General features: G+C 42.0%; 1 protein-coding gene across 2 annotated transcripts; it reads right to left on the bottom strand.

Annotated features, from left to right (window-relative positions):
* Positions 1-27702: 27702 nt before the first annotated feature.
* On the bottom strand, positions 27703-101033 carry LOC147249478 (contactin-associated protein-like 4). Of its 2 annotated transcripts, none has more exons than XM_086223252.1 (24): positions 100784-101033; positions 85773-85883; positions 75946-76145; positions 71787-71934; positions 69626-69820; positions 63004-63179; positions 62259-62405; positions 60783-61050; positions 60300-60446; positions 58226-58391; positions 53660-53766; positions 49894-50013; positions 49470-49667; positions 48900-49062; positions 46968-47095; positions 46105-46275; positions 44588-44806; positions 41348-41587; positions 38712-38936; positions 37804-37937; positions 36842-36929; positions 31913-32128; positions 30441-30512; positions 27703-29071 (listed from the first exon to the last, which is right to left on the bottom strand). In XM_086223252.1, exons 1-24 carry the CDS (start codon positions 100866-100868, stop codon positions 28875-28877), a joined length of 3921 nt encoding a protein of 1306 aa, XP_086079378.1. In that variant the 5' UTR covers positions 100869-101033; the 3' UTR covers positions 27703-28874. The 2 variants fall into 2 exon arrangements, with proteins under 2 accessions (XP_086079378.1, XP_086079379.1); XM_086223253.1 differs by having other exon boundaries at positions 75952-76145.
* Positions 101034-105750: the final 4717 nt, after the last annotated feature.

The following is a 105750-nucleotide window of genomic DNA, read 5'->3' as shown; positions in this document are numbered from 1 at the left end:
GTTGACGGTGCAGGACGCAACAAAACAGCATCCCACTGACACCGCCCGACGGCTGAATGTCAGCTTGGTGCGTCAGGGCCTTAATTCTGAGTGCTACTTTTGTTTGTTTATGAAAAGATTCCACGGGGTGACTTTTTAATTGGCAATCTCGCTTTTTCAGCTGTGATCCATAATTCATGACCTTTGGTGAGAATAGGAACAAAAGACTGACCAGCACATTGAGAGCTTCACCTTCTGCCTAAGCTCTCTTTTCATCCCAACAGAGTGGTGAAGCGAATGTAAACCCAGTCCCAGTGCTCCCATTTACTAGCCCATCTCATGCCCCCATAGTCTCCTCCAGAACCGGACCCCAACATACATGAGCTTCTTCACTTGAGGGGAGGACTCATTCCCTGCATGAAGTTAACAATCCAGTTTTCCTGCTGAAAACGCTGATCTCTGTTTTCGAGGTGCCAATTTTCATCCCAGCCACTTCACATGATCGCAATGGAGAGAAATCCTCATATTTTATGTAGACTAAACATATTACGTATGGACCGCATGACCTTGTTCTCCTGGGGTGCTCTAGTAATCAGAAGATGATTAGAGATCATAGGAGAGTTGAATGTTAATTTTCTAATTTCTCTCTCCAGAAGAAATGTCAGCCAGGCATTCTGTCTGCTCAGCAGATTGGTGCAGATGTACCAATGTAATTAAAAGATTTAATTGGAGATAAACAAGTGCAGGAACTGTACAGCAACAAACACTATGTGTTAAGTGGCAAGAGAATGTTTTTCTTTACAGATTTGTGTGAGATTACTCCTCTCAAAAGTGCAGAAATGGCAGTTAAAGCCCATTATGAATCTTGTCATCCAGAGTTGTTTAGTAGGAATTTCAAAGATTTTCTTGCTGTTTGAGATACCAGCTGGTCATCTTGTCTGAAACAAGACAGCTTGAATTGAGTTTAGCCAAGGACGAGTATGTTCTCTGACATCTCTATTCTCTGTCGTCAACTCGCCCAGTGACAACAAAAAGAAGCAAAAACACCTCTTGTGTGTCGCTGAGACTAAATGACCTTGAGCTTGTTTGTTGCTGTCAAACTTTGAAACAATTTGCTGGTGAAGCTCAGGACTTTTTTTTTTTTTGCGGCAACATTCAACAACAGCAGATTAACTCTCCCCGGAGACATCCACAGCTGTCAGATATCCTCTTGGTCCATTCAAAGATACTCGTGCTTTATGTTTCTCGGCTGATTTGTATCAAAGACGTCTCATAAACTGTCATAAACTATACCACGTTCAATCCGCTGTTATTATTATTATTATTATTATTATTACTATTAGCTCCAGTTGGTATTAGCACCATTTGCTGTGTATCCAATCATCTCTCCATCAGCCTCAGACAGTTTCTCCAATAACGGTCACTGTTTCAGGTCGCTGTCACACCATTAGCAGCAACTATGAATTCATTGTTGTGAGCAGCCGGCAGTCACAAAGTCATAAATCATTTCAGCACTAAGCTTGAACAAACTGAATGGAAACTATTTAGTGGTTTCCCTCCTTAAATCCAGTGATTAAGGCGCAGAGTATTAGAAAGGACTGGAGGAGAAATGAGCTGAGGAAATGACTACATGGTCTGGTCGGGTGGGAGGGCAGCCTGCGTGAACAGCCTGTTGCTTCAAGAGGCTGTTAATTCTGATTTAAGTCCATCATCTGTGTGCCTTTGGGTGACACTCACCCTCAAAAACCTCATTTAAAGCTATAGTGCCACACTTTTGTCTCGCCTCTTCTGACAGTTATTGCAAACTACTGTTGGCACGCTCATGTCGAAGCCTCCGACATTTCCTGCTCCTCCTTATTGTTGCAGACGTCAAAGGATGCATAAAGGTGTTTTTTTTTTTCTGCGTACAAAATGATTCGTTACACGTTCAGAACTTGATCCATTTGCTCTGACAATAGTTGGAGAGTCTACAAGAGATCCACGATTGGGAACTGTGTCAACTCATTGCCAGAAATATGTCCATGTCCTTTTACACTGGTTAACTACAAAAACTACAAAACTGTTGAGAGAGAGAGAGAGGTACAGAGAGAGAGAGGAGGTGTACTTGAGGAGGGCAAACCTCCACCAAGGCCAATAGCCTCTCAAGATGGAATAAACAGGTAAAATATCACTCTGCCACATTTGCCCCCGTTAATGTCAGCAGCTGGCTGATTTTCAGGCCAACACTTGTTCATATCTGGCAAGGGATAAGAAAGATGGCACACAGCTGAACAGGCAGATATACAGAGCTGAACAGTTGGGATTACAGATGCTACATTTCTGCATGTCTATATTACTTTTATTTTGCAACGAGCTTCTTTGTACAAGTCCATCCATCAGGCCATGATTCCGTACTAATGCTACCCATACATCAGAAGGGTCTGAAGAGATCTGGAAAAGACTCACCTGCTCACATCTAAAGACAAGTTTTTAGTCGCAACCTAATCTCAGACTGAGATTTTACAGACTGTGAATCTTACAAGGTCATTATTTACAAGACTACAACTACATTCTTTCAGCAATTTTTTTCTCCAAATAAATACATATATATGTATATATATATATATTCTTTTTTTTTTTTTTAGCAATCTTGTCCTTCTCCACTTGGTGGTGATACGTTGGAGAGTGACATTGTACAACCTGGGCTGTTCTTTCCACAGCTCCACCGCCTGCTCCTCTTTCTGGACAGGATATTGATCGGGACATCCTTCGCCGCTCCCGTTCATCCATACCGCCAACAAATACTGTCTCTGCTTCTGTGCTGCCAATACTGCTCTGGTGATTGTTTATCTACCAGGTTTCCTGTTTCTGGTTTTATTCGAGCTCATCGATTGGTTGTTGATTGTGTTACGTCACGATGAAGACTGAAAGACTTGCGATAATATCAAACATGTTTGGTATCGCCGTAAGCCCAAGACTAGGAAAGACTGATCTAAAACAGCTCAGATTACCACCTCATACTCAATGATTGAGATGACGTGCCGCGACTCCAGTAAAACTCTTTTAGTATAAGCCCAGCGTAAGGTTGGGAAGGAACACCAGTTCAACCCGTCTGGCTATTGGCACTCCCACGGGGTCAAGAGCAGCGGGATGAGCTGGTGGGCGCCACATAAATCACTGTGGTGGATGTAATCATCATGCAAAGCTGATTGCAAGAGTCAGAGGGGAGGTCTGACAAAGTGAGTGTGTGTCGTGTGTTATCCTCGGGTGGGCTACACACCCCTCATACACTGTTCACACGGTGACATCTGCTTGTCTATTATTGATGCGCTTCATATCCATCCATCAACCAGCTGCATCAACCGTATATTAAAGTTGTTTAATGAAACACAAATGAATGTGGTGAAATTACAATAACTCTAACTTTGTCTCTGACTGTGTGTGTGTGTGTGTGTGTGTGTGTGTGTGTGTGTCGTGATGGTTGCAGGGCTGAGCTGCTGCAGCTGAATGGTTGATAATAACTTATTACTAATATAACACAATATCTGTCAGCAATCTCCAAAAGCCTCTTTAGGGCTTAAAATATTAGGATGTGAATCATTCATTTTCCCTCAATATAAAAACCTAATGGAAACCCCTTTAATATTTCCATTATTCATGTTTCTGCTGGCTGTGGTCAGGTTTTAGATAGGCTGGGAATCCAAAGATCAGTGTAATTACAGTATGAAGAATGGCCGGGCGATGTATCGGACAGAAGTGATTTTCTCCCAAGGTCCTGTGTATTATTGTGCTCTTTCATTCTTTAGCCTCCCCTCTGTACCTTAGATCACACCGTTACAGTCTTACTCAGCTATCACAGAGCCTGACTTTCAATCGCTTTCACTTTCGGAATAACAACTGACTCATATTTTGACTCCAGAACCAATATAGACTCGAGGTACACAATAATGTGTGTTTACTGTCTCCCGCGTGGAAGGCCGGGGACTTAGTAGATATGAGCCTCCTCCAGTTGGTCAGGGTGCCCGTACGGGGGATGGGGGGTGGGGGAACAGGGGTCATAGAGTGATCCTCCAGTGTGCTGGTCAATCTCCTCGTCATCAGGTGAAAAAATGCAGCAGATAAATCCACGTGACAGAACAGCTCGATAGGGTAAATGGTAAATACTCCTTTTTGTAAGCCACTTTTCTGTCTTAGCAATGCTCAGCGTGCTTGACAGCGTTGCCTGATCTCACACGTTCCCATACAGACACTCACACACTGATGCCAACCCCCTCATCAGGAGCAATTAGGGGTTCAGTATCTTGCTCAAGGAGCCTTCGGCACAGTCAGCAGGAGAAGTGAAGACTAGCCAGTCTACCTCATGACACCTCAACAGTACAATTAGGTAGAAAGAAATGGGGGTAAAAGGCAAAAAAAAAATGAAAGAAGGAAAAAAGAGAAACTCAAAATACCGCATTGAGTTGTTTGGTTGTTCTACATGTCGCCTTCAGTTTCTCTTCATACCTCCTCCATGGTGAGGTGAGGTTCTACCGCTGGTGTCGTGTCTCTGTTTTTGCTGAGACGAGCTTCGATGTCACCACTCTAAACAGACATGCCCTGACTGACCAAGGAGCCGGGGATTCAGAGTCATCAACCCTGTACCCAGCTGCGGTGCGCCTGGAGGGTGCAGCCGGCCTGGCATACGACAGGTGGTGAGTCCTCAGGCTGCTGCTGAGCATCCGTCTTTCTTCCTCGTCTGCCACTTCGCTCTCAGGAAGTGTGATCTTTTCTCCTGTTCAACTTTTTTTGTTGTTTTTTTTTTTTGAAGTGACTTCATTGTCCTTTTTTTATTGAAAAACGTCTGTTGTGATCTCGGCCGACGTGCAGTCTTTTTTAACCTCTTCCAGGGCAGCTGCTTCTTTTGTCATTTTGCGGAGCTGTGAGTCAGGGTCAAGGTGGATGAAAGGTTACTTTGAAAGAACGGGGAAAACACAGTATTAGGAGTATTAGGAAAGTGCAAGCCAGACTCTCAGACGCTTTCATTTTAACAAATGAAGATAATTTGTATTCCTAAAAGAATGGGCCCCGTGCATCAATTGTCTTTATGCAGAGCTGAGCACAAATTGGGCATGCATCCCTTTTTCCTGTTTTTTTTTTTGTGGCATTCAACAGAGCTCAAAACGCAACAGTACTTGAACGAGTCCCATACCCTTAAAACCAAACTTCAGTTTTGTGTTTTCAGGTTGTGTCTGTATATCCATCCAAAGCTTGTTCATGCCTCATCTCTGGAGCGCGTTGTAGGGGATTCCTTAAAATTTACAACAGACGTCCACTGGAACTAAAAAGAAATGAAATAAAAAGATGTTGGTGGTCAAAGGTCAAAGGGTAAGATCCCTGTTACATCACATGAATGCTATATCTCTGGTAGGATTCAAGGATGAACTGAGGTTTTGGTTGTCAAAGCTAAAAGTTCCACATCACCTTCATGAATAAGACTCAGGCTCCAAACTAGCTTGTCCCTGGTCTGACTCCTGGCCATTACGTCTTCAAAAAGAAGCATAGTTGTAGCTGTGCTTACTGCTGTATGTCTGCAAGTACATAACATTACATCTCTATTCCAACTCGCCTGTCTTCCTGTCATTCTACCTTACTGTCTGTCTCTCAATGAGCCGATGTTTGCCCATCACACTATCGTGATTTCCCAAACGAGTCTGTTCTTACTGTATGTCAAAGGAAATCACTTTGACTGGCGTACGGCTCCAAAATCCTCCTGGTGACCCTCTTTCTCCTCCTCCATTCTGCTGACTTTCACATCTACACTATCAGCATTTATTCTGTCAGGACAGCATGTTTTACCTCTCATTCTGTTTGGTTCGGTGTCAGAGAGTCAAAGAGGGAAAGGGACAATGGCTGCTCAGAAAATGGAGACAAAAGCGTACTTTTCAACACGGATGTCAGAATTTTGCAGTTCTGTAAACCAGTGAAGTGTCGCAATGTTTGTGACGAGATGGCGGGTCATTTTACAAACACCAGCGCCGGCTGCAACTAAAGTCACTGACATGACAGCTTCTTTAAACTACATTCACCCAAAGAGACATGATCAAAACTCACAACATGAATTATTCTTTAAAGGACTTTCCTACTTTTATAACACTTTTAAGTTTAAGAATCTGAAAATAGACCCAAAAAAATTCCCTGGATGCTTTGGCCTGGCAGGTTTATGCCCCGAACATTAGGTTGTGTCTGCATTCAGAATATACTTCTTATCAAGAAGACAGTCAGCTGTGGTCTCAGAAGGATTAATTAAAACCCAGTAAGAAAACAATCTAATGAAATCCTGTCAATCTGTCTGCTCATCTCTCTCACTCTTGACTCATCTTTCCTCCTCATTAAAGCAAACCAAGATAACACAAAAGAGCAGAAATGGCTGTCATGCTAAATCCATATTTTAGCCATGTTATGTTGAAAGGCATTTGTGGTGTCATTGACCACAGTCTGGCGTATTGACACCTGAGATGGTACGCTGCTGCAAGAGCTGATGCTCAGGACGAAGCCGGGGCGCTCACAGAATGATGATGGCGTGTCGGTTATTCTGCAGTCTTTAACGATATTCTGTACATTCAGTAAACACCGGTGTGTCGACCGGACGCTGTCCTCTGCAGCCTTGCGGGGTCTCTCATCCACCACTTCATAAGATTTCTTGTTGTTATTCATTGGAAATGTTTGAGGTGGCAAACTTTAGCTTGATGGTTTCACAGCAACAAGCTTATGAATTCAACATTATAGAACAGCTCAAACTCTGTTATTTCTTCTGTGTGATGTGTGGGAGAGGCTTTGGTGGGCTGTTTGGAGGAGCCAGAAAGAAAGCAAAAGAAATATTGATGTCTAGAGTCTGGTACATTTGCCCTTAACACTGACGCACGCGTCGACTGATCTTCCCCAGCTGACCGGCTCGCAACTTGTCCTCAAAACTTCCTCACCTAAAATTAAACTTTCAAGCTGTAAAGCACCCCACAGCATCCTGATTGCTCGGGGGGTGGGGTGGCTGCATGTTGCACTTCTCTGGCTAAAAGATGATGAAATAGACTGCAAATTTGCTTACAAGGAAGCCAAAAGGCTAGTTCTGGAAAATTCAACATTAATTACGGTGAGGTGAAAAGGTGAAGAGAACATTAGAGGGTCTGGGTTTGACTGCTGGGCAAGCTTTTGCAATTGAATGACTTTTCATTTGCACTTTGCATGTCATGGTCGAACTGCTGTCTAACGATGCTCACAGTGGGATTTTACCAGATGATTTGACAATGACACGTAGAGCCCTCCAGTCACCAGGATTGGTTCGGTCTTCACTGATGATATTCACTGAAATAACCCGTTCACATAACACCAGTCACACCATAACTGTTTCAAATTCATTACCACTTGAAACTTTAAACCTGGGTGCAGGTGTATAGGCGGGCTGTTCTACCACATATGTGAAGCTTCTTTCTGCAGGAGCACACTTTACACGCTTCACTCATGCATATTCCTTCACAGGAGTGTTTAGGCAAATTTGGGAGTTTCTCTCCACTCCTGGCTTGAAATGTGTCTTTTTCTCGACATTTCAACTTTTTTTCTCAAAGTGAACAACAACAGTAATGATAATGATAATAAAAAAGTCTTCATCTCTTTTGTTGCCTCTCTCGTGGCCCTGATTCTCCTTCATAATTAACAGATGCAAATGCTATAACTTAACGAACAGTTCCTGGTAAAAGTGGAATATACAACCGCATGCTGAACTCTTAATTGGCTGACTGGGTCTCTCTTCCTGCCGCTGCTCCTCACCTCCAGACAAAGAACAGATTTGTCAGCATCATCAGGAAGCAGGAAGACAGATGTGTCCCAGGAGGGTTTTAACAACCACATCAGTTTCTCCGGGGACGACTTCCTCCTGTACGCTGGACTACAGTCCGTCATAGGAGACCTTAACCTGTCTGTCCAGGTGTTTGTTTCCCTCCCAGCCCATGTGGTCTTGTTTCCCTTTATGAGCCCGCTGTTGCTGCAGGGACCTGGAGGATACTTGACCTTTTTGTGGGCCGGGAGAAATGGGCCTGTCTTCGTGTAGCAGCTGACCTTTTATTCTGAGCTCTCCTGTCTGGATCTCATGCCATTGAGTTTCCTCCAAAATGTGTTGTTGACTCATTCAGCAACAACTGAGGGCTGTCCTTCTGTTGCTGCTCAGTGTGTGTGTTGGAGAGCAGTAATGAACCAGACTGACCTCTAATTACTCCCTAAGATTGAGAGATGAAAACACACCTCTGTGCCTGTGTTTGAGTCTGTTTGTGGGTTTGAAGAACTGAAAAGCCTAAAAGCTTAATTTCTTTACACTTCAGAGACGGGAGATATGGGTCCAATGATAGGATTTTTCTTGAATAAGAAGACTTGATGTCAGATTTAATGATTGTACGGTGGTTGTGACTGAGTAGATCAAGAACTACAAAGAGGCTTTATCTACCAAATCAAGTTCTGCATGGAAAAACTTGAGTTTACAGGCAATGAAACAAGGCTGTAACAGAGCAAACTCTCTATGGGCTCTTGTATTCTGGCAAAATGTAGCATCAAAAGGGGCTGAGCTGTACACCACCTGATCTCGTGACAGCCCTAGTTCACTTGCTTCAGGTTTCATTGTGCATTAAAAGGATAGAGTAGCTTTAATGAAGAGGGGTTGTATGAGGTTGTCATCCATAGCAGGGATGTAACCCTCAGTTCATGTGGGTCAGCACGGTTGCTGTGCAGAGGAGCAGGCAGCATCCACAGCTCTGTCACGAAACGTTTTTTTTTTATGGGCAAGTTTAGCAAATGGAAGTAAATTATCAAAGGGGATCAGAAGAAAAACAGTAGTAGGGAGAAAAACGACTGGTTTGTATGACAAGAGGATAAGAGAGATTGGGTTTAGCTTACTGGTAGCGTCCTCACACCAGTGGTGCTCTGACAAATGACAGCGCTGGTTGTTGCTCTCAACAGCGGTGAGCCCAGTCTCAGCCCTCAGGTCCATGTAGAAGTTGGTGCCAAAACAAGACTGATTCATCATGGTTTGATCATTTGTCCATCTGAGAGGCTGTCAGGACTTCGCCGTAGAGAATACAAACTGGCGTCTACTAACTTCAAAATTCACACTGCAGGCACACCTAAACCTCATCAGCCATTAAGGCAGCTTCAACCAAACAAACACACACACAGATTTCCTGGTGACACCAATTTTTTTTAAACCACAGGTTGACCAAACCCCTTCTTATCGCTCAAGGAAAATCAGTCCAGAGAAAACATAGAAAGGAAATGAAAACTGTAAGGAAAAGAGGAATTATAGCCTCCTTAGCACTCAAAACACATCCACTTCTGAGGATGGGGCCACAGAACTAATGGTTTTATCCACTAAAATGAATAAACGGCTAAAAAATCAGTTCATATAAACTATATTTGTAACAATTTTAAGTTTTTACCCATGACTCTACTGCTTACAGATTCAAGCAGCTGATCTGCAGCTTCAACCAGAACCAGGATTAAATGCAAACTACGAGCACAGGAAAAGACTCATGCTGCATCAGCAAAAATGTCTGCTCCAACATCTTTAATAACAACATAAATGCTGGAGGACCCCACCTACGGGGCCATATTATTAAACACCCACTTTTTCTATGCTTATCCATATAAAATTCTGATGTCATGACTAACACACAAATTGAGAAACAAGAAAACAGTCAGACTGTTGTGGGCTGGCTTCCTCTGTAGTCTTGTGATTCAACTTCAGATTTGATGTCCCTTAACGCATCATTAAGGACCTCATTCAAATTTACAAAAACATGGCAACATTAAACTTGGAAAAGGCCACAATATGGCTTCTTTAATTTAGATTTGTCAAGGTTTTCCTCCTTGTTGTCTTGCTCGCTCTGGCCTGCCTGACATCATGATCGTACCTCTGTGACCCTCTGGAGGCCTTTCTGCTTGTGAGAAACGCTGATAGGCAAGAAAAACTCTGAGTAAAATGTAAAAATGCTGGTCATGCATATGAGTGAGTACCAGCCCCCGTCCAGCACTCATTTCCAGCAAATTTCAAATCTTCTGACATATACCAGCACTGCTGTGGATATGGAGCAGCGAGGATGAATAAGTGCAAGATTGTAATCACACTTAGGCCCATTTAATCTTCCTGCCGCTGATGCCTGAGCCGGGACTCCTCTCCTTGAACTATTATGATCTCATCGGGCCTGGCATAAATCAAATAAAGGTTTAAATGATTAGGACAAAGCTACTAAAACACAAAAGAAGTTAAATAAATCCATGAATTGCAGTCAAAGGATTTGTTAACTAATTTGAGCAAGTGCGAGCTCCTTCATGATGACTCTTCCATAACGTTTCTTTTTTTACGCTTTATCAGAACCTCCTGGTGAGGTTGCTGATTCACCTGCGTGCACAGAGTTTATCGGTTTTGCTCGGGGTCATTTTTAAAAAATCTTATATGCTTGTGCTCTGAATCACAAGGACATATTGAGGACTTTCATATTAATTTCTAGTATTAAAGGGTATGTTGCCTATTGAGTTGTAAATCTACTATCGTGAAAATGCAGTGTAGTTCATTTGTTAAGGTGTGTATCGGTATAAATATTTTAATATAGAAATTCCATTGCAATCACACTATCATCCCCCGAGCAGAATGTTGTTGGTACAGAAGACCAATCAAACTGCACGAATTGATTGAGAGATAAACTGGGAGTGAAATAAAGATGAATCAGCAGCGAGAGGGCATTTATGCTGTGTTGATATTTAAAGCTGAATCAGAGCACATACATTTGCTCGAGGAAATACTGATGAATGAACAGAAATCTGAATAATAAAACAAAACACATTCTACAGAATCAGCTGGAGCCATGTCCCGCGGGCAAAAGGGACTGTTATGACACCATTAATATTGAATAAAAAATTAAATATATGAGGAAAGGAGATTCAATGGGAACCGGAGTGATTTGTGTGTCTTGAAGCAGAGAAATACACTCAGTTGAAAAATAAATGTAAAAGTCAAGGTAGAGGCAGCTGTCGGCTTTTATTGGTACTTAAATTATCACCTATGTGTGAGTCAAGGTGAGTGTAAGTTGTTGAAACGAGTCTGAGATGCTGCTGTTTAGCCCTCTCCTCATCACGAGTCACAAACAAACAAATAAATCACTTTTATAAGAACGTGTCAAACTTGTGACTAAATTTACCCGGGTGGTGCAGTGATTCAGCTGTTTCCTGAAATCATCTTTCATGTAAGAAAAGAAACTGTCCATTATGGTATAAAGCAGCCATTCCTTACACAGTATATGTGCTCATTTGTGTATTATTTTTGTACAAACAAGAGTAGGTCGATCCTCATCTATACCTCAACCGTTTTTGTCAGTGTTGGAAAATATAAACTGCCATATTTTGCCAGTTTTGCTGTTTTTGAGCTCTAGCTGTTGTTACTCACCATCAGCTCACCATCAGCTTTAAGCAAAAAAATACCTGGCTGTCTCTTTCTGCATTCTGAAGTAACAAAGAAGTAATGCAGGGGGGAAAAATCTCTTTGTGAGCTAAAAATACCTTTTTGTGAGTACTGTACTTAAAAGGCAAAATACACTTTTGGGATGAAAAAACCTTAACGCCTTAACCTACCTCGTGCAAACACAGGAACCTGTTGGCTTAGAATCACCGGCTCAGATGGTGCACACCTAATGTAGAACCATATCCTCTTTAGCTGAACACCTTGAACTTCAGTTACTCTCCATAAATCCTGAGCATTAACTTCACAAATGATCCTCACTGTAGCCTTGAAGCATTCAAGCACACATTAACCGTGAGAGAGTGCGCGGTCTTCATCTCTGTAAACTGCTTCTGTTGGGGAGTCTGCTTCCAGGAAATACAGGCAAATACTAAACAATGCTCCAGCCCTCCCTCGCCGCACCTCTCCTCTCATAAAGCGGTGTACCATAACGCCCTGAAATATATTTATATACACTCCAGCCTGAAATGCATCAGTGAATGGGGGCATATAGAGCTTTTCCAAACCCTTGTGGGAAATAATATATTTGAAGTTGATAAATAGGGACCATATTCATCTTTATAGCAAGTCATATTAGATAAATAGGAGACTGTTTGGCATTAACATGCATCTCAGGCTTTTGAACTGGATTTATAAGACATTTCATTTAAAGGTCTAAATGAACTCATAGAACATTAACTCACTCCTGCATGTATTAAGGCTCCCAGCTGAGTTCCCTCATTTTGGCTGGTTAAATAGCAGTCTTACACACACGTCTGCGTTTGGGAATGAAGCAAGTGCTCCTGCGCGGTGAACTAGAGTTACCTGTGACATCGTGTGGCTTATCTCTAGGTATGACTCAAACACATGCCGAGTATCAACGCAAATCTTTTTTTCATGTTAAATCTGTCCAAATGATATGCCTCAGAACCTGATTACAACAAAAGATGGTAAACTTTGTAAGATTATGTTACAAATTTGCATCCAAAACGAACACAAATTAGGACACAGTCGTATTTGGTTTTCGTAAGCAGAGATGATGCAAGCCTTCTTGAAAATTTGGCTCTGTTGAATGTTTAGTTTTAAATAATTGAAATGTAAATTCAAGATTTTTTTAATGGTTGATGTGTTGAGCTTTCCCACACGTTTGGTATTCTATCACAACAAAACAAAACAAAGACAACTGAACTGTGCAAACTGCGTAATTAAAGCTAATTTCATGCATCTGCAGTTTGTGATCCAGCAGACACTGAGGCATTAATCATAATTAGTTGAGATGCTCAGATGCCCTCCAGACCTATCAATCAGCAGGCCACCTCTGGCCCCGATGCCAAGCCGCTGAGTGTTGTCTGCACTGCTGAGCAGGTCATTAGCTGTCAGCAGTCGTTCATTGACAAGTCTAATGCCACCGGCGGGAAGAAATGAGCAGCGAGGACTGTCAGCAACCTTTTACACCCCGACAACCACCTGTTCAATATGCGATCCTCTGGGAGACAGTACCTTGCCCAGGAAGACCAAGACCACCTGGTGTTCCAGAAGCTTTTTACCTTGAGCTGCCACCAAACTGACACAGAGCCCTCATAGGACTCACCCACACAATCCTGCTGGTTGTCTTTGTTAGTGTCATTGGGTATTAGGCCTCTCCCCAACAGCTCAGTGCCACTTTGAAACCCACTTGTATTTTAATTGAGTTACAACTGTGCCAAGAAACAGAATCTTGGCACTATATGCCGACATTCATTGGCTTGATGATGATTGCATTGATTAAAAAATTACATTTAACACTGAAAAATGATTTTGGGAATAGAGAACAAATCCCTCCCCCGTATGACTTTCCTCTGAGCCTTCACTTTGGGGAAACAGTCAGAAACACAATGCTGCAGCTTGAGCACACTCAAAATGGATGTGCCATTGTAGGCGCAAAAGGTTAATAATCAGTTTATCAATACATTTTGGGAGTCATCAAAAATGGCAGCATGGTGGTTCAGTGGTCAGCGCTGTCGCCTCACAGCAAGAAGGTTCAGGGTTCCAGCCCCGGCTGGAGCACGGGGTCTTTCTGTGTGGAGTCTGCATGTTCTCCCTGTTCCTGCTGGGTTCTCTCTGGTACTCCAGCTTCCTCCCACAGTCCAAAGACATCAAGAGGGACCAGGTTTATCCAGACTCTAAATTGACCGTAGGCGTGGCTGTGAGAGCCAATGGTTGTCTGTCTCTATGTGTTGGCCCTGCCATGGACTGGTGACCCGTCCAGGGTGAACCCTGCCTCTCACCCGAAGGCTGCTGGGATAGGCTCCACCTCCCTGCGACCCTTAACAGGATAAGTGGAAGAAAATGAATGAATGGATGGATCAAATGATATTTAAGTTAAGACCGCATCTTAGGAATTTAGTGCCACAATCAGTCTAGAGTCATTTAAACACATCAATCTATAATTTGGAACCTTGATTGATGAATGAAAAAAGAAATTGCAACCACATACAAAAACAATAATGAAGTGTGCTGCTCCATAATAACAGACTGGATGTGTATCCATTAAAAGAATATTATTGCTTCAGTTAGCAGTTTCCCAATCATGCTTTCTCTCTAAACTTAAATTGAAAACTAAAACATCCTGACTCCGTCTTCTCTCCCAACATCGGCCTCTGTATTTCTGCGAATCATGTTTTCTAAGCCTGATGAGAACAATTAGACATTCTGGTTTATGTTCTCAGTAAATTCTCTTTTTCCAGCCATTACTCTGAAGCATTGAGGAAAACTCTTCTGATGTCACCTCACTTGTGGGTTTGAGCCCATTTCACATTGGAAGTTGAGTTACGTGTTAGCAGGGAGGACTGCTGGTGAGTTTGGCAGACGCCCGCAGAGGCTCATCCCTGTGTTTTATTTCCCCTTCCTGCTCTCTTCTGTGTGTCAGTACCCCGTACAGCTGCAGTTCTAGATTCAAAATCTTAATTTGTCTGGATCTCATTCACACAGATGCCCCAGTGTAGCCATGATCCTGTCTCCAAAACTAACCCATGGGTTATAATCCAGTTTATGAAAATCTGATCAATGGATTTTGTATTTTCCCACAGTCCAACAAGTTGTTTTCCCCTGATCCCATCCAAGTGTGTGAGCTAAACAGAGCTAGTTGGCTGCTGGAGGATGATAATTAGTGTACAAAAAAAGAGATTGATATTTAACATTCTCATCCAACTCAAAATGTCAAACCGAGCCAAGACAGCAATGTGCAGTCGGCACTAGAAAAGCTTTGATGCGATCATGGATAAACATAGGTGCTAAATAATATTTGCTAAGTGAGACACCAAAGGACAAACAGAAACTTCCAACTGCTTACTTCCCTTTTCAAAATAAAAAAAAGTAAAATAGAAAAAAGAAAGAGGATAACAAACAATACCACAATCTGAACAGCCTGGTCATCTTTCTTTTCCAGGTGAAGGCCGTGTGGAGGAAACCTTCCCAAAATGTTGAGCAGGAACAATGGATGAGCATCTGTATTGGGTGGGGAGATGAGTGGATTCCTGCAGAAATTGCTCAGCTATTATTCTTGCAGGCTGTGCGCAGAGAAAACAACATATCAGCGTCACTGACAAGGGAATATATCTTGTGCATGTTTGCATATACTGTGTATATACACACACACACACATATATATATATATATATATATATATATATATATATATATATATATATATGTATATATATACATATGTATATATATGTGTATATATATATGTATGTATGTATATGACTATGTGTACAATTCTTGCCTGCCTATGTGCCTTCTTTGTGTTGTATGTTTGCTATCAATCATCCCAGTTAGCCATCTCTCCAGGTTCGCCACTCTCATGCAGTACGCAGCTCAGTGTTTGACAGCATATTCTATGATGAATCTGCTCCAACTGGCTTTTGTATTTTCATCCATCTTTGTTAGTAATCCACGGGCTGCGGTAGTGGCTCACAGGCCTGCTGTGCTGAGCTTTTTAGATTTCAATCCGTCGGGCACATCTGCAAATGCACGAGATGAACACCCCGAGCACTCTCCACCTGACTGCGTGTACCTGCGTACTGTATCTCTAGGAGGAGCTCACTCCCAGAAAACATGCTTACACACGTAATCAAACTTGGTTGGTGTGACATCAGAGCCGAGCTGCCTATGAAATGGTCTTATAAGAATGTACACATATGCAGAGTCGCGCGTATGGAAGCTGAGTTCAAATCCTCCTCTACGACACACCTTGACTGAGCATCAGCTCTCTTTGCACAATCTCACACTGAGCTTTAGCACAGCTTCTCATCAGCCTGAGGCTCCTGGTTAGTCCCAGTCTTCACATGAAGCTCTACAATCAGGCTCGTCTGCTGAGACTTATCCCCATAATACTCACTGCTACTCTGCTTGATCGGCTTCCTCTCAGAAAAATCTTCTCTACTGACCTTTATTGATGTCGGTCCCTTGACTGTAAAGCAGTCGGTTTGTTTTTGGTAGCTTTACAAAAGCTGTGTCTCCCATTTTTAATTCGTCTCTACCGATTTAACCTCACAGAATCTTTGTACTGATATATTGCAGTCCCATGTTTTTGAAGATGAGTTCAAAAACCATTTCCAACTTGTCATTTCTGAGGTTTTTGAACTCATTTAATATGGCTACAAAGAATGCAGTTTGATGGCCATCATGGAAGTTATCTTCATTTTCTATCAAACACCACTGCAGAGGAGTCAGGCAGAAATCACGTTCCAGGATGATGCGATGTTCTTATTCACCTGCTCATTTGGTTTGATCGGATTCAGCGACTGAAATGAAACAGCTGTTGCTTGCAGTGATGTCATCGTAGGTCACTGAAGCATCCCCTGCTGCATTAGCCTGTATGAAACCATCCACACTTGATTTGGTTGGCTGAGTTTGTATTCTCACAGAGACACAGACTCTGAAGTGTCTCTGTGCACTTTCATACAGGCGGTGTGATGTAACAAGCTGTAAACGAGGCTTTTACTGTTTGTCCACTGTTTGAACACTCTTTCTGGTCATTATTATTAGCTCCATTGTTAAGGTTTGACTTTTATAAGTTCAATTTTTCTGACTTGTCCTTCACAGTTCTAACTAATAAGAGCAACACTTGACAGTTATCTTCGGGCATGTCCCTCAAGGAAGCCTCTTGCATGCTTTGGGCTCTGCACTTGGCCTTTTGATAAGTTTGCTGAATAGAAGGAATAATTATCACTTTAGCTTTCACCGTTCACCCTGACTGGGGGCATGAAGTGACACTCGGTAGAAGTGGAGCTACAGAGATGAAGAAGCATGATGGCTAGGAAGAGCAGGGACGAGTGGCGGGGTGTGTTTTGAAAACCCAATTTTAGTTTGCCTCGTATCTGATGAGCATTTCTCTGAGCTCTTTAATCACTTGTTGTGTGGTCAGAAAAAGCCTGTTGTGGCCTTTCGTGTCACCACTGTCAGCTGTTATGACTGTATGTTCAGGGCTCCTGATGCGATTTCAATGCTGTTGCCTTTTACTTAAACTCTCATGTTTGAAAGGACAACAAAGGTACATTCATGCTATTCATTTGATGTACATTTACAGTTTGAAAAGCCGACACCCAGGCCTTGTGACAGGCTCCATCAATAATAAAATCAATGCACTGTAGTTATTCAAGAACACATTCCAATCCAAGTGGATGAAAGAATGTGGAGGAAAGTTCTCTGTTCATACAGAGCTGCGATGACTGAAAGCCCTGCGGCGCAGTGAACTGTGCCAGGTCAGGTTAAAACTCTGGAGACTGCAGTTGCAAACAATAAATCTAAACTGCAGCAAGGCCACGTGGTGAGGGGAGATGTTGAAGACGGAGGTAACAAGCTCCTTTATATTGTATGTGCATTCAACTGAACAGTGGCTTTACAAGACGCCCGCAGCAAAAACAAGTTTCCTGTCCTGTTCAAGGTGGATGCTGAGAGATCGCCCTCTGCATTCTAAAAACCTTCCCAGACAAAATGAGAATGAGAGGCTGATTTGAAAGATCAATATAATATAAATCTGTCTGCATTTTCAGATTGAAGAATGCTGAATGAAAGCAGAATCACGCATGGACGAAAGGCGTCAACCCTCCAAGCACTCAGTAAAATCAAATCATGTTTTAAACTTTCTGCAATTACTTAGTGATACAATATTGGAATCATACTTTGGTTTTTGGAGGCTATCCAACGTATTTCTCTCCTGCCCAGAGGCAAAAGCCTTGTTTCCTATTAACTTGTTCCTGCTGCCACACTGTTGCCGATCCATCCGAAATCTGTGGCAAATATTCAAAGCCTCTGGGAGGCAAAGGAAAAGAATGGACTTCCAAGTGTGTTAGCAAACTTCGACTTCCACAAGTGGAAACAAGGCATCGCGGAGATTCCCCTAAATAAACAACAGAAGTGCACCATGACGCGTCCATCACCTCTACTGTATGAGTTGCTGTAACAATTTGCACTCCCACACTTGTATGTCCTACTTAACCTACAGCTCACGCAAACTGCTTTGGGGAGATGCAAATCTTGGATATCAACAGATATCCAAGTCAGATTTAGAAATCTCCAGTCTATATTTGAGGCAGGGATTTTAATTTTATTCCATTGTAGATAACAAATCAAAAGTTGATATGCTGCTTCTCCTATTTTCATACAAAGCATAGATTATTTAGCTTCATACGGCCAGGATTTCACCCACTGCTCTCAAATGTCAAATAAAGGGAATCTAAAAAGGGGGCTGATTCTCGACTTCCTGAAAATATTCAGTGTTTCAGAGAGAGTTCAAATCCGTAGATACTATTAATCCATCACAGGCTCGCCTCCATAGCCCCTCCGCTCCGACCTTGGGCCATAAACAGCATTACTGAGGTATCACAGGAGCAGTGACTGCATAATTACATGGAGGAGTTGAGAAAATTTAACACCCGTCTCAACGGGATCTTGGCAGCACAGATGGGTTTACTGTATATCATTTAAATGTGGGATTTAAAGAATATCACAGTGTGGGCAGGAATGGTTGTGATGCATCTGACGCAAAAAACAAGCAAGATGGATTATGATGCCGTGGTAGCTCACTGTAAGGAACACTTTCCTGACACACTGACTCCATAGTTTCTATTCTGTTCTGTCAGCCAATGTGTGGTGGCTCTGCCCTGCTGGCACTCAGGCACGGGTGCTGCTGCTGCATGTCCCATTTTATGTTAGAACTTATTTGTCTTCATTTTTCAGGCTGTTTTTGTTAATTGTGTGTTGATAATGTATTATTTAGTGCTCTGCCCAGCGCTTTTGCCCACAACAGATTTGCTTAAAGACAATGAGAATTTTTAGTTTTGATTTGATATCTCTTATCAAATTTTTCCCATTTTTCTTTGTAAAAAAAGATGATTCAGTCACTTTTGTACAAACTCCTTCTACATGTCCCAAGTTGAAACTTAAATCATTGGCCAGCAACGGTGAGCCTCGCACAACTATTACTCTCGCGCGCTTGCGTCCTCACACACGTGGATCACTGGGATTAATTTGGGTTACAGTGTGCAATTTAAAGGTGGAAAGAAGTGAATCAGAAGACGGTAATCAACAATAAATAGAGACCCGACCATTATGCCACCCAGCTTGTTTACACGGAACCAAACAAAGCCAAACATTCCATAATCAGAGGTGTCACACCGTCCTACCATTCCGTCTGTCCCTTTTACAGATGATTCATTGTTAACTTCACAATATGTCATGCTTACACTGTTCATATTTTATCAGGAGCATGTGTGTGTGTGTGTGTGTGTGTGTGTGTATGTTTTGTGAGTGGGGAACCATTCTGCATACATATCGATGTGACCTTCTTTCCTGCATACAGAGGGAAGGAGCAGGAGCATCTATTGCGGCCACGGTTCAATCTCCCTGATGGGGAAATTAAGCTGCATTTTCCAACCCCACATGGGCCAGACTGCCTCTACAGCTGTGCCTCCATGTCGGAACAAATGAACCAGACAAAGTCATCTTGACTTATATAATTATTTCTGGTAGTTTGTGGCGTCTTTGCTGACATTCTTGTGGAGGTTCTACAACTTTAGAAAGAGAGGAGGAGATAGGAATGAACAAAAGAGACTTTAACTTCTGCACCTCGGATAGCAGTTACGGCTTCCAGCACTAACAGCGTTGTAAAGGATGTAGCGGTCTGTTTTCTGACCTACTATGCTCGACATTGAAAATACCAAGTTGTGCTAAATTTGGGTTAGATGATTCAAAGATTTTGTGACCTTATAGATATTATTATATTTAGTGGCACTGAGTTCCTAAGTGCCTCTCCTCACTATACATAAATCATGTCTGGCTTACTTAGGCTGAACTCCTGCATTCCTGCCCCATCTCCTTCCCACGCTCCAACTTTAGATTCATCATGATTTTTTTTCTTCCGAGTGTATGAAATATGGATTAAATTCACTACCCATTTTCTCCGCTTCCACTTTCAAAACTTTACACCTTTGAAACTTGTTCTAAAAACACCCCCTGCTCCACTGTGAAATCCAATGATTGTTCGAACATTAAAGTGTCCCCCGATCTATGGATGCCTTGAGGAGCCTTGAACAACTAACATAAAAATCTAACAGACTGCAGCTTAAAATTTCAAATCTCACCACAGCGAGGCCATGAGTTCTAGTCAGAGACAGTCACAAGTAGTCCTGTTTGCCTTGTCGTGGGAGGGTAGGATTGGATGTCCAGGCCCCCTACATGCCCTCATTGGTCTGAACTTCTTGAGTTTTTCCAAGTGTGCAGTTTTGAGGACCCCATTGCTGCAGGCAGAGAGCTGTCCGCGATAAAATCTCATCATTTTACCATGGCAAATCAAGTAGCATACCACCTGCATTTGTGTGTGTGCCAGGCTGTTTGTTTAGTGAAAATATAGAGTAAAAAATACAATAGTATTCAAGAAAACATGCACCTTCTGTGTGCACAGACTGATGTGGTCCAGCGGTGCGCTCCAGGGTGTGTATAGTTGTGTGACTGTTTTTGCCGTGACGTGTTTTTGTGGCTGCAGCAGCTGTGTAGTCAATAGTGTTCTAACGTCTGTATTTTCTGTGCTTGGGTGATCTTTGTTTTCCCCGCTCTTCAAGTCTTATTTCATCTCTGTTGCATAAAATAGCCTTTTTCCCATCTGCTGCCTTGTTTACAGCTTTTTTTTTCAATTTAATTTATGTTTAAATGAGATCAGACATTAAAATCATAATGCCATTCAGTTTTGATGAACAGAAAAATGCATCCTGAGCCACAATCAGTTCAATTAAAGTTAACTTAAAAGCAATATTTCATCAAAATTTGCCTCTGAGTGACTCCGTTTACAAACTCAATAATGCACATCCTGATCCATTCAGCCGTGTGCTCAATAATCCACATACTTTGATTCGAGCTAAAAACTAACAAAGTAGCAAACAAACACTTTCACACGCACCAAAAAAAGTATCTGACGTTTCCTGAGTTCTGGAGTCACCAAGAAGTCACGCAAGAAGGAAAATGTCTCTTTGAGTTCAAGACACCTTTTAACAGAGCTGAAGGTTCAAACTTACCCACATATTTATGGGATTGAATTATATACATTTGAATTATATACATTTTCAAATTATTTTTATGATAATTGTACAAGAAGGCTTTGGAAAACCAGACAAATTAAGTGTTGAAGGTTATGAAGTTCCCCACTCACTGTCGATGAATCCTCTGGATAGACGCTGTTGTGTGGGCAAGCCATTTTTGACCTTTCACTCAGATATTAAAAACAATACATTAGCTTTTCTTTCTTTCCTTAATCTGCAGTGATACCCGGGGGTTGAGGGGGTGAGAGCGAGGTCCTGCTGACACCCTGAAAGATGAACTGAAGTAGTGAGCTGTCTGAGGGGTGAACACCAACTGTTTGTGCGCAGAATATCAATAAAACATGAGGTGTTTAGAGACTTTATGTCCGCCAGATTGCTTTTATTTATAGAAGTTCTTGTGCATAATGCCACCACAGATGTAATCAGTGGAGCACAAAGCCTTGTGATCTGTGTCCGCACTCTAATCAGATCACCCAAGGGTTGGATGCTGGCTGTGATGGGGATGAGATATACCCATGTTCTTCATTAATAGTCCATACAGTTTAAATGTTGTGGTGTCAGAAACCATCCGCTTCTGGCTTCAGTCGGGCACGTCCCTCCACACATCTCTGCCACAGCAAGAGGAGATAAAGGAGACAAATGTTTAAGAGAAATTTCCTATCTAAGGCTGAAGCTGCAAGGTGGCCTGCTGGTGATAATTGATATGTATCAGGAGAAATATTAGATCTCGCGGCGGCAGGCAGAGCGGAGGACAGAGGGTGGAGCTTGGTGGTGTCCATCTCATCTCCAGAGGGGGTTTAAAGTGTAATCTGCTCCTTGTGGGGGTCTTTAAAAAAACGGAGATTTAAAAAAAAAAAAGGCCCAACCGTCTGGCTACATTAAAGAGAGCATGCATTTATATTAGCTCACACTGTCACGGGGCACAATAAACATATTTCTCAACATATTTGCCTGAAAGGAACTGAATTTACACCTTCATTATAAGATGTACTGGATAAATGATTGTAAAGAACCTGTAGTAGCATGTTTAGATATTTTGAATAAAATCCCCTCTTGAATAAGCCTGCCAGAACTATTTCAGAAATTAACATCATGTTGGCTGTAATTAACCAGCAGCAACCAGATAACCGCAATAGAAAATGGATGGATGGATGGATGGATGGATGGATGGATGGCATGAAAAAAAAACATGTGGAGCAGCCGTTTTACTTAATAAGAAATAGCTAGAGTCAGTATTGTAGTGGCAGGGGGACCCAAAGGTAAATATGTGCAAGCAGGCAGAATAAGGAGTAAATGAAGATATATCGAAAAACTGAACAAAAACAAACCAAAGAAACGGAGCTGAATAAGTAACGAAGTTCACAGTGACGAAAAGACAGCCAATAACTGGGGATGTGACAAAGACCGACCCGAGAAAAGAAGACGGAAGTAAAAAAACAACAAGATTTAACCACACAACAAGAAACAGGTTGGAGAGCACGTGGGCAGACAGGGGAGGAGCTGGATGAGAAACACTAGGAATCGGGCGTAGGATTGATGGATGAACTAGATGCTAGTGAGCCCATACAAGGGAGGGGAAAAAGACAGGAAGTAGAGGGACCAAAGGCACAAGAAGAAAGGGGTGTCAAAATAAAACAGACTCTAACCAAAACAAGGTTCAATCAATTGCAAGACATGAATAGACATTCATTTTTATGAATGTCTATTCATGTCTATATACATGACAATACTGTAACGTCTACAAAAATCCATTTTTTTGGTCCTTTCAACTGGACATTGCAAGCAACCCTATTCCCCAAGATGTCCTGCTCTTTGCCCCATGCCTTCTGCAGCTCTGTGTGTGTGTGTGTGTGTGTGGGGGGGGGGGGGGGGGGGGGGGGCTGGCTGGCTGGCTACATGCAGAGTCACCAGCTGCTTCTTTTCTTCTGACAGTTTGTCCAAGGGGACATAGTGCATGGGAGGGTCACAGCCTTCCCACCAGCTCCCCTTCTGAACAAGCACCCTGACCAACCAGAGGGGGCGCTAGTGCAACAACTGAGACATGCATACCCTCATTTGGCTCCCCTCCTATTGAGTCTGTAAATGCTCAATCAAACCAAAGGCAACACCCAATAACTTATACTGACAAGAAGCGAACTAATCGGTCATCCATTGCAACAGCGCAAGAGAAGCGTAAGAGAAAATGGGAAAATCATTTTTGGATTGTTCTGAAATTCTTATTTATTCTTTTTTTCTCACTTTCATGGGGTTACTTTGATCATATACTTTGACAAAAAGAAAAACAATAGCAATCAACCTGGACAAGACAAACAGGGCAGCCATGTGCCTCCTCTCCTAGACTAAAGTGGCCAGGTTGCAGCACCAACGTGGATCAGTCTGCTACATCTTCTGGTTTCCAGAGCTTCTTCTTTGCTTGTTTTTGGATGTGGATGTACAGTACTCTGACACCTAGTGTGCGATAGCATTCGCTTCCACATGACAGTGCCTGCCCAAAGATCTCGTCAGTGGTGGCAAACGAGTTAACAGCCTTTGGTTGTGTTCAGATGTTTTTTTCTGTTCTCTCTGTTCATTAAGTCCAGAGAGGCAGACGTGCTGTAGTCAGTTTACCTTTTAGGGCTGCTACTATTCTCTTTGGTGACCCTGCGTGGGATTAGAAATGGGACTGGTAGCCAACAGAAGGGACAGCCTCTCAACATGGCTGTCATATGTCCTGTTTCCCCTTTTAATCCAGTTACACTTTGGCAATTACTCAAGCATGTTTTAAACACTGTTCAGACCACATTGTTATTCTTCATACACTATCCAGAATGATCATATACAAACTAGCAGCAGAGGTCTGCATTGTCATTATAATCAGACGCTGCTCTTTCAGCATGCAGCGGTGTAGCATCATCAGATCTCTAATCAGGAAGAACACCACTAATTATCCAGTCCACATCCAGAATGCAGCAGGCAGAGGCGGCAGAGTTGCCAGTCTTTCACTGCTGATTACTGGCGTTTCATATGCGTGGGTAAGCATTCATCAGCTCACTTCATTCAGGTGAGAGCCTGTTTATTCACAACACTTGACATCAGCCTTGAGTGAGTAGCGTGTTAAATTCAATCAAAATTCCAGTGAGCCGTGCAATGCTACACCCAGGTTAAATTAGAAATGATTTCCTTGTGATATTTAGGTAAGCTGGACTCGTGTAAGCATGAAGGTGTGCTAATGAAACATTAGTCAACAATAAAAACTTTGAAATAAAGTAGCGGGATTGTAGAATAGCCTGTCAGTGACATATGGATCGAAAAGCTCTATTAAGCGAACACGCTGTCGTGTATTTCTTCTATGTTTCGCTGCGCTATGAGAACAGCAAAATGACTGAATATGAAGAACAAATGTGAACAGTGAGGTGAGAGTGCAACCTCAGGCAGCAACATGGATTCTTAACCCATCCATCGTCGACTACCGCTTATTCCTTACTAGTAAGGGTCGCGTGAGGGCTGGAGCCTATCCCAGCGTCAACGGGCGAGAGGCAGGGTTCACTCTGGACAGGTCGCCAGTCCATGGCAGGGCCAACATACAGAGACGAACAACCATTCACACTCACATTCATACCTACGGTCAATTTAGAGTATCAATCAGCCTCGTCCCCAAATTGATGTCTTTGGACGGTGGGAGGAAGCCGCAGTACCCAGAGAGAACCCACGCAGGCACTGGGAGAACATGCAAACTCCACACAGAAAGATCCCGCGCCCGAGCCGGGACTCGAACCCGGAGCCTTGCTGTGAGGCCACAGTGCTGACCACTGCACCACCGTGCAGCCCGGATTCTTAACCCCTCCTCCAAAAAAAAATTCTGCAAACACCTGGCTTTTTCTGTAAAGAAAAGTGATGTAATTTGCATTCAATCTTGCGTCACATGACTCTGTACATGTATTACTCAGCTCTTGGCTCTGTACTCTCTGCTGCAATTCAACCTGTCTGCTTCAGCTTCATTCAGCTGGGACTGCAGTTAAAGAACAGAAGCAAAACTAAAACATCATTACTGGTTGCCAATCCGAGGAGTCAATAGGCTGAAATAAAAAAGGGCAAATGAGCATGAAACATCTGAATTTGTTTCTCACCCAAATCTACCAGAGTTTGCAGGTGAGTCGACCTCTTTCCATCCATCCATCCATCCATCCATTTTCTACCGCTTATCCTATTAAGCATCGCGGGTGGGTGGAGCCTATAACAACTGCCTTCGGGCGAGAGGTGGGGTTCACCCTGGACGGGTCACCAGTCCATGGCAGGGCCAACACATAGAGACAGACAACCATTGGCTCTCACAGTCACACCTACAGTCAATTTAGAGTCTGGATTAACCTGGTCCCTCTTGATGTCTTTGGACTGTGGGAGGAAGCTATAGTACCAGAGAGAACCCAGCAGGAACAGGGAGAACATGGAGACTCACACAGAAAGACCCTGTGCTCCAGCCGGGGCTCAAACCTGGAACCTTCTTGCTGTGAGGCGACAGTGCTGACCACTGCACCACCGTGCCGTCCGTCCTCTTTCCATTCTAACTCTAAACTGATTGCTAGTTTCGAAAATGTAGGGAAATATTTGGATGAATGTCAACCAGTGGCTCACTATAAAATGTTGCTGGTAGCTCCAAATTTTTTTTTAAGAGCTGTTAAAAAAGTGCATTGATAGACATTTTTCTTCTTAAGATGCATCACCAGGGATTCAGATGTGGGGATGGGAACGAATAATTTCTGTAAGAGAAATTTGTCACTTCTCACAAGCAGTATTTGAGCAGAGTTTTATTTGCTTTGTGACAGAATCAACTCCAGTTATTGTTGTTGAACTGTCGTGCTCCTTTATTTGCTTTAACAGCCATCTTTTGGAACAAGAAAGCATCATAAAAAGACACTTTGCAATCTCTTGAGTGTTTTAGATTTAGCAATTCACTCAACCCCGTTTTTATCTCCACTCTGCAGACTGAATCATATTAATACTTCTCAAGAATGCCATGTAGTGCATAAAAAGAACCCCTCCCTTAAAAGTCTTTCGGAGGAACAATCTGGGATGCAAATTTATGTTAATTTAATTTGCTCCTGAAAGGGAAAGTTTTGCTGTATTTCAGCTCCATTTAACAGAGGGAAAAAAAAAGAGCTCAGCTGCCTTTTAACACCTTATTTGCTGCTACAGTCAGTGACTCCCCCATGCTGGGATTTGAATGCAATCCTTGAAAGTTTCCTTCATGTGCCAGATCAAACCTCATCCCTGGACCAAAACAGGTGAGGGGGCACAATTTGGTGTGAGTGCATTTGCTGTTTAAACAATGTGAGCGACCGGCAGGAACATAGCAATGCTGTGTGGTATTTTGCACTGAATGGAAGAAAGTGCCAGTGATATCCACAAGTACTGAACGTCTATGTGTGTTCTTTATTTCGGTTATTGAATGTATGTTTGATTATCTTTGAGGGGTTCGTTTGAGCCAAGACATTTACAGCTCGTGAGCACATTTTGATCACTCTTTGCATTTTCATCAGTTTGGCATCCGTTTGGCATTCAGTGAAATATGCTAATTTGTTGTCGCGACTAGAATTAGGTGAAAAGATCAATCAATAGCACCCTCACTTCGAGCCATATTAAAATCGAAACATATCTTTTTTACTCCTCATTTTTGGGCTGATTAAATGAATAAAACATGTCAGGAGCTTTAGACGTGCTGCTAGGTGGATTTAATTAACCTTCAACTGTTTCTACATTTTTGTGGAACTTTATATTTAACATAAATGTGTATAGCTGGGGATCTGCACAATTTGAAGCATTATGGTGGGAAAAAAAGAGGAAGAAAGGCTGCAAGGAGTCATGCAAGAGGATGTAAGGTTACTCAGTGACGAGGAACACCATGTTATCAGTGCACAAATGTCAAAAGCCCAACGTTAATGTTGTTTGCATTAAAAGTTACACCACAAGACACAATCTGAACTTTCAAAATGATGCGTGTGTTTGAGCTGTGTATCCAACTCCCCACACCACTCTAGTCTGAGTAACTCATGACGTGGTTTGGTAGATACCAGTGAAACCAGAGCTGTGGGATGATGGTGGCCATATATTTGTACACTGCCGTCATCATGAAGACAGACCACATTCCTGCAAAATAGACAGCGAATTTCATCACGGCAGAATTCAACCTGTATTCAGCTGTGTAAGGTGAAGAGTTGAATAATCTGATTACAAATTTCTGCATATTATTTCATTTTAGCCTTTGATGGGTAAACTGAACACGTTATCATACAGTAGTCTTGCGCTGTCCTTTGAACAGGTGGCAAGTACTGACTTGGACTCAGCAATTGGCTCGTTAGTTTGAGCTTTACATGCACTGGAATTCATTAGAATAAGTCTTCAAAAATAACACATTCAGTGGAAAATGTGCTTGAAAATGTGGAAGAAAGAGCAAAGAGAAATAAGCAGCTCACCTACGCTGTAATGAGGTAAAAGCACAGAGAAGGAACTACAGAGATGGAAAAAATGATTTTCTACATTTACATTAGAGATCCTGCTTTAACAATCCACCCACGACCCAACGAATTGCAGAGACGGTATGAATATGCAATATTAATATATCTTCTCCTTCCCTGTCAGCTAAACACAAATTAGAGCTTCAGCAAACACACACAGTGTCTATGAAGGGAGGAAGGTGACAGTGTTTTGTCGACTGCGCCGTTTAAACTGTTCCAGTCAACGATTGTGAGGGTTGTGAATGTGGCACCTGTCGGGAGCAGATGGCACATTCGCAAAGTAAGTTCAAAGAAAAAATCTTATCGGTGTAAAATTGTTTTATTTTATGAAGAAAAAGCACAGTGACATAAAATCCCTCTGACAAACTTTTTTGTGTTCTTATCTACAGGAGGTGCTGGAATGATAGAACAGATGGATGTTAACGGACTTTGGCTGATCTTTTAGCTGTGAAAATCCCTTGAATCTCTTTTTACCGTTTTGATAAACGTGGCTCCGACATCTAAAAGATCCATGAGCCCCCAGGAGAGCTCAGCAGCGAGCGCCACCGTGGTGCCGCAAGTGAAAATCCCATTCATATTCTCTACAGAGAAGCTCATTATATGATCGCTGTTAGCTTTATAATATATACTGAACCAGTAACTGGCGGCCATTTTGAGTTCCACAAGTTCATGGGAGGGGATCCTGGAAACATGATTTCACTTTTATGACAAGGAATTTAGAACATTAGCTAGCAACACCGAAATGGTGCATTGGTCATGAAACAGAGTTAAGTTAACCGACGCATAATCATTTGCAATGCCTAATGGGTTGAGTAGTTCCTTAACTCTCAGGGTAATTATACACAGTCTTGGTTTTCTTTTCAGCTGCGCTCTGCTCGTCTTGGTTCCTGGTGCACAACTCTTGATACAGGGAATTAACTGAAATGTCAATTGAGGAATTGAATGGGAGATTCACGTCGGGGCGAGAGCTGATCTGCATGTGGACTTCACCGCTGAGCTCTAGAAACACGCTTTTCAATCATCCAAAAGTCCAAACATCTAGTTTTTCTGAAACAGTGAATTTCCCTCTGCTAAATTAATAGTAACACTTCGGAATGGCAGAGAAATATATTGGAATAATCACACAAATCACCATTTACATTTCTGAATGACAGCTGCAAGTCAACATTTTTTTTCCAGTATGTGCAAAGTGTATAATATTTACAACTTGAAACAAACAAAGGAAATCGTCCTTGCTGACGTCACATATCAGAGCTCTGGAGAGTCTTATGAAGCACAGAGCGCTCGGGAAATCACGCCACTCTGTCCTGTCAGTTCCATGAGAGGTCACCGCTGCTGCTAAATGAAATACTCCTTCTGGTTTTCACTGGGAGCTCTCTGGGAGTCTGGCTGGCTGCTGAAGGGGAACTCGTGGCCGTCGTCAGGCTGCGCTGCCTTTACTTCCTGGTTCCGATATGTTCCTTTCTTACTGCAGATGAATCTGGTCATTATGGCCAACGCGGACACGGTGGCAAAGATCACCACAGCAATGACCCCTAGAGCACAGAAACAGAACTTCTTATCAATACATCTTTGAGGCCATTTTTAATCTTGCTTTTTAAATGGTTTTGTTTTTGAAAAATTCAGACGAAAATAGTGCTGCAGCAGCAGCAGCAGCAGAGGAAGTACGTGATTAATCAAAAATAACCATTGTTGGAGATAATTAAATCCAGTCAAACTAAATGAACACAAGTGCTGGTCTTCTGCTTCATTACACACAAAAGCTGAAATCTCCTCAGCGATCAGCTGTTCATTCTGTATTTGATGTAAACACCTCCAGTTTAATGATCCGATTCCTGTCGACGAGGCCAGTCGTCTACACAGCATGCACACAAGGGACCTCAAAGTGCTTCACAGTCCACAGAACAAAACCAAAAGATGATCAAAACAAAGGGAAATCAATACATTCGATTATTGTCTATATCTACAAGTGCAGTAACCTTCACCATACATCTAAGAGGTGGGATTTCAGCTCTGAACCTTCACAAGTTACCAGTGATTCACCAGTTAAACCAGCCACACAACTACAACGTGACCACCTAAAGCACATCTTTACAGGTCACACCAGATTAGTACAAATGTGATCAAAATCAGGCAAATCTATATGGTCTTCAAAATCATTCAGATATAAAGTAAATGTTTGAAGATCAGACCAGACTATTTCTGGCTTTTATTATCCTGTGAGAAATGTCTTGTGTATTTTTTTTTGGGGGGGGGGGGGTGCTTCTTGTCACTCTCCATCCTCCTGATGTTTGCGCCTCAGTCGAGCACATGCAAGTCGATCAAGAGTTCAAAGCGTGATGTGTGTTAAATGTCTTTGTTTTCACAGACCTGTAAAAAATGGACAGCAGACCCACTACTCACACACACACCCACACACACACACACACACACACACACACACACACACACACACACACACACACACACACACACACACACACACACACTCTGAAATTAACACCAGCTAAGTGGCAAATGACATGGTTCGATTTTCCACATGATACGCAAAATGTCTTCCTACTGAGGGCGCAAGAAAAACATGTCAGAATTAAAAAGCCAATTAGAGCAACTCATCAGAACTTTAAGTGGCTTAGAACGGAATGAGGATCAGCCAGAGAGCAAAAATGAAGGACAGGTTTATTTTGTCACTCTCTGTGGACATCACGATACGCCAATTTGGTCATTGACGGCATTAGACAAGTCTCAGTGTTGGTGCTTTTATAGTTTTGTTATAGTGCTTTTAGCCTCCAAAATCCTTGAACACCTCACTCAGTGTTAGTTTGTTTTGATGACGCTCAAGCTCGTCTACACAAACGTTACATCCTGAGTTGTCTTTGGTTTTCTGGTCCCAGTTTGCGTTACCTCCAATCAGAGCTGAGTCACTCCTGATGGCGTTGACTAAAGGTTGACCTGGATCCACCGAAGCAGGCTGGTCTACAGCGAGGAGTCAAAGAAAAGGAGATTAACAGAGGAGAAGAAGAAAACTACCTGCCAAATGGAGTGTCCACTTGACTGCTTGAGAATCTATGTGCTTGGTGGTATTTGTGAAGAATTTCGTCCAGTTCTTGTCAAGGAGTAAGTGAATAGACTCAGTGGATGACAGCATGATCTTATCCGCAGAAATACCACTGTCTAAACTAGAGAAATAAAATAAATAACCTGGGTGAAAAACTGAACATTTTTTCTTTGCTTCATCTCAAATAACTCAGAGGTGGCAACAGTAACCCTGTAGGAATATTCTCTAAGGTTTACCTACCCAGGGAGTCCCAGATCCCGCACACGGACCTGATAGTTGCTGAGCTAGTCTTGATTTATCTTGTCTTTTTAGGAAAACCTCACCTCCGGCGCCCTTAGGGCTGAAGAGGTTAGGTACAGTTGTTCTTCTCTTGCAGAAAATCTAACCCCAGCAGGCCTCTGTCAGTCATTGTGTCCCAGCTGCCTGTAGTCTGGTGTAAAAGCTAACGATTCCTAGAGTGTGTATATTCACACACATGTGAATTACCCTGGCGGTAAAGACGATCTATACACTCCCCTGAGGAGTGCCACCGACTCCGAAACTCCTCTTTATTGTTTTATCACTTATTTCAAACATTAACAATCTAATAAAACAACACATCCATACGACAGTTGAGTGCAAAGAAACATGAAGCCCCCCCCCCCCCCCCCCCCAAAATCCCCTCTGTTCCTGAGTTTGTGAGTCCCAGTGAGGCTAACCTTTGATCAGATGGACATAAAACATCATCACTTAATCCTTTTATCCTGTTAGAATTTTTGGGGACATTTTGCTTTGCCTAAAAAGTCTTTTAGAAGGTCTGACTTTGTCTTTTGACTGATAAAATTCTAATCAGCTCGTCCTGGAGTGCGAGTGGACGTTTGTGCCAGATGTAATCAAATTCCCTCCAGGCATTCCTGAGCTATCACCTTCACCAGAGAGGGACGGACAGATGGACAAAGTAAGGTCTTTAATGAAGAGCCAAAAAAAAGGGTGTGATGTGATGAGGAGGTAAAGTATGGAGGGAGCTAGGGAGGAGAGAGGTAGTGTCGGATTGAGCTCCATCAGTCAGCGAGTGCAGACGGGGCTTGTTAAAAGCTTCAGCCCGGTCTCTAAGGATTTCACTACAGTTGTCTGGCTAATCTTGCCTTTTGTTGTGCCATCACTCTGCCGGCGCACTGATCAGGATGCTTAATGAGCCCATAAAGAGACTAATGAACAGCCCTATGCTGTTTTTTCAAAGAAAGGTGCGCCAGCTACCTTCCAACATCAGGAGAGGAGTGAGGGGCAACCTACATGGAAGAATATGAGCTGCATAAAGAGCTGAGTCTGCTCCTTGTACCTGATAAGGAGTGTGTGGTTTCTGCTGCATAGGGATTTGCGGACGAGGAGGAAGCACAGCTCGACTGGACCAATGGGCCGGTGATGGTTACAGGACTGTCATGGTGGAGCAGAGCAGCTTTCAGAGGACTGACGGAGTTAAAGCGAACCGCTGACAGACAGCCAGTGAAGCCGAGAGAGGCCAGTGTATTCAGCTCGGCATCCAGCTCCTCCGACTCTGGAGAAAAGATAAGACTCATCACCAGTCGGATCCAATTACACATCAAAAGATTCACTATTCATTTATCTTGATGATGATGCATTGATGGTCGGGATATATAGCATCTATCCATGTCTTTTTACCTTCTTCAGAGGAGGACACACTTCAGGAAATTCTAAAAATTCACCAACCACAAATGTTTATTTCACGGGCAGTGATTTTTTTTGATGTTCAGCACCATAATTTGACATTCCTACAATATCCTTTCAAAGCAACAACTGCAAGGTCCTTGTTTGTTTTTTTTTACATTTCATTACTTGTAAAAGTTCAACCACAGAAACACAGTCATTGCCGTTCCTGTTGCTTGCTACTCTATTATTTCTAGACCCTGTTTTTCTGATGCATTTGTGACATTGAATGTGATGCAACAGGAAAACAACAAAGGCAACTCTCCTGCTTGCAACAGGAAAGTGGTCGAATGACATTATTTAAAGGTTTTCTCATGTTTAAAAACCTGCACTTACCACAGTGCTCTGTGTAATTTTGTGAACAACACAGAGCAGAAATAAGAGACGAGGCGATGGTAACTTAACCTTCGCCACTTACAACAAGCTCCGAGGTGCTTGACTCTTGCTCTTTTACGAAAAAAAGCTCTCAAATCGGCTCTGACAAAACGATAACAGTAAAATATTGCTGCTTTTGTTGTGAAGGAAAAACCAGTGCACTGGAAATGATTTTTTCTATGGAACTGATCCAGGATCATACTTGTCAAGACAGTCCAAAAATGAATAAAAGATACCATTTCCTGGTTAACCCGTCGAGTTTCAGGTCCGACCGTTAGTTGGCGAGATTCCTCGTCATGCACCTGCCGACAAATCTACTGCAGCTCCACGGATTTGTCACAGGAACTGAAACTGTTGCTCATAGACTTCTAACGACCGATAAAAAAAACGTGGCGGAGGAAAGTGAACACCCAAAGTCACTACTCAAGATGAGAACCTGGCTATAGATCAGCTGGTACACAAAGAAACCAAGCGACAAACCATCACTTTTAGCTTAAGCTCTCAGCTTGTTGTGACAGTGGTTGATGAAGTGTTCAGTTACAATAAATGTCAGAGTGAACTACTGTTTTTGCAGTGCAATTTGATCTCACGGCCCATCACTGCCATTCATCTAAGTTATTACCTTCAGTGAAAGCTCTTCCAACTGCAGAGTGGCCAGAGAGGAGAAGGCTGTATATTTGATCAAGCTTGGATTGAGTTTTAATTGAATGTGAAACTCCAACGTGAGAGAAATGATGTGAATTTGAATCGTCTGTGTCATGTTTCATGCATAGCTATTGACTGACCTGCAACATGAGGGGCAAAAGGATGGAGGGAAGACTCAGTGGGATGTTACAGCTGCAGCAGATGATTGTTTAGTGATGCATTCACACACCCAATATTTACCTCTGCCATGGATATTGTTTTCAATCACATCTGCTGGTTTGATTGTGTTGTCAGCCAGCAGGAATACACGGGATCCAGCACCGACCAAGAAAACCCAGAGGGGCAGGTCCATTAGAAACAGCAAATACATCAATATTTTTTATACTGGTGGTGGAGAAGGTCTGGGCTCCACGAGTACCGCTCTATCAGCAGGATTAGGGTCTTCATGATTGGGTGGTGAAGGTGGATCTTGGCCAAAGGAAAAAATCATACTCCGTTTTGAGGCACATCCGGGCATCTTCATTAATCTCTCAGGAAATATGACATGGACTGTAATGGAGGTCTGTGCTCTCAAAGTGCCCTTGGAACTCTTTATTGTTTAGGAAAAACACACACTTACCGTTTTCTCTGGTTTAAAGATACGATTTTCCCAGCATGCATTGTGCACGTCCCGAACTGAATTATGTGAAAGAAAATGATCATTTGAGTTGATGGAGATTTTTGTGACTGCAAAGTCTTAAAAATTCACTAACTGGTTAAGAGAGAATGGTGAAAGAGATGGAAAAAAAATTCGGAGAGTTTCAATGTTTGCACTGTCAAAGTCTGGCCTTGAATTTATGAACTGTCCACCTCCTCCCAGCTGCTCCACCTGCATCACCATCTCTCACTTTCTCCCCATCTCTCTCTGTGAGCATCCCTCCGTTCTCTCGCTCCATTAGTTAGACTGATAGACAACAGGACTGGCAGGGAGTGACAGTATATCAAGTCTTTCTATGCCTCTCTGATACGGAGGTGACTATCTGACTCACAGGGGGTCAGATACAAACATGGCCAGACTGAAAAAAAGGAAAACTGAAAAAAAAGAAAAGAAAAAAGACAGAACCTAAAAACAGCCCAATCATCAAGTTGGACTCCTGCATCTCCTACATCTGAAACACGTGCTCATTTGACCTTTAGGGTTCTTCAATTTACAATGTTCCCATATTCCTAGAACAAGAGAACCCTTTCGTCTCAGATGACGGATGCGTGGGCTGTAGAGGAGAAGGACACTTTTGGCAAAAAGGTGCGGAAGAAGGACTCCTGCAAACTTTACTTCAACTTGAGGCACTAGATTGTCATCAGACAAACAGTTTTGTGGATGGAAATCCATCTTGAACAGGAACTGGTTGTCAGTCAAATGCTTCTGAACATCCCTCTGTATATTGAATTGTCCGTGTATAATAATTGTAAGGCTCCTTTATCCTGCTCCAGACGGTTCTGAATACAAACTGTATGAATATTTATAGTATCAGCTTTGGTGAGCAGCAACCTGCTGATTACGTGCGTTTATATGTGTACATGAGCTGCATGAAGTTTTTTGAGGCCTAAGTTTTATGACTTATTATTGGCAGACTTTTTCGATGTCAGGTTCCCCCATAAATGTTGAATCCTGGTGATGATACATTGCATATACAGAGCGTTTTATTTTCAAACCTATTTTGAATATTACTTTGTTTGTTTTTAAACTAATTTGGATGGACTGCCATTTTATGTCCATTTTTACACGACATTAGCGTGACTGGTTGCAGACTGCCAACCGTTCCTCTTTCATTTGGCTTCTCATTGCCAAAAACTCTTGAAGGTCAAAGACCACAAAAGTCTCCAATAAACCTTCAATTGCATAATTCTTAACCTAAAATATAAGAAATAGGCCAAAACATATAATGGGTAAATTTTGCATAGATCCTGCACCGCATGACAACCGCCTGCGCACGACATGCGCCTCCCACACATCAGAGCTTCAGTAAATACAAACATGACATGTGGAGCCTGTTATTGCTCAGTTTGGGCTCACGCAAGTGTTTTTTCCCATCCAGTCTCTGTTTCTTTGTATCAAAAAGCAAATTATACAATGCAAATACATTTACTGATGGGTGTTTAGATCAAGCGAAGATCTGGTGTGATATGTAAGTATACCGCAGTGATGAGATCAGTGGGTGAAAGGTGACAGCGTCCTGTCAACCAGCACTTTGAGTGTAAAGCACTCTTTTGGAGAGTGATAAGAAATGAATCCTGTTTTTTTTTTTTTAAGTGAAACCTGCAGTAGACAGAATAGTAGTGAGTGATATGGAAATGCAATAGCTGTCATGATCAAGTTGGAGCTGTGCTGTCTGACTTCCTGTTTTCGTATGACCCCACCCACATCAGCTCAGGCTGATTGGTTGTTATGGTGAAAAGCAGGGTGCTGACTCCAATCTTCTGAGTAATTTCTTCTTTTCAATCTCTCCTCATTACCATACAGAGTGAAGGAGCTTTTCTATAATTATTACAGCTGTTTGAAGCCCGGCTCAGGTAGACAGACATGAGTGATAATGATAGTAATGCTGCTCACACTGGGAACACAGCAGCGCTGCCAGACATACAGATTTGTGTAGGCCAACCAGGAAGTTAGCATCCAAACAAAAAGCAAGTTGGATGTCGGATGACTGCAGAAAATAAGTTATGAGACGCACTTTACAACATTTGCACGTTTTGTTCTGTGAAATCCTGTCTCCTGATAAACACCACTTTTATGATTTTTGAAGGGTAAATACATTCTCTAGAGAGCCAGTGGAGCCCCGTAACACACTTCATCATGGACGCATTGCTCAAGTGAGTCACCATATCTGGTCTTCTGCGTTTCCTGAGGTTAAGTTCAACGGACTCAACAACCAACCAACCACTAGCCACTTGTTAGCGACTGCTTTCCTAAAGACACAGAAAAAGGTTCATAATTCACAAGTGTGGTATTTACAAAAAAATGTCATCCTGTAGAACACGACGGACAAAAGCTTGTCTTCACCACAGACCGTTTCCCAGGCAAAACCCATTCAAAAAAGTCTGAGAGGAGGGAACCACACCTTCTACAATGCTAATTTATTTCCAGGTCCTGCGCTGCTCTGTAACCTGACAATAACTTCTGGAGGAGTGAAAAAACAGCGCTATCACTGACATTTACTGAAGCAGTGTACCCTCCCGTATCCAGCTCTAAAATCCTTCTAATGCCATATAACAATGACTTAAGTGGGTGACTCCACCTTTAGTGACTTCAAATTGTCAGGCAAATCACAGGCAAAGTTCCCTCTGTGACCATTTGAATGCTAAAAGCAGCACAGCTGTTGTACAGACTGCAGAATTCCCTCTGGTCCGCCCAACATGATGAATAGAAAATAGCAGAAGGCTCCAGAACAATGTTTTGTTGAATGAGCCAAAACACCCCAGAGCTGTTACATTCAGATGAGTGTGCCTTAAGTGCACAAGCCTCGTCTAAAAAAGCCTCACTTACCATACACTCTTCCCAGAATGATGGATTTGATGCTGTTGAATTCCACATCAGTTGTTAAGTTGAAGTTCTCTCTGGCATTCTGGTCAACCTGGAAAATAACGAATATCTCATGTTAGTAGGGTCTCAAAACAACGCCAACAAACCATCCAGGAAAGAGAGTTTTGTGTACGAGGGATGCTTTCTGAATTAATTTCAGCAAATGTTTGTGGAGAAGCAAACAACCTTACATGAAAAACAAGCGCTGCCTCTCAAATTCAAATGGATTTCAACCCCAAAACTAAAATAACCTGCAGACCCATGAAACTTTGCTTCTGGGAAAGTGTCTGAATAATTTCCGAGGTGCAAAATGCCACAGTAAGACTTAGAAAATAGAGAAGGTGTAGTGTATTGCTTGCAAAAACAGAGATGGCCTTTAAAGCTATAGTGCCTCATATTTTCAGATAAATTAATGTGCCTTACATTCAAGCCCTCCGCCAAACCCGTTGACACAATGCTCATTAAGTTCATCGCTGCCAAATAAATCTCAGTTTAGGAGTTTGTGCATGTACAGATGTGAAGTCTGGATGAGGCATACAAACCAGAGACTTCCACTGGCTTACTTGAATGTGGATGATTAACTTTATTGTGAAGCTCTTCTGAATGTTACCAGACCAAATACATCAAACTCTGATAGCCAAACAGCTCGTCTGACGGGATTATGTGACACTCAGTACAAATCATCCACTGTTTTACAGCTGAAACACTAACAACGGAGAACCTTACAGACGAGCCAATGACAGAATGTCCTGCACTGTAGCCTTAATGAATGTTGACCAATCTGGGAGTGGAGTGGAGCCAAAGAAAAACAGACAAAAAAGAGAGGAAACGAGCTCAGACATTCAGCCTGCAGTTGTGGGAACGTGTTACTCATGTGTGCACACTTGAGTAACAAGCACGCGGGGATGTGCCAGAGAGGGATGCACCTGAATGGAGACGATGTCTGCCAGTCTCCTAACAGCCACCGTGTGCAGACGTCCATCAGCCAAGTTCATGACACTGCTCGCAAACACCTCCGCTTCTCTGCTGCTGTGCAACTTGTACCGTAATTCCAACTCACCTGTGGAAACACACAAATAATAACACATTCGACAATGCACAGTCACGCATTGAATAAAAAAAAACAAAAACAAAAAAACCAACAAACTGTAATGTCAACGGATACATCAGCTGAGAGATCACAGTTTTGTACACATGACGTTACATTTTTCCAGTTAGATGTCAATGCTATTTTCCCCCTGAGGAAATACTAATTATCACCAGAGCATCTTGCCAGTTCAAGCAGCTTCGGAGAGGGCACAGGGCGTCTCCGTGCGTGACTCAGACGGTGAGCTTCTTCTGTATGCCACAGCTGAGGCGTCTTTCGCTGCAGCAGCAGTAGAAAGAAACACCAGCCTTCTTTGAGTTTTGGTTTTAATTAGATACCACAGCAACGGTGCAGACGCTGGATAGGATGTGATTAAAACTTTAAAAACTACTACTGAGGCTCCAGCCCCCCTGTGACCCTTCACAGAAAAGCGGTATAGAAAATGGATGGAAAACTACGACTGCTGAGGATTTAATTCATAACAATGATTAAAAAAATATAGTCCTCTGAATGTCTTCACATACCAAAACCAATCTTACATTTATATTTTAAGTTACTGCCATTGTGATGATTTACTATGTTTAAATTATCATAAAATTGTTTTCTACCAGTTACTATAATATTTCAAGTCACATTATTTGTTCTACAGCAAGTTATTGTGCAGGGAATAAAATCTGAAGACACTCTGGTTGAAAAGGGGTTTAAGAGAAGATGAAGTGAAAAGGAAAATGCATGGATGGTCCTCACCATGTTTGTTGATGAGCAGGACCAGGTATTCCCTGGAGAGAGAGGTGACATAGAGCAGCAGCGCAGGAGCCTGGCCGGTCCTGAAGCTCAGAGAAAAATTCTCTCCTCTCAGAGTCGTCTCAGAGTAGACAGACGAAGGCAAAGCACTGCTGTTCCTGCTCACTTCAGAGGGCTCCTTCAGGATATAGGCCAGGGATGTTGTCGACATGAAGCTGGCAGAGAGCTCTGAAATTTAGGAATTGATTTGAGTCATTATTCATAAACAAGTATCTTCTCCAAGTGTTTTACCTTTGCAATTCAGTTTGGGAGTCTTCACAACAATGCACATGAAACGTTTGAACAGAAGCCAAATTGTAGGTAGTCCTGGCATTTGTCCTGGCAGATGTGATTTGGTCTGGCAGCGAAGCAGCAGAGGAGATTAGTGTATTACACATTTACATGAGAATATGAACTTCAAAAAATATTCAAAAGTAAAAGTATTTGTACAAAATTCTTACTGTAACATGAGTTTTAAGCCACAAATGTACAGTGGGTAGGGAACAATCAGAGAGGAATTGTGTAACCTGCACGTTGTCCAATACTTCCTTTGAAAAACTTGTCGGAAGAATGTCTGGGTGGTAGCTGGGAGTGAGGGATTACGTCAAAAAATATGAGACAGATGTATGGATGGGGAAGAAGGCAGATGAGGTAGAGATTGTAGACGGGCGTCAGATAATATATGGTAGGTGATCAGATTTTGTTGACAAATAGAAAAATGAATAAACCTCCCATATGGTTGTGGTTGGCACAGGACAGGCAGCAGCACCAGAGCTGAAACTAGAACTAATTGTGTGGAACAGAACTTTGGGACTATGGGAGATGATTGTGCCAAAAAATATTTAGCTATTGGAGCTTCAACAGACTGCTGTCAGAATCTCAAAATAAAAACTGTCATATTTATGTTCTTCCTTCAGCACAGGTGCTGTTGTTTAGACGCAGCTGAAGTTTGGCTCTGAGTTTTCTGACTGGAGGAGGGGAAATGGAGTCCATGATGTCTCCACAGGTTTAACTGGCTTTGTGGTCAGTTGGTCTTTATGGGGCTGAAGGGGTTGGACCGTAATAATGGCAAGATATGAATTCCTGTAGGTGTCTTTCAAGAGCGGGAGTAACAAACAGGAAACTGAGGATAGAAAATGGTATGAAACAAAGAGGAGAATCTGATATGGTGATGATCTGAGATGGTCCAGAGAGGCAGTGGTCAGACCGAGAGACGCATACCGGAGATATTCAAACACACTGCCAGTCGACTGTCCACAAAAGCATCCAATCCACAGAACAGGGATTAAAGATCAGAACTTTTTGAATGACCTCTATTGCTACTTTCAGAACTTTAGTCGGTGAAAGAAACTCTTCAGATATTAAGTGTCTGCAGTTCAAAACTGAGCACTGTTAACAGACTATTTTGTCATGGAGACTTTCAACACTGTTCAAGAGCCCTTGATGGGTCCCATGGTAGGTTAGAAGAATCCTTTAAAATAATCTGGATGCTTGACCTTCAGGGACGGGTGTCCATTGTGAGTCACTTGAAGCCAGGCGTTGAGAGGCTGTGCTGTCAGGGTCAGTCTGGTGCCTGCTTACTGAGGATTCTCCTCAGAGAGGTGAAGCTTTGACCTTTGCTCCCTCTATTTTATTGAACTGAACACAGCAGGTTAGAGTGTTTGTGGGCTGTGTAACTTTAACATGAACCCCTTTATTAGCCCACACGTGAATGTGATCTTGTGACACGTAGAGTCCTCTGCTTCCTTCTAGTTGTTCTGATTAACAGAGCTGAGAACAGCTTACACTCGTTTGCGAACCTTTATATTTCTCAAATCTTTGGGCGGAAAGTAATAAACCGCTGCAGGATCGACAGAGGACTTTTGATCACTGCTGGAAATCAGCTCTGTGGCTAACAGGCTAATAGACCTACATGTTTAGTTCAGCAAGATAATTTTCAAATAAACAGCTTTCATGTTTTTAGAAGCGTAAATGTAATCACTCAAAGTCTGAAGCTAATGCTACACTATGAACAAACTGCACCGGCGATACATGAGTTCAACTTCAAGTGTCTTTTGCTTTTGGCTTGATGACATTTGCAGTCTCATTTAGCCACTTGTTTATGAACCACAATTCAACATGAAAACAAAATTCACAAGTGAGACACTTACCGTCGTTATCATAATAAGCAAAATAAAATGTTAAAAGTATAATAAGCAAGTGTTTACCATGGACCACATTTCAGGCATTGAAGTGGAAAACCTATTCAAATTTCCACTGACTTTTTCTGGGTTTTAGGACTCATTCCTCCGCCGCTATTGTAGTAATTCAGCTGGCAGATGTTTCACATCAGAAATGTTCAAGCTTTTTGAAAATGACAATCAGATTCACCTTAAAAGTCAATGATGCTCGATGGATAAAACTCCAACGCTGCAATTTAAACCAAGCATCTGGCAAAATCCAAAAATGGTAACATTTGTTTGTGGTCTTGAACATTGCAACATGGAGGATGTAGGCTTCTCCACAGCTCAAAACCAACAGCATCAATTGCTGCCGCTTTGAGACATCGCCTGACACTGAATCCTGGTCCAGTGTCTATTTGAATCTTTGAATCTCTGTACCTTTATGACAGAAAGCGCCGGTGTAGGCTGACCCGCTGCAGTCACAGGAGAAACCGTTGGCTCTCTCCTCACAGCGACCCTGATTCTGGCAGAGCGAGTCGTAGCTGCTGCAGTGGCCCGGGCAACCAGGTCTGACCCCCGGGGTGATCCTTGCCCTCTCCTCCAGGTCCAGAGTGACGCCATTCAGCTGCAGAGAGCGGATACAACCCAAGAAGCCTTTCTGTCTGGATGCTGTGCCTCCTGTAGACACAAAAAGAATATGCACATAATAAACTGCTGCTATTTCCACGAACTCTATCTCAGCAAGTCAGTAATTTTTCTTTTCTGTGGCTGCATGCTTCGACTGAGGCTGCTCTTGATTGACTGAACTGATAAGCCATCTGGCAGGGTGTGTGACATTCATCCTCTCCACTAACTGGGTCATTTCACCTGAGGATTAATCTTAATACAGCAACATTACAGAGTTTAGACAGGGCAAAATGACATTTCTCTCAGAGCTGGAAGCTGGCACCTTATTTTATATTCACATATGACAGTTGTTATTGTTCTTGCAGATGAGAATTGTCAAGGTATTACTCTGCCACTTTGAGCCTGGAAAAGCTTGAAATCCTCAGGCAAAGCTATATTTCATACCAAGTGAATAATCTGTGAGGCTGGAGTCCCATGACAATGCAATATGAGCACATGGAGGGCATTTAAACATTCAATAAAACTGCACTGAATGAAACACATACACAGAAAACTTTTATGGATGCTTTTTTTTTTCCCTACTGGTAAAAGCTAGAATATTGATTGAAAAAAAAAAATCAAATCCTTAGTGAACTCCAGCTTAAAGGCCAATGACAAATACCACCTCTGGCTGGAGGAGCAGTAAGTGAAAGCAGAGGAACTGTCAGAGAGAGATGTCCTTGGGGGACTCGGAGGAAAAGGCCTGTTTGTCAATGAGGAGTCCAGCCACTTAAGCAGCTTTAGATTCCCACCTCATAGTGTGGGAGTACAAAAGGGTTTGGTATTGCATAAAAATCACCGCCAAGGACACGTTTCATTACATACAGAATCAAACAGAAAGACAGAGCAGCCAACACAGTGAGTGCAACAATAAAATGACTTATTAATATGACTAATAGCTATGTCCAGTACAAGAACGTGTGTGATAGTGTGAATGCACAATCAGTTCTCTCTCTCTCTGGTGATAAAATACATGAAGTTGAGCGAGAATGCTTTCACCTAAGGCAATATTATGGCTTATTAACTCAAACTCTGTTAAGTTATACAGTGCAAATTATTGTTTTGCAAACGAGCTACACCGTAGCCATGTAGATGCCCACGCAGTGTAAATATGATAAGAAGGCATGCTGGTACAGTCTCTGAAACACGTGGCTCCTCAGTGTCGATAACACAACAAGAATTAGCCCCTGGCAGCTCGAAACTTCCTACCAACTAGTCAAGTTGCACTCTGCTTATATATTTGCCAGATTAAAAATAGATCATATTTGGTGTAGATTTTAAGTGAATACACCCCCCCCCCAAAACAAAACAAAACAAAACAAATCAATAAAATAAAAACTTTCAGGTTATCTTGGTGTCCCAGTGGGTGTTTTTACTATTTTTTAAGAGATTTCCTCCCAAGGGTTAGCATTAGCCAGCCAGAGCATGCCAGTTGTCCCAGGTCCTGCCATGTGGAGTTTGGTTGAACGTCTTGTGTCTTCTTGGGTTCCCCTGGGTATTTCGGTGTCTCCCATCATCAAAAACATGTACATTAGCCAATACTCAAGCTGGTGGTCCTGACCACGACACAGACAGAGGGTCTGGAGTTGGTTCCTGAGCACCTCACATGGTTGCTCAGTGCTCTGTAGAGGACAGGTTAAATGCAGAGACTGAAAAACTGACCATAAAGGTTTTCTTATTCTGGACTTGAACTTTGACCACCAAGACGTGTTGAGTTCATCCTGGGGCATCTGTGGAGTTTTGTGCCAAATTTGAAGAAATTGGTGGTGTTTTTAGAAATGCACCACCTGAAAACACAATGCACCTGGCATAAAAAAACACAAGGCATTAAGAGGACATTGAACAATGACCAGGAAAATTCTTTGCTTTGTTTTTAGGAAAATTATGACGATTGATGTTGAACTTTTGAATCGAAACTGTCATTTGATGAGATATTGAAGCATCTTTTCATACAATAATACATTTGTGTCAAATTGTGTCATAATCATTCGTGTATGCATTACATGGTTACAGCTCAAAACCTTTTTTTGTATGCGCAGTCACAGTGGCCTTTCACTTTTAACCACCAAAATCTAATCACTTCACCCTGAAGTCCAAGTGAACATTTATTTTTTACTGTTTTCAAATAATTTCCCAGAGGGCCTCCCTGAGACATCAGGAGGATGGGATCCACATCTTGAAAACAGCAGGAAAACAACGTTTCCAAACTCTCAGCGTCACCAGTAAAACACAACCGGAGCAGCCGTGAGCATCTGAGAGGGATGACTCACGGTCTCTTCTCCTGGCTGTTCCAGCGGCATGACGCTCAACCAGCGCCGTGGCAAGGTTATTTATCAAAGGTAATTATTGTTTGGTATTGAGAAAGCATGAACTCAGCAACTACATTTTTTTCAGCCGAGAACCTAATTTGGCCAGAAGCTGCAGCCTCTGTTGACACAGCTACAGCTTCTTCTTTACATACTGCAGGACACTCAGAGTGACTCTTACTCTAAGTCAACTGCTGCAATTGTCTTTACTTGAACAGCTGCCGAAGACGGATTTGTGTGGTGCAGTGGCAAAACTTTTATTCTACGTCAAAATACCTTGCAGTGTTTACTGTGCAATGTGGCGATTTAGTTTCTCTGAATGGCTTCTCGAGATGAGCAGGTTAGGTAAAAACACTCTAATCTCTTTGTTCACTCAGCTCATTAGATTCTTCTCAGCAGATCTTTTTGTGGATGCGGGTGGAAACATTTGCTCAATTTTAAAGGAGTGTTGATAAGATAAAATAAGAAGATAAGAAAGGATTAAATCTGCCAGCAATTATCACCAGCAGTCAGATACTAATGAGCAATAGAATCCAGCCATTCCTAATCATAATCCTCACCAAAACCTAACCCTGACTCCTAAAACCCAAATCCAAACTCTGATAAAGCTTTAAAATCCTTGCACTTTGAATTTTCCTCACGGTATTTTGAGCGTATTTGAAAGCTCTCCCACACACAGAGACACATTCCCACTCCTCCCTCTCACCTATGAATAACTGGCTGTTGAGCTGCAGATGAATGTGTCCATCAGAAGGAGCTTCCTGTGCGGCGACGGGGAGCTCGTCGACACAAAGTGACGCCTCCTTCACATTTCGCTCAGCTCTCACACTGTGCCATCGGTTGTCATTCAGGGGGACACTTGTCAGGACTCTGACCGCCAATGGGCCGTTCCCCACGTCGAAGGAGAAGAGGACCTCGAAGGAGGCTAGAGAGGAGGGAAGAGGATCAGAGTGGCTTGAGTAAGAAATGCCAGAGGTACAGAGTGACTGGGTAGGTAGCGTTGATCTGCCTCAGGTGCAGCTGTGCTGTGTTCAAATATGAGTAAGCTACTAAGCTACCGATGTTCCATCCATCCATCCATCCATCCATCCATTTTCTATACCACTTATCTGGGTCACGGGGGGGTGGAGCTTATCCCAGCTGACACTGGGCACAGGGTGAGCTTTCATCCTGGATGGGTTGCCAGTCCATTACAGGGCCATCAGGAGCAATTAGGGGTTCAGTATCTTGCTTGATACATGGTCACCGGGGGAAGTGAGGACGGAACCAGCAACCCTTCGGTTGCTAGACGGCCTCACTACCACTGAGCCATGCAACGTTACTGATGTTTCATATGGTAAATCTTTTACTTGTTAAAAATGTTACACAGTGAATCTGTTATACCACCACGTCTGCCTTTGCAGTAACTTTAATTAAACTCGAGCATCCGGGCCTCTTTTCCACTTTGTCGACGCGACACATGAAGGCAACATGCGACTTGCGAGCGATTTAAATTTAGATACAAGTGAGATTTGTATGCCATCAGATGGACACAAATCCAATCCATCACTGCTGTTCATTGTTAAGACATGCACTCTAAATATGTGCTGAGACTGAAACTCCCAACCTAATCTGGGTTAGATCCTTCTCATTAATCTTCACCGCGTTTACACATCTCAATTAGCTTAAAAATGTAACCTATAATAAAGGGAGGTGAACTCAAGGCCTCATGGAGTCCTTTCATCCATCATCAGAGCGCCAGCCTGTCTGTGCTCCACATTTTGGGGTAAAGTTAGCAGAGTGGTGACATCTGCGCGAGAACAAAACATCATCCCTCATGGTTGAAGCTGACAAAGGAGAGAGAAGCTGTGAACGTTGTGGGATTATGGAACCATATGATAGAAAAGCCCAGAGGCAGAACTGAATTTAGAAAGTGCTCTCTGGCCCAGCTCCAGTCATGTTAACAGCAGTAATAATGATATAAAGCCACCTCAACACCGACTGTCATAACATCCGCAATAATAGTGCAGCAGCAAGATAGGGCTAAAACTCTGTTGCAGTTCTTTAGGGAGGAGGTGTGTGTCACTGTGCATGTGAGTGAGTGAAATAGAGAAAGAATAGAAAAAAAAGAATGTCAGAAACACAATATTGATGTCATGCTTTCAGCCCCACAGGTCATCTTTATGCACACACACACAAAAAAATCATATGATAATGAGACAAAACAGTTGAGCGCTCACTTACAGCTGAGTTCAATCCGAATGAAATCTTTGATGCCCAGATTTTCCAGGAAGACCCCAGAGGAGGATGTTGTCTTAAACAGAAAGGAGATGTCAGCATTCAGCTCTCCGTGAAAGGTGGGGAAGTGAAGGTAAGATGTCTCCTTGTCAAAGGACGCAGCGTTCCAGAAGTTTTCTGTGACACAAATGAGGGCTGTGCTTAACAGATGCTCCTTTTTATTGTTGTAATATATAAAAAAGGTGTAAGTCTTTTTTTTTAACCTGGAACAAAGCTTGTTACAGTAAAACTCATTATGATGGCTGTTTAATGAAATTCATAGTTGACAAATGAACCAACTGTTCAGCTAATTAGCTAAGAACAAAGGCATACACCACCTCATTCATGTTGAGTTATCTTGCAAGGAACGTTCATTTGTATATTTATTTGTTTATTAGCTGATTGAAATTAAAACAGAAGCAATTCTACCAATGCCACTTGGGTTAATTCTTTATATAGTATATCTTTAATTAGAAGGTGTTAGTGGAGAACATGAAATAAGCATTCTTGCTGTTGAAATGACAATATGCATCAATCTATTTTTCCTGATTAGTTTCAAGGAAAGAGAGATTATGTAGATTATGTATCTGGATGGAGATGTCTCCTGTTTCACTCCAGGCTAGGTTCATAAAAACTGTTCTTTAAAAAGGATCCCTTAACCCCCCCCCCCCCCCCCCCCCCCCAGAGAAAAGCCCACAGTCTTCAATGAATAGTCAAAGAGGCAGCTAAACGTGCTGAGTGAAGTAAAAGCTGTGCAACAGTCAATGAAACGATTGACACCATCACTGTGCGAAGCTAAAACCATGAGAGTTCAATGTCAATGGACTTACTGTCTCCATGACAACGGAGCGGTCCCACCTCATAGGCAGCCTCTGAACCCGGCCGCTGGATGTCACCCAGAATCAGGGACCTGACTGGGAGTGTCTCCTTATGGGTGAGCAGTCCTGAATCATTAGTCCTGGTGGAGGAGATGCAGTGATGAGGAGGAGGAGAAAAAAAACAAAGGAGAAAAATGAGGAAAAGAACAGGTGGAGGACAAGACAGAGAAGGAGAACAAGAGAGATTCAGGACACAAGACAGAAAAGGAAGAATACCACAAGTGGAGAACAACAAGAAGAAAGAGGAGGACCACAAGAAGGATGTAGGAGAGAAATAAACAAGCAGAAAGAAGAGGAAGAGCACAGGTGGAGGACAAGAAGAAGGATAAGAAGAAGAAGGACCACAGGAGGGAAGTAGGACAGAGGTAGAAGAAGAAGAGAGAGGAGGAAGAGAATGTGTAGGACAACAAGAAGGAAGACCAAAAGAGGGATGTAGGACAGAAGAAAAACAAGAAAAACAAGGACATTGGAGGAGGAGAAGATGACAACATCAGAAACTGTGTTTAAAAATGTATCTCGATTACACACATCTCTCGATTTATCTTACAGTCAGATGTTCAAATTAAGAAATGCATTTCAGCTAAGACCAGTAGCTGAGTCGCTGTGTAGGTGACCGTGTCTTCAGAAGGAACGTAGGCTGTGTTATTTAGCTCTGTCCTGCTTCAGACTCCATCTGCCAGCTTTATTGCATGGAAACTTTGGGCGGGGGGGGGGGGGGGGAGACAAAACTAAAACTAGGACTGCAGGCATGTAGACACGGCTGGTGGATCTGATGAGATGTTGACGGCACTAGAAAATCTATAAAAAGTCGTACAGATTTGGCAAGGAAGATAATAGGAAGAGACCTTTGGCTATGCAGGCGGTAGCAGGATTGGTTACAATACACACAAATGGGTCTAACAGCAGAAACTGGTCTCAGGATTGGAGAATGTGACCTAAATACAGAATTGCTTACAGTATGGATAAAAGGATTTAAATACAGGATTAGATCAAAGTGGGAGGTTTAAATATCTTAGGATTTGTCTCAGATGTCTCATTTTGTCCAGTAAGGCGGGATGTGATGGCAATCACCCGTTTGAATTAAGGACTCAAGATTACACCTGAAATACACGTTTTAATTAAACATTTACTCTTAGATATAATTGAACCATGCCCTAGAGTCAGCATTATTTCTGTTCCAAGGCCTTACAAATGCGTGAGTGCATTTTCGTCAGATTTCACCAGATGGTGATGTTGAGACTGAAAAGGTTTGAGTTTCTTTCTGATTGGCTGGCAGGTGTCAGCTACGATGGCGGGTATTCCGTTAGATTAGATCGTTTAATGACCACTCACGGTGGACATTTTCATAACCGCATTAAAATGACACAGTATCAAGTACTGCACGCTGGGTTTACCTGCACAGCTGCGGTCACCTTTTGTGTCACGTACCAAACAAGTTAGCAAACATAAACTGTGGAACGCCGGACTTCAAATCAAACTGTACTTAATTTCGTCCTTTTACATGTAGTTTCACTCACCATGATACCTCCCTCCACAGTTCATGGGAAAACTGAGTGATATCAGAGCCTAGAGTTGATACCCAACAGCATTATCTAGGCATGTAACCCCACTTTGTGCAGCACAATGTCAATCACACGAATCTGTTCACTCTCTACCTGATCAACAACTGGAGTTTTTCTAATATGATGTAAACATTCTGATGGAATCCAATTTGCTACGCCTCTATTGTGATTGACCACCCCCTGCTGGCTGTTAGAGAGCATATAAGTATAAGAAACATCGTCATTCCAGGATGAAAGGCTCCCACCGTAGTCCAAAACTAAAAATCCAGTGTACGTGTTTGACATGAATAAACGGACACGGGATCCAGTTCAGCTTCAGTACCACTGGTCGGAGTCAGCGTCACAATTGCAGAAGTGATTTGAATCCAGACAGTTGTCCTGCAGGCTGCAAGCACACTGTCTGCTGGCCGGCAGAGCTCCAGCCCAGTATGTCTGGACTTGCCCAGGACCTGGACCCCCCATCCACCAGCTGAGTGGAACCCCCTCTGAAACACACATATATGGGCACCATTAATCACAAGCCCTTTTCACTCAACTTATCAATTACATCCACATGTGAGACCACATTTGGTGTCAAAGGTAAATAAGAAGTGCATCCATAACGACAGCGTCGGGCACCAGTACTTCTCTACGTTAAGATTAAATATTTTGACTGCAGTCAATTTGTGTTACAGGACAATGTTGATACACCAGAAAGCAACATTCTTATGTTTTCAATTTTCTTCGCTAACTATTGGAGTTTAGTGGTACTGGTTTTAACACAGCTAATATTACCTGAACCCTGAATAGCTGCTGACGACCAGGTTAGCACCTTGAAGTCACGTGAGGTGTATCAGCCCTGGTTTTACCCTTCTGGGGGTGTGGTTTTCAGAGGTTCATCTTCTGTGTTTACCTGGTGTGTTGAGGAGGCGGGACTTCCTGCAGAAGTAAGACAGCTCCTGCTCACAGTGCTCTGATTGGCTGATAATAGCCGCCAACTGCTCCTCTTCAGATGCATAGTCAAAATGGGCTGAATATTGGTGCGTTTCAGGGGAAGAATGCAGTCTGGTCAGCTCAGTGTTGTTATGCTGGATCACCATCCATGCCCTGTCTTATGGCAGAGTGTGAAAAAGAAATAACTTTGTTAATAATAGCAGTCCTAAGAGATCTGGAGGTAAAGATGGGAAGATGCGTGTGGGCAGAGAAGTCATCTGGGTCTGTCAACAAATAGTATGAAATGAACTTTTTTAAAGGCTCCTTCTTGAACCAGTTTACTGAGTTCAATTGTGTTACCGGCTGTTGCTGAATGTGTGCCATATGTTCACTTTGTGTCTTACCTGTCATGTTACAATATACAAGCAGGGGTTTGATGGGTCCACTGCCATCCACGTCGATGTAATAATGTCCTGAAGTGTTGCCTTTGTGTTTGTAGGCCTCACACGACTGTTCATAACTTGCTGTGGGGAAAAAAAACAACAACAAAATAACAAAAATGAGCAATGACTAAGCTCTTATAATAACAATAATGATTATCCTATTGTACATCAGTATTAACTCCAAAGTCAACAATGGGCAGAATTAGTTTATGCAATAATTCCGATAATAACCTGCTCTTGCAGGTCAATTTAAGATGGTATTCATTGTAAACGGATTGTATAGCAGTGGTTGGCTACCTGGATATTAACAAGAGGCGTTTTTTATGTGAGCTAAACCACATTAGCAAAGTTTAGAGCGATAAGCTCTTTATCTTTAGTCACTTGCCAATTCATTAGATACGCCTGGATAAAACTAAGGCAATATAATACAGCTCTGTAATAATTCCTCTCTTGATGTTCATTTAGTTCAGGCTGTAAACTGTGATGCTGTTGAACAGCCACAGGTTATTATGAAAATTTCTTGACAATTTAACCCTAATTCAATTATATGGGTCGGAGAAAATATTAATACACGAACAATTCCCTCAAACAAATTCAACTAGAGGTTGCTCAGAGTGCAGACTCAGCCAAACCCAGTGAAAATAAAGAAGGGAAAGCAGTCAGACAGAAATTACATTCTTTTTTGCGTCCTTTGGACAAAAATGTAATTTTAACAAATTTCTTCCAAACAGAATGCTCTGAAAAAGAAGATGTTTTCTTTTGAACATGTCCAGACTTTCCCTTTTGAATCAAATAACGAAAACCTGGATGTCAGTGAGTGCTGAATTTGACAAAAAGCCGTAACTTTGTTGGTGTTGTCAATGATACAGAATGCCACTACAAATAGTTCAACATGTGTTCATTAATACAAAGAGAAAAAAAGGGTTTGACCCAGAAATATCAATCAAAATACAAGCGTGTGTGAGCCTGAATTAGCTTTGATCCGGCCTCCAGCTGCTCACACAACGTAAAGAGATTCACTCGATGCTTGGCAGTGCAATCAAAGCCACAATCGCTTTAATTTGACACACCTGAAATAATGTAGGCAGTGTCTAAGATGAAATCCATTTATTTGGAAAGACAATTGCGCCTGAAGACTCACTCACTTCTCTAACACGCTTTTTGCCCCCCCCCCGTCTCTCTGCTTCTCTTTCAGTCTCAACGCTCAAACTTCCCTCCTTTCCATCACTGCCATTCTCTCTGATAGCACGCAAGAGCGAGTTGACTGATTCTGTGGTTCAGGATGAGGCCAACAAGAACTCTTTCATACCAATGTTTTAACCTCAATAGTAGAAGTTTTTCTCTCTCACACAAAAAAAACCATGTAATACATCATAGATGCTTCTAAGACTGACGGTAAGGACAGGGAGTGATGCGTTTTCTTAGATTTCTTCCATGAAAACATCTACAAATAAACTGCCTTGCAACTTGCAGAAGTGTGATATTCTGGATTCAAGTAATCCTCACTATGATGCTGTGGTTGATGTGTATTGTTTGAAACAAGAAGTGGGAGGAAACTCCTGTAAACCAGGATGGGATCCCTTTGTTTTTGCCACTGTGCCCGGGGTCAGGACCGGGGCCAGAAGACTGCAAGGTTGAGTGAGTTCCTGGCTGGGGAACAGCGACATGCAGTACCATACTTGACTATGCAACGGGCCCAATTCCCAGTCGTTTCCCAATTCCCAGTCATTTCTCCATTGCCGGGGATGCATTGTTTTTGTCCACATTCTCTGTGAATCATTGGATACTCAGGGAGCTCAGTACTTTCTATGAAACACAAGAAGAAGGTGGAAGAAAAGCTGATAGTTGCAGATGTAGCAATACATTTGTTAGTTTGTTTAATTCCTTAGTTGATATACAGTATGTATCTATCTCCATCCAGGCACAACAGTAACTTTCAAGCACCTCCCTAGAAATCAATTACTGAGCCAAACACATTTTCCTTTGTAAATTCAGGTCACTTCAATATTTTCATTTTGTTTACTTTTTGAATATAACCATGTCATTCTTGATGTTGTTCCTTCGCCTGTCAAAAAGTGATACCGTCTGATTGACAGGAGTTGAGTCTCATGAAGCTCTTGTCTGATGGGATTTAAGTGAAGAACAACTCCTCAATACACGTGTCATGAGAGAGGAGAGGATCTGCAGGTGTAACAAAGTCAAGTATAAGACCTGAGCAGCCTTTGGAATTAAACGAAACTCTAATTTACTCAGCATAATAAAGTACCACCAATCTGTTTACCCAATTCCCGACTGAGCTCTGCTAATTAAAGTTCTGAAACAATGGAATAAGAAAAAGACACAAGATAATTAACTGTTGGGGGACCTGGTATCTCAGCGCTATTACAGCAGATGTAAATGAAAACACGTCTGGAATATTAACCTTATTCTACACAGTCATTTTAGCATCTTTCAGCAGTTGTTTCTGCAAGTTTTACAGCCTGCAACATCGTGTTCACTCACTGACTCTACAGCTGCAGCATGGACGAGGTTTGCTGCCCGCTGGTGAAAACAGCTGAATATCGAACATGTAAAGAGCGACAGACTTCCATCCGGAGTTGGTGGATGTCAGCTCAGAGCTCCGAAGTGGAACAGAAGTAATAAATTCTAACCTCTCATCATTACTGTAATAAAGTATACATATATTTCATTTTTCTAAATATTCTGTTCAAGTCCGTAGTTTGATATACATAATACAATGTAATCTACTCTTCTAGTTTTAAAATCAATTCGGGCTCATATTCATTTCATCTACCTGCTAATAGTCAACTGATTGCAAGTGGTCCAATGAAGATGATGAGAAATGAATGTTTGCTGGGTGCGAATCGTTTCCACTCCTGTCAGGAGCTGAAAGGGAATGAACACCGGTGTCTGGAGACCAGAAGCAAAACAACTGCTTATCAGGACTGTTGGCACGACGTATGAAATGTGACGCTCCTGAAGAAAGACAGCAGTTTAGTTCAAGAGTATTACAGCTTGTTGGTCCACTTGTAGTTTTTGGAGCCCGTCATGACTCCAGGGGGCTAACTGGCTCTGATCTCTGCTGGTGGCTGGAACCTGCACATGTATGAAAGGTAGAGTCTGAGAGGGACTTTGGCACATTGATGAGGCATCATGTCCAGCTGTCAGAGGAGGTTCTGTCAAGAACAGCAAATAGCAAAGGCAGATGTACTAATGAAAGTCAATTTCTGCTCTGTCTGTGCTGAAAATGATTATTCAACTGGGTGTTCATACTCTATTCGAAGCATCTGGCACCCACTGTTAACAGCTGCATGTGACAACCTGTATTTAAATGGAATGATAGCCCCGGAAGCCATGCACGTCATTCTTGCACAATTGACTCGATCATTACATCCTTCAAATATAATCAAAATTGAATTTTTTTGTGCTCATGCTGTTGCTGCTGCATGTTGGGAAAGATGTGCAAATGATCAACTCTGACACATTCAACAGTAGTTTAGAGGTTAAAAACAAGCAACTATATGTCTTCTATCTCATGCCTCCGCAAAAAAAAGAATCAATCAATTCAGCTTGAAGAAAACTAGGAATTTTAGGCACTTTATGAGGAATTTTGAGAATAGCTATTCTGATCACAATTGAAAACTTAAAATAACGGCAATCTCTGCATTTTGCGTTCCAGTTTCAGACATTGTAAAGACTTGTGAATGACATGTTGACAGCGACTTACAGCTGTGGCAGGTGGCGCCTCTATAGCCGCTATTGGAGCAGTTACAGTGGAAGGTGCTCCATGACTGAGTACATTTCCCTCCGTGTTCGCAGTGACTGGGAGAACACCTGAGAGACAGACAGATGCAGAGAGACAGGGAGAGAAGTTTACTGTCTAACTGTCAAGTATTCCCTAAAACTGATCTCAAGGGTGCTGGGATGAAAGCAGACTTTCAGCACACCTGACACTCCTGATGAGCAGGTGTGTAGGAGCGACCTGAATAAGAAATTCCTAATAACAAAAAAGGTGTCTTTTAAAGAAAAGTTCACAGGTCTTTATTTTCATGTCAAGTGGAGAGCAGCTGAATGTTCTGAGAATTTGTTTGAAAAATACTTTTGCTGCTATGTTAACTACCATTGCATCACCACGAGGCGGAACTCTTGAACTCCCACCTGGCCCGTCTCTCAGAATGATGTCACATTTCTTTCTTCATCTTGGTGAATTTTGAACCATGAAAAAAAAAAAAAAACCCAAACAAAAAAGACACCCCTTTTTCAGCATATTCGTCTTCTCTCATCAGTTGCTCCTAAAATACCTGCCACGTTTCCACGAACATCGTCGTTTTCCTTCTTCTCTTGCATATGAAATTTAAAGTATGTAGCCATTAAAATAAAAAAGATAGAGAGGAAAAGGTCATGGTGAAGTTAATTATTTGAGGCCAGCCACTGACTGACGCCGGGTCTGCAGTGGACGCTGGATGGATGTGGTGGACCTGTTCGAGGTGAGAGGGTTCGTTTTCTGTTGAGAGCTAAAGACATGTTGGAGCCAGCAGCAAAAATGCTTTAATTAATTGCGTATTTGGCTGCTACTTAACTGGCAGTATAGCAGAGAAGCTAATAAGATCATTTGTATTTGCAGCTATTAACACCAGACTGGAAATACATGACACAGACTTCTACTCACTGCGTTTTATTCACACCTCTTTTTATGTGACTATTTTCGTGTAAAACTCAGGTTTTGGGGTTTTTTTATACTTCAAATTTCAATCTTTTTTCCTGTTATCGCTGGCTTCCTCAGGCCTGGTGTCTCCCTCATGGTTCCGTCTGGACCCTGTTGAGTTTAACACTGGACTTTTGGGGTTTGGACACGTAGTTTATATTATCGTTGACTCTTTATTTTCAAACCATTGTTGTGTTCTCTTCTTTGTTTGTTTCTTGTTTTGATCAGTTAATCACAAATGCATTTATTAGATATATTTGTATTTAAGTGCACAATGTATCCAACAAAGTCCCTGTGCAACCCAGAAGGTGTTTAACGGAACTTCCCACACACTAACAACTTAATTTCTACAGGCCACAGTGCCTCAGTCGTGATGTTCTGAAACAGCTTGAGATCCAGGTCATTTTTTTGTATTTCAGACTAATACAAAATGTTTTTATGAGAAATTGTGAAAATGTTGGCAGCACGCTTTGGATAACTTTTGGGAGTGTATAATGCTTCCAGAGTCTCAGAAAGACGCTGTCAAAAGCAGAATAAATAATTCCTCGTCTCCTAACCTCTAATCTTTAGCATCACAGCTACATATCTTTTATTCACTCTCCCAATGGCCTCACCCTCAGGGCCTAAAACTAAAATTGGGAAAGTGCAAGGGCACAAACACAATAAACCAATTCTGGCAGGTAGAGCTGGCGTCTACCAGGAAGAAGAAGAGGAGAGAAGGAGAGATGGTGAGGATGAAGAGGTGAGACGGGGCTGAGGGTGAGGAGGGAAAGATGAAGGGAGCAGCAGTGAGATGGAGCCAGTGACTGGACTGTGTCTGGAAAGTGAACCTGTGAAAATGAGGTCAGGGGACTAGAGCTTGAGTGAAAGAGGAGGAGGAAAGGGAAATGGGGAAATAGTTTACACTACATGACTTAATTACTGAACAGAGCAGAAGCAGATTTTATAAAGTGACAAAAAGGTGAAACGCTCCTAAATCACTGTATTTCTCCCCGTTTCCACTGATCTTTGCAAGTGTATGAATTCAAACTGCCCCTCCAGACTGAACCCTTCAGTCTTGAGCATCCTCAACAGTCTTTTCTTACCATTTAAAAGGCCTCACCTTGAGGCTTTTTCAGCAAGATCCAAAAATCCAAATCTACTCTGAACAAAACATTTTGTTCTATTTAAAGATTAAATGATAAACTCTATCCCATAAAAAAAAATTTCAAGCGGCCAACCAAATAGTGCTTATTCTAAAATTAGGAGGAAGCAGGTTATTAATTGCTATTCAAATTATCATAATCACTTGCGATTTTATCAATTATAAACATCTGTTAAACAGCCCATTAGTTTTCATACATTTTATGACTGCCCCAATCTAATATCCAGCCATTAAATATCTAGAAGCTGTTGCACCCAAAAAAAGGAAAAAAGTCTTGCTACTTCGTCTTCATCGTTGAGTGAGACAGGAAGAGCCGGTGACAAATGTTTGCTGTGTCTTTTAATATCCAATTTGTTCTGCCTCCCACAACGCAGCAACAAAAAAAAAAAAAGGGGGGGGGGGGCTTTAGTTGGCAACAACCATCTTCATCCAGAGTAAACCACTCTCCCAGCAGTGTTGGTGGAGGTTTGTGTCATTATCGGCCTCCTGCACTCTCAAATAGGAACTCAGGAAGAAAATTACAAAAGCCTCCAAAAAAAAAAAAAAAAACCCAAAAAAACCCACAACCAAAAACAAAACAAAAAAACCCACTAACCAAGCTGGGAACAAACAGCAACACTGCTCTACAGTTGATATCCTTAAATCTACTATAAATGATTTCAAGGCTAAAAGTTCCTGCTTGTGAAAACATGTTGTCCTTATAAATCTTCAAGGGCTCCTAACTTGACTAACAATTCGCAATGCATCGTGACAGCCCACTGCACCGGGGCTCGGATCACAGAGCTCCTGGCTTAGCGGAGAGAAGAGCCTTTGCTGCTTATCTAAAAGTTTCTATTGCAGTGTGACAGTGTCCTGTAACGTAGCTTGGATCACAGGGAAAGCATCCAATCTCCCTGGTTTCCATTAGCGCCTCGGGCTAAATGAACACAGCCTGCACCTCCTCTGTCTGCTGGACAGCTTCACCCAAGTGTCCTACAAAGACTTCAAATAACTACAATCTGCTGAACAGCATGACAGAGAGGGGAAAGGGATGTATTTTTATCCTTTCAGACTGCTCTGCACCTGCTCCTGGACACGCTGGCAAACTTCACTCAAACACACATTTACTTAAGTCACTTTTAGGGTGTTTACATAAACTTAAGACTTCATTTCCTGCAGACTTTACATTGCCGTCATCGCCTGCCTTGCTCCTTCACTGGGGAATATTCTGCCAGTCCCTCTGAAGGCATCTGGGCATTGTGACACACCATACCCATCGAAAAGCAAACGTACAAATAAAACTACACAAGTGGCTTTACTGCAGACACAAATAGGCCACGTAGTGTAAAGACCCGAGGGTGCAGAGCTCTCCGAGGTGCTGATCCTGCAACAGCCAGCAACAAGGGAACGGTGCAGGACACCGGCCACAGCTGCCACCTTTCTCCTCCTACGCCCTTCGTCTACCTGGGAAGCCATACTGAGAATGACATCACAATAGCAGCATTGGCTATAGAGTTCATCGAACACTGCAAAGTCAAAGACACCACATTGACGCTTGTTTGAGGCAACCAGAGCCGGTGCTGAGCACTTCTGCTATTCCGTGTTTGAGAGCATATCAAACACAGAGGGGTCTCTGGTCCACGCTTGGCCTGCAGATCGTTCCAGGACCAAAGCAGAACAGGCTTCACTTTTAGGACTCTCGCTTAACTGAAGGAATTTTGAGCTGAAGTGTTTTATGCAACCAGAGATTGTGATTGTTTTGTTCTCAAACATCTCAAATTAATTTAAACATTAAATTTAATTTAATTATCTCATGGAGACGAAAAAACAAACAAAAAGGTGACTTTTTTTTTTTTTTTTACATTTGACTTTGATTGGAATGAAGAGTTGGACAGTTCTTGTTTAGGCCTGAGAGAGTGAAGTTCATCCTAATACAGCTTGTCGCTGTAAAGCCCTCCACCAGACTGTGACTTCAAACAGAGTTCTGCTCTCTGATGGACTGGGAGAGGGTCCAGTTTGAGGAAGGCCTCCAGTGAGAAGTTCCAGCCAAAGAGCACCAAATCTAATTTACTGAGTTTGGGAGCCTTTACATAACCTGAGCGACAGTGCTGGAGTCTTGACGACACCTCCCTCGTCTTAGTCTCTTGTTTCTGTCTCTCCCTAGCAGCAGGAATAAAGCAGCAGAATTCTCTATGTCTGCCATCACTGACAAAACCCAAAGATTAAAAAACAATAGGAAAATAGATCAAAATTTCCCCCGCATGTCTCAGTCCCAATGCTGCTGATTCCTGAAAAAAAAACAAAAAAAAAACGTGCCACACACATTGAGCCTTTACTTTAGCAAATGTGCAATACAGGTATGAGGCTGCACAGGCAGATTTTACTGACAAATCTCTAAAAAGCACAATGGAACAGTCACATGAACAGAAAGTAAAACATCCACACGATATTTTTTGGAGACTAACCTGTCGATGATGCCACACATATCAATCTGCAGGTGGCTATAACTTCCCAGAAGCCTTTGCTGCACCTTAATGAGGTCAACAGTTCGGTTGTTGAGAGTTAAGAGTCGCATACAGCCCTGAAAGACTTTAAAGGGGTTCTGACACTCCGGAGAACTCTCAGGACAGCCTGAGGAAGGAAACACATGACAGCGCTCAGTGAACAGTTTGCCTTCAGCTTGGTGTTAGAGTCAAAGAGGCTGCGCATTTGTGTTGTGTAATTACCATGAAATTAAACTCATTTCGATTAATAATATGGGACTTTAATGGCAGCAGTCAACCCTGAGTCACTAATGTTCATACTGATTAAATAACTGAATGACTGTTGTACTTGGCAGCCTCCCGCTGTGAGCGTGTGTAATTGCGTTAGTGTAGACATGACTATCGAGTGGAAGAGATTGCAGAGAAGCTTCCGTGGAGAACTGAAGGTTAAGATAGGGTTTAAACTCCACCGTACAAGTTCAGAGCTCTCAGTGATGGTGGTAAAATCTTAGGCTGGTTAGAACACTTAGAACTTCAGGCACAGAAGGAGAATTTCTGCCAAAAATTTGTTTCTCACTGGATGACACAAAGTAAGAGCAGCCACCTCGATCGTTCAGAAAACAAGTTTTTATTCTTTGCATTTGCCTTACAGCGAACTCCTAGCTTGTGGTTACCTCAGAGGTTATATCTTCACCCATGACAGTTCGTTTGTTTACACAAAAACTACTGGAAAGTTTTAGATTAAATTTTGTGGAAAGGTGCATTGCAGTCCAAGGACAAAGCTATTCCAAGTTTGTGCAGATGCGGTTCAAAACTCTTCCTAAAAAACAACAAGATAGGGTGTATTTCATTCATTCCTTGGCAAAAAATAAAATTTGGACTTATCTCCAACTATTTTAGAAATATCATGATGGGCTCACTTACAGATTTATGTCTCATAAACACTGCAAGACAGAAGGAAATATCATCTATCATGTTGCAGAAATGTATGTCGTGCTAGTGAAACTTCATTAAGAGTGGGCAAGCGGTCTTGGCAGAGATGTGCACCCTACAGAGTTTTGTTCTTGCTATAAAAGGGATTAGCATTTAGAGCCCTAGATTTATTCTCTCCCAAGAGAGACGTCAGATTAGTGGACCCTCTCCAGAGAAAATAAGCACTTCCCTCTCTCTCCTTGTTTCTCACACAGTTGCATGTCCACATTTAATTGAGCAAAGTGGCAAATATCTCTGTACTTGTTTCTGACTTTTTGTGCTTGGCCTTATTTGAGCCTATTATGAGATGCACTAACACAAAACTAGTCTGCCACCACAGCAGCTCAACAACCCCCACGTCCTACCGATTAGATATTCACACTTTGTGGCCACATTCTTTATTTCAGCCCCAGACTGGCCGTTAGATCCCTCAGAGCAGAGGAGGGGAGAGCGATGAATCATCTATCGCCAGCTATTTTTTTTTCTTTGACTGTTTCATAATAGATGTTTAACTGTCCACAAAAATGGACTTTTCAACATGTGGACACTACATTCCCTATTCCTACAGGGGACCAAGCATGTTGTAATTTGGAGAAGTCCACAATATGCAGTAAATGAACCCACAACTACTGCATCTGTTTGTGAGTTTGCCAGATCGGCAGTTGAATACTTTAGGCGGATTCCTAATTCAATAGCGAACGTACAGTATAACCACAGCAAGTGATCTGAAACAAAGAGAGAGGAGCTTGAGGGACAGAAAGGTGAGTGTAAACCTGAAAGGGAGGAAGGGAAAACATGTTAAAGAAAGCAACATAGAGATTGTGTGTGGCGCTGGGGGCGGGGGGGGGGGGTTGCAAGTTGATAGTTTATGACTTCAACTTTCTCCAGGTGGTAAGAAAGCTATGTGGACACGACGAAATGCTAGAAGATCAAGAAACACATCTTTGGTCCTTCTCAGACACATGTTGGCAAATTTCCAATGTGACAGATCATCGGGTATCATTTGCATCGTGGAGTACAGGTGTCAAATTTATGAAAAAATAATAATAAAATATCAATAATAAAGCTTTTCCCATCTTCTTACCACCGAAGAAGAGCCGACCATCCGTTAGAGGGACTGGGACGTCGATGTGAGCGGTGGCTCCTTCGTCTTTGTCCACTGTAATGCTCAGATGATCTTGACGAGCGTTCAGCTCCACTGAATGCCACTGGCCGTCATTCAAACCTGACCCTAGCAGTACATGCACGTGCACGCACACGCACATACAAGAACACACACACATTATTAGTCAGTGTTTTCATTTCAAAATGATGATGCTGTTGTCTTTGCTTCAATTTGAAACAAATGTTTCATTCCTGGTCTTACGATGCAAACTAAATGCGAGTTCTATCAAATGCCGTCTTGATAAGGCTCAGGCAGAAGCAGAGAAAGCTTTTGTAGGTCTGCGAGGGGTAGAGATTTAAAATCGGGATATTTTTCTTGTTTAGCTTTGATTCACCCCGTGGGCCAAACTTATCTTTATGATCCTTTACAATACTAAATTGCCCTTTTAATGAGTCGACCAACCTGCACTGAGCTCCAGCAGGTCTGCAGCAGCTTTATTGATCTGTAGGTGGAGTCTGGCCTCCCTCAGGAACAGCCAGGCTGCGCCCTGCTGCTGAAGGAGGTTAAAGGTCAAGAGCAGCCCCTCCTTGTTCCATGTGCGGAACTGCAGAGCTATAGAGACGGACCCTGATGACCACGCTGTCAGTCCCGGGAGCTGGAGGAAGCTCTGGGAGTCAGTGAATGTCACTGTTACTGAAACTGGCTCAGCACAAGAAAAGGTCACATTGCCCTGAGGAAGACAGGATGGCAGAGAGGCAGAAATGATTATGAAAGAGATAATAAAACATGAATATTAATTGATTGTAGAGGCTGACTCAGTTTGACTTGATGCCACGGAGGTCTCATCAGCAGCTCTCTGCTAAAGGACACCTGTATTACCATACTGGTATTAGCTGGACAGCTGAAATATTTATAGAAAACCTGAATCATCAGGTCACACAGGTTTTGCACCCATGTTCTCTACGTATCTCACATCTTCTATTACTGATAGAAAAATATTAAAACTACTTAAACTTTCTGATATCAGATATTTGTTTCAAAACGTGGCATTTTCAAAATAACCTGTCAGAGGCATTGTGACTTCAGATATTAAAAACTCAAAATACATGTTGACTGTGCATCTAGAAAGTAAATATTTCACAGTAGATTGAACTTTTGACATTATTGTAGTTCATTTCAAATGTATTCATAAAGCGCCACCGCGTGAGTGGGACATCATTTAAACTAATTCCCTGCCTCTTTCTTTTCTCCTCACTTCTGGTCTTCACCTCCATTCCACCCTGATTACTTGTCTCTTCTCTAATTGTCTTTTTCCCATCTACTTTTCACTCCGGGCGGTGTCACTCTAAAATGTCGTGGTGACAGCGGTGATGATGATGAGAGAGGCGCCTTTAATGATGTTAATGACAGTAATGATGATGACGGACATAAAAATGAAGATTCTGACGATGCAGATGATGAAATAAACGCTAACGAGAATAATAATCACGACGATGACCATTAGCACGCTGATGATGCAAACAGAGCAGGAGTCTGACGTGAACAGTTCCACCAAATTGTTGGCACCTTTTGTATTATGTCTGCATTCTATTCTACTGATAACCAATGTAAACAGCCTAAGAGGCACATGCAAGCAAAGGCTGCAACTTGAGGGATGGGAAGGATTGGGTCACAAGTCACTAACAGCAATTTGTGAGGCTGAAAATCTACTCTGATAAATCATATTTAATATCAAACTGTCATTTGTGTCCTTATTTATCATTTAGAGCAACAAATGGAAAAATAGGGTCCAGATCAACAGAACCATAAATTATCCTTCAGGATTTTAACAAGGTAATTAAAGCATTTTGTGGTTAAAACATAATCATCCAAGACAGCTTCATGCTAATCATGCGAACTCTGAGATGAATACAGGGATGTTCCAACACAATGACGTACCAGCACAGTGACCTGGGGGTTGCTCCGTTTGGCCAGGTTAATCAGGTTGATATCGTTGTACAGCAGGTTTTCCAGGCAGCCATGAAAGTTCCTGTTGGAAAGGATGGGTTTCTGAAGTCCAGGGCTTTGGACGGCTCCCAGACTTAACTGCAAATGAAAACACATTTTCACAAAACTCACTTCAATCAAAATCACTTCAATTACACTTCAAATGTCGCTTTAAAAAAAAAAATAGACATGAGGTCTCACAGTAACTGTACCATCCCAGGTTGGGGAACTTGCTATTTTTCTCACAGAATTGTCAGAAACGTCTTTTAAACGTTTGTATATTGTGTATCTCAAAAGTGGCTTAAAAATAGTTCAACATTAAAACATCACCTGCATAACCATCTACTTTTCTGGCCTACTGAGGTCTGCAATGATGTCTGCAATGACTCAGTGCATAAGTTCTGTCTCAATCAGCCCAGCTCGCCAGTGGAGCTGCTTTTCATTCGCTGGTTTGTGGAACTCAAGTCTGCTTTTTTCCATCTGTCAGGATAACAGGCTGTCCTGAGTCCAATCATGTTTAAGTGTTTTGGCTGAGTCAGTGAGAAGAGGAGCGAATATTTTTTGTTTTGGCAGTTGTTGTTTTTTTTAATGCCTTAAAATCAGGTCACAGCTCCACTACTGGTCCCAAAAGGAGGCTGAAAAGACATTTTAAACGGTGCATCACTTTAAAATGTGTGGTAGTGTCCTACAACCTCACCCTGTGAATGTCCCAGTGACTGAGCTCGGCTGGAATGTGAACTTGCTGCGTGTTTTTATCCACGGTGAGATTGAGGTGAGTGCTGAGCCGCTCCATCTTGACCTCATGCCAGTGCTGGTCGTCAAGTAGACTTCCCAAAGAAACAAGAAGCTGGCCGGCAGAGGATGAACTCACCCCTGCAACATGGAAGGAGCGAGGAGGAGAAGAAGGAGGAGGTGAGAATGTGTGAAAGATGTTAATTTTGTTGGCATGAAGGGGCTTTTCATCGCTGATCTGAGGCTCCAGCTAATGTACAAATCCTTTTGCATGCACAACCTGCTGAGAAACTGATTTTTCTCTGAGGCGTTCACGGTCAACAACCCTGTGTTCTCCTCCATATTTGGACAAGGACAAACGTGCCTGAAGAACTTCAATTCTTGATCAAAAACACTCATGCTTATTTCGGAATATTTCATTGTGGTTCCAAACAGACAGCAGGTCACTCTCTTTCATTACTGAGCGCATGTTGGCAAACACAATAAATGATGATCCTGCAAAATAATAGCAGGACATAAATAAAGGGGCAGCAGCTCCAAACTGGTGGACCCATCACACTTACGGGCCCCAATGTGCTGAGAAGGGTTTTTGCTGAGAGAAGTGGTTTCACAAGAGAAGGAAGGTGGTAGACATTAACTATGAAGTGCATTTTCACGGATAAAGATGTGGAAGAGGTCGCTGGGCCACTTGGTCTGAATGCGCCACAACTCGAGGCCATATTTATCCTATAATGTGTGTGTTAGCCGCTTGATTCATCCAAACCGAGCAGACCAATATTGAATGTTCTTTCCTTCGGCTGGAGCTGAATACAGGTTTCCACTCGCGTTCCAGATAGGTCCCTGAGGCAATATCACCTAATCATATTCAGTCTGCTATTCCATTATAGCTCTTCATTCAAGCTCTAATTCTGTTTATGAAGGACGACAATGACAGGTCTTATCCAGAGACAGACGGCTATAATTGTATCAGCGCTTCATTGTCACGTAACGCTAGCACTTGAAATACTGCTTGACTGTAAAAAATAATGTCCTTTCACTAAACCTATTTTAAGCTTTTGTGACAGCTGAAAATTGAGTTATTGCCATGAAAAAAAAAAGGAAAGGAAAAAAAACCTGAGGGAAATAGCACCTTTGAAAAACAGTCCATTAACTCTGTTCCGTTGAAGTAAGTGGGGCTTTATTAGCATAACATTTTGATCAGAAATACAATGCCAAATCATCGTTCCCCCCCCATAAAAAAAATATTCACACAAAATGCAATTAACGCACAATCATCATCTCGCATAAACTTATAATACAGAGAAACATGTCATAAAGTGCAAAACTACAAAAACGGCTGTCTTCCTTTACGATAAGCAGCTGCTCCAACAAGTCGTCTGCCCCAAACCACCGTGTGAGTGGTTTGTTGTGACTCTCTAATACAACCCAGAGGCGCGTTTACAGCGTGATAAAACAATTCTTTTGTTCATGGCATTTGTATCACTGACATTGGAGGCAGACGCGCTGACTTGTTTTCATTTTTCTGAGACAGTCTCCGGCTGAGTAACTGTAAAAAGGGAGTACTTTCATGTCATATGGTTTTTCATCCAAAATGTTTTTACCATATTGGAGCAGAAGCAGGATCAAAAAGCCCAAAGAGTGAGGTCAAGTTCATTTAGGATTGCTCTGATTATCAGCGATGGAAGAAATACAGTCCCTTTACGCAAGTAAAAGTAGAAATATCCAGGTAAAATAGTAAAAATAAAAATCTGCAATCAAAATTCAACTCAAGTAAAATAAGAGAGGGATTTGATGTTAAGTTTACTTTGTTGTTGTTACTTTGCAGCTGTGCTTCTGTCCTCTTGAAGTTGTCAGGCTTCAAATTTAAATGTATGATTTCTCCATGAGGTTTTGTTAGGTTTTCGATAAAAATGTTTTTCATGAAAGTGATTGTTTCTTTAAAAATATGGTGCGGTAATAAAGTATATTTCTTTTGAAATGTATTACAGTAGAAGTAAAAAATCCACTTCAAATGCTCAAATTAAGTATAGATACCTCAACATTGTACTTTAGTAATCATATGTAATTTCCCCCTCTGCTTGTTATTTACCAAGCCTTGGAGAGTTGGTCTGGTAGAAGGAGGTTAATTATGTAGTGGGTTAATTCCCTTGAGCTATGGAAATTCAAAGTGTTTGACTGCAAGGCAGTACACACTGATGAGAAGGAAAGAAAATATAAGACTATATTGATTAAAAGCACCATTGTAGAGTGTTGACAGACATACAGCATTGTAGCTGCACAGAAGGACTCAGAGTTGAGCAGCCTATTATACACGCGGGGAGTGCAGTAGAGTAGGAGTCCCACAGCGGTGGGCTGCTGAGTAAAAGTCTTCGGTGGCTATTTACAACAGACACTCCTGGAGGCTTTCTGTAAATCACTCCAGACAAAGTGGAATAGAGTGAATAAATGCAACAGTAATCACTACAATTCACAGCCATCCATTTTCTCTGCCAACTCTCTCTCCAAAGACGAAACGATACAAAAAAAAAAAAACACCACGGAAGTTGTCTAGAAGATTGGCTTGCATTTGCTTTTTGCTTTTTTCTTTTTTCTTTTTTTTATTTAGTGATTAGATGTGGTGAAAATATCCAGCAACCATAAACCAACAACAACATATCCTCATTACTGCAGCATAGGCCTCCACACCTCTCCGGTGTCATCCAAATTTAGCCAGCAATACTTAACGCTATTTGTCCAGAAAGCAGTGGAGCAGGACACACTCACTAACCCTCGCTGTATTTGCAGCTTCCAGTGACGGTTCAGAATTGATCTCAATTATGAAGAGTGGACCACATTATAGCAAGTTGACATTTTGATGAATGTAAAGCAGAGAGGAAATGAGATGGTTTTAGATAGCGGACATTAATCTTAATAACCCAACCAATTTATTCCAACTGCATGTCAGCTAGAGACACTGTATTTATGCGTCTGTTGGCCTGTCTGTCTGCTTGCTTGCAGCCTTGCCTGTCTTCCTGTTTACACACAGTCATTAATGTCTGCTGCTACAACAGATGTTACAAGAACATGCAGATATGATGTCCCTCATCCGCGCCCTTTCTATGTGTTTACAATTCCTCAGTGTTAGCTATCTTTAGTTGCCCTGTTGCAGGCAGCTTGTTTTCCTCGAGCTGTAACATGCATCAATATTAAAGAGGGGTCCGGGACTGAGAGGATCAGGTTGCCAAATGGGTGAGATAAATATGAGGGGCTTCTCTCTCTCTCTCTCTCTCTGTCTCTCCCTCTCCCCCTCCCTCGCTCTCACTCACACACTCCCTCTATCGCTTCTCTTCTCACTCTTGAGCCATCAGCTGATGGTGGAGAAGCATTGATCTAATTACACTGTCTGTGGACAGTAAACCCATGGGAGAGTACATGAGAGGGAAAAATAAAAGGCAAGATGCTAAAAATTGTCTAAGAAAAAAAACAAAAGCCAGCAGGGGCAGGAGTGGAGCAAAGGCTATGATAAACAACAACAGAGAAAGAGAGAAAATATGAAATGCTGAAAGAGAAAGTGGCAGCCAGGGGAGGACACTGAGAAAGAAAGAGAATTAGCACACAGGATGCAGCAACAGCACTGTGACTGAGTTAGACAATGGTCTGTTTGTTTGTTCTTTTCAGTGTTGGCTGCATCATCACAGCAGGTGATGTATACTTTCAAATTCTCCTTCCCAGGATTCTTCGAGTGGCTTGTTGCTCCGTTCTTTCAGGGACATGTGATGGACATCACTCAGGGAGCTGGTGTCAGGCTGACAGCTTCTCTCTGTCTCTACCAACAGGGACTGCAGGACACCAGAGTCCCACCAGGGGATTTAAGCTCTTCCCAAAGAGAGAAATGAGAAATAGAATGTTTTTGCTGTAGTACATTTTGGTTTATAACTGAAAGACCCGCTACAGGAAAGGTGCTTCAGTCTTATCTCTTTTCACAAAGGAAACACAAAACTATTCTTTACAAAAGGGCAAGAGATGATGCAACCATGCAAGTCCTTTTGACTGCAGTAATCAGCTGCCCCCACCAACAAAAAGACACACAAAAAAACCCTAACAAAAGATAAAAATGAGAAATGAATCAGAGAGCACATACTATCTGCAAGTAGCTGTGTCCTGACGTTGTCCTAGAAAAGTCTACAAGATCCAGGATCGAAAGTTTAATCCAGATCAGCTCCAAAACTTTGCACAGATTATTGTCAGAACAGCTCTGGATAAAGGTGTGAGATGCATTTTTGGTTTTAAAAAAATCAGTTATCGCCAGATCGCCAGGATGTTTGCTCACATCATGACTTTGAGATCCACGATGAGATCAAGTTGTCACGGTGATCAAGTTTTGAAAAAAAAAAAACTCAATAAGAAAGCTAAGAAATACTAATGGGCATAGTTCCAACAACTCCTGCAGCTCGCAGAGGGCAGCTTTGCTCAAGATCACGCACACACACGCTCGCTCTCTCTCTCTCTCTCCCCTCCCTCTCTCTCTCCAGTGCTCCACTCTGTGCAGAGATCATGGATCATGCAATAATGCGTTTGCACACTCCACTCGAGTTCATCCTCAACACATGCTGCAGCATCCATCACAGATTAAAAGAACGAGAATATGAGAGAGGATGTCAAGCAGTAAGAGAACCAGAGCAAGCAGATGCAGCAGATCAGAAAAAAGCCTGAAAAAGTGAGCAATAAGGAGAAAAAAAACACCCTGGGAGTGAAGCAAACACGCAACGCTGTCCTCCATCACAGTCACTCCACATGTTTAGAATGTCTCTGCATTTTTGCATGCCTGCAGTGGTAAAAATCCACCGGCTCCCCACGTTTGCTAAAAGTTTGATTGCCTTTGTTTGAGATATGAATTGAGACATATGGATAAACAAATAAAAAGCGTAGTGAGCTAATCAGCATGAAGCACAATTCCCTCGAGTGTCCTCTAAATTGGATCATCAGAATCTTAGAAATAACATCTGACAAACGCGCAAGCAAACCAGCAGATGGACAGCAAGTTGTCTGAAGCTCCCTCCATTTCATTTTGATTACAAAAATGTGGTAAATATTGAATTCCTTCGACAGAGACAGGATTGTGGAGGCTGAGTGAATGCATAATTACACTTTGGGCATTTTGTTCAATCTGAATAATGAACAACAAATGAAAAGGTAGATGGAGCTGCAGAGTCGGCCACCAAACCTACCCGAAAGTTCTTCATTAAAATATCAATTCAATTTAAAGATCTAATGTTGAAGGTTCCCCTGCAGTAGTGATTTTCAGTCCTTGCTCTCGGGAGCTCAACTATTGTGATAATTTCTTTTGTATTGCTAAAATATCATATTCTTTTCTTGGTCCTGTCAGAGAAAAAGGAGCTGACTGAATTCTGACATATTCCTCTTCAAGTGAAATAGTAAATCAGTTTTTAGTTTTATCAGTCATTTTGTCCAGAATTAGAACAGAAGTACCCTTTTGTTGTGTTTCTGAAAGATGAAATACACAGACTTTAATTGAATCACTGAGACGCTGATCCTGACTCAACCACAAGCCAACCAAGTTTTATTTTGGATCTGTTATCCAAAGAGCTCATTATTTCAGACACATAAAGATCAGTGCAGAGAGAAGAGACAAACAAGATTTCGTTGCCTTCTTAAAACAATCGCCCAAGTCATTTTTTTCAAGTTTTTCAGAAAACACAACAAACTGGAGATAAAACATCATAAGGGTTGTTTTAGGCAACAAAAAAAAAACAACATTTGTCAAAATTACTTTATTACAGCTATTTTAAGAGGGTGGCGATTTACATAAGTCGAACCTAATTCAGGAGGCCACTGTAACAAAGAGGAATGAAAACACCACGAGAAACTCATCAACAGCAGCTGAATGACTCCACATCCTCCAAACTATCTGCTCAACCACCAGCCACCACAACCACAACAGCATTAGCAACAGATAACTAGTTGAAATGATGAAAAAGCCTGAAGCTGTATGAACAATTAGAAATGATTCCTAATTACATCCATCCAATTTCTATACCGTAAAGGGTCGTGGAGGAGGGGGGGCTGAAGCCTATCCCAGCTGACATTGGGCGAGAGGCGGAGTCGCCAGGGCTAATTCACTAATTATTTATTGTAATTACATATACACTGACCAGTTATCCATCTTGTGAAATCCATCAACATATCAACTTATATATAGTAACAATTCACCTTATAAAAATGAATATTTAAAGGATACTTTTTTAGGAAATTAAAAAAAATCAAATGTCAATATTTCATGTTATTAGCCAATTATCTGCATTTACGTCAGTTCACTAATCTCTCACACAAACATCTTCATCAGTTCTAAATTGATTTTTATACAAATAAATATTCAAATTATTATTACATATACAAAGGTGCATTAACTAATCACACTATGTACTGTGCACCTGCAGTCCACACACTTTGTACGCACAGACACTTAGGACACAATCACACAAATATACTCATCTACAGTCCTAAAACCTCTAGTGAGAGTCAATACTCTCCTTCACGTGTTGAGGGGTGATCTCTAAAACATTCCCTCATCCATAATGAAGTTGTACCTTGTTGGTGGTAGAGCAGCAGCCTTCCTTTCTCCAGCACCAGCGTCAGGCTGTGGCTTCTCCGTCCCTCCGCGTGGAGCAGCGTCCCCGAATTCTTCAGGGTTTTGAACTTCAGAGAAATAACCGTCTGGCTCGGCCTCACACTCAGCCTGTAGATCACACTGCTGCCGCCATCAAAGTTCGCCACATCAGAAGCTGCAGAACAACACAGAGAGTAGGTGGCTCAGATCTATCTGACAGCGCACCACAGTCAGAGGGAAAGACATGCAAGCTTGGCGCCCGGGTCAAAGACACACAAACAATGTTCTAAAATAAAAATATTTTTACCTCATTTATTTTGCTGTGAAAGAAACATTCTAATATTTAATGCGTCCCATTTATATGAACAGGGTTGACAAATCATTAGGAAGCGTAACGCGGCTCAAAAGCACCACGAATAAGAGTGAGTACATTACAAAGAAATCATTTAACGTAAATCAACATCTCTCACATTCAAATTCAATTAATTCTGACCTCTATAACCCTCATGAAGGGATGATGTATGCAAGGCTATTGCAGGGGGGCATCTGTCAGATGGGCCGGCTCAGTTCGGGGCCTCATGTGGGAATGTGGGAAACAAACTGTGGGAACAAAAACTGACCTGACAGGGGAAGCAGCCCATCTGATGATGAAACACCCTCTCTGATTAGGGGGTTAAGTCTCAAAATTGTCAATAAGCTCCTGTAAAACAGTGTAGTTACAATCAGCATCCCCCTCCTGAAGTGGATTAATCCATGTGACATCGTTAGTGAAGTGTAAAGGAAACATATTAACTCACAGCAGTTAACAGTTACAGTGGAGCAAAGTGCACGGAGGCAGCAACGTGGCGTGGAAAACGACAAACCAAAGAGACACTCAAACCAAAATGACATTCCGAAAATCTATTCTTCTGCCTTCCGTCAAACCAAAACCTCAGACGTACGATGGCCAAAAGCCTCTTAAGGCAAAAATTGTAGAAAAATGTAATCTTTCCCAAAAGCCCTGCACCTCTTTGTTTGATTGCTGATCATCAAGGGACTAACTTGACTTTAACTGAAAAACCTTTTGAAACGTAAGAGACACTTTAAACGAGTGATTACAAGAGTTCTTATTTCTTGCTTTGACACAACCCAACAGGAGCAGTGTTCACGTTTACGTGAAGATTTTTATAATGCAACAGAGTAAAGTTTTCCTTGAGCTCCTCTCACCAAAGAAACACTGCCTGGTCCTGATATAACTGATGCTATAGAAACACATAACTTCTGTGGTTGGAACTTGCTTTCTCGTGCGATGTTGCAAATTACTGCAAGACATGTGCAGCTGGGGCCAAAAGCTGTGTCCTAAATTGGTAAAACACTGATTGTTGGGTCAGTGAGGTTATAGTTAAGTAGTCAGGAAACTAATCTGCACTCGGCCCTTCCAGACAGTCTTATTTGATAGTTTATGTGTTTTTACCCAAATCCGATTCTGTTTTCCTCCCTGCATCTGCTCTGCTCGAGCCCTTGTCAACAACCTCACGTCTCATCAGCCCTTCAGCCCTGCCTCAGACTCCAACTTAGTTTAGATATTCCCCAGATCACAATCCACATGTGCTGGGCTCAATACCTGCCTGCTCAGCACAGCGCAACCATCATCACTGAGTCCACACAAACTCCCCAAATAAATCTCCTGCTATCTCCTTGCTTGTGTCCACCTCTCAGGGTCAGCAGGTCAACCTTGCCTATGTTTGAAGAGAGCATGTCAAAGTTGTGCTGTGTAGCAAAGATTGTGTATGTGTTATTTTGCTGCTCATACTACAGTTTCAAAATATGTGGATCTCATTCTTTATTCACCTTTTCTGAGAGCAAAAGGGTACCATTCTCATGGGTGGGCATTAGTATGGTGGGAGTGGACAGGCTTTGCATCATGGGAGCATAAAGATTACTGTGAAGGACTCAATAATACACCTGCACTTTTAAAATAATTCACAATGTACGTAGTCCCAATGTCCATCGTTGTACGTCTTTACTGATAAACACTGTATAAATACATTTATATCAGTAAATTCAAAATCAAGATTTGTACCATATTTATCCAAGCGCTAGATGACCCAAAGCCTCACAGAAAAACAACAACAACAAGACAAGAACAAGAAAAACCTTACTATATTGACATCCATATATTTCCAGTCGAAGTCCAATCCGCCCAGACGGGTTCCAGTCCAGAGGGATAAGGCGGAGGTAGCGAGCGATCACCGGCTGTTGAAGTTTGTACTGGACCACGGTGTCAGCGTTAGTGTTTCCTGGAAAAGCCTGGAACGACAGGTCAGACTCACCCATCTGTGCCTCTCGTTTTTGTCATCTGTACTCTGTAATATAACATGTCAATATATTTCTGTCTCATTGAAGAAGACCTGGAACTAGCAAGTGAGGACAAAATCTGTCTTTAAACAAGAATGATGCAGCACTAATCCTGACTGGAGTTTACAGTTAAAGTGCAGAGTAGAACTAGTAGACATCCCCCCGACCACAACAGTGCTGCTAACAGCTGATAATGTCTTGCCGATGTCCGGTGATCAATAACTCAGAGACCTATTCTGTCTCTGTATCAAGCCTCCCTTAAAAGACTTATGGCTTCTATTTTCCCAATCAGTAAAGCTGTGGGGCAGCAGATTTTCCTGTGTAGTTAAAAGAAAATAGAAAACAGAGAGGGACACCTGCATTAATATGTGTAAAGAGAGAAAAAACAAGCTGATTTTGGTCATATGCATTCAAGTGAAAATGCCGCTGCCTGTCCTCCATACTTAAGAAAGCTTGAGTGTCTGATATGTCTGAGTGTGCCGTGATGTGCTGCTATGTGAGTGAAATTGGCTTCACTGGTTCTGCATAATTGTCAACTCAGTGCCTTCTTCAGTGCTTTGAAGGGCTTAGCTGGCTGGGCAGCGGAGCATAAAGCTCACCAAATGGCTCTGTTTCCTGCTGAGGAGAGCGGCATCTCATTTACTCGCTGAGCATCTTTAGAAATATGAGTAGCCACTGACAAGTTTTCAGGAAAGGAGAGCGAGAGGTGTAGAGAAGGAGACCAGGAAGAAAGAGGTGCGCTGTGGAAGAAACATCGATTCTTCAGTTCCTCCTTTGCAAGTCAAGGTTTTGTATCCAGATTTGAAATATCTTTCCTCAGAGTTTTAACTAATCAAACCTGAAAACTTTTCCTGCCACTCAACAAATGAGTTCTCTGTATTAGACCCATCTATACGGTGCAGTGAGTCAACATCAAACTTCTCCACTTTGGCGCTGGACTCTGCTGACAACTTTATCTTTATTTAAAATCATGTTCCCGTAGATAGTTGGAGCTGACAGAATGTTACTGTCTTTGTCGCCACCGTCAGTTTATGACTCAGCGTTCAGTGTCTGTCCAGATATCTTCTCTGTTATCACTTCTGTTGTGTTCAATTTGACATGTTTCCTTTATTCTGTTGCTGGACAATAAAGTGAGGATGGAACTTTTTTTTTTTTTTTTAATCCCGTCACGCTAACATTCATTCACTCCAAACCTACAGTCAGGTAGGGATAAAGTCATTATCTTAAAAATCACCGAGGCATTTGACAGAATCATCATGAAATTCAAATGAACGTCAGAGGCTCTTCTTCTGTGTATTCAGCTCGCTTGAAATGTAAAATGACTGACCACTCATACATTTATGAGAAAGTTTCCTGAGTGGTTCATAAGCAAGGTGTATCCGCTAGCAGCCTTCATTGGGCTGCTCTGGTTGGTTCAAGGTTCATCCCTCCGCATCCACAGGCAGTGCAGCTGTTGTCAAATCAGTCCATCATGGAATATCTAGCAATAATGCACTGTGGATATACACTGCCACTATGTGTGCCTGTTACAGTGACCTTGACCACCGAAATCTTTTCAATTCATCCTTCAGTCCCATTGGATGTTTGTGCCAAGTTTGAAGCAATTACCTCAAGGTGTTCCTACGGTATTTGTGTTATTGTCAGGTGAAAGCGGGCTTGACCTTTGACCTGTGATCACAAAAATCTTTTCAGTTCACTTCTTAGTCCCAGTAGAATCTTGTGCCAAATTTGAGGAAAAACCCTCAAAGTGCCAGCCCAGCCCAGCCCAGTCAAAGGTTATCACTAGCAGAAAAGAATAAAAAGTTGCATGAAATATGTGAAATACAAGTACCACGAAATACAGTATTAGATGTACTCAGTTAGTTTCCAGTCCTGGAGAGCAGAGGGTGGGAGGAGTGAGAGACAGAACATCTACAGGGAGTGAATCAAGGGCTGTGACTGAGTTTTTGCAATCAAATGTCTTTAACAGCACACTAAGCTGGCCTGACTAATAAAACTTTAAATCCTGCTTTCTGGAAGCTAATAAGAGTTTATCACCTGTCATGATTAGTGTCAAATCAACAAGTTTTTAAGCTGCAAGAAGTCCTGCCCACTTCTGTCTCTTTTTCTTTTTTTCTTTTTTTTTTGATGACTCCCAGAGTTGAGAGAGTTTGAAATCTTCACTGTGAGAAATTCTATCCTCTCAAACTCAAACACTGGGCTTCTGCTGCTGCAACTACCACTTTGTATCATTTCCCATAAAAGAAGGAGGTGAAGACTGACTGCATCAGAATCAGATCTACTGTTGGTCAATCAACATAGGCTTACACAGCGTCCTCTCATTCTGACATTTTACTGAGCAGCGATCATTCAATCTTTCAGTTGTTTGTTATTATCTCTACTAAAACACAGAAAAGGCACTTTTTTGGAAAAATGCTATCAAACACTGGGAAATTAATCTGAAACATCTACTCAGGTAAAAAAAAAAAAAAAAAGGCAAACCTGAAGCAACTACAGCACTGCGAATACCTCCCTGGTCCACAGGGACGCCTTCATACGTGAGCTTGAGTAGCTGTCACACTGCAGAATTCTGAAGTCACCACATGATCTCCGCCACATTTCTTATTTACATTTGAAGGCACTGAGCTCTTTTCAAGGCTTAGCGCCGAGTCTTCAGCGACCTGAATGTGGACTGTTGATGGACACTTTTCCCCACAGCAGGAATCAAAGCTATGACTCTTTGTACACCTAAAAAGTGGCTTTGCAACAACAGCACCAACCTCCTGTCAGCAGAGGTTAAACTGTTTGACAGCAGCTTCGTGTAGTAAACAGAACCCTGCCCAGGTTCCTTTCATTGTTCCATCCATTATTAATAGAAAGTCAAAAGCTCCTGGTGAGCATGCTTGGTGCTGCAGGCAGTACCAGTACCTGCAGATAACATAAATGGTGTCTATGATACTGAAGCTGTGGGTTTGGGTTGCTCTTCCTCTCAAGCTTTGTTCATGGCTGGTAAATACAAACAAGTCCTCCATTGCAAGGAACCCTCGGAAAACAACAAGCAAACACAGCTCACTGGTTGGGGTTCCATTTAATTGTCAACCATATTTGAAGTGAATAGTGTGTATGCTCAAAAAAGGAAATGCATATCAGGGGTGCTTCCATAAAGTTGGTGCAACCCAATGCTGCCAGAAGAAGGCGGTAAAGGCAGCATGGTCCTGACGAGTAACAAATGAGAGGAAGAGCCATCTATCAACGAAAATTGAACACATCTTGAGAAACGACCTAAAGTTGGACAAGTTGTAATTGCTCTTAATAAAAAACAGAAAATACAGAAGTTGCAGACAGATGAGGGCATCTGTCGCTTAAAGAGAAATGATTGGAACTAAAGGCATTTTTCTTTTTGATTCAGTACTGCAAAACTGCTTCAAAGAGATTACAAATCCCATGTGATAGGGAATCCATCATCTTTTGTCATTTTAATGTGTTAATCTAATATTTTGTCGCAGCTACTTCATCATCCCAGAAACAAATTCTCAAACTGTCTTTCGTGTCCTAACAAGTTAGACGATGAACAACTGTCTGAAGATGTGATGGAGCTTAAGAAATAAAAAATGAGGGAGTCAGAAAACAAAATATCTATTTTGAGTGTCATTGTCTTAATCATTTCTGTTTTTCTGAAAAACTAACCAGTGTCTTAAAATGAGCCAGTAAAGCAAAGGTCTAATCTCCGTTTCTTGTTTTTGTATAGTTGAAATGCACACTTGCCAGACATTCATTTTTAGTTTTCTTTCTACCCAAATATACATTTGTTCTCTATTTTATGACAGGACATAATTTCCCGTCATGTAAGGATTAGATAATTAATATAATAAAACAAATACCCTACTTAAATATGTGCATGATCGTGAAAGAGCTCATGCGTGTTTTTACAACTGACAAATGTTGGTGAATCACACATGAGCATTCTGCGTGTGATGTTAATACGATTACCCCGAAGCTGTCTTCCTGCCGGTGTTGTCTCCAGTTGTGACCCGTGTCACTGAACATCAACAGATAGGCTGTCAGCCAATCAGAGCTGCCGTACCGTCCCTGCGAAGCAGCAGCAGTGATCTGGGTCCTCCTCCCCAAGTCCACCTCCAACCACTGGTATCTGTCTGAGATGGCAGGAGACCAACCTCCTGCTCCTGCAAAGCAGACAGAGGATCCCCTTTCAGTTCAGGCAATAATGAGTGTGTGTGTGCATACGTGAGGGGTGTGCGTGTGTGTGTGAGACACATACCGAGTGAGAATCAAGGGAGAAAGTCTGGAAGGTAAATGGGATTTATTGCATTGAGATTTCAATGAAACTTCAATAATGTGAATTTTTTTGTGTGTAAATCTGGATACATCATCATCGGCCTCTGGGAGGGCACGTATCAGAATTATGATTTCAGACCGAAGATATTGAGTTTGCTCAAATACGCTTAGGGACAAGTCTGTCCTCCCAAATCATAAACCCATATTGGTAAAGACACCGCCCACACGCCTTTATCAAGAAAGCAGTTTATTAGCATCCTACATGCTCCCCCTGACCACCATCTGGTTGCATGGACTTCATATCCTCTGCTTTGATGATGATATTCAGCTCTGCATGTCCAGCAATTGAATTGTCTCTTACTCAACTCAAATAAAGTCTGCTGCAAATTAACTTTCTCCAACTAAACTGACACAAATCTGAAATAGTTATCATCGGTCAAAGAGTTCTAACTAAATCCAACCGAAACCTTTCCTTCACCATTAATGGCTCCAGTGTGGCCGCTTCCCCTCGCAGCTCAGACCAAATCCTTCTTTTGATCAACTCATCAAAGGAGACATAAACAGCTTTCTTCTGGCTCAAAGATATGATCGGTCTCTGTATATCACTTCCTTTTTAAGCAGAAAGAGGACCTTCATTCATGCATTTATCAGCTCCAGACTAAACTGCAATACTGTCCTCCGTGGTAGATCCTCAGGAGTGTATAACCAGAATTCTGCTTCTCATCTATTCACCCCCACCCGCACCCTCTGTTGCCTGCTGAGCGCCATCAGGATCAAGCACCAGACGGGGCCAGGTTGTTCTCCATTGCTGCTCTGACCCTCTGGAACTCTCTCACCAAAAATATAGCTACTCCCCCACACTTAACCATATTCAAGAAATCCTTCAAATACAGCTCTTCCACTTTCCTCAAATTGTTCTCTCCTTTTTTATGGTAGAAAAGGAATGTATAAGTTCTGTGCAAAATTATTTGTATTATTATCTGCATTCAAAGCAGCCATAAAGAGAAACATCAAAAATCTCTGATAAGATATAAATGCAACAGCAGAGTCTCTGGCAGAACCATTGATGTTGTTAATGACGTTTGTCTAATCTCAGATTCAAGCTCTGAATTCCTCTCTGCCCAGACTCTGTTCAAAGTTTAGGCTTAGACTCTGTTCAAAGTTTAGGCTTAGACTCTGTTCAAAGTTTAGGCTTAGACTCTGTTCAAAGTTTTTGCACACAAAAGCTGTTATTGTGCTTTAGAGTGGCGCTTGAGGAGCCGGCCAGGAAATACAATGACGTGCAGCATCGACTGTCACAGTCCTGGTAGAAAGTGCTGAATTCCGGAGTCACTTGATGGATGGTTCCTGCAGCTGTTGTTGTTCAGGAATCTTGGAAATAAAATTCCCCATTTTATGCAAAGTACCTCTCTGTGATCGAGGCAGCAAAATTTGATGCTGACATTTTCTGTGAAAAAGATGAGCAGGGAATCAGCAGACTGAAGCGGGGCAATGCATACCATTACCAAGTACAAATGCAGCTGTTTCTGAGAAAACACATCTATCCTTCAGACTGAAAGTGAAAGAACAGTACAGTATTGGCCCTTGGTTGGAAATGATACCAGATGTGGCATTTTTCTGACAACACTCTGAGTTTGCAAGAGAGAAATGTGTCATTTTAGAGCTGATGGCCAAGTATTTTTCTGCACAGAAACAGCAGCGTTTTTGAACCTCAGCTCAGCTCTTCCCCCCATAGTGCGTCATATTTTCATATAAATGAATGTTCCTTACATTCAAGCCTTTACCAAATGAGCCCACAATGCTCATAGGTAAAGCCATTATTCACATTTTCATGACAAAGCCAAAAGACGTTTTCTCAGGTTGTGAAGAATACCCAGATACAGAGGAACATTCTGCCAAATGTTACTCTTCTTCTCGCCACCGTTGTTTTGAGCAAACAGTCTCACTGTTGCCACACCTCAACCACACCCCCTCATACCTTCTCAGAGGATGCTGATTGGACACAAATGAATGAATGTTGTCTGTAAAATGGCCTGTGAGGTAAGTGACATCCACAACCTTTTTAAAGCATCATGTTTATCTTTAAGAACGATGTCTTTATGAAAAGGTTTTTTTTAGTATAATCTTCCTTGAATAGCCATATAAGGTATGGGTACATGGTGAAACAGCCTATTTACACCAACCTTTGTGAATATAACCAGTGTGAATGGTGTCCTGTGTTGTATCAGGTAACATTAAGTGGCTATAATTACTCAGAGTCAGAGTGGTGGAGGAGGTGAAGGGAAAGATTTGTGACTCATGCAGTAGAGAGAGAAAGAGAGAGAGAGAGAGAGAGAGAGAGAGAGAGAGAAAGAGAGCAGGAGGACATTGTGAGACAGAGAGATCATCCAGCTACAATCTCATTTCTTCTTTAGAGGCTGCTGCCTGCCCAGACAAGTGTGTGTGTGTGTGTGTGTGTGTGTGTGTGTGTGTGTGTGTGTGTGTGTGTGTGCGTGCACATGTGTGGAGACAGAAAAAGAGAGTGAAAGGGCGAGCAAGGCAGAACCTGATTATGAAGAAACAAGGTGATGGAAAGGTCTGCTACAAGATAACGACACTTTGAATACTGAGGAGGGTGTGCGTGTGTGTGTGTGTGTGTGTGTGTGTGTGTGTGTTTTCATACGTGAGGCACAGTGCTGAGTCAGGCTTCAACGAATCCTGAGTGCCCAAACAGCAGATGGAAGGATTTCTCCCCTTTACAGCACAAATACACACTTGCACAAACCACCAGTTTGAAGAGCAGATTGCGTTGCCAAGGTGATTTTTACACTGACACAAGACCAATACCAATCAATAGCACAACACTTCGGACGTATGAAGTGGGCACACACACCTCATCCTGTTATCTGTCTCACCACATCTATTGTGAAAGCCCCTTTAATAAATAATAAAATGGTTTATTGAAGCATCAAACACACCTCCAGTGAAATAAATAGACAATTACATAACTCAACATAAAATAAAACTCTCAGAAAACAAATGGTGATAATTTTTCATGCCATTATCTGCAGATCACGGAATATTAACACACATACCCAGTTATCTCAAAATGTCCGTGCTCCTGTGATGACGAGTTGTACTCTTATGTTAAGATAACAAATTAATCATCTCATTATGTGAGTTAATATATCATCATCACAAGATAATGAGTTTTGATCTTTGGAAAACAAGATGATATCACAGGTTAATTATCTTAAGGTGATAAACGTCTTATCGGACATGGACACGTGACATGACAAGGTAACGGCCATTTTCTGGAGAGAACAAGATAACAGGGTATAAATTGCTTTTTTTTTTAAATTGAAAATTCTTGCAAGTACAGCCTCTCAGCTTCTGCATCGTATGAAACTCATATAGCTGGAACAGAAACACTGAAAGCCAAGAAAGTGGATTTACCTTTTAATCCTCGGATATATTTATACGCCAAACTTAAAAAAAAACAACATTTATTTGTACTATGCCATGTTTTAGGTGAGATGAAGAGTGAGAAGAGTGTCTAAACTCATGACATGTGACTTTTCTAGTCATTGTTTAGGTGTCATGCAGCAAGGCACAGACAATTCATTTAAGATTGGTATTCTTCAGTTTTAAGTTACGATTCATTTCAAGGCTAAATTGTCTGAGATCCCGGTCTTTCCTCCTGCTTGAGTGTTTTTCCTGCACCAGCTGTTTCACTGCTGCACATCGTGCTCATTAAGGCAGCAGCTGAAAGGCCAAAGCTAACAAGTATTGCTCAGTAACAGACATGAGCACTGACGCAACAGGAGAGAGCAGACACGCTGACCTTTTTCTCATTACGTCTGTTGTTTGGAGAAGTAGGACATGAACAAAAGGACAGGAGGGACGAGGGTGACAGAGAGACAGACATGCCGATGGAGAACGGAGAAAAAGAGGAACGGGAGGATTATTTAAGATTGCAAAGTTGAAAAAGAATCAAAACAAACCATGGACGGAAGCTAATACATACAAATACACTAAATCCAACATTGCACATATGATAAGATAAATCTTCTCTTTTCCCATTGGAATTAACGGCAGCGACACTAAAGCCTTTTCTGCCACTTAAGGAAGTAATTGTGGTCAAAGCAGAGTCCAAAGCATCACAGATCGCCCCGCTGCTTCACCCCCGTATCACCCCTTTACCCAATCAGGTTAACCAGTCAGGTCACGAGCGGTGTCAAGGCCGGACGCCATCAGTCCTGATTAAAAGTGCGTCAATAATGATTCTTCACCAACTCAAAAGCAATTTAATCAATTATCATTGATCAAATGCTATCACCTGGAACTACAGGAAAGTCGACAGTATAAATTCCCCATTAGAATGTCCAGGTAGCTCGAGGAAATGATGCACCCCGAACAAACTTATTATATAAATAGTGATCTTTTAAGTTTTGGCTGATGGGAAACTGTACATTCACAGTGAAGGAAAGTTTGAAGAGTACTTGTTTAATTCTCAAAAACATGCTGAAGATATTTCATGAGCGTTCTCAATCTCGAGGTCACTAGAATTCCACTCAGCAGCCAGTCCACTGGTGGATTTTTCTGACTCAGTTTTAAATTTACAAACTAAATCATCCCTGCATTCCTCTAAATTATTCTACTACTGCTTATCAGAAACAGATTTATCAGGGCGAGCATGAAAGCAACACAGGAAGGTTATTTTGGATGCTTCATCCGCTGCACCTCGATAGAGATCCACAGTGTGTGGTAGGATTATTTTATGGTGAAGGGGACAGGCGAGGGTGATGCTCTAACTGCATCATGCTAAATCTGCAGTCGAGGACCCAGGGGGAAACCTTGATCACGTCTTCACCGGGACGCTTCAATGTGGAGCAGTCTTTGATTTGGTAAGAGAAAGAATCATCTTTACGCTGAGACGTCTAAGAGGCTTTAAACTTAACAAACTATACCACAGGGCTGAAACATGTTCCACAACAATCCTGGTATTAAATGTGGTGAAAATGACAAAACCCCAGAGGTCCAAGAAGGGATCTCATCTATACCAGACGTCTTCCTCACGGTTCACCATCTGCAGAGGTTAAATCTTCTATGTCTTCACTTAATGCAGTGAGATCTGATGCTGTCAATCATGAAGAATAAGCCCGACCAAGCACTTGCATTTTAAAGATTTAAATCTAATTTACATTCGAATTAAAAAACAAACAACTTTGCCTGTGCAAAAGGGAACCCGATATCTCCCTTAAAACGGTGCCATAAGCATGAACATACGCTAGTATCTGCGTTCAATTAATTTTATGAACCCAAATTGGGCACTACCTTTGACACCACACACTACCTCTCCTCACCCAGTAACACACCCGCAGCAGGAGCAACTAAAGTACACACTTGAACTGCATATAAAAACTGTAAATGTTTCTAAAGGCAGTGTTTTGAATGGGGGCAATAACAGGTTTACAGCTTGAGAAGCAACATAGACAGAAAAGTAAGATAAGATGAGTCAGGTATAGCCATATACGAGAGTAACGTCCCCAGATTAAGAGGAGTTGAACAGGGGGCTGTGAACCAGACAAGGCTTTTAAGAGCAGGATTTAATGAGGTACTTGGAAAAGCAGAGGTGGGACGTAAATATCACAGTGAGATCCAGACCTGATTCCATACTTCCCTCCACCCACAAAGTTAATTTCAACCTGAAGCCCCATGCTAATGTTTAAATACCATTTTCAAATCTAAATTAACACCACCAGAAAATTATTCCTGGGGATTGATAATGTGCTCCAAGCAAATTTCAGCGTCATTACAGGGACCCTAATGTGCAATTATAAGTATGGCCAAGTGAAAAACATAGACCATTTAGATGTTAAATACTGCCATTAACATTTTCATATAAATGTTAAAAGCTGTCATTAACATTTTGCTATATGGAATCAATTTGTGTTTTCTCAGCAACCCAAATAGGGCTGAATAAAATGATGATTATGACAGACCACAAGAAGAGAGGCGTGATAAGATCGACTGAAGAGGATGAAAATGAAGAAAAGAAAGCGCAAAGTGGAAGTGGGATGGGGACAAAGGATAGACTTGAGAACACTTTATAGCATCATTTTTAGCAAGCTTGACTTCACTACTTTGTATTTTAAGGAATGGCAGTGCATAAAAATAGAAGTGATGGTTGACATGACAGCTTGTGCAATGGCACCACATTGTACCAGAATAATTACTGCATTTCTGCCTCAGCTTAATTTTTTTCATGTGCAATAAATTCATTTGACATTGAATCAACATCAGTTAATGTAACACTTTGCTATGCTAGTTACATTACCATAAAAGTAAGTGAAGGAGCATTAATCTGCTTTAATTGGCTCTGAAATCACGTGGGTCTTTACTCACTGCCTTATTTTACTCAGACAGTTGCTTTTGGTTGGATGGGAGGTTTAATTCGGGTTAGTTGTGCATGCTGCATGTGCTCTACACACCTTGGGAAATACATCTTTTCATCCCTGCATATATTTACAGTCTCTTCCATTCCTTGTTTGTTAGAAAGATCTTCTTGAGCATGATGTGTTGCATGAACTCCAGACCCAACCCAACTCCAGGTATCATGGCCTCTGAGGACCTCTGTCCCCTTCGCGATCAGCTGGCTGGAGAGTGAATTCACTTCGTCACAAAGCCAGGACACGGTTGGAATAAAACAGTTTAAACAGTGTTTTCTTGGAGCTGCTTCCACTTATTGTGCATCGCTACCCTTCAAAAGTCAAGGCGGGACCACCTGGCCACCATTTGTGAACACCTTTTCAGGATTTGAGCACCCGTTTGACAGCCTAGACTGTCTTCTCTGATGATGATTTAGCTTCGAACGCATGCTCATCTGCGTTCGGATGTTGTTAAGAAAACAAGGCAGTCTAAGGTTCTCACATCCATCCTCGCTTTTCAAGCTGCTGATTCAACTACAAACTATGACCAAGAAGAGGAGCTTTTAGCCCAGATATCTGACCGTTACACCAAGAGCCAGAATTTGCCATTGACCCCAGAGGCTTTTCATAGTCAGGAAGTGATGGTACGCAAATGTATCCTTGGTTCTAAAGAGAGGTGAGCTCCATCCCAAACCTGCTAGGAGTGAATTCAGAATGCACCGAAACCCCAAATATTTAGAATACGACAGAAAATACTAAAGAAAGAAACCGGACAACTTTGACTGTCAAACCGGCTACCAGTGTTTCTGGGTGGTAAAGTTATACTGTCTCTAATCCCCCATGACTGTGTGCCACTGACCTCTGTAAATGCAGAAAATTATCTATCACTCTGTCCATCTACTGGTCTGTCCTGAGCCGACACAGATCAGAATCTCTCAGACTGGCTGAATCCAGCTGACACGTTCCTTTGATGTGTTGTTCTCCGCGTCCTGGGGAGGCAAAACAGACTCTCTCATGCACTAAGGGGAAATGCACCGCTGCAGCCCACATAATGGAACAAAACAAAGCTCATCTCAGTAATAAGAGAGGATACAGTCAAGGGACATTGCATTTTCTATGGTTCAATTCTCAGTCTGTTCCCAACAGTTCACTGGCCTGAAAGTGCTTTTCAGCAATTCATGTCAACAACTGACCAAAGTGTATAAAGTTTAAAAGGACAAAAACTTTTTATGGATAGCTTGCACCCAAAAATGCTTTGAAACACAACTGTGAAAAATGGAAAAGGTCACCGCTGTAACAGAGAAGTCAAACGGGAACCTCTAATCAATTAATCAATGCAATGTTAGAATGCAATTCAGCAAAGCTCAACTGGGAGCAATGTTGCACACAGAGAATTAACTCCAAATTACCCAACCTAGGATAGTGTATACAAAATTGTGGGTGTTTTTCTAAGGCTGGTCAACAGAAGCGGTCAAGAACCAGACAAATGCAATTATCATGTTTCAAAATAAAAATGCAGTGCTTTTACACCTGAAATATGACTTCTGGAAACAACTTCAAGGAGAAAGTCCTGAATTGTCTGTTGTGTCATCTAAATTATTTCAGTCCTGTCCCCCGGGATGAAAAATGGTTGGAAAACACCAGAGTACCCAAGTTAATCAAATGTACAATTACGGCCACAACAAAGAAAATCATTATGCTTTAATCCTTCATATTTAGCCAACTAAATTCTGTTGGGTGTTGTTTGAACTGTGCTGTATGTATTTCTTCCCACAAACTGACGAATCGAATAAGAAATAGTCTCTTAGTCTGCAGTCAGTGAGGAACATTTTCTCTGGAAGGCTGGTCTCATCAACTATGAATGAACATCATCACGGCCTCCTCCTTCCTCTCACACTGACATGTCGGAGGATTTTACTATAAATGCTACAGTGTTGTACGTCGGAGGAATGGGTTCTGAGTAATGAAGTCACTCAAACTTGAGTTCTCTGCTACAAGCTTTAAACCTAGGACGGGGAAACAAAGTCTTGTGCCAAATAAAAGCCAAGTCATGTAGCAACGCTGAACGCCACTCAGGGGGAGAAATCTGTCTTCACCTTTGTTTCATCTGCAATATTTAGGTGAGAAACAGCGGGTGGATATGTTGCCCTATCATTCACTGGTCAGTTTTTCCTTCTGTACCATGAGTTCTTTACAGAGTGCTGGAAAAATTACAAAACTACACATTTATACCTATACGTTTCCTCCACAGTTACCCCTCCCTGCATCTGGGCCACTCAACATGGCAAGCACTCCTCGCTTCCTGCTGCAGTCGGCTTTTCTTTGCATAATCCTGTTTCTATCAATCCAAATAAAAACAGCAGAAGTCCATTTCCCAGTAGCCCCCCCCCCCCCCCAAAAAAAATTCAGACATCTGGCTTTTGTCTGCAATGAGATATGGCTTGTAACCCACAAAATACCTCCACGGCCCGCCATGCTGCTTTCTGTGATACTGTTTATTCGCCCAGCTGAGTGTCTTCACGGAAGCTTCTGGTGGCTCTCTGCAGATAAAAACAAGCCTATCTAGAACATCCTGCCACATCGCTCATGTTTTTATCCTCAGAAATGTTTTAGATTAACATGAATTTTATATTCTCTATGTAACATTTGATGAACGTCATGTTTTTCCCAAGTTTTGTCAAAATGACATTAGTTTTATTCTCATCCTTTAAACCATAACTCTGCGCTTCAAACAGCACTTACAGGCACTAAACCTTCCGGTTTTACTGCAATCTATATTCCGAAAGGTTTTAGCGAGAGATTTGTTAATATATAATTCATAGCCTGTTTTTATTGTATTCCAAAACAAGGCCAAAATTGAGTCTTTTATGGCCGTCTTTATGGTATTTTGTCATTTATGTGAATGATAAAGAGATCCACGATATCTCCTTTTCTGGCCATGATTATAAAGTGGATATTTAATCAGATAATGCCTAATTGGCATATTGAATCATAACGTTTAAGAGCACTTCCGATGCAAAGATGATTTTATTTTAATTGCCATCAATCAGGGAAGTTTGATGGAGATGTCATCTTAACTTTCACGCAGCAGCGACGGCTCCTCACCTTCTCTCCTGTTGACCTTGGCGTAGACGGGCCCATGGCTACTGGACAGCTGTGAGGAGCTCCTGAATGATGAAGGCGGCAGACTGGACACCAGTGGGCTGTCACAAACTTCTGTTAAAAAAAAGGATGAAGGTTAGAAATGCTTTCATTGAACTTGTAGGCAGGTGTTACATGTGTTATCTCACAGCAGACTGAAGAATTAAGTTTTCACTGTGATTTAAAGTTTAACCTTGAAGCTTCCTTCAGAAGCCTAGCAGCCGCCGGTGTAAACAAACTGGGGGGGGGGGGTCTTTATACTCACGCTTGTGAATGTTTATGAACATTAAGGTCAGTATAAATGCGCTCGGGATTAATGACACTTCATGACTTGAAAATATCTGTAAAAGCATTGCTGCATTGTTGTGGATAATCACAAGCAACATGATGGTGAGGGTCCTTCTGCTGGAGGAAAGACTGATTGCAAACACTGCTGTGTAATTGTTTGCTAATGTTGTAGTCCAATGGTCGATACACTGACTGTGTCCTTGAAAAATCTCAGTTTTGGAGTATAAATATAAGGCTTTAAAAAGAATACTCATAACAGATAAAATGATTGTTTATTAGAAAAGCTGCAATGTCATGATAACTCCTAACATAAAAACAAGGAAAACCCGTACACTGGGAGAGCCATGTGTTTGTTCATGAAGAAAACTGTGTGTATCTACAAATTATTTATACAATGCAACAATAACACTCGTATAACAAAATAGCTGTTCCTGTTTTGTGTATTCATCATCATAATCATCATCAGATGGTAAATATGATTATCATATTGACTCAATCTGCAACTCTTGATTCAACCCTCTTCTTCCCAGACATCCTGTGAGGTCATGACGGGGACCAAGTGACTATAAATTGACGTCGATACCTAATTATTTTGTTGTTTGCTGTTTCAAGCCAGCTGACTTCAGCTGCCAATCATTAACCGGCTCAGCTGATCCTCTTTCACACACTCTGTTGGTCGATGTCCTTCAAATCATCGTATTTAAGCTACTTCAGTCTGCCAACTTTTCCTGCAGCTCCTCCACAACTCCTTTTACATGCTGTGTCCAACTTGGTCAATGTCACTTCTGCTGTCGTTGCTGCAGACTCTCTTCTGTAGCCGACGGGTCCTTGCTGCTGCTGCTGCTGCCATTGGCTTTCCATTTGTGCAAAAGGAAGGACATGTATGTTCAAGAAGAAAGGCCAAGTTAAACAGACTTCATCAGCAAATATGTTTTACTTTTGATGTATTTTGTCCTGACTGGAAAATATACTCCCTTCTGTCATTTTTCCTCTCGGAAGATATTGTAATGGAACTCCTTTTAAAGTGTACCCAATCAAATGTAATTGTGGGAAGCCTGCTAACCAGGGTTTTACTGCATTACTGACATCTCAGAGCTGGGATATTTCCAACCTCCTATTTGAAATACTTCATCGGAACACCACTTAAAGTCAGAGTTCCGAATCAGAAATGATCGCAAAAACCTGAGAATTTGTTTGCTGACATCAAACCAAAATGCTGGCACCAACAGAAAAACAAGTCCTATTGCTATCAAATAAATCCTATGATCCCATAATGAAAGATATTCTGCATGAGCACTGACGTCAAGCGTGTTGCCAGTGTGATGAGGTATCTGGCTACAGGATCTGACGGTTGCCTTCCTCTGCACCAAAGTTACTCAGGAAAATGTTAAAGCAAGAAATATGCAACATTTATTGACTTTTGTAAATCCTCTACTGATGGAATGAGACAAGAACACCACGATGAATAACTTTTGCACTTCTTGTTTTACTGTGTCATCGCTTGCCACCAGGCAATGGTTTTGTGTTGGTCCATCAGGTTCTCGTGTTTAAAAGCAACTGGAGCAACCTGGAAGACTTTAAGGTCGGAAGTCAGAATCTTCCCCGGTCCAGGTTGTCTGGAATGCTGTAGTAGCCCACGCACAGATTGTGACTTTCATGACAAGTGTAAGATGTTCCAGGATGAAGGAAAGTGTCTCCAACAAAACACCACGTGCACTTAACTGTCACTTTTGATACTTCCTGTCTGTTTCTTGTCTTCACCTGGGTCCTGTCAATCACTCCTGCCTGTTTCCGCTAACATCCATCAATTACTGGGCCACAAACACTCATGCTGAACAAACACATCAACTCATTGTGACAGCGCACAATCCAACACGCAAGTGAGCAAAAAAATCTTTAGAACCACATTTTTTTTTTCTCTTACAAAAAGTGTTATATTCAGCTTATTACTGTACAAGTTACCGACATAAATACATCGGAAATTTTGAAAAAAGTGCGCAAGTGAGAGCATGTCGGAGCATGCAGACACAAAGCAACAGATACGAGGATCAAACCACCTCAGCTGCCAGTTAGCAACACTGCGGCTAATCCACCAACAGAGGGCTAATTCCATCGCATATTCAAAATCCCACTTTCTGTGTCTTCCTCAGACACACACCCAACACACACCCGTGTGCTACTGGGGTGTAGGGCAGAGTTCCAGAACCCGCCTTCTGTTGGTGCTGGCTGCCAACAGTTCCAAGTTCCTGGTTACAGTGACCAGTGTCTCCCCAAAGTTCCATCAGCCATTAAAAAAAAACAAAAAAAAAAACAGTGCCAGTTGGACTAAGTTGGACACTCTCCAAATCAGAACCAAATCGATCCATGGCAAACCACACTTGACTATAGACCAGACTATAAACTGGCACTCTAAAAGGCTTTTAAAAGGGGAAGTGTACGTAAGGTTAAAGGTTAAATATGTGCTTCTCCATTGGCTGAATCCTATCACCTGCATGAATCGGTTCTTTGGTTTGTTTGTTTTTTGTTTGTTTTTTTTGAAACCTGTTTCATTATTTGTATTCAAGGCAGGTTATAGAACTAGCAAGTAAGTTAATTGTAGTAAAGGAATAAATTAAAATCCCAGAAATTTCTTGGGGGAATTTGGCTATCCCCTGGGGTTAGCTACAGTACCGCCAAGGCCCAAATAATAGCTCAAAATGTCTACCAAGTACTATGTGTAATAGCATTTGAAGTATATGCATTAGAGTAGGGTAAGCAGAGAAGTACTGGATAAATTGCATGCCATATTGATTGCAAAAGGGGCGCTGCTCTTTATTTTTCATAATGACAGGAATGACAACGCTAATTGTGCCCACAATTGGCTTGGAGTGTGAAATATGAAATATTAGCTTTTGGGGGGGGGGGGGGGATTCAAATGATCTCTTTAATAGTCAAATGGTTGCCGCTTGAATAATCAGTTTGACATGTATAATGTGCGTAATTACAGTCACAAGGTTATGAATGGACATTTTTATTCGCGCTAAAGGGTCAGGCAGAGGATCAACTGTGGGGCTTCAAATACAAAAATCCATTTAAGTCTCTCACCAGAGGTTCCACTGAAGAAACTACCCTGAATGTGATTTCCAAATCCCACAAGGCTCTAAGCAAGCTGTGGATAATGGTACAGACTGCAAAATACAGAGCAATTACAGTACAGACACACAAAAAACAACAACAACCTGCAAACCTTAATGTGTCACGAGAGCCAGGCCTTGGCGAAGAAAGCTGCTTGGTGGTGGAAGCCAGAGTATTTGAAGAGGCGAGGCTGACTTCTTATCCAATGAGTAGTGACATTTAAAAGGGGAATGTGAGGAAAAAGTAATCCTGGCGCACACGTTCAAGCAGCTTAGAGGGCAATTAAGGTAAAAGGCTGCTGAACTCACAGAAAGTGGCCGGAGCTTTGTCTGACACAAGAACAATGAACTATATGATGTTTTTAAAGTGGAGCAGAGGGAATTCACAGTGTCATTGATAAATCCTTCCCTGATGCTGTAGCAGAAACCAACAACAATATACAACACACTGAAACAGTCAGAAACCCAACATGACACAATCTCCTGACAGGTTAGCGAACCCATTTAGACCCAACACACCCCAGAAAAACGCTTTAAAAACATAAGGCTTTAGAAAACTTCCATCTGAAGGTTCTATGTAAAATTACTTGCCTTTTCCAACTGTTTGTTAAAATCAGATTTTTTTTAAAATTGTAGTAATGTAGATATTGTATCTTTTTGTGAAACGGCATGCTGGTCCCACCAAAAAGACAAATTAACAGGTTCGTTTCATGAGTCATTTCACATTTTATCAAATCACTTTTTGTATTTCCATGTATCATTTTACACTCGTCTCCAGACTTCTACTGTACAGACTCAGCACATCATTTTATGCTGAAATCTCCAATATAAAAAGACCTGGATGTCCGGTTTTCATTGTGATTTGTCAACAAAACCGAGTGTCCTCAGTGAGACATCAGGACATTTTCAGCCATAGTTTCTCATTTTTTCTTATTTCAAACCAAACCATGAACTCTTCTTTTCCCAACTCGAGCTGTAATGTGCCTCAGCACTGTGCTGTCAAATTAAAAATACATTAACATGACACATGATCTGTCCTTTCAAAGCGCTGTGCTATTTCTCCCATAAGATCATACTTGAAGTGACCACAACTTATTAGGCGGTGGCGCAATAGCTTAAAATTAAATAGCAGCAGAACAATGCAGGTAAAAATTAAAGTGGGATATTTTTTTTGTGTTGTGGCCAGAAGTTCCTCTGTTCAACAACACCACACAATTTTTGTCGGTAACAAGGAAAAACACCAGGGATTCAGCATCGGCTGCACGGTGGTGCAGTGGTCAGCACTGTGGCCTCACAGCAAGAAGGTTCCGGGTTCAAGTCCCGGCTCAGGCGTGGGATCTTTCTGGCTGAGTCTCCATGTTCTCCCCGTGCCTGCGTGGGTTCTCTCCGGGTACTCCGGCTTCCTCCCACCATCCAAAGACATGCAATTTGGGGACGAGGCTGATTGATACTCTAAATTGACCGTAGGTATGAATGTGAGTGTGAATGGTTGTTCATCTCTGTATGTTGGCCCTGCGATGGACTGGCGACCTGTCCAGAGTGAACCCTGCCTCTCGCCCGTAGATGCTGGGATAGGCTCCAGCCCCCCCGCGACCTTTACTAGTAAGGAATAAGCGGAAGATGACGATGGATTCAGCATCAGTGGGCCGGTTGAGTCCAGTTCAAAACCAATTTACAGCACTGTGTTTCACAACTTTACTCCGGGTTATGATGATTCCAGCCACCTAACCTGAACTGGCACGTCATGAAACATTACTTTCCAACTGAATATCATTTCAAGAAGTTGTCTTCAGCGTATTACAATAAAATCTTCCCTCAAAGTTATATTGTTTCACAAGGGATTATGTGTGTCCACCACAAAAGGATCTTGATTCATTTCTGACAGTTTTCACTCTTTTTTTCTTAAAACACTTGGTTGTAAGAAGTGTCGTTGCTTTGATCGTGTATAATACTGCAGAGTAAGACACAAACTCATCCCTCCATTTGTAGTATAACCTCTGTTTCGGTGAATATGTATGTCCACGCAACTATCCTGAGACGCCGAATACTGATGACAACCATCCATCACTCCAACAAACAAATGCTGCGAGAATTCTGAGCCGTGTGTCCTAGATAGTCGACTTGTTGATCAGTGTCTCCGTCTCTGAATGAGCAGGATAATGAGGCCCTGGGATACTTGTTTGTGCTGCAGAGCACTAACATCTATTGTCAAGTGCAAAACAGCTGCCTTTTATATATGCTGTGTATATATATATATATATATATATATATATATATAGATTTTTTTTTTTTTTTTCCTGATTGCATCTTTACACACTTTATCACAACCACAGATGGAGGTTTGCTTTAACTGTCATAAAAGTTGCTGGGAGAGCACAAGCAAACCACTTTTCCAACTTTATGTGTGTCATGGAGAACTACATTTCAAATGCAATTTTTGTTAACTTTAACATGCAAACACACCCCTGAAAACTTGGGAGCCAGATGTGTGTTTCTGTGGAGTTCATAATAAACGGTACAAACACCAACAGTCGACTGTTGGATTGTATTTTCATCCTGTCTCAATCTAAAAAAGCTACACTTCAGAGATTTTTTTTTTTTTTAATTTGCTGACAAACTTGTAGGGATAAAAAGAAGTCCTGAACACCCACCTACTCCAACTAACTTCCTTGTGTGTTTCAGAGGAGCTGCAGCATCTTTGACTGATTTCTAAATGGTATATTTATTGTGCACCATCATTATAAAAATCCAGTGAGGTGATGTGTAGTCATGGGTGTCAGCGTGACTGAACGACCTCGGCGGTGTTCAACTGCCATGCCTGTCTGACATCACCACAGTACTGGAATTCAGGTGTATATTTGTGGTTCCCAGAGGATGACACTGTTATACACTGTGATACATACAGTACTGCATATATTGCATCGCTGTCTCTTGTGAGACAATATCAAAACATCATATAGATCATATCGAGACAGAATACTGATGCTTTTGGTGTCATACTTGTGGGTGTGTATGTGTTCTTACTAAAGTAAGAGTCAGATTTGTTGAACCTGACACCTCAGCACAGCAGCACATAGCCCCTCCTGATTAGGGCTATTTCTTCTTCATTAACACACTTGTGATGATTTGTCAAAGATTAATTGTCTCGTAATATATTGATACATTGTGATATTATGTTATGGTGAGTAAAGTAGCGTTATAGCGTCTTATCATGAGTTACTCTTGGATTTCCACGTTAGTCAACATCGGGTTAAAAAGTCACTTTGCCCAAAACTTTGGTTTGGCATGATAATAAAAACAAAATTCTGACCAAAACTTGTTTCTTGCATGTACTTCTGTCCCTGTAGCCAATACTACTCACCAAATCACACCAAGTATTATGAATCCCTTACCTGATCCCTGTCATTTATGAGCATTCCTGCCTTCAGTGGCAGTCAGATTCTTGATTTTTAGATAATCTTAACTATCTCCTATATGTCTTTATGGATTTGCTTCATATTTTAAGCAACTGATTTGCAGAGACAGTTTTCCTGCCCTGTGTCTGCTGACAGCACACGTCTGCCATTCATAGCTGCACAGAATTGTTTTGCTCAGTCCAGTTAAACTTTTCATGATTTCAATGGGTTCTATGCAGGATCCCTATCACAGGATTAGTGATTTTTACACAACCTTCCTTTGTTGCTGTCTCTCTTTCTTTCCTTCCTTTTCCATCTATTTGGTGGCTTTTTAATTGTGGGATGTAAAACTAACGGTTTTCCTGCTAAAGCTGTTTGTCTTGGGCTGATGTGAATCTCTTTGTCTGCTCCGGCTGCTGACCACAGCCTGACAACTTAACATAGATACTTTGCTACCAGGCTCACGTTAAACAATGAGAGAAATACCTTCCTCATTTCCAGACCCTCACATGTGGCCAGTGCTTCCTCTGACTCCCACCATTTAACACCTCCTGGTTAGAAAGTGACACCACACGCATAGGTTACACACAGGATAAACTGCCCCCTGCCACAATATAAACTACATTTTTCCGTGTTTGTGGTGTGAAAAAATGCTGTATTTTCTTCTGAGCTAATTATATTATGTGATTCCTCAAGAGTAAACCTAATCAGCACAATTGAACAGTCAAAAGACAATTGCACTGCAAAGCAATTAAAACGTTCATCTCACACCTGCAATGTTTCGCATTCGTCATAATTCCACACATGCCGGGTAATGAAACAAGCAACAGAAAAATGAAAGCATGTGAGCCCAAATGACAACAGTTCCCAGTGTGATTGTCAGTCTGCAGAATTGCCGTAAGTTTCATCACCCCTCAAGTGACCCGTGAGATGTGCAGAGCATGTAATTAGCATGTCATTGATGGATCATATTTACATTTCACAACAGATACAGTAAATTGAATGACAGACAATTATTTGCAGAGATCTTGTTAAGAAGACACAAAGTCAACCTGTTTAAAGAAATAAGACATCCTTCTTCCTTTCTTTTTAGGTTTGTGCACTTAAGGTTGGCAATCCCTTCATCCCTAAACCAAACATACATTCTCGCCCTCATTCTCCATGGCTGAAACTCTGGGCTTTATAGGTTAGTGGATACGCACACTGTAATTCTATTCTATTGTAAAACATCTATAGTTACAACACTTTGTAAATACATTCAAATAAAATACTGCCAGTTTTACCTGCTTGTCTCTTTTATGTATGCATCTGCTGCATCATAGCTGAGCAAGAAACATTAACTGAATATTTTTCTTAAGTAAATGAAGTAATTGCGCGTCATTGCAGTTTTATTTTTCCATGCCTCACGGAAATCAAATAGCAAAGAAAAAGATGGAAGAGTTATATTGCATTTCAGTGTTGTCCTGCAGAGAGCAGTGCAGACCCACAGGCCAGGCTCGCACTGAAAGTGGTCCTGGACATTTCTATCCAGGCCATAGCATCACAACCAGCCCTGGAGATCCACCCTAGCAACACACACACACACACACACACACACACACACACACACACACACACACACACACACACACACACGCCTTGAACAGCACCACTTACAAACATAATGGATGGACTCTCTAGACCAGGGCTTCTTTTTTTTCTACTTCAAGGCCCACATATTCATATTTTTAAGGAGACAGGGGGCCCATTAAAAACCCCAAAAATAAAACAAAACAAAAAAGATCAAAAGTTACTTTAATCCATTCTGTTCCACTCTAATAATCTATGTGAAATGTATTAATGTATTTAATCAACAAATTCCACTGCTCTTGCATACAAGCGTAGAGTACCTCCATAACTGCTGTACTATTCACTTAAAATAGTCACCAGCATGGAGTAGTAAGGAAAACCATGATAAGTACCACACACAGTGATTCCGTCCTCCATCCTTCTGTGCTTCAAACTGACCCTGAGGTAGCTTCGTAATGCAAGTATCTGATGTAGAAGTACACATAGAAATGTAGTTTGTAACAACATATTATCATGAGCTAGTAAACCTCCTGTCTCATGTAAATCACCGGCATTGTGCTTGAAGCCTGGCTACAGGTGGCGCCGTCACCCTCACCTGGGGACTCGGCAGCGTCGTTAACCTTGTCCTTGATTCTCACCCCTGCTGCTATCACACTGCTATCACTCATCACCATGCATCAGGTTGGTAAAGTGAATTAAATGTTCAATCTCATAGCATTTCCAGACTTGCATCTCTCTTAATCATTTTTTCTGGTTATTCTATGTTGTTTACCATGTGGTTTGTTAATAAAATACGAACAACAAAATGTGAGTTGATCTGGCTGCCCACAGAACGATGAACCAATTTCCTCTTTGCGCTCCCAACTGTTTGTTTTAATTTGGCATCTTCTTCATCTGTAAAAAGAAAAAAAAGCTTCTCTGCTGCTCCTGATGAAAACTAACGACGGTGTTCTGAATTTTTATCCTAGGTTGTGCCGCTTTTGATGGCAAATAGTGCCGTACACTTTTTTCCCCTTGTTTTCTGTGTTGTGATTTGAATTCAAAGAGGAAAAGTCATGTCACAATAAAACCAACATCAAAAGATTCAATTGTAATTATGTTGCAATGGATTTACATAAAAGGGGAATAATCTTTTTCATTTCCTCTCAAGTATATCAAAATATTCCACCCTCTACAGAGATTTTCTTAATTCAAAATAGAGCATGTGGAGCTTTTGCTCCAGAGCTCAACTCAGAAGTAAGTTTGGTTGTAATGTGGATAACATCTTCATTATTTATACAATGTTTTCTATAGTGTAAGCCACTAAGACTGAGTTCGAACTTAAGACATCACCTTGGATGTAACAGCTGAATTCCCTTCAAACAAAAAGGTTATTGCACTGAAAAAACATGTGCAGATAAATGAAAAAAAGTGTAACATTCTGGCAAACAAGTCAGATTCTGATCCAGAATAACAAAAATAGAGCTGTGAGAAGGTGAAATAAGGATGCCAGGCAAATGATTCTAACAGGGCATGCACACACGCGCACACACACACACACACACACAAACAAAGGAAAAAGTTACTGATGGATGAAATGAGAGAAGGACTTGGGAGTGTCACTGCACGCCTAAAAGACTGAGGGCGACCACAATGGATGTCCATGCTGAGCACTGAACCATATTCCTCCACTTCTCTCTCTTTTGTACACCCCTCATTCCCTCTCTATCTTCAATCCTCTCACTGCTCATTTCTTCTCAGTACTTTTAAATCTCCCAATTACTGACTATACAGACTGAAAACAGACCTGAATTACCAAACAGCAGCCCAAATTCTACGATTATTTAAAGCCTTGGGAGGGTTATTATGGCAATTATCTCATCAACTGCCAATGGTCACTTGATTCCTCAATGTAAACTGCAGGAAATCTGTTAACATTACAAAATGATCTACTTCAAACGTTTCCTCATTTTAACTCGGATGACGACGCTCCGACTGGATTGTATTGTGGAAGGGTTCCGCCAGGTTTATCAGCATTCAACTTCCCTGATCCTCGCCCATCTAAAACAACCATGAGATGGCGTCATTCCACCTTGACAGACAAGCTTCTGCAGCCAATCACAAAACACGTCACCATTGAAAAAAAAATGTCTTTTTTTGCTGAGAAATGCTTCCAGTATATTGTAACCCCCCTCCACACACACACACACACACACACACACACACACACACACACACACACACACACACACCGCTCTTAATCCTTTGATACGACACGCAAGGATGTTTCCTTTGTAGTTGTATGGCTCTTCAATCATACCGTGATAAAAAGATTGGGATGGATGGTCAACCCTAAAACACTCTGGCCCACAGCTTGATGATGATGGGTCGATATCCGGTAACATTAAGGTTCAGGTTTGGGCAGGATCTTGGTTTGGTTTCAAGCGCGCACTTCAAACATGGGTCAAATCCTGCACCAAGGTTGAGATCACCTGATTTCCTACTTTTGTGTGCTCCATTACTGCGGCTGCCGTGGCGTCTGTCTCGTGAACGTCATTTTATTTCTCTGTTTCAATTTAAAATGTTATTCTCCAGCCTGCAAACTTTTTTTTTTTTTTTTTTTTTTGGAGTTAAAAAGCATCATTGAGGTTCCTATACATCCCTCCTGCTTCAAACAGTAAACAGACTGAATAGTCACCTCAGCAGAATGTGGCTGACTCTTGGACCAATAACAAGTCATCTTATATAATGATAGAGCCATTTGATGAATGGCTCTGTTTTTAGGGAGGCAGACATCCACTGGGGAGCTGGCCTTGGGCAAATATAAAATCCCACAGGTCACAAAGGCAGATGGATGGACTGCGGTTCTCTGTCACTTTTATCGCTTAACTGCTTGTCCCTGGATTAATAAATCTAGATTCATGACTGGCAGCTCCAGGCTTAAACCACCAGCCGCTGCCACCTTTACATAACCTTGACTTAATCAGAACCTCTTCCTGACTTCTACTAAACACATTTTCATGAATGACACTAAAGAGAAAAAAGTAAGGGTGATTTATCCACCACTGTCCTCGTGCGGGATCTCCAGGCCTGGACGGCGACATGAAGCACAAAGGACCGCAGTCTAACCCAAACCAATTTGATTTTATTCAGAGGTTTATGTTCTCAGTGCAAAACACAGGCTTATGAAAGGTCATAATTTCTGATGAGATCAGGCTGTTCACATATGAAACAGTGAGCCAGGCCCAAATTTAAATCAACTCCTCTCACTGAATACTTCTTAACAACTTATTTTCTTTCTGGCTCTAGAATGGATGATATGAATTTCCAGCACTATGAGAAAATAATAGCAGCTTTAAGACCCCCCCCCCCCACACACACACACACACACACACACACAGCCTCAGCTAGTTAAATAATCAAACAACTCTCCCCAGCCCATTATCTTCCCATCTCAGAGATGAAACACTCCTGAAGATATCCTGCGGCTGCTACCGCTGCAATAATCAATATGACTGCAAATTTATGTTTGCAAACATGCAGGAGAAATGCGTCTCACTGAAAACGGGTCGCGGTATAAAGGCACCCATGGAAATCGTAAATGAAGCTAAACAAAGTGGGAGAGTGGGAGGAAGATGGCACTGGATGTTTGCCAGTGACAGTGATGAGGACTCACTGAAATTTAAAAAGGAAGAAAGAGGCACTGCTGCAGCAACCAGGACACAGACCCTCATCTGACCTCCTCCCCACCAACACGTCCAGTTGACACGACCAGGCAGCACAATGGAGCGCCACCACAAGGAAGACATGAAACAGCCACATACACAGAGGCTTTACATTGCGGAACTGTGGATTTCTTTAAGACTCTCTTTTTCTATGTTGGTGGCTCACAGTTTTACCGGATGTCATGCCAACACACTGCGATGCAGTGTTGAGAGGTCGTGGTCATTTCACTTGGATCAGGTTGGAATTTAAATAATTTCAGAACTGGGTGGGGAACAAAAAAAAAGAAAATGCAGAGGCAATGATCCCATCTTGCGATGATAATTCAGGTGAAAAATAAATCCTAGATCCAAATTTGCCTCTAAAGTGTGATGTGTTCATCCTTTGGCCACAAGGCATCCTCAACAAAATTTAAATGAATTAGTCTTTGCATAATGCAGCTGACGCATGGACAGAAAAACACATCAATATCCACACGCCTCAATCCCCCCGCTACGGAATCATCTGGTTAAATCTCCACAACTCTGCATACATTTCCAGAAGAGCAGTGAACTTGAGACCAGAGGGTCGCCGGTTCAATCCTCAGGAACAGCAGGATAAATTTGCTGGCCCCACCCTCATTGCACCCACTGAGGTGCCCTTGAGCACAGCCTTTAACCGGGACTGCTCTTGTGGAGCTGGCAGCAGATGGGACTGTGGTGACCTGAGCAGCTTCCAAGAGGCAATGTGTAAGTGTGCGAATGTGATCGGCACTCCTGCAAACTTACTGACCTTCAGTCATAATGTGAAAATACTTTCAACAGCAAAAAAAATAAATAAAAATTCATAACCCCCCACATTTTTGAGTAAAATTTTAAATCAATTAGGAAATAAATGATGATATATGAAAAAAAAAAACCTCAGAAACTTCAGACATGAAATGAAATGGGAAAGTTTGGAGTCTGTGTTACTAAAAACAGGATTTCTGGCTCAGATAATGAGAATTAAATCACTTTATAATCTAAGTAATAATAATTAAGTAATCACACAACATTCATCCACCTGCATGTCTCACAGAGAGGTGGATGGAATCACCGAAGATGACGAGTGTGACAGTGACAGAGATATCTGTCTACCACGTGCAAACGATGATGAATGACATCATTGTTACTCGCTGAGCTGAGACCTCTTCATTGCTTAGGAAGAATAATGTGGACGCTACTATAAAGATCATTTACAGGATGATAAAGATTCGGCAAAGTCAAAAGTAAGAAATGATTACAGTGAGTTTCCCCAACGCAGACCTGATATAAGTCGATGTAGCTACTTTGACGTCACTCATTGGTTTGTTGTTGATGTTCTGAAGCGGCTGCAGTCTGGACTTTTTCCTGTTTATTTATTCATTCATGTGGGCGAGGATGGGAGGGTGGGGATGTGGTGGAGTGTCTCGGCACACACAAGATACTATTTTAAGATGTCTATTTTACTACTGATTAGATCATACTTTACAAAAAGGAATCTCCAGCTTATTAGAGGAAGACATGGAAATAGTGACCAACCATAAACGCATCAGGGAAATGTTTTCTGAGGTCAATCAAATCCACTGACAAGTCGACTCATTCTCTCACGCAAATCTCTACAATGAAACCTGTTTTTGCAGCAAATGGAGTTGCCCCCTGCTGGCCATATGAAAGAATGCAGTTTTTAGACATTCCTTCACTTTTCATACCTGGAGTTTACGTCCACCTCTTTTAAGCATCTCCTGTGGTTGGTGAGCCTGAGCCATTCCAGGTAATGCAGCTGTGTCATCCAAATTTTAATCAATGCCAGGCAGTACTGGACCATCAATACACGTTCCTTTGGCTGCTCTTGCCTCTCAAAACACGTCAGATCGAACACTGACTATCAACATATGCATCCCTCCTTACCACACGCTGTCCTCATCACCCTCCCTTCTCCTCAGCATCAGTCCAAGTGAGCACAGTGAGTACTGGAAGAGGAACGATCATCCCACCGAGCCGCTGCCTGGACTGGAAACGTTCCTCAACATCCCAAGAGGGAAATAACTGCTTATATGAACTAACGATAACATCTAGACAATCGAGTCACTTTGCCAACACTTTGTTAAATGGGTTTCATATCCAGGAACTCACTTTTCAGGACCTCACTGGATGTGTAACGCCGCTGAGCCAAAACTCGGGAGATGCAGCATCCTGCGGGTCTCCCACCTCTCCCTGGACCAGACCTCAGACTCACACCTCCATTTCTCTGTCTCACAAGAAAACACCAAACACTGGCATCGCCTCAACCTGAGGGAATTCATGAAAGCCAAGTGTTACATTTCTTAAGTCCTCTTAATAAAATGATCCGGCCACTTTCGGTCAAACTGTTTAAATAGCGCATCTGTATCTGCTGCTTTCCCTCTTGTATGCCAGTAAAAACTCCGCACAATTCAAAAACGACGCAAAGGAGTGAGATGCCGCTTGAGGAACGGGCAATGCGATAAATCTGCAGCAATTTTGTATTTAGTCGAATGAGTCCATGAAGTTACTGTTTTGTTTGTTTTTAATTGTAGTTCGTCGAAAAACAGGACGGCGTCAGCTTGAGCTTAATGAGCCTAATTACATATTCGAGGCATTTTTGTCTGTGCCATCCTTCGGAAAGCAGCGATCAGAGTTAATTCTTTAATTAAATGGGTTTTTTTGGGGGGGGGAGGTAAACTAAAAGGATTCTTAGTTTTGGTGCAGGAAAAAAAAGCATTTGAGTTGAGACCCACGTAAAGAGTTATTTCAGTTTAATGTACAGCAGTCATTCCTCGACCCACATACCCTTACAGCTGAGAGCCACAGCGCACCGGTGAACCCCCGGGGGGTCCTTCCAACTAAGCAACTCTCCAGCAGCAGCGCCGAAAGCGCACCGAGCCGCTCACCTTCCCCAGCTGTCCCGCAGGAGCCGAGCAGCAGCGAGGCGACCAGCGCGGTAATTCCAGCGAGGCTTTTACTCCTCAGAGGCATGATGAAGAAGCGGGATGCTGCAGAGTAGAGTCCCGACTGTCAGAGAGGAGACAGTCCTTCCTCCTCCTCTCCTCTCCTGTCCTCTCCTGCAGCTCCACTCTGCTACTGAGGAGGGGGATGCTCTCACCGCCTGCCCCCCGTCAAGTGATGGAGCAACATAAGGAGGGAGCTCCAGGCAAACTGGTCGGTTACATCTCTCTCTCTCTCTCTCCCTCCCTCTCTCTCCCCCTCTCTCAGAAGCTGGTATCACCACAGCAGTGTCAGGATGATCGCTGCTTTGATGCTGTCTCACCCTTCCAGCTCTCATATACATGGGATCTGATATGCAGAGGATAAACTTCATATCCAACTTTTGAAAGTCCCAGAAATCTTTGACACATCAAATAAAAATGTTAGAGCTTGAAATGTTGAAATGCTTTAATGAGGCATCACACTGGGGGCGGCAGCGTTTTCTCAGAAAAGATCATCCTGACACGTTTTAATACACCTGCTTTAAATAATAGCTTGAGTTCCAAAGGATGCTGCACACAAGAAGAAAAAAACAATCCCTGAATATGTGAGAGTGCCTTTGTATAACCAACTGTTGAAATGCGGTTTCAAATGAGGGCACGGGTACTCAAGCTCCTACACTTCAAAGGTAACTTTCAGACAAAAATCCATCCTGCTGTCACACCTCGCATTCAATCAGCTGTTATATGATGTAAAACTAAAGTCATAGAGGAGAGTTTACTGCCTGATTCAACATCCATCTTGGTGAGAATGTCACTTGTCTGTGGTGGTCTGCAGCAAATAGAAGCCTGGCCAAGATGATATATCTACCAAACACACATTATTGATCAATACGGATGCGTAAACTAAACTCATCAAGAAATATTCCAAGTGGGCAGCTGCGTCACGGTTGCATGCGTCTGACAGGCGTGTCTGTCGCACTGATCTTGACTTTTGACCACTGAAATCTTTTCAGTTCATTCTGGGGTCCAAGTGGATGTTTGTGCCAAATTTGAAGCCATACCCTCAAAATGTAGCGGAGATATTACAAGAACAAGAAGGGAAAGAACTGATGGACAGACGTCAAAACACAGTGCCTCTGGACGACTGCTGCTGTCGCCACAGGGGCATCAAACACATCCAAACATTAGTGATGACCAAGTACGAAATCCTCAGCGAAACATTAACTGAATAAATATCATCTCAGCGAGAGGTCGGTGGATGCCGTCCCCAGCCAGGTCAGCTTCACGACCTGAAACAAAGCTGATTAAAATTTGCATTGAAAATAAGATTTTCTCCAAAACATATTCTTCACCTGGGACTCCTGATATTTTAAGGGGAAGAGCACCTTTCAATGTGACGCCCCAGCTTCAAGGGAAAATTCTCAGTGAGAAGTCTGATTGAAGGACATGGCGAGACCTCACAGCTGCAAAGCAACTCACCTTTTGTCAACTTACCAAACCGTCCCCTCAGTGGCACTCACACGTTGAATATTTAGTAAGACCTCGGAGTAATGAATATTCCGGTCTGCCATTCCTCATCAGTCATTTTGATGTGCTGCAGAGAGGTGAAATGCCAATTAGGTTGTTTGGCAAAAGTACCTTTTAAAATTATGCATGTACTTTTCTGCATATATTAGCTGTGAAAACTCACACAAACACTCCCAAAATATAGATAAATGAAAATAAAAATTCAAGGCTCACATACAAACATTTTAAACTTCAGACTAACACTCACACTCAAAATGTCAGTTATCCACAAATACCTTTGTAAAAAAAAACAAAAAAAAAACGAATAAATAAAAAGACCAATAAATCGGTGAGCATCTGCAGAGGGGCTTTTGTTGTGCCAAATGAAGGTCACTTGTGGGAGCGGCACTAGCTTAGCGGTGCTGGCGTTCACCCACACAACCTTTGATCCTGGCTCTCAACTGCACACTGATTCCTATCAAGGTCATGTTGTGCAGTCCACGCACAATCCCTGTTTGATGAGGGTCTTTTCAGAGATGGGCACAATAAAACCCATGAATGTGTCTCAACCCTATAGCATGTATCAGTTCAGATATGATGTGGTCACAGACGGAGCAGTGAAAGGGTTACAAGCATCAGCTTGAGCTCCATGGAATTATGGCAAAGCTCGAGCTGGAGTTCTCTCAAGGAGGTTATTTCATGTCGATGCATCTCAAATGTCATTCAGAGATGCTTAGTTCTTGTTGACCTCCACTGAAGAATCCGTATTCACCGCTCTGCGGTAAGAGAGGACCTGTGGAACATTAAGGTCACATGGGTTGCTGATTGTAACCCAGGCTCATAGTTATAAATATAGATAAATAAAGAAGTCATAGGAACCACTTCTACCACTGGGATATTTGTTGTATAAAATCAAAAACAAAGGCTTTTGTCACATTCAGATGTGCAGGACACAGAGTTTGTAGAATAGAAGTCAGCATCAACTAAACTGTGTAAAATGAAACAAATGCAGTACAGTAAGATGCAAATTGCCTCAAATTCCTGGTGGGTTGTTCCTTCCAAGCGCTCTCACAAGAAAAGAGTGACATCGTTATGATCAGATCTGTACTTACTGCAACGAGAAAGCAGCGGCATCCCGTTTGATTCCTGTTTGCGGGGACTTTGAACTAAAGATCAAAGTGTTATCTAAGTTTTCTAGGAGTAAAGATGTATAAAGATTGTTTTGCATTCATGGAGCACAGTTGAGATCATTGCCAATTTAACATGTTCAACCACGCGTTATGCTGTTATTGTACTATTACAAGCCAGACTCACCTTTGAAGCACTGCTCATATACTGTACGCAGTGATGTGAATCATCCATATCATCCAGATGTACACAGATGTGCTTGTCTGATGGTTGAACAACAGCTGAAAGCCCCTCATTCAACATTTTTCCAATGCTAAAATGGAAAGTAGGGGAGCGAGGGGAGTTTTCTGCATCCAACAACCTTACAGAAGTGATCCCTGTGCAGCTTCTTTCACAGTTTTCTGTCATGGATCACATTTTGTTCCCTGCACAAAAGAGTGAATACACCATTAATGTGGGTTTTTTTTTTTTTTCAAGAGAGACTGTCTCAGAGTGTGAAGCATTATCAATCACCGCGTCTCACCTGCCTTCAAGCATGGCGGTTTTGAAACAGCTATAAACACTTTTGCCCTCCAAAGAGGTCACATGAACTCGTTATTTTCATCCATAACTTCACCTGAATAGATTTTTTTTTTAAGATATGGCCTCTACTATAGAAAGGCATAAAAAATGCTCGCGCTTTCAAAGCAGCATTTTCCTCACACCTCTATGGCTTAGGATTAGGTAAAGTCTGTGTAAAGCAATAATAAATAAGCATTCTGGGTTTCTTACCGCTCAGATTAACGTATTATTGAAGATCCGACAAAACATGAAAAATTCAAAATACCAAAGAACATGGAGTGCGTCTACAAATCAGGACAAAATCAGCAGCGATGCCTGCAGTGAGCAAGATGCTGGAACCACCTCTCACCTGCAAAAAGCGGGTCACTCATCTAATGTCACCAGCTTCATTAGCTAATTATTGCCATTACTAACTCACAGAACCCAGCCACAACAAGAAAAGTAGGCTAGAGAATCACATTCATAAAGAAGTTTTGGAGGGGGGGTTCATAATAAATGACCAACCAGCTCCACTCTATTCATTACCAAGAGCTCATTTCTCCTCCACGTTCTCGTTAACGCCATCATGGTAACATAATTCCCATGTGGAGAACTTCCAGGTGTTGCCAGTCACCCTCATTACCCCCAGCTGTTCCCCATCAACAAACCAACATTTAAATCACACAAACGCTTTTCTCCCCCAGCACATCCCAGCTTAGCGCATGCAGCTGGGAGACCTTTGGCCCATGCCGGCTCTCTCTGATGGTGAATATTCCGGCCTTGGGCTCTGATTGAGTCGGTCTGGAATGGGCTGAACCACATTCCCTCTCCGTCTGCTGGCCTCACTCACCCATTTGGTCCAATGACCTTCCGCTCCCTCCTCCCCCTCTTCCATTATCCCTACAGCTACACCAAGCATTCCCTCACATACCACATTTGCCTCTGAAGGCTCCTCGCTGCTCATGATCCTAAATTGGTTGAACACAATTTGTCATAAGTTTGTATGTTGGAAAAATAAAAATATTTAGCAATTCAGTTCAGCTGAAACTGGCATCTATAAGAGATAAATGGCCTCAGTTTTAACGGGACCCCACTTTTTACACCACCTTGTTGTAATCACTAGGGGAAGTGTATGATCTGAAGCATTGGGGAATCAAGTGCAGTCTCATGTCCCCTGTAAAAACTGGCAAAATACAAGCAAAGTAGAGAGATTTACATATAATCTGCATATGCATGATCATACAGGTGCTAAGAGGCTTATCATGGCCTGAATCCAAAATGAATGACACCATTTTCCAGCTCTACCTTAGGCCTGAAATGAACACTAACTTATGCGCAGTGCCAGAATGAGCTGCATGGTGCCCGCTTCATTTCCCCACTGAAACAGTGCACTGCCAACTCTGATGAAGTTGTTGCATGATCATATTCAGCACTGCATGCAAGGTAAGGAGTGATAACTGGCAGCAGAAATGAGAGGCGGCACGTGTTCATACGCGGGAAAGGAGGGACAGTAAAGAACAATGACTCAGAAGTGACACATGAGAGGGGGTACTGCAGTGAGAGACAGCAGGTGATATCAACATGAAGGAAGGTGTGACGGGAGCTACCTCTCTCATACACACACACACACACACACACACACACACACACACACACACACACACACACACACACACACACACACACACACACCCTTTAGCTGACAGCACATAAAGGAATCGGTGGACTGTAAAATAGCAATATCCTTAAAACAGAGA

The sequence above is a fragment of the Aulostomus chinensis genome, chromosome 14, assembly GCF_037954235.1.
Source record: "Aulostomus chinensis isolate RoL2024-O1b breed Wild chromosome 14, RoL_Achi_v1.0, whole genome shotgun sequence".
In the NCBI taxonomy this organism is placed as follows: Eukaryota; Metazoa; Chordata; class Actinopteri; order Syngnathiformes; family Aulostomidae; genus Aulostomus; species Aulostomus chinensis.
Note: the sequence above shows the minus strand (reverse complement) of the source record. Positions and strands in the feature narration are given on the sequence as shown.

What these genes read in the sequence shown, in the direction of transcription:
- LOC147249478 (XM_086223252.1), bottom strand. Translation starts at nt 100,868, where the DNA reads ATGCCTCTGAGGAGTAAAAGCCTCGCTGGAATTACCGCGCTGGTCGCC. An exon ending in ATGTGTGGCATCATCGACAG is followed by an intron (nt 53,767 to 58,225) that starts GTTAGTCTCCAA and finishes TCTGTCTCTCAG; the next exon opens with GTGTTCTCCCAGTCACTGCG. An exon ending in CCGCCTCCTCAACACACCAG is followed by an intron (nt 49,063 to 49,469) that starts GTAAACACAGAA and finishes TGTGTGTTTCAG; the next exon opens with AGGGGGTTCCACTCAGCTGG.